Source organism: Zonotrichia leucophrys, chromosome 1A (assembly GCF_028769735.1).
Source record: "Zonotrichia leucophrys gambelii isolate GWCS_2022_RI chromosome 1A, RI_Zleu_2.0, whole genome shotgun sequence".
Classification (NCBI taxonomy): domain Eukaryota; kingdom Metazoa; phylum Chordata; class Aves; order Passeriformes; family Passerellidae; genus Zonotrichia; species Zonotrichia leucophrys.
This window is the reverse complement of record NC_088170.1, coordinates 64,546,664-64,668,559: the sequence shown is the minus strand read 5'-3', so window position 1 is coordinate 64,668,559 and position 121,896 is coordinate 64,546,664. Positions and strand designations below refer to the sequence as shown.

Sequence of the window (121,896 nt, the reverse complement as noted above, 5' to 3'; positions counted from 1 at the left end):
TTCCTCAGGATCTGTAGAGTTGGAGCTCATCAGGAAGAATTCTTTAAGGTCTGTGTACTGTGAGACTGATGCTGTAACAACGCCTAAAAGCCACAGCAGAGTTTTGTGATGTGTGTTTGCTATCCCATCCTTTTCCTCTTGCAGAACCAGCCCAGCCTGGTCCTGGCCTTCTCTTCTTGCAGGAAGAAAGCTCAGTTTTGCCTGTGTTGGTGTGGCTGAGAAGCTTTGAGGTGGCTCTGGATAAACAGAGCCTTCTGCCCTTTGTCTTGCAGACTGCAGGCATCGGTGAGCAGGCAATGGCACCATGGACTTCAGACTGTATGTGGTGATGAGTTAAGGGTTTCCTTTGGTCTCCCTTACTCTAACTGTACTAATTGGGTGAAAGATTGCAGTGGAAATGTCCTTCGAGCTGAAATGTCTGGGTGTGGTCAGGGTATTTTGGACATATTTTTTCTGATTTCCAGAATTTGTTCCATTCTGGGGGGACATAAAATATTTTAAATAGCTTTTAATTTTTCAATTTGAAAAGACAATTCATTTTTAAATTGATTTGGCTATGAGTGAAACCATCTGTGTTCAATTAATTAAGGAAAAACAATCGCTGGAAGAAAAAATAAAATATTTTGGTTTACCACAGTAGACTTTGGTCTTGCTTTCAAAATTGAAGCATTGAACTGACAATTTAAAAACCAAACAACACTTCTAGAAAAACCAAAACAAACCACCAAAAACCACACCCAAACCCATGAACAAAGACAAAACCCCACAAACCTTGTTTATTTCAGATTGGCCTGCAATAAACTTTTTGAGTCTTATTTTTCTATTCTGCTAATAAATAAAAAGTGATCAGTTTTTCACAAACCTTTCTGCAATTGTGATTTTTATCAGAGAGCTGAGGTACTTGGAACTTATGACTTCTGAGTAAAAAATGGAAGTTTTCTTCAACCTCCAGTTAGGCATTGTAGATGCTGGGTTAAGCCTTGCTCTCATTTACAGCATTTCCTCTGATTTCAGCATTTTACTCCCTAGTGTGCAGGGCTCAGAGCAGTGTGATTGCTCTCAAGGCTCACAGTCAGGGTGCTTGGGAGGAACTGTGATAGGACCCCTTCTGCTTTGAGGTGAATTGCTCAAATCTATAAAAATGATGGGAAAATAAAGATACTGGAAAAGGTTTGTACTCTAAATTCAAGTTTTACATAAAGGAGTAAAAAACTATAAACAATTATAAATAGAGAACCTAAAATAGTGATGTGAGACAACAGCAAAGGAAAAAAAAATTAAAATTCCCTTTCTTAAAAGGTTTTCATGCCCATATGGTGTGGAAACCCTCTGCTTTGTCGTTTTCCTTTTCTGTCCTGCAGTGTTTTGAAACTGGATTACTTCATCAGGCAATACCAAATAATCTGCATCCGTGGACATCCAATGGAAAGTAGTGAAAGGCTTTCAAGACAAAGCCAAATAAAATACAGGAATGTCAGGAACATTCAGTGGGGATGGAAGTCCAGAGCTCTGCATGTTTTGGTTGTTGGGTTTTTTTGAATGAAAACCCCACATGCAACTGGCTTTCAAGCCAACTAAGTATTCATAGCAGGTGCGCAGACACAGACACTGGGTCATTTCCTCAGTAGTGCTATCAAAATGGATGAAAACTCCAGCACAGTGAGATTCTCACCTGCTATAAATTAACTTCAGTAATGCCAATTTCGATTCTGGGGCTGGAATTCATCTGACACAATGCCTTAATTTTCAGTGCAAACTCTGTGATCTGTGCAAGCTGTGCTCGCCTTTATTTGGAGAGTTTCATCCCTGCCTGAAGTGTCTACCTGAGAGAAGCCAGGGGAATTATCTCTACTTCCTTCCACTGAGTACAAAGGGAGAGGGGCTGACAATCTCAGATGTAGCTATTTACTTAGTCCTTGTAAACAGTGAGTGTTAGATGAGGTGCATATGCCCCTGGTTGTGGCTTACCATAAAAATTGAGAAGAAACTCTCATTGGCCTGGGCATTTTTAAGAGCTCCATAAAGACGAGACATCAGAATTATGGTCAGATATTCTGACTTTTTGTCACATGTGACCAGACTCATATTGTGGACTCATAGTCCACAACAGAGGACACCAAAGTCAAATGAATGTAGCTGCTCGACCTGAGGTGCTTTAAGAGGTCTGGATTGGAAAGGAAGACTCCCAGCCTGTCACAACTTGACCTGGGCCCTGCACCAAGGTGAGAAACAAGCCTGAAAATCAGGCATGCCAGAGGTTGTGGAGAGGAATTAGCTGAATGCAGAGTTCTGCAGGTAGGGTGGGCTGATCTATGCCCATTCTGGGGAAAGTCACAAGGGATTCCTGCTCTGGACAGCTCCATAATGCAGAGGCTTAAATGGCTGCCTCTGCCATGGAAGTGTTGACATCAAGTGTTCTTTGCTGGTGGACATGTGGATTTTTAGAAAATACAAGCATCCATCTATAAGTAGGAGTTTTAAGAACCTGCATCTTTAATTTTTGTATTCCAAGTAACAGCTACCTCCTTTGTCAGTTCAGCCCTAAAGGACTTGCAGTTTTCCAGAAATGTGTGGAAACACCTGCAAGGGCAGGAGAATTGGGCTCCAGAGAACATGTACATCCCAGACCATGCATCCATGGTCTCTGACTTTCAAGCCTCGCTGGTGCTGCCTTTGAAGTCAATGAGAATTTTGCTATTGACCTCAGCTGGAATGAGATCAACGGGAACAAGCCCTTAGGTAAATATGCTCAGACACATTAATCAAAAGTGTGTTTGTTTCCTTAATGACTTTTTAGACCTGGCAGAAGGGAGGATTTCAAATTGTTTCAATAGAGTGAGGGCAGCTTTAAGAGTGCAGTTTCAAAAGCCAGACTTTTAAGATATTTTGCAATTGTCTAAGTAGGTGGCATGTATGTCTTGAAGCATTTGGTTTCAACGTAAAGGTCACCCCAGAGTCATGTGTAAATGTCTCCTGCATTTCTCTTTTTTGACTTTCTGGTCTCTGTGGTGCTCCAATTACCTTTCACAGCACTGTTGATGCAGACAAGCTGAACCAGCTTTGTTTTGGCTGGAGATATTAAACAGTCCTATCTAATTTTCTGACAGATTTTCTTCCAACCTAATCTAAATTCTCTTTGTTTTTATATGCTACCAATCTATTCTGTGCATGACAGCATTTAGTTGTGCCAAATGAGTGAACCAGGAGTCAAAAACTTTTTGCTAGCATCTCATTAAGATGAAATTAGACATTTTTACATTTGAAAATTACCCTCTATTTTAATAACAGAAACAGAAATTGAGGAGCTTAAATAATGTGGGAGTTTTTAAGAAGAGGGAATTTCTATGTGACTTTGAAAGAGCATTAATCATAAGCACATATATTGTGATATGGATTTCATAACACAGGCACCCACCAACACACAAATACCTGATTTTTTTAATCCAGAATTTTTTCATCCTTTTTACCTAACTCCTCTCTAGAAAAATGTAATGACCTTGAGAGAGTAAGAAACAAAAATGAAACCATGCTGAAAAACTTTTATCTTTTTATTATTGGTGCCTTTACATTAATACTGCTGTTTTGTGCTGAGAAAACCAACCTGTTACACGTAAGGTAACTGTAATATACAACATAGAAATGCAGTCTAAGTTAATTACAACAAGGAGCTACAAAAAAAATTCGTAGGAAAGAAGTCACCTAACATTGCAACTGTGCTTGCAACAATCACTCCCTTACTGCAGGACTATGCACATTGTGAACCATGGTTATTTACATGTCCCTTACAACCGTTAACAACAGAAGGGCTAAAATCAGTCTAAAAAGTTCCAGAACGTCACTATATACTGTACAATCCTCAAAAATAATTTATTATACTGTTTCTAAAAAAAGGTACTAATTTTGCTTGGATGTCTTTTGTTTTCTGGTGTTCTCTGGAGTGCACAACATGTGCAAAATTTTTGCCTAACAGTCTAAAAACTCAAGAACTGAACCACGAGCCACAATCACAGAGACGAAGTGGTGGAGTCCAGAACTTCCCTCCCGTTGCACACGGTTGGCACGTACATACTGGCAGATGCTGGAAGAGAAAGAGAGGGGAAAATCAGCTGATTTCATCACAGCAAAAAGGGGCAACATGCAGGATTAGAATTTGTGCTGGTCTGGAGCACCTCACCCCATTTAACCAAGGTGCCCAATGAAAATGTGTCAGCAGCAGAGCTGGTGGAGGTGCTGCTTGCATCTCTACATGGCAACTCAGACCTCAGGCTGAAGCATCCTCTGAAGAAATCTGATTTCACTTTGCTGCCCACTGGGAGCACAGAGGGTGATTACACTTCTCCAAGAAGTGTTGGAATAAAATAAATGATTTTTTATTTTTTTCCTCAATGATTCTGTGCCACTGGGTCTCACTTTGTAGCACTTTGCATGGTAGTGTGAATTAATACAGCTATAATGGTATCAAAATACCTCAGTAGAAAAAAATGAAGCTTTGGATTTTTTTGTGTTTTATTGGCAAGAAATGCTAAGGTCTGACCCTTTGAGCTTTTGCATAATTGGAGCGGACATTCATGAAGAAAATAAATGTAGTTTTAAACCCAGGAGATAATCTACCATATTAGAATTCTGTGTCAATCACCTTTTAATTAATAAAAATAAGAATTCTAAGAACATACTGGGTGAAGTGAAGAAATTTTTTAATAACTGAATTTAAAAGCAAGATTATTTGTCACCTAATCCCAGAATAATTTCTGCCTATAATATGCTTCACTTCTAGGAGTTCTGGATCAGGATTCAGCGTGCATCCAGAGGTGAGGACCAGATTCTGATCAACTTGTTTACATTTTATACATCAGTTTTTCATTGCTTTAGTGTTATTAGGAGACAATTAATCTGAGTATAACAGTCTGTTTCCAAATGTATTTGTATTTTGAGCAGAGAATATATTACCCTATTCTGCTTAAGACTGTGGCTTCTAATTTAAAAGTAAATTGTTTTGCCCATCTTTGTTAAAATTATCCATTGGGCATCAGGAATGTGTTTTCAGATACTCTGTGACATCTCTGCTCAGGGCACTATAGAGCTGCTTTTTGAAAGATACATTAGGTTAATGGTAACAGTGACCCAGAGAAATGTGATGCCTTCATCAAAGAAAACACACGGCAAGCAATGACTTAGTAAACTCAATCACCCAGTGTAAAAAGCAATTTATGCAGCTGACAAGGGCATGCTCAATCTTCCACATCTGCTGCTGGCTGCACTCTCAGTTGCACACTGGTTCTGTAAAGATGCCCCAGTATAAATTTTAGAAAAATGTATTCTTTCTTCAAATCAGCTGGTATTTTTCATTCTTTCATTGACTTAATTAATATTTCATGGAAAACAGAATTGCTGTAACAAAAGAAATTTAGAGGCATCTACTAATAACTAATTTAGGGGACTAACCTACTACTCAGAGGGCAGGACATCTTCCTGAAGCAGGAGACCCAAGAACGAGCCCCTTTTCTGGATTAGGTCAATGGAATTTGGTCTCTGACAACAAGGATGTGTGTTGTGAGTCACAGGTGTGAAGGAGCTGTTGTGTGTAAAAGACCACAGGGCATCATGCCTGTGATTTCTAAAAATTAATTTGTATTTTGTATTCTGGTTTTGTATTCTGTTTTTAACTGGGTATAATGTGGCAGCACAATGAGCTAAACTATTTTTAATTGTTATTTTTATTTTCTACTTTTTGTTACAAAACAGAAAAAATCAGTTCTGCTCAGGAAACCTGATTCAAATCCCTGTTCTACTGCAGTTTGGCTACAGGCAAAAGCATTTTGTTTCCATGAACATCAGTCGCTTAACCAGAATTCTTTTAGCTTCAGGCTTGCTTTTTTTGAAGTCCAACACACTGACAAGCATGAATAGCTCAAATACTATGGTAACTGGGTCAGGAGGATATCAAAATTGGACAGAAATATATGGTGGTAGGCGAGAAATGAGTGCCCTTGCCTTTTAAGTTTCCAGGCTTCCTGCACAGCATGGAGCTCTCTTGCAGTGCTGGGATGCAGTTATTAACTCTGCTGGGTGGAGTAAAGTGCTCACACTGAGCATCCAGCTCTCCTGAGACAGAACAAAAGACTTTGCTTTTCATTACAGACCTCAGCAGTGTTAATCACTGTCCCTGCAGGGTTCTGAGCTGCACTCTGCGTCTGATACAGCCACCAAGGGCTTTCCTGGAATACTGCTGCATATGCAAGAGACACTTCACCTTCATTCTGTATCTAGACCAAGGACAAAAGTGTGACATCAGCAGAAGCTGGTTTGGCTCAAGTTCATGCTTTTGATCTCTCTTTTCCTGGCTGTCGCTCATTTTGCTTAGATTATCCAAGGGAAAGAACCAGAGGCACAATGCAGGAGCCCAGCACTGCTGTGGTGACCTTGCAGTTTTGCCTGCACAGCCAAGAGCAGCAGTTCTGGATTTGCTGCCTGTGTGTCACTTGGAGCCATAGAGCCAGAGAATCTCCTGTCTTGGAAGGGACCCACAAAGGGTCATTGAGTCCAATTCCCCTCTGTGCACGGGGCAACCCCAGGAACCACGCCATGTGCCTGAGAGCATTGTCTCCCCTACTCATGCTCACAGCTGGACAACTGTGAGTTAATCTCTGTTATGTCAGGGCTAGTTTGGAGCCAGGCACAGGAAAATAAATTCAGAGGGGATAAAATTGCCAGTCTGGCTATAAACAGAAGGTTCAATTCTCTTTGTGACCCCTGTGCAGGCCACCTGGAGTAGCTCAGCTCTGTGTGCAGCTCTCCATGTGGGTGTAGCTTGGATAAATGACATCTGGGTGTAAAAGCTTAGTCTGAATCATGAAGGTGCTGATCAATTCAAGAAAGTGAGGTCTTCATGAAGCTTTATGGGTGCTGAAGCCCATAAAAGAGGAAAATGGGGGAACATCCCAATGGGGGAGGCACTGCTAGGACAGCAGAATTTATGCAGCATGCTGCCAAATGGGAATTTTCAGAACCAAAACAGTGTGCACAAATATATACATTTCAAAACATGTCATATACCCAAGCACACTCTTACCCTGCCTCTGTTTGGCTTAAATCTATATTCTTTTTTTTAGTCCAGATTTCAGCTATCAAAATGATCAAAGCTTAACACTAACATTTAGACTACCCAAAAGCATCCTGAGTGCACCTTTTCTCAGAGTGACCAGATTTCATGGTTCAGGACGCTGTGCTAAAAACTGTGTGTCACCTGCTGCTCAAGAGCCACTGTGCTTGTGGCATTCATGGTCAATGGAGTGAAGAGGTGGTGGCAGCCCTGAGATGCAATGGAGGTGGCAATCTGTGGAGACAGAAAAAGCACTGACCTCTAGAGCTCTGATAATGTTTAAGAGATGGCTTTTCAAAGTTACCAGAATGCCCTAGAGCTAATTCTGATGAGTTTGATATTAAGAAGTTTCTGAATGATTAAAAATGCCATCAAGACCAAAATAAAAACAAGCTGACCGCCCCAAGGAGTGATGAGAGGGATATTTTAGAAAAAGGTTAGATCCAATTTGGATAGAAACCTTTTTGGAGTTTTATAAAGCGCTAAATAGTTAAGAAAAATGATGGAAATTTATTTTAAATAATTTAAAATTAATGGAAAGGAGTAAGGGAAGATCTTCATCTTGAAAATATTGTCACTGTGAGAGACAGTGTTATTTTCCCAAATAATTGCCCCAGATGGAAACTATGGGGCTGTTTCCTTTGTGTGTGATGGACCTTTTAGCCCTACTTCCATGTCTTCCCATGGTCTAAAAAGCCCAACAAGGTGAGCAGCCCTGATTCAATTAGATGGAAGCCGTAAAAGTAAATAACTGCAGCAACCTTTCCAAACAATGAAGTTGTAAGAGATTGCAAGTCTGGATTTTTATGTTTTTCTTAATGTTCTCAAGCTGTTCACAAGCCTGATAATGCAGGTTTTAATGTGAAGATGTGCACTGAGGATGTCTCTCAGCTGCCTGCATGCTTACACACGTTATTCAGCCATAAAAATAAAAGTATTAAATTAAAAAATGCAATCCTGAATCCAGTAGAAAGTATTTATGAATCAAAATTTTTTCTGACTAAGCTCATTCCATAGCATGAGAGTGTTAAAAAACTTGGAAAGACCACTTACACAAAACTGATAAGGATTGAAAAGAATCTCATGGGGCTTACCATTTCACCAAGGGACCACACTTATAAGAGTTTTTGGGAAATGATTGGTCTTTTGGGACTGTTCAGCACTTCAGGCACATGGTGCCATCTCATTAAATTCTCCAAAACAGCAAGGAGTGTTTGCTCTCTGGTGCCAGGACCGGATGCAGCCCTGGCTGATGACACCGGGGACCTATAGAGCCAGATGGCTGATTTCTTGTTAGGGGACCCTGGGAATTCCTGCAGAGTGTTTTGGGGTGGGAGAGCCAGGAATGGCTGGGATCCCTTCACTTCCTAATCCCGCTAATGTGATACACAGGAGGGTGCCAAATTGCTGCCATGCTCTGTCTGAAATCTGAAGTGCTTGAGACAATTTTGAAATTGCTGCCATGCTCTGTCTGAAATCTGAAGTGCTTGAGACAATTTTGAAATTTAAGTGACACTCAAAAACCTCAGGCTATTGTTATTGTGAATATGCTGGAAAAGCCTTGCTCTGTGACCCCCCTTTCCTCTGTTTATTATTCCCTTCCTCTTTATAGTTGTAGTGTGAGTTTCAATTAGATTTCCAGGGTGGACATGCTGTCCAGAGAGCTCTGTAGATGGGGTGCTGTGTGCTCCCATCTTTGATGAGTTAAGTTAGTTAAGCTAGACAAAGAAAAAATCCCAAACAAATATACAGGTGACCTTTTTTTTTTTTTTGTAATCCATAAAACTCTCTGAGAAACTCACCCAGAAAAGCAGTGACAGCCTCAAAACAAAATCACAGCTTGTGATGAAGAGAGTGAAGATGAAGGGAAGAAGGGAATCAGAGCAAATGAGTTGTCCTTGCAACAGAACACTGATTGCTTCTCCAGGCTGTGGCACTGACAAAGGCCATTGATCACGCTCTGCATACAGATGCAGCTTATGGCATCTCTTGGATGCATTTTCTGCAGACTTGGAGCCTTTCCTTATAATGCAGGTGATGAGCCATTGAGAGCACGCTGTGCTGTGGCCCAGATCCCGTCAGTGTGCTGCTCTGACAGGAATCCTCCGAGGCAATCTGCTCCTGTCACACTGCCAGAGCCACAGTGGGACACGGGGGCTGCTTGGTGTGTGCACTAGGCTGGAGCCAGGGCCTGCAAAAACTTTCTGCTGACTTCAGTGAGCCCCAGAGCAGGCTCTGAGCTGACCCCATGCCAGGAGGATGAGTTTTCCTCTCCAGACACAAAGGAAGTGATGCTTTCACAGGATTACATTGTCGCCACATTTCTCTTCACAGAGAAAAGCAAGGCACAATTCTTCCCAAGAATATCTCTGGGTTTCACAATCTCTGAACCTCAGAGAAAGCAAAAATAATTCTTATCATTTGCTGTGCCTGTGTTTGTGCAAAAGTAGAATGCAATATTGAGATTGTTTGCCCAGAGTGATGGTGTTTTTTTTCCTTGGCCTGTCAGGGCCAAGAGTGTCTGTGTGTGTGTCAGGACTGTTGGGTGACACTCATGAGATGAGGGCAGTGAAGTGCTTGGCAGATTCAGTTTAGATGTAAAGTAATACAGAAATATAATATAGAATAATATAGTATCATACAGTAATTAAAATACAGTATAATAAATAAATTAATTAGCTTTCTGATAAGATGGAGTCCTCCTCATCATTCCCTCCCCTTTGTCAGGGCTTTCCCTGCAAATACTACAATATTACATAGTTGAGCCCGCCTTGTCATTACCCAAACCCAGCACACCCCCACAGAAAGGTGGCAGATTTGTTACTTACACTGGGAGTAAGTGGTCCCGGTGCCACTGACACTGAACCTGTTGAGGTGGAGTCTGTGAGTGACCACGTTCTTTTGGGGCTGGAAGAGGATGATGTGCACTTTGGGTGCAAACAGGCAGCCCAGCACGACAAAGCCACTGAGACTCACAGAGATGCACATGGTGGTGGTTTGCACCTAGGAGAGAGTGGACACAAAGCACTGGGTTTCAGTATGGAGAGCTCTGAAATGCCAAATATTAGAAACATTATTACATAGCAGCATGAACCACTGTCTTGGGAGTTTGTAATTGTGCAGGTTGGTGTGAGCCTCTGTTGCATCCTTATCATCCACAATCCCACTATCATGGGAATGAGATGCTGATGCTGGTAGTGCCCTGTGTCTGCATCTCAATGTCATTAATTGTGTTCTCCTTTGTTTTCGTACAGAAAGGATAGATCTGCTCTCTTTCTCTCCTACCCCTGATCTCTAACTTGATGAGAGAACCCTCTGCAGTGCTTGTCATGCAATATCTGAGCCATGTTGGCAACAGTGGGAACCAGCTCACACAGGGTGTACATTGTGGGGGTTAACATCAGTTGTCTCATGCAAAGCACCCATCTGAAAACCGGTTTGGTCTCTAGCTCCAGTCCTAATCAGAGAATTGAGTAAGCCCTTGCAGAAATATATGTGTGATTTGGAGTAAAGAACATATCTGGTGACTGTTTTCAGACTGGGTCTGAAAGGTGTCCTGATTTTGAGACATCTCTTTTTGGGCTCAGAAATGAATTGTTTGTAAGGCTTCAGGATTTTAGAATAGTTGCCTTGGGGCATTTGTTAGTGTAGCTTTGCTGGCATCTTCTATCTTTTATTCTTTTTATTCAATAGTATAACTAGCTGCCAGTTTACTGCCTCATTTTCAGTTTATATTCTTTTCTTTCAAGCAGATTCCTTAATTAAGATGTTGAATTAAAGTGTTTTAAACTCTGTTGCTTAATTTGAACGATTATACATCTATGGCTCATTTTTCCTTAGTTATACTCCAGCAGTTCTTTGAGATTAGCCTTCTTCCATGGGAATGCTTCTCATATCTCCTTGTCAGAAATAATTGGCGCAAATTGGAAAACAGAGTAGGGAATGGACATTGTTGCTTTATTTATATACTGAGCACAACTGGTGTTTTGTCATCAATGAGGATAATTAATGTGGTCATTTAATAATTACTCTTTGCAGATTGTGGGTGTTGCAAGCACCATGGAATGTGCTCAGCTTTCACAGGGTGAGTGAACATGGAAGATCCAACAGAGCCTGCATGATAAAGGAATGCCTTAGCTTCACATTCTCCTTCACCTCTCTGCCTTTTGTCCACAGAACTGTGCTGTCAGGTCAGGTGGATGTTGAACTGGTGCTGTATGGGTAAGACAAGAAAGGAATTTTCTTATAAAACAAGAGTAAATGAAGCTACCTTTATTTTCCTTTGTTTCAAGTTATGTTTCTTTCACTATCAAAGCCTTCTTCCCCCACGCTGCTTTTCCTAGTGTTTATGCTGCCTGGAGCAGCTCAGCTGTGCTGGCATAATTATACACTCAATCAATTAAATGATCTGGGTTAAAAATAGCTCCATCCCAGAGGGTTCCTTTTAATCCAGGTCACTCTGGTGGTTCAGTGTGTAACCCGGCCTCACAGACTGGGCTGGTGTGCTGGCAGGGTGGAGGGAATCCCACTAGACCATGACTTATGCTAAGGCACATGGAGAACAGGGAGGAACAGTTTTGGGACTGCCATTATGGCTTCACCAAGGGCTACAGATGGCATTTATCTGGGATTCTGTAAAGCCTTTGATAGGTGCCCCCCAGCACCATTCTCTCTAAATTGGACAGGTATGGATTTGATGTTAGGTGAATAAGATATTGGTTGGATGGTCACACCCAGAGGACAATGGCTTGGAGTCCTGATGGGCATCAGTGACAAGTGGTGTCCTTCAGGTGTCCATATTTAGACCAGTGTTATGCAATATCACCATAAATTACATAGATATAGGGACCAAGTGTATCCTTACCAAATTTGCAGATAACTCCTGGCTGAGTGGGGCTGTTTCTAAGGCTGTTTATTGTCATGCTAACAGACTAGGGCTACGTTAGGATGGCACAAATTTTTTCAGAGTCAACATGTGACACCACATGGAAATTAAATTTGGGCTTTTCAAAGGTACCCCAGAAGTGTAGACTTGTCATGAAAGTACCAAAAAGAAGTTAAAAGCATTTTCTGCTCTTTTTGTAGTACTTGAGTTGGTTTGTTTGGAACCTTGTATATAAATTCAGTTCCTACAAGTGGTTTTGAAAACTCCACTCAGGAGATAAAGCTGAAAAATTCTGCTTGAACAATCAAGTCATGCTCCTCTTGGCCATTAATGTCTGTACTGCCCACTCATGTGACTGTCTGGACTGATGTTTCCCTCCTCCTGTGTCTGTCGTTCTGATTGCTTTGGGTGTCCAGAGCTGTTCCCTAGTGCCTTCCTTAAACTTTTCCTTCATTAACTTCAATCCATTACTTGCTATTCTAACTTCTCCTGAGACTGAATAATCCCTTCCTCTCGTTTTGTTGCCTTGAAATTATTTATGGTCTGTGATCACGTCTCCCTGGGTTTACTCTTGTCTAGACTAAATATATTTAGCTCTTTTACTGTCACTCTGCATGTCTCTCTGCGTCATTTGTTACTTATCCTTGTTTTCTAGAGGTTTTCAGTACATTTCAGTACATTTCCAGATGAGTAAAATAGTACTAAATATATTATTCCAGGGTGGCCACATCAAAAATATGTTAAGTGACATTATTAACTCCACAGTTTCATATGCTGTTTCATGTACACACTATTGGCAATAACATCCCCCTAAGGTAATCTACCTTTCTTCTGGGCAGAAAGTTGAACTAATTCTCTGCAAACTGCTGCAAGGGCCAACTCCCACAGTCACTTCTCACATCGTAATAACTGTGAGATTTCCAGTGGAGCAGATCTGAATCTTTTTTCTGAGACAATTTCCTTCTCTTCAAAAATACGATTTTATTGAACTTAAAGCTTTGCAACACTATCTGACAATTTAAACAGTTTAGTGTTTCTAAAGTTTGCTAGTGAAGGCTGACCAATATTTGCTGCTCAGTGAGGTACGTGTTTTATAAAGAGCAGAAAGAATAAAAAGTTCTGTACTTAAATAGAATGTCTGTTGAACTTTTTTTAAACAACCCTGTTTCATAGAAAATTTTGAAATTTGATCTTAATATTTTTATTTGAAGGAAATACCACATTTTAATAGCAGATTGTTTTGCAGAGGAGACTAGTTAATATAGATTTTATTTTAAGCTCAATTTCTGTCAAATAACTCATTATGACTGATTTTAGGTCATTTAGGGCTGTGACTTCAGATAGTGATGAACCCAAATGAATACTTAATCCATATGTTACACCTCTATTGCAATCAGATTAATAGTATTAATCCCTTCCAACTCTGACTTCTATTTTTGAAATTATAGTATGGTGAGCCAAAATCTGGTAACACTGAAAGAGAACTTGTTTGCAAGGGACCCAGGGCCAAAAGAAGTGAGAAAAAGCCTTTAGTGAATGCGGACATGGTCCTTTAAAGTGTTGCATATGATTTATGGAAACAGATGTCCAAAGACTTACTCTGTAGTCACTGGATGTCACATAAAATATGGGGAGAAAGGCCAGCCAAATGATGCACGTTGTGTACATTGTGAAACCGATGAACTTGGCTTCGTTGAAGTTCTCTGGACATTTCCTGGTTTTGAAGGCGTACACAGTGCATAAAACCACGAGGATGACATCGTATGTCAAGGACATCAGCATACTGGAATCTTTGACGTTGCATTTCAGGATGACAGTCTCCCTCTTCTCGGGAAGCGTGTAGCGCCGGGTGCCCGGCGCCTCCAGGATCAGCCACACGGACACCACCACCACCTGCACCAAGATGAGGCTCAGGCAGATGAACACCTGAGAGCTGGGGCTGATGAACTTGGGCCTCTGAGCACCGTTCTTCACGCCATCGAATATCCTGGCGATGCAGTTCGTTTTGGTCAGGAGGGCGGAGTAGCAGACGGCAAAGGAACTTCCCAGCCCCAAACGGCGGAGGGTGCAGATGGCTGGAGAGGGCTTGGCTATGAAGAAGAAGGTCATGCTGTAAGACAGGAAGACCCCAAAGAGCAAAATGTAGCACAGTTCACGGCCAGAGGCTTTGACCAGGGGCGTGTTGTTGTGCTTGATAAACACCCCAATGACCATGAAAGTGCAAATAAAGCCCAGGCATGCGATGGTGACAGGACCTATTGCCCAAGCATCTTCCCACTTGATGTAGTCTTCTGGTAGGTCATAGCAGCCAGTCAGGTCAGCTGTGGGCCATTTTCCAGGTCCGCAGTCTGCACAAGTGAATTCATCAGCCAGGTACTCATAGGTTTCACAGGGAATACAAATCCAGCAGCAGACATCTCCTGGTTGCATGTTCTTCATCTCATTAGGAGCGCAGGGGTCGCTGCACTGGGAGACAGGGACAGAGCTCCTGGACCAGTGGATAGAGTCTACCTCCAGTGACAAAGTTTCTGCCCACTGACCAACCTTCACGTAGGAGTATCTGTCTCCAGTGAACTGGAAATTGAACACGTTGTATCGTCCTATCCCGTCTCCATAGGCATCAAATTTGACCATGCTGTCTGCGTCATTGGGAGGGTTGAATGGAGCTGAGGAAAAACAAAAAAAGAAAGAAATAGAGAAATGTTATTACCAAAGCTACACATGATATTTTTTCCAGCCCTTTGGCAAGCACAGGCACCTGTTTATAGAACACAATTCAGTTTTCAACAGTAAGTCAAGAGGTTTGTGTCTGTCTCAGTTTTGAACTTGGAAGAAGAGCTCAGGTAATGGAACTCCACTTTACATTTAGAAATCTAAGATAACCAATGTCCTTACTTTATTTTGTCTTGGATATGAAGCAGTTTCCTAATTATTTCTCCCAGTATGCATCTCTGCTGCCTCTCACATTTTCTCTCGAAAGAAAGAGGTCTGCTCCTGAGTCTCAGCATTTTTTGGTGAAACTTGGCTGCCATGATATAAAAAAAGTTAAACAGTTGGGTCATTAAATGACAGTTTTGATGCCAACAGTCTGGAATGCAGTTGAATAGAGGAATAATTTTAGGATGATGGAGAAATAACTGTGAAATCCTCACAAATTTCTTTCTATGTCTTTTTCTCTTCTCCCTGTGTGGTAAGAAGTTTTGAATACCTTCTATTTTGCTTCAGTTTTACCAGTTTCTGATATTTCTTGTATGGTCTGAGGTCCCTAGCACATGCTGCTTTGGTCCTGTATCTTGTTTGGAGAGCAGATGATCAAACCTCAAACTGAATCTGGGACTTTCTGTGAATTCAATATTGCAACACTTCTAACTGGTAAGCTCTGCAGAGTTTTGTTTTTCCTCCAGCTGAGACTTACCCAGGGAATGAAGAAATATTAAAAATCTGGGAAGAAATTGCATTTACCCTGTGATTTATTGGTCATTTATTGTAGCATCAAAGGTAAAAAGCTTTACAGGCAGGAAGCAAAAGGATTTTTTTTACCATTGATGAACAATAAAGGTGATTTTATTTCCCAGTGTCTTTGGCCACAGAAGTGGTTCCACTGTCATTGCTGGAATAAATCTCTTTCCCTGCCTCTGTGCCCATACTGTGCTTGAGCTTGAGCAATATCGTATAAGGGTGTAATACCTTCCTCCACTTCAATCTCCAGATACTTTGGATTTCTTCTGGTGGATTTATTTTAGCTTCTTTAAAACACTGAGGCCAACTTCTTTCACCTTTATTCCTGTAGAGCATTACCTTATTTTGCAGGAATCTAGCTAAGGTCAGTAAAAGGGACACTGAGTATTGGCATAGAAGTCCCAGCTGGAGGGTTGAAATTGTGATCTGAGCATCCTCAGGTGTTGCACTTGGAGGGCATTTCCTCCCAGATTTCTTCTTATTGTAGGGCAAAGTTGGAATATAATTTACAGCCACCTGCAAATTTAGTCTTCTGAGTCTTCTGAGTCAAGACTCTTCTTGTTCTCATCCCTGCCCTCTCCTGCTCCTCCCCTCCTCAGCTGTGTCAGCCACAGTGGTGGAAAACTTGGTTTGCAGGATTTCAGAATCATGGAATTGCAGAATAATTCAGGTAGGAAGGGACCAGCCTCTGATCCAATCCCCTGCTCAAGTGGGCCATCCCAGAGCACATGGCACAGGATTCATCCAGACAGCTCTGGAATATCTCCAGTGAGGGAGGCTCCACACCCTCTCAGGCAACCTGTGCCAGTGCTCAGTCACTGCACACAAAATAAGTTCCTTCTCATGTTCATGTGTTGCAGTTCCTGTCTTTGCCTCTGTCTTATTGCCATTGAGAAGAGCCTGGCTCCCTTCAGATACCCCCACACACTGATGAGGTCCCCTCTCAGCTGTGTCTTCTGAAGGCTGAACACGCCCAACTCCCTCAGCCTTTCCCCATAAAACAAATGTTGCAGCACATTTGTCATCTTTATACCCCTCTGCTGGACTTGCCCCAGGAGCTCCATGTCTTCCTTGTACTGCACAAATTAGGACTGGGTAGCCCAGGAATCTGTAAGAAGTTTATTTTATCCTTTTTTTGGTCACTTTTGGCATCTAGGTGTAACACTTTGTAGTCCAACAAGACCTCTGAGAGCACAAAAATTAAGAGCAGCACAATCCTCCCCCAAATGGGCAGTTCTGCTGGAATTGACATGCTCTAAATTAAACAGGTAGATAAATTCAAAATATAGGTCAACAAGAAGAACATGAAGCAGCTTTCCTCCTCTCCCTCCTCCTCCTCATGCCCAGGCATGCAAGCTCCCTCATCCAGGAGCAGCATTAAAACGAAATCATAATGCAGCACTTAACAGCTCCTCAATAATGTGCTGTCATTGCCAGTGTCTTATTTCCTTATTCATAACACTTATATAGATTGTAGGAGCTCTTAACACAGCAGCCCAGCTTTAAGAGCCAGTTTATTCACTTCAGTGTTTTCCAGGCCAGCTCCTGAGGTGGCTGAGAGCCTCTGACTGCTGCTGGCACCAGTGGGGCTGCAGGTCAGGAAGACAAAGTGAAAACTCCTTCTTTGACATCTCCTGTCAAGGGCATAGCTTGAAGGCCACAAGCATCCCAGTGCAAGTTACCTGAGGGTCTGAAACACCAGAGCTTTTCAGGAAAGAATTCCCTCTCCATAACATGTTTAACAACTTCTTATAGAAGTTCTGAGAGAATATTTGGCATTTAAATAGAGAAAAGTATTTTCCTTAGATTTTGCAGGTAGGTTCACAAGGCAAAGCAGGTAATCTCACACAGAGTTAGCTTGAAGCTCAAGTATAATTGCCTTCCATAATGCTGTTCCCACGCTACAAGAAACAAAAGATTTTTGTAGGACAACATGTTCTAAGTTAACCAAAGCTTGCAGCTTGAAACGTTCATTTTTAGTGGCTGCTGATAGAGGAAAATAAATCACCCACTTTCAGATGGAAAGGATGAAATCATTTAACCAAACAATGATGTATTAAATTATAGTATGGTGAGCCAAAGCCTACAAATGAGCCCACTGGGTGGCAGCAATTAATATACCCACTGATTGCAAATAAAATCACTAAGGCATTTTAACGTATCATTTATCAACATGTTCTGGATCCTGTAGAAACACTTCCAAAAAGTAATGTTTTCACAAAATATGATGCAATAATAATCATAAAATTAAGATGTTTATAGGCAAGAAAGATGCTTATCACAAGAAGGCAGGATCTTATGTTTTAGAGTAAAAATAAGAGTTTTTGCAAATTGGTTTTCCCAGAGATGTTGTCAGGCTATCATAAGTCACTCTGCAAATTCTTTCATATATCTCAGTTTTTAGACCTGAGAAACCTACAATTTTTATAGCAGGTATTTCTGGCAGGTCTATTTCAGAGTTGTAGCTCAGCTCTTTTACATCCATCCCTTGGGAGAGGACAGACGAGAGTCCCTGGATCTCATCACCTGCTAGCTAAGAGGCTGAGTGACAAAATGAACTTTGCCTCCTTTGAGCCTTTGAATCTTCTCCTTCCCTTGCACTTCATGAAATGAGTTAGTCCTGTGTAAAGCACTTATACAAGAGGAATTTTGTAGAAGAAGTTATCAAGGAAAAGAAAGGATAATTAGAAAAGACCTAAAGCAGAGATGCTTTGTGCTCCAGCTTGCAGAATTTCAGCAATGAAGGTGCAGCAGCAGTGGCATTTATAAGAGCAGGAGGGCAGAAGGCAGAAATATTTGGAACCCCCAAGATGCAGGCAGCTGAAGTCTGTCAGCTCCTTGGAAAAATCCTACTGGACGAGAGGATTCCACTGCGCAAGGGGAGGACAAACTCCCTCAGCTTCAGATAAGAGAGGAATAACTGCAGATTTATGACTGTTTTAGTAGCAGATACAGATAAGAACATAAAATAACATCATAGCTTTTATGTAGCGAATAATGTAATTTTTTTCCATCTTCCTAAGTGGGATCAATTTTTCCAACATTCATATAACTTGCAAAAATGTGCTTATCTGCTATTGGAAGCAGGTGAGTTTCTTTTATTTAGAAATCTTTAATATTTTTGGTGTCAGTGATGTACAGCTCTTGGTGACATGAAAAATTTCAGAAAGGAAGTTCTGGAGGGGAAATTTATTTTATTTTTGGGCAAAACCTTTATTTGAAGAAGCAATATGAGAAATATATTTAAATACTTCTAATTCTGCACAATGCTTCAGTTCCAGCATTTTTTAACGAGGAATGAATAGATGAGAAAAACAAATCAGTTTTCATCCTAATTAGGCACTGGAAATATTTTAAGAGGCTGAGCAGCCTAGGGAAAGATGTCTGTCATCTTAACTGGCTTGGAATCAGATGGGTTTTGTTTGTCAGCAGCATCTTTGGGCCAGGAAAGATATTTTGCATGGAGTCTCTCATGTGTCTGGCACAGATTTGAGTGTGTAGATGCTGTCTTGTAGAAAACATCTTCAGTAACATTTCCTTGTAGGAATGATGACAGATATCCCTAAATCCAAGAACATTCTTCATGTCCACTGAAACATGCCTCTGTTCTTTGTTTGCAGAGTGCATTATTTCTGAACAAGGCACAGATCACAGAGGCGCAGCTCACTAGCTGGGAGGCAATTGATTAATAGCAAGGCTTGATGAAAGCACTGCAGCTTTTCAGCTTGGCAGTTGGGAGATTTCATGTGGTTCAGAAAGGGATGTAAAAAGGGCTATTGGGTGCACTGAAGGTACCTTCTTCCAGAGCTTGTTGGCCCCAAAGACTGTGAGGAGATCATGATTAAATAGAAATGGAAAAGTAAAGAGGGAGCAGGCTGGAGTTTCTGGAAAGTTGAGTAAAACCTCCTTAGTCTCACTAGGTGGTGCTGCAAAAGCTCCAAACTCCTGATTAAAGGTTGAAAAATAAGAAATTTTTTTATGTAACAGAAAAATATAGTTATTTTTTAATCCCCCCTACTCTTCCTGTTACGTATTGAGGGCATTGCCTTTTAAAAACACTTTCATGGAGAGCCTAGATAATAATATAACAGGACATGTTGTGTTTGTCCAACAGGCTCATCTGTGTGTAGGATGCCTTATCTTGAAAAGTATCAGAAAAGACCCTGAGAATGAACATTTCTTTTAATTCTCTTTTATTTTTAGCTTGATATGCCTTGTTGAGGTCAAAGCGACTTATTTCTGCTTGGCTGAACATTTAGACCAAGCAACAGAGACCTGATGCACCCACTCCTGTTTCAGCTTCAGCACAGCACAGCTGGTTTCATACATGATTGACAGAAGGCACATTGAAATTTGGCAATTTAGAAGTTAGTATGGGGAAAGATCAGAGTGTAGGGTTCACTAGATTGTACCTCTCCACAATTAACAAAATACCAGTTTCCACAGAGACCAGCCCTTTTAACCTCTGCACTACTGTCTCTGGATGGGTTTGGGTCATAGGCAGCATTGCTTCTTCTCATTTAAGAAATGAATGAGACAAATGAGGCTGATTAGTCCACTAAAAATTAATTTTCCTATCTATGTCTACAGATTTTCCATTCAGGTCTACGGTTTAGGCTAGATACTTGCTGTAGAGAGTTTTAAAACTAGTTGTAGACCCCCCACAACTTTTGCACTAGTCAGATACAGAAATGTTTTTTTTGCAAAGATGTGCCAAGGGATAAATGCGGATGAGTTAGTTATCCCCAAACTTGTGTCCTACAAAAGAGAATGAGTATTGAGTATTTCTAGGGCTCACTTTAGAGTGATATCTAGAATAGCCCAGCCAAACTGTCCTTTTTCTGTTGACCACCAGGAGTGTGACTATGTGAAATACACCCACTATTTAAGTATCTGGAGTCAAGTGAGATGAATAGCACCAAAGTCAGGGACAGAAAGGCTCACAGCTGGAGCACCAAGGGGTGCAGCCTGTCCAAGCTCTCTGCAGTACCTCAGAGCAGGTATGAGGAACATTTGCAAAATAAAATAAGAAGGATCTGAAAAATGAGAATAATTCCTTCAGTTTGTCATTATCCTCATTATCCTCAGCCTGTCTGAGCACAGAACTCCCAGGCTACCTTTCCTGTGAATTTTGCCTCGAGCTCAATGTTTTACATTTCCAGGTATGTGTTGTCCTCTTGCTTGTGCAGCTCTTGGGCATAAGTGGTCTTTAGGATGTGGGGAGAATGAAATAGATGCTAAGTTACAAACCTTCTTTAAGAAAACTAGGAAATTGCCCTTATTTCTTTTAAGGAAATTAAATAATTAAAAAAAGGATTTAAACTTAAAGTGTTTGGGTTTCTAGACATGGAAGTTAAAATCATGTAAAAATTCTGCACTCGTATTTCTCCTTAAAAATGCCAACAATCTCCCCTGAAATTAAGAATGTTTCTTGCAGTTTTTCAGTTTAACTTTTAAATAAAACAAATACATATGGAAAATCATCCAAGGTGTTTTTCTTTTTTTTTTTTAAATAAGTCTGCTAAGTTGATAATTAATATGAGTAATTCCTGAGATTCCAACATAGAAATGCCTTTCAGTTGATACCATTCTTTTAATTTAAGTTTATCCACTTAAGGAAATGGTTGTCACAAGAGGCAAAATGCATGCAATGTAATTGAAACCAGCAATCAACTTGCAATTACAAAGGAAATTAAACCATGACTTCAAACTGCCTAACTCCCCCCTCAGGCCAGCTCCCTATTTTGTACACAGAAGCAAGGGGAACCCATTCCCATTATGAAGAATTATGGCCACTGTTTCGGGTGGCAGCACAGCTCAGGAGCTGGAACTGTGAGCTCCGGGCTGGCCTTTGGTAGCTCCTGAAATGCTTTGATCCAGGGAAAATTCGAGTTGGCTGGTGGGTTCTCTGTCAGATGCTGAACATTAATGTTTCTCTCAGAGAACATGATTGATTTTTTGATCGTGATTTTCTCCCAGTTCAGGGGTTATGGGTGCCCTGTGTCTAATTTGAACATTTGGCTGAGGGACATTCCCATGTAACCTCAGAGCTGGGCACTGGTGCTGTGTCTTTTACCCCTCTCTTTCCAGTGCATACAAGGTGCAGCTGGAAGTTATTGAAGATGTGTTTTAATTTTACTAAAATTTACTTTCGGACTAAATCTAGGACATGGTTATATCACAGGGGCATGAATGTTTCTCTTTTTGGAGGCACTGTTTCATGATGTGCTAATTCCACCCCCAGACTGAATACTGTACTGTAGCTGTCTAAGGAAGTGTTAAATACCTAATAATATTTTTGCCCTTCTTTGTCAGCCTGAAGGAAATATGAATAGATTTAGTTATTAAGATATTAAAGGAAGTTGGTTAAAACATTCTCTCCTCTGTGGGGACTAAAGGATTAGAGATGTGTTTCCAGACACAGCTCTGAATAATTTAGTTAGATAGTTTGCCCTTAGAGATCAGAAGCAAACGAACCATGAAATAGACCCTCTGGCTGTTATTTCCTAATTGACTTGATATGAAGACACTCCCAAATCAGGTGGACTGACATAGATTTAATTACTTATACTGCAATGCTATTATTTAGTAGTAGTAATATTGTAGCTGTGACAGTCCAAAATACAAGAAATTTCAAGTGTCTGAGAAAGGCAGTATTTCCTATTTGTCTCACAGATGGAAGAAGTGCACAAGCTTTCAGGCCCAAGGTCACTACATTAGGTCACCAGCACCATTGCTCAATAAATTTGACCTCCATTTATTTAGAAGGAACAACTCTTCTCTGAGTTTAGTATATCAGGTTTTTATTTCCTGCTGGAAACACAATTTCCCTTTGCAAACCGCCTCATTACTATCCATTTGCAGAGTAATTGCTGAAAGCTTTTTGTTCACTTCTTTAGAAGTATATAGTTCAGAAACAGAAGGTCTGATCGAGATGCAAGACAAGATATGACAAAGAGATGTTATGCCAAAAGCTTCTTTTTTTTTTTTTTTTGCAGATATGTGGGAAGTCTAATAAAGGTATTGCCTCTTCTTGCAAATCTTATGACTCTATGCTATTATTTTTGTTAAGAAGCTACTGACAACTCTAGGCAATCACCCTACAAATTGCTAATAATGAGGTAATTTGCAAAATGAAATTGTATTTGCAGTAGGAAAATAAAACCCTAAGTAGTGAATTCTAAGGAGTGCATGTATTTGAAATAATTGAAGCTCAAATTTATTGAACATTTTGTGGAAAAAAGGAAGCTGTAGAATGCCGGAGAGCTGGAATGAAGACACAATACCACAGTGAAGCACAGGAACCTTTAGGCTCAGACATATTATCCAGCTCAGTTATAGCATTGGGCACATCTGACACGTGCAGATGGAGGACAAAGAATTGGAGTACAGCTGGAAAGGTGAATGTCTCACACATCACATGGTGTAAGATTCTGGAGTGGACCAGTTTTCTCTAGGAATATAATATGTGAATGAAAAAGAAGTGACCTATATTTCATGAACAGAAGTTTAATTAGACTGTCTATTTTGGGAGTGCAGTTTTCTTACAGACCTCCTATGGAGAGTGGAGAGAAATTGGCAGCTCCAAAGGTGGGCTCTGGCCAATGTGAGATGCCACCAGGGAGGTGGGTAACTTCCTCCATCAATAGTTCTCTGGTTATACTACAAAAGTGTGTCAAGGAATACTTTATTTCTCCACTGATTGTGAAATAAAACTAATGTTTTCAGTAAGACCCACCACATACATTGAATATGCTCATCTTCTCTTATAAAGGTATGAGCCTGGATTTTATTTTTACTCTTTTCCATATCATAAGGCAGTGGCTGGAAATGCACATTTACTGAAATTGCAAGTTAATTCAGTATTCAGCAGAGTCCATCTCAGCTGACCAAATGCTGAGTCAGCCAGAGAGGGGAAAGTGGGCTTCTCACAACAATGAATTTCAGTTAAAAGAGAGTCAGAAAAAGGATAACTCTTGGCTTTTGAGGTTATTCCTGAATATCACACTCAAGCTGCCAAGGTAACACGTCATCTCTCCCAGCATCTTCAGTGTTCATTTGCATGTGTTATGCTACAATGCACAACCTGCCTGTCCTATTAATACTTGCAAATTCTTCTGTTCTCAGGGATAAAAGATAAAGCTGAGAGCACAGAATCATTTTTGCTAATGCTTTTCTCCACTGAATCAGTTCAGCAACAGCAATCATTGGACCTCAGGGGAAAATGTAAAATGAAAATGTTGATTTATTTGCCTGTTTTATGGTGGAAGCAGAGACACATTGATAGGATTAGGCTGATAAAATGTTTTAGAGATCTAGAAAAGACATTAACAGTACTGCCTCAAACCTTCCTCTGACTGGAGATAATTTCTTCTCCAAAGAGCCTTTAAAGATGGGCTTTTTATTCTTTCAGTTACTGGAGCATTAACTAGCCATTAGCTATTTATTCAAATGGATGTGCAAATGTAATAGAGGAAGTTTAACAAACTTTTCCAGCACATTTTCATCAGTTCCCAATACCAGTTTAATAGTTTTTTTTTAGCCACAGTCTGGTAGACATGTATCCTGGTACAGCAGGGCAATCTTTGACACAGCTGATCACTCAGAGCAGTGATCAGCTGCTGCCTTCATCAGGGCAATAGAGAAATGTCATGGAAAAATTTTACTTTTACAGAAACCACTATTATTTGGGGCATATGGTGTATAGTTATTTATGTCAAGGGAAGGAACCACAAAAGCACAACCTTTTGCTGTTATAGGCAATGACATAATTGCTGCTTGGGCTAGAAGAATCAAGCAACCCCACCCCATAAATTTTTGCATATGATCAGGCATGTCCTGGTGTTTTGAAGCACTTCTTGTAAAAGTTAGAGCCACAGAGAAAGTGTTCCCACAGGAAGAGAGCAGGACAATTCTGTAGTAGAGGTACAGGGAGATTCTTGAGGCTCCAGAGCTGCACATGAATGGTTAGCTACTGATCACTACACAAATTAAACCTTGGGAAGAAGGGAAGATGATTTTTAGGGCATAATTATAGAAAGAAGAGCATGTTTGCAACTTGTGCAAAACATCCTGTGAATGGTGAATAAACAAATGCAAAAACAAGAAGGTACAAGCCAGTAACAGTCTCTCCAAGAAAAAGAACTGGGGCTGTCCCCTGATTGTAGGTGCTGGAACTCACCAGTGCTGCTACTAGAACATCAGGAGGTTCCTCTTCCCTTTGGTGTGTAAAAATCACTCATTTTGGATTTGCTGCTCACTCTTTATAAATGCAATCTCAACTATCATACATCAAGTATTATTTCTTATTACAGAATTGGGTTAAGCAAAAGTGAAAAGTGGGTGAGTGCTCCTGTGAATGTGTGTGTTCATGTCTCTCTGTGTGTTTTCCAACCCATACAACAAATGTGGTTAATACTGGATCACAGAATTATAGTGATATCAGATGTAGCCCTTAGGAATCACATTCCACCCTGAAAATTCATATTCTCTCAGTACAGAGTTACCTGGGATTTCTGTAGCAGGTAAATTCTGTGTGAGAACTCTGTTCAGGCCTGGGCTTCCCTCAGCTTTCTCACACCAGCAGTTTCCCTGTTTCCTCTGAGCACAGTGCTTTCCCCTCCCTGAATAAAACTATGCTGTTTTCTTCACTGAGTCTCATATTTCAGCCACAGAAGTGGTAAATATTTCTTATGTACAAAGGAATAGTTGCCTTAGCTTATTCCATCAAATTGTCTGGCATCTGTGTATAGCAGCAAGTAGAAAAATGTACTGCATGAAACCTCCATTGAATTGAGGAGCAATTGCAGATACACATTTAAAAAGGGAATATCTCCCAGCCTTCAGAAATGGTCATGAATTTCTCTTGCAAGAAATGTGCTAGATGTATATCTGTCATTATTCTAGAAGTGGTGGGATGATTAATATATTGACAAGTAGAAAGATGGGCTTGTGCAAGAAAAGCAAAACTCTAGGAGATGAAATTCAGATACCAGACTGAGGGCAGGTGCCTTCAGATTGTGAGGTACAATAATCTCTGCTTTCCATCTACTGGATGTTTGCAGCCACCATTCCCTTTCCCAAAGATTCTGGCTCTGAGCTGTTCTTCACATGCATTCGGGAAAGAGTGAGTTTTTGTGTGGAGACCCTACTTTCTAAATTACTGATCTTGGTAATTTGTTTAAAAAATACATGCATTATGTTTAAGGATTTCTATTTGGAGACATGGTCCTTTCTGACTCAGTGCTGAGCCCGTTTTCATCCCAAAAGAGAGCAGGTGAGCTGCCCATGGATGGAGCAAAAAGCAAAAGAGCAAATCAAAGATTGCTCCTACATCCATGCTACAGCTGGGATTTCATGGACATTTCTGTTAGAAGTTTCTCTGCCTCTGATATCCCTGTGCATGAATTGTTCCTCTTGCCTTGAAGAATTTTAATATTCTTTGTCTTCACTTGTTATGTGCTCAGACAAATACACTTTCCAGGCGGGAAGAAGGAAACAAAAGGAAATGACTCACCCAGATAACAGCAATGAAATGTATTTTTTACATTATATTCTATATCTGCTAACTAAATAACCATAAATATTGCAGTGATGCCAACGCAGATATTCTCTGAGATGCTTTTAGAGATGTTTAGAAACTTGGCTCTGACAAATGAGGAAATGAAAAGTCATGCACATTTGTCTGTCAGGTCCATCCAGTTTGCAGATGATAGGAGCTGTGTAGAAGGTCAGTTTGTGAAAAGCATGCATATGTAAAAGCTCCATGAAGATGTAGAGGTGGTTGCTTTTTGAAAAAAATGGGAAGAATTTTGGGAAAGATATGTTAGCGGAAAATGTAAACAATGGGTGTTTTGAGTTTGGGTTGAGTTTCTTTGTCCCTTCTCTTTGTCCTTGTATCACTGAATGGTGGAGGTTTATTGCACTGAGAATCAGAAATGGAAAAGACAAATTTGAAGGGACTAGTTCAGACTTTGCAGAAAGCTGAAACAGATTCACATTCTCATCTGGGCTGCAGTTTACAAGTACAAATACAGCAGTTTGCTTGGGACAAGTTTGTCTGCAAACTTGCTATGTGGAATCAGTGTAGGATTCAGGCCATGATCCATGTCTAGACAGCAGCACCAGGCTGGGTTGAGTGCCAGTGTCCCACTAATGCAGCTCTACTGGTAATGTCTCTGTTTCTGTTTAATCACTGTTAGCCTGGAAATATCTTTGTATTGTGCTCCACTGGGTGAAGAAGTTATCTTCCAGTGATGTTGTGAAATTAAGGCTATTTAAAGGAGAAAAGATGCTTTTTAATAGATTATGCTTTCAGTACTGCCCTTGTAGTATAATTATTAGCTGCCAACAAGGATATGGGTTTTGTAAAAACAACAAAATTTAGTTATCTTTGGGATTAGACATCTGGATTTATGACTTTCTGTAGTTTTCTTCATCACCTTTGCAAAAGATGAGTTTTCTTGGAAACTCACTAGAAGTTCAAGGCACACCTGAATTACTCAAAAGAGTGAAATGGAATCACCTTCTCATGTGCTGTCCTCATCCTCAACACTTCTGTGCTCATGTTCTGAACCCAGCCTTTGCCTCTGTCAGCCCCTATTGGAGTATCTCTGCATGCAAGTGAGACTAACTGATATCTGGTGTGGAAGTGACAAAGTGCTCTTCTGTAGCAGGTGGTAGAGAAGAATCTGGTCTTTCCATGGGCTTTTCAGAGCCAAATTAGAAGCTAAAATGTAAGAGATAGGAATCCTGAACCAAAGTCTTCTTTCTCACCTGACATCTTCTCCTTCAAGATCACAGGAAAAAGCAGACCTGACATCTCTTTACTTATGTGTAAACATTTCTCCCAGGTAAATCTGCATGAAAAATAAGTATATAATTCCATGGTATGTCAGGGTTGCCCTCCTGCTGTAAATCCCAGTAGGATTTGGAAAGGGAATAGCTGGGGGATGAAAAGGTTGGATGAGATTTCCTGCTCTGAGGACTTGTACTGACCTTTGGTGTTAGGGATTCACATGTCATTTACCAGCAAAACAAAAGAGAAAATAATAATTATTATAAAACAAGCAGCAGGCAAACACAGGAGCCTGTGATTTAGAGAAATTAGGTTACCAAGCCTTCTGTCTCTCAAATATGTGCTCTGAAAGAAAATCATTGCTGTTTGCCAGTCATGTGTTTCTCCACAAACACAGGGTGTCTAATCTCATCCTCATTTACACACTCCCATGGATGCTGTGAAATCTAGAGATTTATGGCTGCCTAAAGGCTACATTATTAATAGGAGATAAGCAGCTGACTATAAATTACATACAAGGCATAGACTATATAATTTTATGTTCAGTATTTCATAGCTCAGCTGAAGTTGTTTAAATATTCAAGTGGAGGAAACTGAGATGGAGATCCAGTTGCAATTTTAGGGATGCCAACGTACTTTCACCTAAATATGCCACTATAACAAGTTTGGGGCTGTTGCTGGCCTGTGGTTTCTGCAGGCTTTCCAGGAATGACACCCAGCTGGGTAAAGGCCAAAGGCAACATCCTTCCAGAGACTTCCTGAGGACTGTGAAGAGAAGCTGCTGGTGCTCTGCATCCTGCTAATGCTGCATTTCCCACCCTTCTGTCCATAGGAGCTCAGTGCCCACATCAGGCAGAGAGCAGTGGCAGCCAGCAGTGGTGGCAGCACGCAGTGGTGACAGTGGTGGCACCAGGCAAAAGGACCTTGCCCCCACATGGATGGGGAGCAATGGCCCAGCACAGCTTGGCCTCAGCTGCTGGAGCTTATCTCAAGGGATGAAAACACAATTCAACCTCTGCTCCTGCTCACTCAGGCTAATCCCTGTGACAGTGACAAAGGAAAACATGAAACTGGAGCTTTTTATGATGGCCTCTGGCTTGATAGCAGACACCATTAGCAGGTAGGTCACTGACCTGCCATCATGGTGAGAGAAGTTTTAATGGAAATTTTGTTTGGAACATGTGCCCTAGAGATGATGGCACCTTTGTCCTTCTGCCAGCCCAGGTATCCAGTTCACAGGGTGCAGTGAGGGACACACAACACTCCCAGAGTGCAGACCAGTTGCTTGCCATCATGATATGTCAAAGCTAAACTAGATGTTGAAAAGATTCTAGAGTATTTTAGTTTCAACTAGTTTACATCCATAAAGACCTGAGCAAATTAGTCTGATTTTCAGCTACCTTATCTTTCAGCAGGAAGTTAGCCTAGAGACCACCCAACCTGCTTTATTCTTTAATTTTATGATTTAATATATTATGAATCTCTAGCATGCACAATAAAAATCTGTAGAAATGCACATATATATTTACTTATATATATATGTATATATATATATTTATATATATAAATATATACACATGCTAAAATCTTCAGGAGGACTAAGTAGAGATTGGCTTATTTACTCTTGGAGGGCAAATTTATATTATATATATTATAAATTTATTTATATTATAAATATATATATAAATTTATGAAATATAAATAAATATATATACACTAATATATAAAAATGTATTAGAATATACACATACTAAAATCTTCAGGAGGACTAAGTAGAGATATTGGCTTATTTACTCTTGGAGGGTAAATTTACCCAGAGTAAAAGAACAGCAGATCCCATGAGGCCTCTAAAGAGAAGAGGAAGAGAAAGTAGATGAGGCCATTAGGATTACCAGACCATCAAAATTTCACTGCAGCTCTCTGTGTATTTACACCAATGCAACTCCAATACAGAGAGAATATGGGAAAATACTGTTCAGGTTCAACTGTTCCTCTGCTCTGGAACAGCAAGTCTCAAGTGTGCTTTCAGAGACTGTCCCTTAGCTTCTTGCAAGGTTTTAAACACTGTGACACATTTCTTGTCCCGGGAAAAGGCAGTGATTTTTTCCTATAAACCCTAGACATCTTTTTCATGTATATCTTTAATTAGTATCTTGGGGAATTCACTCATTTTCCTTGCTTTTATTAGCTACAAATCCATCATATATTACACTTCTACAACTTTTATGATTAACAAGTGGATGCCTTCTGCCCATGTGAGCTTTGCCTTCATCTGAAAGAGTGTTCTGGTTTATTCTACAAACAAGCATCACCAGGAAGGCCACGAGGACCTCACTATGACTGAGTGCTGAAGGCAAGGGGGATCTGGCCTGATGAGAAGGAGCTCCTGGATGAGGTGATGGAGCAGCAGGACCATCTACTGCAGAGCCTGGGCTTTGAGCTTTAGCCCTCACAGGTACTCCCTGCTGTGAATTCATAGCCAGCCTCTGAAGTTTCTGCAGCTGTAATCTGCTCGTGATGGCAAATGCAGCATTCCCTTGGTCTGCTTTCCATGCAGCCTGCCTGGGCACTGAGTTTTGAAGTGCACTTCTGACAGGAAATATTTATGGCTAAATCCCAGAGCAGGGACCATGCAATGCTGCTGTGCTCAGAAGTAAGGTGATATCTGCTTGTTGCAGACCACGACTGCAGCTCTTTCTTACTTGGATGGAACAGATACGATGGAAATGGTCTGTGAAATTGTGTTCCCACAACAGAAGTCACTGGTGCTCCAGAATAAATGAGAAGGTGAATTTGTGCTTCTGCTTCATGCTATTTCAGTGTTGACTGGGGCAGAGTGAGGAGGAAGAGAAGGAAAAAAATAAAACACATAGAAATGTAAGACCAGGTAAGAATAGAATTTTTTTCATAGAGTCCAGTGGAGGAAAGGGGACAAATTAGACCTGACTTAGAACCCTTTTCTCATTTGGAGTAGTCATTCTGGTAGCCAGGGGAGAGGACTTGCCCAGGATAAGCTATTTTTGATGATGCAGGCTTTGCTGTAGAGGAGATGGACTTCTGAACACAAGACAGAAAGGTCCATGACAGTGACTCTGGTAACTCAGGAGGGAGAAAATTATAGAAAAAGACACTGAGTACTTTAAGTGTGCATTGGCTAAACATTTTAATGATCTTTTTATCTCTTTCCCAAGTCTTCTACTTTAGCCAAATTACTCCAACCATTAGCTGTTCAGTTTCAGAAAACTGCATGAGACATTTGGATGTACACACATCCCAAAGTCCAACCCCCCTCTGCCCCTATGTTCCCCCACTAGACTGAGGGCAGGGTTAGCCCTGTTACAGCATCAGCCCTGCTAACTGGAGTGGGAAAAGCTGGAGCCCAGCCCTACACTCCTGGGTTATTCTGCACAACAGATAGGCAACCCTGGAGCTAATGCTGGTCTTTCATTATCATGGCTGCCCTTCCTCACCCTCCCCTTCCAGTCCAATGTCCTGGAGGAGTAGCTACACCAGGCAGCAACATGTAGGGCACAGCTGTGCAGGACCTTGCCACTTTTTTATCCCAAATGATGGACACCCCTCTCACACTGTCCTGGCACTTGTCAAACGTGAGGCTTGCAGTAGTGCTGTGGGCAATGACAACACTGCTTTTCTGTGTCCTGCTGGTGGCTTAAACTAGCTAAATCAGTCAGCAAAGCTGTTTGCTGCACTGTCTCCTCCACTTCTGTGAGGGAGCAAGGCTTCTGGATGTGTGGGTTCATCCCTGGATTCACAGCTCTCCCAGGAGCCCCTCTGTGTGCTGACCTTCACCAGATCATGGCTGGGTATGGTGAGAAGTTGAGTTTACTCTGTGCTCTCTGCCAGGGAGACTTTTACTTTTGCTCAGCACTTCTTTGTTGTTCTGGTAATAGAAGTTAACAGCCTCTTGAACTGGCATCTCTTTATCAGCAGAAAACCATCATGATTTAGAACATCAAGTGCTGCACTTGTGCCCTCAGGAGGGAATGTAGAGGATGGGAAGATCAAGAAGATGAACCAGCCTATATCTCTTTGAAAGGCCAAACAAACACTGAAACTGAGTGCATTTATCTAGGAGCTGGACTTTGCATTCTCACATCCTGCTGCTAGAAGCTGGAATTAGGCACAGGTATCTCTTTATCCTTTACTAAAAAGATTCAGAATATCACGACATTTGTCATATATATCTTACTGACTTGCAAGAAAATTATGTGCCTGGTGTATCTCACAGACAATAAGGAGTGAAATCTCACCCTGTCTTCATCCCACACTGCAGTTCTGTGGAGTTATTTCGATTTAATGAAAAAGGAGAAATAAGTAGGAACCCAGAGATATTAGTGAAATTACCTGTCACACAGCATGTCAGCAGCAGTGGCAGCACAAGGATGCACAAATCCTGCCAGTCCCCTACAACCACCCTGCTGTTAGCTGGTCCCTGAGTATTTCCTTGTAAATCACATTATTGCTGTTCCTGGGAGTGTCACTTCAGGCTTTCAGCTAAATAGCAAAGTGAAAATAAACCTTAATCACTCCATACTCCATCTGTAGTCAGTAGCAAGGGATATAGGGGCAAATCACACCTCACATGGGCTGGAGCACACTCTGTAAGTGCTGATCCCCTCCATTAACTGTAATCAAAGGCTAACCAAAACTAATTTGAGTGTGAAGGGTAAATGTCTAAAATTGCTCTGTCCCACATTAGTCATAGGAATGCACCCGATCGTTTACTCAGACTGGTGTGTGTGAAATTCATGTTCCAGCAAACTGGGACAAGACATTCAGGGCCATTTGCTTGGCTTCTTCCACCACTTCTTTGCTTGATTTTTGCGCTTGCAGGGCTTAGCTCTGTGGACCCCTGCCTTTTAGCAGAGGAGGCATTGCTTAAATAGCTGCTTGTGTGTTTGCAAATATGGTTATCACTGTTCTGTTTCTTGCCTGCTTTCTTCTGGTGGGTCTGAATGGCTACCCAGGCTAAAGAGAGAACATCCACAGCCTGACTTGGTTGCAGTGCAGCTGCTGGACTGGTAACTTCCGTGCCACCCTCTCTCTGTGCTGGGAAAACACTCAGGTGTGGCATTCACATTCTCTATAAAAATACCTTTGCCCAGGATTTTTCTCCTGGGAAGCTGAGAAGCCTCAGAGAAAAGGGAAACAATTATTATCTCATTTGCTTCTCCTGTGTTTTGCTTGTCTGGGAATGTGTTTGGAGATTGTTTACCCACAGGTGATTGTTTCATTGGATTCTGCTGTGAGTTGTTTTCACTCATTGGCCAATCAGGACCAAGCTGTGTTGGGATGCTGGAGAGAGTCAGGAGTTTTCATTATTATCTTTTTAGCCTTCTGTAAGTATCTTTTCTGTATTCTTTAGTATAGTTTAGTATAGCATTCTTTAATATAATATAGTATCATAAAATAATAAATTATCCTTCTAAGATCATGGAGTCGCATTCATCATTCCTTCCTTCATCGGGGCACCCCGCAAATACAATACTCAGGTTTGGAGGTGGAAATATAAGAGCATCATTGATCAAATGTACCATGAAACAAGGTCCTCACATTGCATTAACAACACACACAAAGATCTTCTTCAGCCAGGAAAGAGCAAAGAATAATTCTTAGTCCCCCCAAAAAAATGACAAGACTTATATGTATTAAAATCTCACATATGTATTAATTCTTCACACCCTTCTGAAAGGAGGAAGGGGTGGAAGACTTGCTTAATAACTCACTACATAAAAATCACTCACTTGCTTTAGAAATAACTTATATTAAGACAGGGATTCATATTACAATGGAAGAACTAATAATAAAGAAGATGAGCAAATAATGTTGTAAGCTGTTAAAAAATGTATATGGAACAAAGCCATTGGAAAAGAACTTGACAGGTTTCTTAATGTTTTAAATTGGAAATGAAAAATAATGGGAAATAAAGCTCTTCAGAGTTTCAAAGATTTCCATGTTGATTTTTAATACAATTAATTTGGTTCAAAAAAGAGCTTTCTGTTTTCAAAACTGAAAATTTAAAGGCTTCAATTTTTTTCCAGCTTGAACAGCTTCAACTCCCAATTCATAAAAAAATAAAAGTTATTTCAGTCAAAATTAAAGCTATTTTTCCTGGCTCTAGAGAAATAAAAAAATTTCCTGAGATTTTGGTGAAAGGAAATCGGGGTTATTTTGACTTTATATCTAGGTGTTGAGTGGGAAAATGCTTGGGAGCTTAAAAATATCTGCATGTTAGAAAAATTATTAAGAATCCTATATTTAAACAAAGGGTGCTTAGTCTTAAGGCTGGAATCAATAGTATTTTCATTTAAGCTCATAAAAATACCTGTATTGTCAGAAAAATCTTCAAAATAATTGAAGTTTAAAATATTGAAGCGCCTACTCATTTAGGTGGTAATTACAGTTGTGAAGCATTTCCCTAGCAGGGACAGAAGCACACCACTGCCTTCCCTCCTGATCCGCATACCAGGAATGAGCTCCCATGAAGTGCTGTCCTCCTAAAACCAATTGATTTCAACAATTTAAAGACATTTAAGTATCTCTGAGGATAAGTGCAGGCAAGCGAGGAAAGAGCTTCTGTGTTGTAAGTGCTGTGAGGAGGGGAAAGAGAAAGGATTATTCTTAATTTCTAGAGGTCTAAACCCAAGAAGTTTGTTCCATTCTCACTTGAGTACTTGGCTACAGCAGCTGCATCCCACTGGGAGCTGGAGAAGCACCAGGGATGTGGTTGATAATATCTAGAAGTGATCTGGGTCAAAGGCTGAGAACATCTCAAAAGGAGAGGAAAGTACAAGCTCCAATTCGACAGTTTTATATAGTTGTCAGTGTTATTAGCATTGTACAAATACTGAAGGTCTCTTGGGATTGAGCATGCTGCACCCTACACATGTTTATCCTTCAATTCCTCTTGGAGCTAGGTCTCACTCAAAGCACTGCATGATGGTTCCTGACTATCAACTCAGGCAGTTGAGAGTATCAGTTTCACAGTACATAGAAATTCAAGTTCAACCTAGATACTTCAGAAGAAACTCAGACATGAAGAAACAAAAAGACAGTATGTTCTATGCTTTACTTTTTTCCTCTCTAGCTCTACTTAGCTTTGCTGAGGTGTAATGTTGTTATGGCATGGTATTAAAAAAGCTAAACTCAGTCTTATGTGGTGGCAAAATCACAGAGATGCCATGTGCTGTGCAGTCAGTCCCCATGAAGTTTGCTTATATCATTCCAGATTGATCACCCTCCTCCACATCTCCTGCACATGTTTAATGTAGCTTTTTTATAGTTTGCCATTAAGCCTGTAGTTCTGTAACACAGGTAATGGCACTACCCCATATATTTAAATAGTTTATATACATCTGGTTCTATGACAGGAATTATTACTTTACTACTGCAAGGACATTGGCCATGGTCCAGCAATTATGTAAATTTGCAGCAAAGCGAGGGAGAGAAGGCCAAGTCTTGGCGTGGGATTAGCAGGCTGCTGCCTGGTGTAGCAGGTGGTGAAGGGACCATTGGCTTTCAGACATGCCCAAACTGGCTGTGAATTAAATGGGTGTTGGTGTGTGGAATTTTAGAGGATGGAGTGCAATATTGCCAAGACCAGCTGTTACCACCTTCACCTCTTCCTTCTGCTGGAAGCAGGAGGAGCATCAGCCTGGTTTTTTTAGGATTCTCATCAAGCTCCTCTTCCTTCTCTTTTCTGCCTTCTTGTGACAGAAGTGACCTTGCCTGTACCACCCTGGTCTGAACTGTGTAAATAGTTGCTACCAGGAATTTGGCTGGTTGTTACCATAACTGATGAACATTTCCTTAATTACACTGCTTAATTACATTCTCTAGGTACCAAAAGAGGAGGTATTACCTGTAAAGTTAACTTTCAGGAGATAATCTTTGTACAGCTTCCTGCCGTCCAGATGCTTCATGGCATCACAGAGTTTGGTGGTGTTTGGGCAGAGAGTCCTCTGCATTTTATGCAAGGCATGAGCCATTGCATACACAGCATTCACAACAAACATGATCTTGGACTCTTGCTCGTAGTTGGAGCTGTTGATGGTGAAGTGCTTTTCACAAGCCTTTCTGTGCGGTTTCCGGTTCTGCAGGTTACACTGGAATTTTTGCTCCCAGAAGTCCTTGAACCAGGGGTTGCGCCTGTTGTTGTAAGGGCTGAGACTCTGGAAGTACCTGTCAAACTCTTTAACCGGGTGGGAAGCGAGCTCCAAGGTGATGGCCCCGGAGGCGATGTGCTCGTTGCCCTTGACGATGCTCTCCTGCGCGCCCCAGCCGTCGCTGGCGATCCAGGTGAAGGACACGTTGAAGCGGTTGGCGGCCGCGATGAGCTCCCGGGAGTCATCACCTCTCATGAACAGCACCACCACCCTGGCGTTGGGCTTCTGGAGCAGCTCCCTGATCACGCCATCGTAGGACTTCCTGATGTTGGAGCGCCCCACCTTCTCCGAGGTGGCGATGCAGATGTTGCGCAGGCGAGCTTCCTGCTCGAAGGCCTCGATGCCCGTCTCGCCGTAGTCTCCCTCGGAAGCCACCGTGGACACGTAGGTCCAGTTGAAGAACCGCAAGATTTCAGCCATGGCTTTGGCTTGGTAGAAGTCCGGGGGCACGGTCCGGGCGAAGTAATCGTAGCGGGATTTGTCGCTCAGCTTGGCGCTGGTGGAGGCGTAGCTGATCTGGGGGATCTGGAAGAGTCTGAGCAAATTTGCCACCTAGAGACAAAGCAGGGTGCACGGGTTATTAAAGAGGGGTATTTATAAAACGGAGCAGAAATATTTAGGGAAAGGCACTGACAGTGTTTTTTAATGAGAGATGTTCTGGTGATCACAGATTGAGGGTGTTGATAGAGGATGTTAATAACAAGCTCTAGGGAAAGCATTGCACTGAGCATATGCACAAAACCTGTTCTGATGCCCAGTTAATTCCCTGGGTCCTGCTGGGACTGTAATGGACCTTTGTTTTCATGAAACTCAGCCTGTTTAAACAACAGATGATTAGACACAAATGGACAATATATTTCAGTTTCAGACTGTGTTCCTTACTAAGGTCTGGGGATTTGCATGCCTTTGCTGTTCATAGTGGGATTCATCTTCTCCAAGATTCATTCTATTTGATGACCAAATACACTAATAAGACATAAGTTTCTCTTTTGTGCAAATATCACAAATATACAGGCCTTTTGTAAAACTTTCTAATTTCAGTTATTCAAGCTAAGTCCCCACCTCTCCTATTTTTTACTCATTTAACCTTTTTTTCTGAGACATTCTGGCTGCAGACCAGCTAAGATGGCACATTTTTTGCATGTTAGTACTCTTCAAGTGTTTCACACTGTCACAGAACCACAGAATCACAGACTCACAGAATCATAGAATGGTCTTAATTGGAAGACACTCTCAAGGATCATTGAATCCGACTTTAAAGTGAATGGGCCATGTGGGAACCAAACCCATCGCCTTGGAATTATAAGCACCATGCCCTGCCCAACTGAACTAATGTCATGTTGACCTACAGTTTTTAATGAAAAATAAAAATTTTTAATAATCTCTATTTGTCCTTCCAGTTTGATTTATGTGGTCCAAAGTCCTACTTTTTCTTTTTCTTTTTTTCATATTTGACTGTGTCGAATACTTAAATATTTCCAAATCTACTCTGCTGCTCTCACAGAAGTGCCACTCTTGATCATATCTGGAAAGAAATGAAGAAAGGTTATGGCATTTTTTTCCTATTTTAGTTTCTTAAATGACAAAGAGAAGATTGGTGACTGGAAGTTCTGTCCAGTAAATAAAATGTGAAGCTAATCTTAGAGTACAGCCTGATGAAATAATTTGAAAAGCAACAAAGTGCTTGAGATTTCTGCACTAGTGTACTTGAGATTCCCAAGGGAAACTTATTAAAAATTGCCCAATCCTTTAATTTTTTAATCTTCCCCAGATGTTTCTTTGACCACAGATTGTCTGTAAGAATTCAAAGGCAAAGGACTGTTTTGAAAAAAATGTTGTAGAAGAGGCAAGTTTGGAAGTTTCAGACATCAGTAGCAAATTAGAGTCTGGTGAAAAAAATCCAAAAAACAAAAAACAAGCAGAAGAATTTTGTTGCTTTTCAGCAACATGTATGACTTAGGATTTTATAGATTTAGATTCTGTCTTTTCTGTGCTGCAGACACTGAACTAGTGCCCTTGTAAACTGGTGTAATCTCATCTGGGCCAGGCTCTGCTGTGAGCCATATATGTACAGGGACTTCCACAACCTCTGGGCCACATGGAACTGAGGACATCAGGAGGTTCTTATCCTCCTGCTCTTCTGCAACACCAGGAAAGACCAAGTGTCCTGTCCAAGCTATGGAGTTGAAGTTTGCCTTCACAAAAACACCATTGGTAGTGTTTTATTTTAGTTTAAGCCAAAACAAAACCTTTCCTACAGGGCTTGGAAGGTGTATCCTGGATTGTAGCTGACAGTGCCAGCGGGTACAGGCACAAGGCTGGGAATGCTGCAGCTGAACGAGTTACTGTCCCTCAGAAAGCAGCTTTTGTGTTCTCAACCTCCCTGCTGGATGGTAACAGTCATTAAACTGCCTTATACTGGAAGTGTGGGATTTAATTTGCATCTGGCGATGGAAATGAACAGCTTTAAAGCAACAGGATGGGCAGAGAGGCTTGTTCTGCCACCAAGGTACAATGGATGCTTTGAGCATTGTTAAGTCCCGGTGGCTTTGTAAGTTTGATTACATGCCCACATATCCACATGGTTTGGTTCGCATGTCCTCTCTCAAGAGCACTCCGATTTGGAAATGAGAATGTACTCCATGTAGCTATTCTGGAACATTTCCTGCAGAACTGTGTGGGCTGGAATTGCTATTCTTGTCTCAGTTTATTCTAGCAGGAGTTATTTCGTTTGTGCTAAACCATAATGAAGATATGCACACATACCATTCTGCATTTCCCCCCTCAAATTTGCTAAAGAAAATGTCCATTTTCAGCAGCTCAGGTAATGCTGGTCAGTGAGTTGACAAGCCTTCAACTCATGATCTCTCAGAAAGGTTCTCCTAACAAATACGGCAGCTTTATAGATAGTTTGGTTTCATTTTCATTTTCTATTTTTTCTGTTTGTTTGTACCTTTTAAAAATTTTTTTTCTTTTAGTCTGAGAAGCAAAAGCATCCATAGAACTTCTCTCCCAGTTTACATGGGGGCCCTCAGCCTTGGAGGCCACTATATTTCCAGGGTCCCTGCAAACACCTGAAATTCTCATTCCTGTGCTCTGGGAGAAGAAAGTTTTCATGTGTTTACAGCTGTTTGCTGTAAAGCTCTTCATTACAAAGCTGTCCAGATGGTAGATTTTTCATGGATTAAAAAAATACATGGAAGTCTGATTAATCATAAAGGATAGTGACCCAATCATCCCTGAGAACTATTACTGCTCATGGAGTTCAGTGAAGTTGTATCTGTTATTAATTCAGATCAGGACACTCATCTTGAAATTCTCAAGTGGGGATTTTCTGGAATATTGTACATTATGATATTAGGGATGTATTTTTCAAAAAAGCTCAAGTTTCAGGCACTTAGCTGATGCAATTGATTTCAGAACAGTCCCCTTTTCCAGCCATTTTCATGCTGATCTGGGCATTTGATAATGAAAATATTATCCTGGTTAAGAGGCTAACAGTATCTAGCAGATTCTGCAGAGGGGCTGATATCTAAGACTGTGTCTGCTCAGGGTAGCAGAGGACAGTGGGATGTAAACCAGAGCTAGTGCACTGAGATTGAACCACCTGAGGCACACCTCCAGTGTAGCTCCATGCTGCCTTGGCATGCGTGGAACAGCTTCAAAATTGCAGTGCAGATCCAGCTTTTGCTAAGTGAAATAATTTATTCTGGCAAAGCTCCAGGGAGCAATTTAATCAAGCCTTGGTGCATGCAATTAGTGCCTGAAATCCATATGTTGGCACTTAAGCAGCAGTAGTAGCCAGGTTTTTTCACTGTCAAAACTGGTGGGTTTTGCAGACACCTTTGAAGATAAATCTGGATGTTCTGCATCTGCAAACTAAACCAGTCACTTAGCAGAGCTTGCTGTGAGTAAAGGATGTGGATGGAGTCTGCATTCAGAGGGATGGGAAACCTTTATTGCTCGTGTGCTGCTGGGTTTATTAGTGCAGCCACCATCCTGTGGGCAGGGGCCACTCCCCAGACAAACCTGGCTCTCACTCAGCTGCTGGGATGGTGATTTGGTGCGTGATTTGTTGAGCATGGCAATAAGTCCAGTGCCAGCCACAGGGACACACTGGCACCAGCAAATCCTGCAAATGGAGTGGCTGTGGCAGTGCCAGGGGAAACCAGCGTCCCTCTCCCTCTCTGCATCTGTCACTTCTGCTTCTCTGAGCTGCAGGGACGGGATAAATGCTTGTGAGATATTGCCAATCTTGTTTAAAACACTGAAAATGGCTTCATAACAACCGTCTGCAAGGAGTCATGAATTAGATTCAGCTATCAAACACATGAGCCTGTGTTTGGTCGTATTTGTGGCCATTCAAGAATCCTAAGCAACACCTCTATGTGTCAGTAACCTTGATCTATCTTATGATTTATTGAATCTCACAGAACATTTTCTTTATCCTTTATAAGATTTTTATTTTTGGTGGCAGTAGAATTTATTCTGATGTTTTTGTTAAAAATTTCCCTTTTTAATGGCCCTGAGATTATTACATGGATTTTTTTGAATGTGTATGGGACTGGAAAATACAGGAAATATTTTGGAGAAAAGAAGGAAAGATAAATCTCAAATGTGTTAGATAGAACAAGTAGAGTGTTTTTACCACAATTCACAAGTGTGTATTGCACATTTGTTGGACAGAGGAGGCCCCTTGTTGGATGACAGTGCTCTCTGCCCTTCTGAAATTTAACCATGAGAGAGTCTCATGGCACTTAATGTGGCTTAATGAATCTAATTTCACACAGCTCCTTTGAGACAGGGAAGAGCTACTCTGAACAGGCAATAAATTAGGCTGTGGAGCAGAATAACATTAAGGTAAAGGAGTTTTTTCTCTACTGAGAAACTGGGCAAATTTCTGTCTCTCTGAGCTGCAATCTGTCCTAATGAGGATTCTTTTGTTGCCTTTGATCTCCTGAGAAATTCTTTCTGTTTCTGGGAATAAGTTGCAAGTCCAGATTCCCACAGCAAGCCCATGGCAAAGCCATGTCCCAGGGTTTTTCCTAATTTCATTGCTATAACACAGGGCTTGAGCTCTTGTCTTGAAAAAACATGGACTGCAGCTAGTGTGTGTTTTATCCAGTTCCTAAATGATGGTAATCTACCTTGTTGCCTTTTTGTTATTATTTGGGCAGCTGGAAGTCAAACTGCCTCTAAAACATTCGGAGCAATATATAATACAGGGTTTTTTTTCCTGATTTAATTTTTTTTGTTTCTTAATTATAAAAATATATCAAAAGTTTGGCAGAAAGAGCTATTATAGAAGGGCAGGAAAGAAACACTGGTTCTGAATGGGCTGGGATGTGGGTGTGTGGTAGGTGGCAGGTATAAACCTAAGGTAGAGACTAAATGAGGTACCTCTAGCCAACAGCCACCACTGGCCTGTGCAGTCTCCCCATGGTCCCAACTCCTGGAATGCACATTTTTGTCAGGTTAAAATCTCTCCTTTTTCAGTTTATAAGTATTTTCTTCTATCCTCTGGTCCTGCATCATGTTGATAAAGACATTTACTTTGTGTTCCTGTACACACTGAAAAGCTGATATTAGTTTCCCACCAAACCTTCACCAGGCTAAACACATGCAGTTCCCTCAATTTCTTTCTGTAGAGTTTGTGCTCCTGATTCTCCTCTCCATTATTATGTTTGTATTTTTTGAGTCATCCTTTTACCAAGGGACCCAAAGTTAGAGGTAATATTCTAGAAATGGTCCAATGAGAATAGAATAAACAGAAATATTTATTTCCATCTATGTACTTACTGGCCATGTTCTGCAGATACAGCCCAGCAGGCTGTGAGCTGCCAGACTGCATCTCTGGCAATAAACATGAGCAATACTGAAAAGCTGGGCTCCACCACAATTTTCCATCTTCTCTTGGGATTTAGTAGGCTCCTACCTGGGGACAGTGTGACCCAGAGTGACTCATTTGGACACTTCTGGCATACTCACATAACTTGGGAGTTTTTGGGAGGAGGAGAGTTCAGTGATGCAGATGCAGCTGCTCACCTTGGACCCAAGAAAAGATTTACTCCAAGCTAATTTGTTTTCAAAGGGAAATGAGGACCCTAAGGGCCTCACTGCTTTCAGAACTGGAAAACCTTTGTCAGCCTGGAGGATCACCTCTCCTTAGCCCATTTTTAAATTAAGGGTGCCATCTCTGGGATATCATAATAAGCACTAATGAAGGCAGTGGCTGCACAGGGGCTGTGTCATGACCTGCAGCAAAAAGCACCAATTTGGCTTCAGCAGAACTGCAAGCACTGACCCCAGAAAGTCACTGAGAATGCCAACATCCCAGTTCTTTAAATCACCAAAGGTCACTTGTAAGGAACTCAACCAGATGCTGTGAGGTTATTTAGGAATCCCAGCCCGGCTTTTTCTCCTGTGGAATCTTATGGTGCATTGCAGGACTGAAGTGATTTTCCATCAGTTTTACCAACACTCTTTGGTATTAAGAGACCTGCTTCCTGCTTTGTAGGTATTGTTCCTTAACAAAATTGCTTCCAAAAGATAACTGAGGAAAAGATAATTCACTATCAAACAAATAAAAAATGTCTGGCATTTTTTGTTAGTGGGAAGAGGGGTGAAGGAAACACTATTTTTAGTCTTGCTCTTCTCCTGAAAATGAGAAGCAATGAAGCTGGGAAAAATATAGCTAAATGTTTGCAGTGGACTCAGTAGCTGCCACACAGAGAGAAGCAGTGTTTGAACTGTGAAATAACTTCATCTGTAAAATGAACATCAGAAATAAGGAATACTGTCAGAATAACAGCTAGGATTTCTGCACAGGACTTGAGAATTTCTTTTCATGTTTGTGTCTGTCCTGTGCAATAAAAAGCAAACCATGGAGGCCATGCAGAGAAATGTTGTGCTTTGAAGGAATTGTTTGGAAATCTTTTTTTCTGCAGGGGAAGGCACAGTGAGCTGTCACATATGCACTCTGCCTCCACACAGCATTACTGTTGCAGTGAGGTAAACTGAGCACCAAACCTGCACCCTGAAAAGAGACTTGTGCAGAAGATCTTGCTTTGCCTGAGAGTGCAACTCTTCTCTGAGACCTCATAAACCTGCCTGTGACTCGTGTCCCATTTACACAGGATCAGAAAAGGTACTAAAACTGGGGCTGTTGGTTCTAAAGGAACATGAAATTGCTTCTGGAGTTAAAAGAGCTATCAGTGATAAATATACTAATTTGAGACTCGTTAACTGATGAATAAATCCTAGTTAGAATGGGTAGAATGAGTGTAGAGTAAGGCCTAGTCAGAAGGGGTAGAATAAGTATAGGTGATATCTAGGTGACCCTAGCTAATTCTTATTTTTGGTCACTTTCTCTTGTAGTGACATCCTTTCCCACTTGGAACAGTTTATTGCTCTCTATAACTCCCTGAAAGGAGATTGCAGCAGGTGAGGATTGGTCTCCTCCCCCCTAACAAGTGATAGGACAAAGGGAAAGGGTGTCAAGTTGAGCAAGGGGAGGTTTAGATTGGATTCTAAGAAAAATTTCTTCACTGACTTGGTGGTCAGGCATTGGAACAGGCTGCCCAGAGATGTGATGGATTCACCAGCTCTGGAAGTATTCACAAAACGTAGATGTGGCACTTGGGAATGTGGTTTAATTGTGGGCTTGGCAGCGCTGGGTTAAAGGTCCCAGTCAATGATCTTAGAGGTCTTTTCCAACCTCAACAATTCCATGATTCTCTCATTGTATGGTAGAGCTCCTTCCTTCTTACCTGTGATCTCAGTGGTTACTTATCTACCCCTGTAAAGTCTTACAATTTCCCCTTAGCAAAAGGACAAAATGCACACATTTAGGAAACAAAAAGTATAGCCCAAAACCAAATCAAAATGACTACAAAGTAATCAGTTACAGTGGCATTTTCACAGAAGCCAGAGGGAGGTACACACATTCCTTTGAAATCTCTAGGAATGAAATTCTCAGTGTTCTTTGGCATTTGAAAATCTCAGCCCAGTGGCTGATCAGGTTCTGAATGTGGAATAGAAACAAAGAGAGGAACAAACAGCAAGGGTCTGGCTGAGAGGTGGTGGAAAGAGGGGAAGAACAGAGATAAAAGAGGAGAGAGTTTAAAGGAGACACATGGAAGCTGGCATGACTTGAATTCTGGTGGTAGGTAGTCCAGTTCACAGAATGGATTTTTTAATAAGGATCTGGTTTGCTTTCACAAGCACAAAATCACCAGAGGCTGTCAGTGCACAGCACAAATGGGTTGTGTGGCTTTGCAAACCTCTGACACCCCCTGCCCATCTCTCCTGCCCACATCCCTGTGGGGTCCGTGCACAGCCGGACAGAGCCCTATGTGCTATGTATTGTTTATTTTTTGGTTCATTTAAGGATTTTACCCTATTTTCAGTGGTGATGGAAGTCAGCAGCTATTGTTAAGACTGGTTGAAAGATGGTTTATTCTTGGAGGAAGGAAATGGAGGTGATTAGCTTTCAGGCTCCATGAGCCCTTGGCAGACTTTTGTGGCTAAGGAGAAATGACAGCCAGGAAAAGATTGCCAGTAAATGAGTACATATTTTGAATTTCATGCCAGATGGTCACTCAGGAGTGGCTTTAGCTTTTGTGATAGCAGTAATGCACCGTTAAACCTGCTGCAGTGGTTTTGTTACAGTTTACTTGAGACACAGCAAGGAACTGAAGAGAAGACAGCAGGGCACTGGTTTCTGTTCTGCCATTTTTTCTGGATGAGGCTCTAAATTGGAAATAACTTTTGTGGTTGTGATCTGGAGGTATTGTGTGTTGACAGCCAGGTGACAGCCAATCAACAATCTTTACATCCATGTCAATATAATATACATAGACATTAAAAATCCAGCCCACCTAAAGGAATGATTTAATTTTTTTAAGAGCTGACTGCAGGGAATGGACCCTAGTCCTCATTTTCAGAAGAAAAATCCAGTTTTCAGAAACAGGGAAGAACAAACCCAGCACTTGAATAAAGGTGTTCCTGCTCCCACATGCATATTCCTGAAAAGAGCAGACCTAAGTATCTCAAATATGGAATTGGGATTGGCTATGCAGGTACTCCTCTGCAAATGAATACTGCCTCTGTTTCTTATTATCTTTACTGTGTCAATCTCTCCAAGGAAAATATGTTCGAAATTTCTGTTGTAAACTAAGAAAGAGTGGATAACCTGGCTCAGATGAAAAACCACAAGCCCAAAAAAAACTCTCCAGATTTGGAATTCTTCACTTCCTGATGCTAGATTCAACTCAAGTCAGTACTTTATTTCATGAAAACAGCTTTTTAAATTTTTTTTAAACATGAGCTTTTCCATTGACTAAGAATCCTGGCTTGAGTTTTGAAGAATCAAATGCTGTGCAGCTTAGGCTCACTGCTAATTTAAACACAACATCTAAAAACTAATTATCCAGATCATCATTAACGATAATAGCCTAGTCTGACCAGAAAATAATTAAGCATTCTGCATTCTCTTGTTGTTTTTAGTCTCTGCAAAAAGTGTCTATCACACATACTGACTCAGTGGGGAAGGTGTTCATTGCTGATTTACCAGCAAAATCTTTTATTCCTTAGTGGAAGGGTAATGAAAGAAGTACAAATCTGACAGCAGGAGCATCATGAAGTGATTTGGCAGACAGCTGTCCAGGAAAAAGCAGGAGAGGGAGGGCGAAGGGAGGGGAAGAAAAGATATTGAAATATAAGGACAAATTCACAGGAGGGGGAGAAAAAAGCCAGAAATAATTTTTGTCTGAAGAACTCAGCATGTTTTATTTTAAGGCTAAGAAACTGCACTGTGGACTTTATGGTGTTTACAGCTCTCAGCAAAAGAAAAATGCTTGCCAGGGCTACATCTGGAAGCATCCAGCATCCTAGATGCTGCTTGAAAACTCAGGGAAAGGGGGTGCTGAGCCTTGCACACACACCCCTGGTGAAATATTTTGGCTTTCAGCAGTGGTGTGATTCCAGTTGTTACTGGAGCTACTCGGTCCAGGTGACTGGCTCTGAAATTGGTATGGCACCAAAATTCTTGCCTTTAATGCTTGAAAGTCCTTACAATTTCAGGCTTGAGTCTGCAATGTCTATTATTCTTGACAGGGATTTTCTTTTGAAAGAGAACTTGTGACTGACTATCTTAGCAGGATGGGCAACAGGAGTCAATGGCTTAATTATGTATTTTCTAGGCTTAATTACATCTTTTTTAGGTGGTGTGAAATCTAGAGGAAGGCTAGAAAAGAGAGACTGAAGGAAGGCCAACACAATCCATGTAAAGAGAAAATAAACAATTGAATATTTTTTTCTAGAAGAAAAAAAATGAAGATGCTTGATGACAAGATGAATGATTCATGAAACTATTTGTTTTTCTGAAGAACTATGTTAAGAAAGATCTCACATTTGAAAAACTATTGGCAAGTCTAGGGAAGATCATAAAGTAATATTAACTGTAAGTATTGTTCCATCATACTCCTTAGGTTTTGAAAATTGGATGACCTACAGATTTCATAGACCTATATTACCATTTTTTACATGTAATGATTGAGAAAATCTCTAATCGAGACTTCCAATTTCCATTGGACAGCTGCTCCAAAAATAAGATTTTGGAATATGAAGCATCTATATATACACACATTTATATACATATATAAATAATGTATATTTGATGTGTGCTGCATCCAATCTACTGCCTCAGATATGGATTTAGTCTTAGATCAGTGATCACCAGAAACGGGCTTCAAAGGGACTGGCTGACAGATGTTGTGCAAGAGGCCACAGAGTATTTTAGAAATGTGATCTGACTCCCTCTGGGTTTCTGGGAGGGAATGGAATACCGGCACCACCTCCTCTGCTGTAACTACTTTTATAGATATGTCTTTTAGGCTACCTTATATCTTCATGTCCTTTGGACACACTTGAACTTGGGGTGGACTGAGGAACACACTGACCACAAACCAAAGGTACAGCAAAAAATCTCCACCAGTGGGATAGGGCAGTCATATGATGCTTCAAAATATTTTGCCAGCCTTCAGAAAGTTGTAGCTCTGGGAACTGTTGAACCATAGGAAGTATCTAATAGAATTTCTTCTTTTTGTTTCTTGTCACTTCTGGAACTCATTCAGCTTTTAGCATCCACAACAACCTACCATTTGCTGGTTTCATTTGATGTACACTTTGTGTGACTGGAAGAGACAATGAAAGATTATTTCCTTAACAGTTTGTGCTGCCCGAGGTTCTGTAGCTAACATTTCCCCCCTTCAGATGTCTCTTTTTCAGCCTGAAACTTACTTGTTCTTTGTGCTCCAAGTGATCAGACCCACATAACTGGTGAAGGATACATTCCTGCTCTGCTAGCTGGTCCACAGAGGACAAAACCACTTCTACTACAAGAGATGGCTGAAGTTCTGCCCTGCAGAAACTGTTCTCCTGCAGTATGGGTAAGGATTTGCCCTTATATTCTCTACTATGAATACAAAGATGGGTTACACACTGGAATACAAAAAGAAATAAAACACAATTTCTTTAAATTCTTCTGTGCTCACGCATATCCTATGGGATCTGACCATGCTCCCAACTGATGGGATTTTATGCCTTCACAAGAGCAGCAACCAGCTCCCCAGAGTAATTCTGATTGAAATGAACATTGGATGAACTCTTGCCCTATTTATGAAGCAGGCAAATGAGGTTCTGTGGGCTTTCTGTCACTGCTGGGATAGTCTGCAGTACACAAGAACTCTTATTGCTGTTGACACTGGTGCAGCCATTAAGGCTTGTGCTCAGTCTGGAAAAATGTCCCACACTGAGTCTGAAAAAACATCCTACACTGTCAAGTCTTGATCCCTTTGGAAACCTGCAGCTCACCATGAAGAAATACCAGATGCAGGGTCTTAGTCTGCATCAGTCTGGGCTTCAGACAGCACCCACTTGTGATTATGAGTCGTGTGAACTGGCTTGTTTTATTTGACCCAAAATAACGTGGCCAAAATATCACAGAATCCAAGATCACAGAATCTCCAAGATCACAGAGTCCAACCTTTGACTGATTACTACCATGTCAGTCAGACCTTGGCACTGAGTGCCACATTCAGTAATTTCCTTAAAATGTCCAGGGATGGTGATTCCACCACCTCCCTCCCTGGGAATCTATTCCAATGCTTAACAACCCTTTCTGTGAAGAAATTCTTCTAGATGTCCAACCTAAACCTCACTTAGCACAGCTTGAAGCCATTTTCTCTCAACCTGTCATGGGTTGCTGGGGAGAAGAGGGCACCCCTCATCTGGCTAACTTCCTTTCATGTGTTTGTAGCTATAAGGTCCCCTCTGAGCCTCCTCTTGTCCAGGCTAAACACTCCCAGCTCCTTCAGGAGGCGACTCTTCACCATCTTTCTCTGTAGACCCTTCACCATCTCTGTTGCCTTTCTCTGGACGTGCTCCAGCACCTCAGTGTCGGAATGAGTGGCCCAGAGCCGGGCACAGGATGAGAGGTGTGGCCTCACCAGCCCCCAGAACAGAGGTCCCTGTCCTGGTCCTGCTGGACACACCATTGTTGATACAAGGCAGGATTACAGAGGTTTCTTGGCCACCTGGGCACACCTGGCTCATGTTCAGCCGCTGTCAGCCAGCAACCCCAGGTCCTTTCCTGCTGGGACAGTCCCCAGCCACTCTTCCCCCAGCCTGTTGTCCTGCAGGGGGCTGTTGTGACCCAAGTGCAGGACCTGTACTTGGCCTTGTTGAACCTCATACCACTGACCTCAGTCCATTGATTCAGTCTGCAGAGTGTTCCTACTCTCCAGATCAGCACTCCTGCTCAGCTGAGTGTCACCTGCAAACTGACTGAGGGGACACTTGATCTCCTCACCCAGGTCATTGATAAAGATATTAAACAGGTCTGGTCCCAGTACTGAGCTTTGGGAAACCCCAGTAGTGACAAGAAGTAGAACAAGGATTTATTTTTAAATTTTAAATATCTGTTGTTACAATGACAAATGTTATGAACATGCAGCATGGCAGGAACACATGTATTCCGACACGTAGGTGGTATCATTTATGATTGATGTGAACATATATCTGCATTTTAAGCTGTAAAATGTGTCATGAAATGCAAAGTTCAAAATAAATACTAAGACTTTTGGAAACTTCAGATGCCTTCAGGATACACCATAAGAAGTGCAGGATACACTTCAGAAGAAGTGGACAGCTTCTGGAGGTTTGAAGTACAGTAAGTATTTCAAAGAGTGAATCGAACTAACATAAATTCAGTAAAAATTATAAGCTAGCTTGACCCCTAGGGTAAAGTGAACAAGCTATGACTTGCTTTATTGGCAAACTTATATAAGCAGTGGTTCTCTCACTGGAATTGCAGATAAACACCTGGTGGGGCTGCTGTGACTCACCTGTATGGAGACACTGCTGTAGGAACCACCGATGACTCCTGCAATGAGCAGTGGCAAATTCTCCTGGATGGCATAGGAGCCGTCAGGGCACATGTACTCAGTTTCATCCACTTTAGTCAAAGATGCCCTGACAAACTCCAAAGACTGTTCTAAGGCATATGTATCCCTGGAACACGTGTCCAAGATGTGAACTCCAAGTTTAATTCCTGGCAGCAAGTAATTATCTTTGTTGATTTCATCAATTGCAAACAGCATGGCCTCCAAGCGCTGGATGCCTCGGTCTTCATTGATTCTCCCACATTCTTCTATCCCAGTGCCTTTTTCTTTGATTGGGAATAAGCCTCCCAAGACCAGGTCTCCTTCTATCTTAATTTCCTTTCTGACAAAGCTGTGGTCACTTAGGGAAAGGAAAACTCCTTTGGAAAATAAAGCTAGCGCAAGCACTTGGAGTCTGGTGAACATCTTCATTGGTCCTGTTTTAGCAGCTCTAAGAAACATTGGTGGGAGCAAAAACACTCTTCAGTCCTTCTGATCCATTGCCAGATACGAAGTGCTGTCCCACAAGCCAGTGAAGAACAAGCCAACAGGTCTTTCCACTGGACCTCTAAAGAAGAGATGGAAAGAATTAGAAAAGGCAAAAGGAGACACAGGGATGTGAGATGCCTTAATCACACAACCATCCCTCCCTGAGGCAAACAAAACTCTTCCAAGCAAATTAAGGTAAATACATAAATAAGTAAGAGAGACATGAAAGAGGAGAATGAGAGACATGACAAGAAGGTGCCTCATGTTTGATGCTTGCTCAGGGCAGGAAAACGCTTGAGGCTGGACTTTCTCTCTTTAATGTTAATCACAGCTCAGGGCTCAGATCAAAGGGAGAACACAGCAGTGATGTGTGTGCTTAGGATATGATTTTATTCTCACTAAGGTCAGGACAGTTTGCCAATGACCTGAAAAGGACAAAAATCAAACCTGAGAGTGAAGATCGCAATGTAACAATTTTGTAAATAAATGTGCACATGCAAAATCTGTTTATGCAGCACAGATGCCTGACCTGTCCATGGATTCCTTGTCAATACCTCTTCAAATTTATCAAAGCAGCTGCCTTGAACTCCCAATCCTGAGATGAATTGTGTGGCAAGAGTTAAGCAGAACACTTTAATAATTTATTTCTGTACTTACCTTTTTCTTAACAGAGTATATACTATTAGAGTTGCAGGGTTATCTATAATTTAGAAACACTTAGCACAAAGAAATTGAAATCAGCAACAATTAAGATTTAACACTGAATAATGAATGAGCATGCTTATTGCAAGGCAGTTGTTTATCCTAGGACAATTTCAACATTGTTGTACCAAATTGAGTGAAAGGATAGTTTTTTGTTCATATTTGTTCCAACATTGTTCTCTCATAAATCAGTAATGGGTCAGATGCACTGTTAAAGGTCTCCCTCTGCTATCTGAACAGTCTGAGCTGCAGACTGTCTCAGCAGAATTTTCCATTCAGAAATGGCAATGGAAAAAAGGCTTCCTCATCCCTAAATGATCTTTAAGTAAGTTAGTTTGTTTATCACAAGTGGATTATTAAACAGGTCCAGAAAATATATTTTCTGGTAATTTTTAACAGAAGAAATGATGTTGACTGTGTTCAGCAGTACTTTCTGTATCAGACTTAGTACTCTAATTTACCAAACATTATTGAATAGTATAGAGGGCATATAAAATGGTGATACTACCCCATTGGAAATCATTATCAGACAAAAATGTGACATTTGTCACATAAATGGTTGTGTGGTTAATAATTCAGTTCCATTGTTTTCACAGCTAATCCACTGTTTAGATAAAAACAGGATTTGGGATTTTTTTTAATGCAATATCAATTTTATTTACCTCTGTGGCTTCTGTTGCCACTGTATTTCAGCAAACATTCATACATACAGCTTTATAACAGTGGAAAAATATTTGTTTTCTCTGTTTCCCACTTGGGAGAAAGAGACACAGAGAGATGAATTGAGATTCTCGGAAGATTCTAAATGCAGATTTTGATTTGCTTGGCACTCACAGTCACTATCAAAATTTGGAAAGGTCAACTGTGCCCTGAACCCTCAGGTTCCCACTGAGTCACTGAGTCTGAAAAACTTCCTAACCAAGTTCTTCCAAGGCTTTTCTTGAGTGATTTACCTAAAGTCATCAGCACAGCCAAGAATCAAACTTTGATCTTTCTCAGTGCTCCTCTGATACCTTAGCAATAAACCTCCCTTGTCTCCTATTGCTCCCTCTGGCCTTTGTGTGAGTCTTTTATAAGGTTATATTAAACCAATCTGCTTTCAACAGCTCTTCAACACAACCAGGAACAACTGAATTTCCCCAAGAAAAGGCTTTAAAATGGGGCCCTCTAGAAGGTTTTCTGAAACTACCCTGGGACAGACCTAGACCTACAGCAGGGAGGATGCTTTCATTCCCTTGAGTCCTTCAAAAGTGCTGATTTCTATAAATGTAATCACCTTTCATCTTGCATCTCCTCCATGTCTCAGGAATGTGTGAGTCTCTGATATATCAGCAAGAAAGGATAGAAAGGTACTGAAAATTATTTCAACATTGCACTTGGACAACTGATTTCCTCAGCAAAGAATGCAAAGAATTTTTGTGTTCTGTCATTTATGCTTGTTACAATGGTACTGCTGAGGGAAACTGGGATCAGTGATGGGATCAGTCCCTGCAGAACCCAAGGGCTATCTGACTAGGTGAGGATTGGGAATGACCATTTCTCTGATTCTTCCTTGCCACTTCATGTTGGCAAGGTCTGAAGGTGTCCAGGGACGTGAAAGGAGGAGGTGGGAGCCCAATTTAGGTTGGAGAACACAGGTGACTGATGACCAGAGTCCTGCTCTATCTGGGGATACACAGCTTGGTAAGGGGTGTCCATGGGTGGGGGCCACCCACCTGCACTGATTGTCTTACCCTCCCCAGGGCCTGTGGAGTTCTGAGCTTGTCATGGGGCTTCGAGACTACAGGGTGACCCCATGGATGCAGAGACCTGTTTTCCAGGAAAAACATTGTATTTTATGTGTTCAAATCCTCTCTTTATAAATGGGAGACATTAAACAAAAACACAGCTTGTGGTATAAAATGTGCTTCTCTCCTTCATCAGACTTGGCAGCACTGCTGTCCATGTAGCGGCATTGAGTGTCCTGCTGGGCACCAAGGATGCTGAGTAGAGGTTCAGACTGAAAGTGGTCATGCAAAGGCTGATTTGTCAGGGGAGGTTTCCCCTTTGGGTTGAGAGGGATGGGTGCCTGCAGGGCTTCTCATGGGTGGGATTCCTGGAGGAAGCTGTGAGGCAGATTTGGGTGGTCACTGTGGAGACTCTGAACAGACATCTTGGTGGGATGGAGACTATTTTAAAGCAGATCACAGAGATGGGCTTGCAGCTCAGTTCCTTTCCTGTTCTCTCTGCTGTGCACCTCCCACATGCTTTCTCTGCAGCTTGTGTAACTCAGGACTGCATATACAAACATTTCATACCTATTCCAGGCTGATACAGCCCATATTCCTCCTCTTAAACATGGTGAAGATACCACTGATCATATCCTTTTGAAGTGATTTCACTATACTGACCACTCCTATTGGCTTTGGCAGAGCTGTCTTCTACTAAAAGCATATTTCAAAAAGAAATGCTTGCTGATCAAGTGGAAATTAATTTTTTTTTGTTTATATTTAAAGTCTTAATGTCAGCTGCAGGCAGGGTTGTGTTGTTCTAGGTATTCTGTTAGTACTGCATTCCTGCCCTATAGCCTTTGGATCTCTGGTGGAAATAGAAGTAGAGTCTGGGTGTAGAAGCAACGTAAACATCAACATGGAAAATAAACAGGCTGAAGGAGAAAAGTTTCCATATCTGCATCAGAGGATTTCTGCAGCATTGCTCTATCAGAACTCTAGCCAGAAGCACTCAGCTAGTGAAACATCCTCATTTGGCACTCCAGAGCCCCTTCTCTTTGCACCACAAGAAGCCACAGGGGGAAGCTGCATCTGCCCTTGGGGGACACTCAGCACGTCCCTTACTGAAAGCAACTCACTTGTGTACAATAGCAGCTGTGCTGCTCTCACTGGAAATCCACTTGCCCCTAGGTCTGAATCATCAGCTTTGGTGGATTATTTCTCTGTGTGTGAAAATTTGATTGCAAAAATTTACTATTTCTTGGTGTAAATTTGCTTATTTACTAAGAATGGGCACGTTCTTCTTTCTGTGAAAGCAACTAAAATGAGAAAGAAGTTTGGGGTCTGGGATTTCTGTGTTCAGTATCCTATTGATATCATTTTCAAAACTAAATCTGCCTTCCAGGGCTATATTCACATGTCAGCTCTGGTCCTCTGCAGGCCTTCTGTGTGCAGCTCACAGAGCGGGTCCACTGCTGTTGGTTCAGAGATGAATTCTTATCAGACTAAGCATTTTCAGCCTATTTGTCTTGTAGGTGTCAAACTTCAAAGAGAATTGCAGTTGAATTTTTCATTTAGCCAGATGACTTATAAATCAAACATTATTGCTCATACATCAGTGGCAATTTTGTCCCTGCCTTCCATCATACCAGCAGCAATGCCTGGTACTGGCAATCCAGCACCCAGCAGCCATGCATTTTCCAATCTGCCATTTATAAAGATGGAATGGGAAGCTTACAGAGCTGAGGCACTTCAGATTGCCTAGCTATTTTTCGACACCATTAACTAATGAATAGGGCAATTGTCACAGACATCTTTTATGAAAAATCCTTTCCTTAGGATTTTTCCTCCTGAGAAGCTGGGAGGCCTCAGGAACAAAATGTAAACATTGATTATCTGCTGCTGTGGAATGCAACAGGTGGATATTTGATTGGCCTGTGTTGGTTGTTTCTAATTAATGGCCAATCACAGCCCAGCTGGCTCAGACAGAGAGTCCGAGCCACAAACCTTTGTTATCATTCCTTCTTTTTCTATTCTTAGCTAGCTTTCTGAGGAAATACTTTCTTCTATTCTTTTAGTATAGTTTTAGAGTAATATATATCATAAAATAATAAATCAAGCCTTCTGAAACATGGAGTCAGATCCTCATCTCTTCCCTCAACCTGAGACCCCTGTGAACACGGTCACAGGCAATATACATGACAGGGCTAAAACTCTGGAGAGGTTTCCTTTGCTCCCTACCATGTGCTCTATCCTAAATTTCCCCACGTTTGCTCCCCCTCACAGTGTTTTGCAGGGCTCATCTGTTTATGCAGCTTCCTGACAAAGGATGCAACAGGAGCTGACGTGGGTGCTGGAGAAGATTATGTTTAGCTTTTTTGTGGGTGGCTCCCCCTTGGCAGTTGAGGATTTATACTGCATTATTCAGAGCTATAATGTGTTATTGTGGGGCCTGGAGCCATATGCCACCTCGGTATCACCTGCTGTCCTTTGTAAACTTTCTTTGGAGGAGAACCATGCCCAGTGTAAGGTCACAGAGGAGGTTCCCACCACACCTGTGCTCTCATGGCATTTTACAAATATTGAAGCTAATAGTTTCATCAATAGATCTTTCTCCAAGGTCACCCATCAGAGAAGTATATTTCCCTGAGCCTTTGCTGCGCCCTACAAATTTTATCTTAGGGAGGCAAGTTTTTAAAACACTTCAAATTCAGCTCAAAATTCCAGTGTGTCTTTCAAGAGTGACACAAGAAGCTGAATGCCAAGATTTCTTTCAGAGATCATGGATAACTTACACAGTAGCACAGATCATCCAACACATTTATCACATTTATATGTGCCCTGGCAGAGCTTGACCTAAATACCTGATGAGAACTGCCCTGAAACATAATGTCTTATTTAATCAGAAAAAAAGTGACAGACAAGCTTGGGTCTCCTTGCCAATTATAATTAGAGATGTTGTCACCTCTGGAAGAGAAATGTTTGTAAAGTGACCCAAAGCTTACAGTGACAGACCTGTGCCAAGCACACAAATTGCTCACACCCTGATTCTGGCTGGCTGAAATCTGGTAGCTTCAATCAGGACATAAAAGAAAACAAAGAAACAAACAAACCGCGGAAAAGTTGCAGAACACGTGGTGAGGTGGAGAAAACAAGTAAATTTCTTCTATGGAAATTGAGAATCTCCTTCATGAAATCTTAATCAGGTACTGACATATAAATTTGCTGAAAATTAATAAAAGTGCTTTAAATTTCAATTGTTGGCTGTTACATCTCAGATTTTTTTTTCTTGCCTTGTGAAATATGACAAAAATGGCTTTCCAGTTAGGTACTTTTGTGAATTTCATTTAATCTTGAAAACCTGTACATGAAAAACGTCAATTATTGCAATTAGCACCAGCAGCAGCATGAGGCTACAAACCATACAAGTTCATGCCATGTCTAGTATATTGTAAAAGAGTTTGAAAAGCCCTAAAAATTTAGGGAAAATTTCAGTATAAAGACATATAAAGCAAGAGAAAATACATCAGAGTAGGAGTAAATCACCAGTCTTAAAATAAAAATTTATATTCTGTTGCTTTAGAACAAGTAGAAAAATTCAGAACACTGTGTTACTATTTGCACTGTGTTAGCATCAACATCTGATGCTTTATGTTTTCTACAATGTCAACATAGAGCAGATGCCCAGCCCTCTCCTCAGAGATCTATGATATCCTGTTTCAGAAAAAAGGATTTAAAATATTAATCACTCGGGAAAACAGATGTCTTTGACGTGTTACTCTTTAAGTTTCCAGATATTAAATAACTTTATAGATTAGAACTAGAGGTATTAATTCAGCCTGGTGAGGAACAAGGGGCCCCTGAAGATAGCCAGATATTAATATGGTGTGGAAAAATGAATCTTTGTTATTTGTTAAAATACCTGAGAGCATTTGGCACTGTCTGAGCTCTTCCAAAGTGAGTTTGGTCTCAGGAGAGGGAGTTACAATGAGCAGGCCACCAGAGGCAGAGCTCTGGGTCAGGCCATGCAGGCTCCTAAATCACTGGAGTTTCTCCCTGCTCTGACAATGAGTACATTCAAGTGCACTGAGGAGTCCAGCCGTGAGCCTGAGGCTCTGTGCCATCTGGACAATTTGTGGTGTAATGATCTTGATGTAATGCAGGGTTAGACCTTTGAAAGTCCCACCATCTTCCCTTCTGTCTCCTTTGGAATCAGCTGAATCCTACTGCTTTTTGTCCATCTGCTCATTTCTCCCAGGCTCTGGTGACAGCTGAGAGCCCACCAGCAGTGACTGCAAAGAGCAGGCAAGGCTGTGTGCTTATTGATTGTGTGTTAGCTGGCTTTAGTCTCAGCCTTCACCTGTGATCCCAGAAAGGCATGGAAATGGAAAAAATGAGAGTATAAAGCCTTTGGGGACAAAGGAGCAGCTGGCTTCTGTGACCTGTGGATGTCACTGCAATTACTCCTCCTAGGTGGTGTGGGGGAGCACCAGCACCAGGCTAAGGTCAGCAATGTCAAATGTTGGGCGAGAGAGGTGATGGCACAAGTGAGGAACAATCTTGTCCAGAGTAAACCATGATGTTTCCAGTGTCATGTCCTGGGGATGAAATACTTAGCTAAGAGAAGCTTTAACACTTGTGCTTAATGCAAGTGAAGCTTAACTAAGTGAAGTTAACACCATCCAAAGTACAGTCCCTCAAGGAGTATCTGTGCATTTACTCTTTAGACACGTATTTAACCTTTCCCTCTTAATTGATTCTTTACCATCTATTTCTTTTCTGCCCACACAGATCGTTGCTGCTTTGTGCCCCTAATCACTTCTCAGCTCTCTGCAATGCCTGCAGGGTTTTCCTTGAGGCTGCATCTCCCCTGAACCTGCATTCCAGCTGAGGAGCTCTGCCTGGGTATTCTTGGCTCACGCCATAGTGAGCTGCCAGATTTCACTCATGCTATTGTGCCAAGATGTTTTCCTCATATTTTGGCAGTACAGAAAATATGGCTGAGCCTCTGCATATGTGGAGGGCAGAGAGTCCTTTGCTAATACTGTTTTTGTTGAGGCTTTGGCTGGCAGCACAGGCAGCCTCAGAGTCACACCAGCCTCACAGGACAGCAGTGTGCTCCCTTTTTCCTCTCTGGTTGTACGTGTGGTGACTTCTGCTGCCACCCAGCCTGCTCTGATGGGACTCAGTCCTTGCTTGGACCCCCAGGCAGCAGCACTCAAGCCTGGCTTGGAGCTCTCCACATCACTGGTCAGGATGGGAGAAACTGGAATAGTGGAGGTGATGGCCAACAGTGGGCAAAGTCCCCTCTGTGGCTCCTTCTCCCTTGCTCCAATTTAGTGATGAGTCAATAAAAACCTTCCCAGTCTGGTGCTCCCATCACTGTCTGGTCTGAGCTGTATCTCCAGTTTGCCACAGCCATACCAAACACTCAGCTGGAAATTTTCCATGTTAAGATGGTTCTTCTCATTTGACAGAGGCAATATTTCTCCCTCTGCCATATTCACTGTAAGCCCTTAGAGCAGGAGATGCTGCCTTGCCCCTGCCTGTGCAGGGCTCAGCTCTTGTCTCATCACCCCTGACAAGCCATTCAGTGACGAGATTCCATCTGCTCAACTTGCTCACTATCACATGGCAACCTTTCTGACCTTCTCCAGGAGAATCTCCTGCCTATTCTGGTTAAGCAAGTCCCCAGGTGTCTCTGGGACCCCCAAAGGCATGAAAACATTTCTAATAAGAATACAGGCTTTTCTTTGGGTTTTTCCATCATCTGCAATATAAGGTCAAGGTAGGTGCCTGATTGCCCTGACAGGGTTTCACCTAATGGCCACTTGTTTTGTCATGCTCCTGGTAACAACACAAAGCAATAGAAAGGGATCAAAACATGGAAAGAGCATTCAGGTTTTTAAGTCCTATTTAGCAGTGGGTTGTAGCTTTTTTATGTTTAGTTGTTTTCTTTCCTTTTTTAAATATAAAAGGAATTAAAAATGTAATAACAGTAGCCTCTGTTGAAATGATCCTTTCCTACACCCTCCCCCCCAGAGCCCAGGCTGGTAACTCTTCCATCAGATGAATGTTACCTCCAGGCAACAGCATTCAGCAGAGTGTGAAATCACAATTAACGGAGCAAGTGTTTTGTAAGTGAGCAGAGACGGCCACAAATTACATCCTGCTATTAGCTGACTTCAGATCAACATTGTTGAACAGCTCCATGATTATTGGGCTGTGGCGTGTATTAAAAAAACATTAATAAAACATAATTGATCGTGAATTGTGCTTACTGCCTTCATAGTTCTAATCACAAAAGTCTCAGAAGTTTGCTGGAAACAAAAGCTGCCCTCAGCTATTTGTGGGAACGGGATTGTACTAAAAATTTTACAGGATTTGTTTTGCAGCTGCTGTAAATCAGTAAACTACTGAAGCCTGTGGGGTTGCTGGCTGATAGATCCTCTTTGCCTTTTTCTTTTCCAGTCAGCAAAGAGAGGCACAGACTGCCTCACCTCCACCAGAAAATACCACTGGAAGTGGAAACAATAGCTCAGTCTGCCATGCCCTAGGTGTGTCCTTATGTCACTGACAGGGAGCAGGAGTTGGTGACTGCTATTTACTGAGAAACAGGCAAATACAGATCTATACTTCAAAAATACTCACATTTATGGCTCTCTTTTGGGCCCTAGATTATATTCAAAGTTAAAATCAGGTATTCTTATAGGAACCTGGAATGTTAATTCTGATTCATGACCCTGTCTGGGCTCATGGAGGGACAAGATATGTCACAGAAGTTTATGGCTACATTATCAAACTTGGATGCCCTGCTATGAATTTATGGACTTTAAAAATGCTGTTCACAATCAGTCAAATATGAGACTTAAAATGTGGGACTCGAGGCCCAGCCAGTGACACAAATGGACTGTCCTTCTTCATCAGTGCTTCAGGTACCTAAACATCACTCAGGATGAGAATTCCTGAAACACTTCAGACCCTGCCTGCACTTGCTGATCAAGGCGATGCTTAACTCCACTTGTAAGCCAAATTTAGTTGGAGAAAGATGGAACTCTGCCAAAGTCCTCAGGGAAGAGGCTCAGGGATATGAGGGGATCTTGCCCTAGCTGTAACTATTAAAGACATTTCCTCACCCAACAGTGAAGTGGCATAAAGTGAGGAATAAATCTCACAAGTTCTGAATCTCTCTTGCTGTGACCACTAAAAATGCTAGTGCTAGGAGAGTTGAAAAATCTTAGAAGTATGTTGAAAAATCTTCGAAGTGGATCTAAAATTAGGTAATATAATGCCTGCATTATTTATTGACTTTTTTTCAGCCTGTGCCCTGGTAAATAAACTTGTATCAACAGTGGGAGTAGATTGCTTAAAAGCATTTCCTGTTAAAGAGCCAGCAGCAAGAGTTATTTTTAATGAAAATAAACCAGAGAAAGCAAATTTTTCCTGTTCCTGCAAAGATTTATCTCATGAAGGCAGCAATGAACATGCCTTGTCCTGAGCAAGAGAATGACTTCTACTGCTAAGAAATGAAATGTCAGTCAGTTATCACTCATATTCATTTCAGTTTAGTACTCAGCTCTTTGCAGGTGCATCCTGGAACAAACAGCTCCAACCTGCACAAAGCTTCTCCTCTTTCCATCCCATCTGATACAAATGCTTGCTTGGCTTCTCTCATGCAGCTCCACAGCAGTGTATGTGCATGCAGACATATATTTTTTATGAGAGGAGCCAGAACCTCACACCCCCAACACATACACTGCATGCTCTCACTCTAAATGGCCATTGCTATGGCAACAACAGCTTAACTCAGAATTTAGAGAAGCATTTAGCACAAATTATGAAAGAAGAGATGAGACACTGGGTAGAGCCATGCATGGTTTGGTGGCTCACTGTGTGTCCATTCACTGATTGCTTCAGGACACCCTGGGGACCTTCCTACTTGTATTCTGTCACCTTCTGCCCAGCACTGTGCAGGAAACAGCTTTCTCTAGCACTGCCTTTGTCTTTATTCTTTTCTGTGCTGACAGCAAATGGACTTTCAGCCATCTGGTTGGCCACAGAACTGAATTTGCAGTCCACCCAGCTTGGTCCTCAATCCCTCTGCCAGAATAATTCATGGCCTGGGAGTGTGATGGGGATTTCCTTGCTAATGAAGGGAAGGAAAGACACAGGCCCTATTTAGAGTATCTGGAACAGTGCTGGTGCTCTGATGAAGGCCCAGCTGAGCTGTTGGATGGAGCACAGTGCATGTCTGTGACACTTCTCCTTGCAAGGAGTTGCTCTGTGGTGCCAAATCTCTGACATAACGACAAAGCAGAGGAAAGACAAACATGAATAAACTCAACAATTCCTGGTGAATTCATGTTTTTCTAAAGCCTGTGCAAACTTTGTCCTACGTTCTTATATAAGGTCACATTGTATATAAGCCAAAATGAAAGGTCTGCAAGGAGAAGGACTTTATGGGAGGGCATGAGTGGGAGTAGATGAAACATTAGATATAGAAATTATTTCCTGTGAGAGTGAGGAGGCACTTGGACAGGTTGCCCACATAAGCTGTGAACTCCCCATTGCTAGAAGTGTTCAATTGGCTGGGACTTGCTAGGAGAGTTGAAATTAAAAGGTTTTTAAGATCCCTTCCAGCCCAAATCATTCTATGGTTACTCTGTGGTGATGATCCTTTGCTTTGGATGAAATACGAAATTGGCAAAAAATATTCAGAGAAATGTTCATATCTAATTTTAGTCATCGAAAGTGAGGGTCCTCCTTTGGAACCTAAAGCTAAGCAGGATGAGCCCAGGTGTTAACTGTGCTCCCTTCATCCCTCACTAGAGGCAGACCAAGAGTTTTGGTCAAGGAAGAGTTAAAACTGCTTTGCATGGATGTTTGTATAGAGGCTTATAATTTCTTGGAAGGCACAGTCCACAGTAAGGATGTACTCTGCCTCACTCCAGGAGGAGTTAGATCTGATTTATTTTGGGAGGATCAGGACTGGATATTCTTTCTGTGTGGCCTCTGTGCCTTGTAATAACAAGCTCTCTTGTTATTACAATTCTCATTGCAATCTAAGATTAATACTTGTATCCCAAATTTCACCGAGGCCAGCATGAATGAATAATAATCCCATTAAAGAATTCAAGAACTGGCCAAGAGTCACTAGTTGTATTTGTTAACAAAACTGAACCAGAGGTGAGGATTTCATTGCTTTGCTTGCACTTTCTGGCTTTGACTGGGGAGAAACTTCATGATTGCCGACATTTCTACTGACCACAGGAAGGCAGAGCCATCCTCATGGCAGCAGGCACACAATAAAAGCCATTCTGTGATAATTGCCTCAAATTCTCCTGTCAGGCAGCAATTGAAAAAGGAGAGCTGAGAAACCACAAGACCAGGTGCATGAGAAAAAAAAGTAGGTTAGGAATTGTACATGCCAGATTGTGAATCAGGCTGCACTCCCCTCAAGGGCATATTCTTCCAGTTCCACAGCTTGTTTCATGGAGAGGAAGATGATGGAGAAGAACCATCTCTGGAGACTGTTTTTCCCAGGGCTGTGGTGCTATCCACATGCCAGTGTCGTGCCTCTGGGAGGCAAAAGGCCCTACATCACATATGATGAACTGCAGAGGGGTCTTTGAGCAAGGAGAAAAATCAGGAAGCAAAAGAGTGGGGACAAGATCTGGGGGGGGTCTCACGAAAAGTGACTGGGAAGAAGGGAATTACAGAAGGATAAAAAGCATGGAAAAAGTGAAGGAACTTGAGGGGAAATTTTGAAATTCATTTTCCAGGGCAGATATCTTTGACAAAATTCTAGATCTTTAAGCTACATGACAGCTTGCAGGGAGAAAGAAATGCAGTTCCCTAAGTTTCAAATTGAATGACCTTGTGTGCTTTTCAGGGCTATCACACTCAGTTTGTCAGCAGTGAGATACCCTCCCTTCATGGCTCAGGCTCAGCTACCTTTTCTCAGGAAAGCAAAATCATCATTGCCAGCATCTGCCTCTCCCTATTCCACCCAGGAATACACATGGAAAACAGGGGAGGCCTGTGAAAGCAGGTGACAAGATTTAAAATGGGAACTCCTGTGGCATCTCTCCAATGTAAAATGAAGACAACACTTGAGTAACAGCCTACTCTTATCACAGGCTGCACGTTTTTGGTACATCCTGGTAGGTTGTAGAAGTGACATCCACATTTGTGAAAAGAAGGTGTCAAAGATGGCCAATACTCCTGACCAGAGGAATTCTCACTGGTTTGGATAAGCTGCTGACTGCTTTGACTGTGCCCTACCTGTAACTTTCCTGTCTACAACAAGTCTGCAAGGTGTGAAATCAGGGTTTGCTGAATTCAGAGCCAAGCTTTCCCTGATGTCACTCAAACACAGGCTATCCCCAGGTGACACTTGTGCTCCACTTTGAGTGTATTCTTTCTGACACAGAATAAGACCAGGGCGTTTTATTTTTTCCAAGACAGATACATCATCTGGCAGTTTCCAGCTGATGTAAGATAGGTTACAATAGTGATACAGCCTATCTGTGGAAAGCCTCTTTTCCTGTGGTTTCCTGCAGGGGTTTTTGGTGTTTGCTGTGTGGCTGAGCTCACTCCTCAGACTTTCTTGATCAAGGGCTTTTAATCACATTTTTCATTCCTTTATTCAGCCACCTTCCTTTCCCCAAAAAGGAAACCTGTAACAAATTAATATCTTCAAAGTCTGTATTTTGTATGATTTTGTTGACACTGGCTAGCATTCAAACTTTATTGGAATTGACAGTTAATGTAATTGCATAAGCCTTATTTCCTTAGGAAAACAGCCTTCAAAAGACCAGGGCATGCTGCAAGAACTCCTCCATCCTTGCAGGATCCCAGGCTTTAACTTTTTAACCTCCCCTATTGTTATGTAAGCACAGCTTTATTCTTGGAATTTGTTAATTATAGAATGTGATTCATCAAATATATTGTAGACACTGTAATAGGATGAAATAAATTGCACACTGCTCTACCTATTTCTCTCCATGTCCAATGAACAGGGTCTGTAGAACTGGACAAAGGAATTTCCTCGGTGGAGTGGACTTTTCAGGTTCTCCTTTAGTCAGTGAGGCCAACATGCCCGAAGTTGTTGGCCTGCAATTAATTTCACAGAATCACAGAATCACAGAATCAGTCAGGCTAGAAGGGACCAGTGGGTCTCCTGCTCCAAACTCCCTGCTCAAGCAGGGTCATTCCAGAGCACAGGAGGTGTCCAGATGGTTCTTGACTATCTCCAGTGAGGGAGACTCCACAGCCTCCCTGGGAAATCTGTTCCAGTGCTCGGTCACTACCCAGGACAGAAATTCTTCCTCATGTTCAGGTGGAACTTCCTGGGCATCAGTTTCTGCCCCTTGCCTCTTGTCCAGCTGAAAGGCTGAACAGGCTCAACTCTCTCAGCCTGTCCTTGTAAGAGAGATCTTCAGTCCCTTAAACATCTTTGTGGCCTCTGCTGGACCCTCTCACTTGTACTGAGCATCCCAAAACTGGGCTCAATACCCAGATGTAGCCTCACTAGGGGTGAGCAGAGGGGCAGGATCACCTCCCTTGACCTGCTGGCAATGCTTTTCTGGTGCATCCCAGGATATCATTGTCCTTCTTGGCTTCTGGGGCACATTGTAGCTCATGGACAGCTTGCTGAGCCCCAGAAGCCCCAGGTCCTTTCTATTTTAGGCTGATTCAAACCCTGCTGTCTATTGATTGTATTGATGAAATCCACATATACTCACTCAGGTCACATGAGACATCAAAAACAAAGCTATCTCCATAAGAGGGACTCCTCATCATTCTCAGATTTCCAGTGTAGCAGAGGTTTGGTCCCTCTGTCACATTATTTGGATGTTATCAGGCCTTGCTAGTATCAGACCTTGTGCCTTAGCACTAAAAGCTCTCCCCTGTGAGAAGGAGCAATACCATGTGAAATAGGGAGAACGCACATTTTGCAAATCCATTTTTTCTGTGGGCAGTGTTTCAGTTTCATTCTGGGATCATTGATTTGCTGGCTTTGAGCTGTTTTCTTCATCAAGCCCAGAGGATAAGCTTTTTTTGCACTGCATCTTTCTCCCTTCTATGGCTAATGCTGGTTTATTCTCCTTCAAATCTTATGTAAAGCTTTTACAGGAGAATGCATCTGTGATATGCTCTTCAGTTGTTTTTTTGGAAAAAATATGAATAAACCAGAATAAACTGGAAGATTGTCAGTGTATTTTGCAGATTATCTGTGTTCCAACTCTACTCACAGGAAAAATGCAAAGTCGATTAAAACCCACCAAGTGTAATAAATATGTTTTTTGATTCTGTCAGCATGGCTAAAGATAAAAGCTAATGGCAAATCCATAATACAGTCATACAGATCAAATGATCTATCAATCCATAAGCTTGCATTCATGACAGATAAATGCTCTTATTATCTTCACAGCATGCCCCAGTTAGTCCAGCATGAACTTGGTGAGTTAACTTGGCACTCTGCTGTCGGGGTGTTGGCATGCAGGAAGTTTGTTTGCTACAATAGCATTTTAAATGCTGAAAGCTCCATTTCTTCAGTCTGTGAGCTGTTGCTTTCATTGATTACTGCTCAGCTCAGCCCCTCAGCGGCTCCCAGGTGTATCCCACTCCTTTTTTTCCAGTTGTGACCTCTTTGTGTTCCTCTTCCAAGCCTTCCCCCTCCTTCATGCCAGCAGCTTCTTTCTCCCAAGTTATTGATGAACTGAGCCTCAAGCAGAAAACACTCTACATTTCCACTCACCTAGGGCTGGAGACAACCACATGATGGGAAATCCTTGAGGCACCACAGTCAGGGAAAACTTGTACATTTTTCAAGATAAATTCAAGAAGTTGTGTCAGTTATCAACATGAGACTTTGGTCCACTGGTGCATTGAGTCAAGGGTATTATAGACTTGAACTACAAGTTCTCTCATATGAACAGACTGTTTTGAGCTAGGACTGTAATCACAAGGAATAAAACACTGTCTAAAGCAATGGCCAAATCAAGTACCAGTGAAAGAAGCTCCATTTGTGTCAATCACAGTTATCTTGTTGATGGATCTGTCCCATTGTTAATGTTAAAACCCTTTTTGTTCTCTCGTTCCAGATATTCATAATTGTTCATTCATCCTGAATGGATATTTTGTGCTTAAACTGAATCTTAGAAGCTTATTTAGAACCACTTAAGATCTTAAATTAAATATGAGTGTAATGTGAGGAGGCATAGAAATGAAAGATCCATAATTTTTCAAGTGTAAAATTAAATTCCTCCCTCCTTGCCTCTCTGATTTTATGCATCTAGTACAAAGTATATGGAATTTGAGTAGGTGTACTAAGAAATTCAGAGTGTTTTGATAGATATCTCCATGTGAGAGATACATAACTATTGTAGGTCCACAGAAATATATCAATTGATTAGTTTCTTTTCTGATAGAAGCTGCAGAATTTCTCCATTTACATGTAAAGGAGTACTGTAACAACAGAACTGACGTATGAATTTTTTCCTATTTTATCTATTGCATCTGAGGACCCACAGGGAAGAAATTAAAAACTCATCATCTGGCCAGCATGGAGGCTCAGAGCTTTGATGGTTTCAGCTGTTAAGCCTGCTGTTCCACAGAACCCATTTTTGACTCCTAGCTCTGCTGCCCAAACCAATGTGCTGAGGTTTGGCTGGAAGTGATACAATTCCAGGCAGGGTTAGCAATTTACAAAATTTCCATCAGGCTAAGCATAGCAGTGAGCATATATGTGCATGCATGCATGTGGGCTTTGTTGCTGTTTTCAGCATTCAGGAAACAATTACAGGAGAGCATTAGCTGTGCTTCAGTGCAGACTGTGAGTCAAAGTAATGGCATGATCTTCACTCAGGGACTGAGAGTGTCCCAGATGGATCAGCAAGGCAGCAGGGAGCTAAACCTACAACACAACTAATTTTCTCCAGTTTTGAACACCTAACCCTTACACTCAGAAATTTTTTTTCCCCCGTGGAATTATGAACAGCTCTCCTTTTCAGCAGCTGAACCAATAAACAGGATTTTGTATTTTTCCACAATTACAACTCCCTTTATTGCAGGGTATAATGCCATCCCTGTATTTTAGCAATGGGAAGCTGTGGAGAAAACAAAGTATGGCCTGAATCAGTGGCAGAAGAAGCAAAGATCACTTCTTTCCTAGTGTCAGCATAAAACTCTCAGAGATCATGAATGCCTAAGAACAATGAGGAGAACAAGAAGCTGCAGGCAATGGAGTATTACCTTCATTGCAGCCCAGTCCATACACAAGAAGAAATGGTTCCTGTTAAAAGGCTGATATAGCTGCTAAAAGTAAACACCATATAGGTTACCAAAACACTTTTTCAGGTTTTCATCATCCAAAGCTATTTTTTTTCCCCTCAAAAACATTCATTTAATACCTGTTTCTCTTTACCTTTGCTGCCTCACTTAAACTAGACAGCTATGGCCACAGTGCTAGCCCTTTACAAAGCTATTTGTTCATAAAGATAATTAATTTCTGTGGGGAAATGCATAGCCAGCAGCAGAACCAAGAGAAAAGAGCTCTGTGATAATAGGTCAGAACAATTTAAAGTGCCCTGAATACTCATTGTGTTGTTGATGAGAAGGAGCAAACCCTGGAATTTTCTATGAAGATGTCCTTCAGCACTTTTCGAGTGTATGATAATGATCTAACTTAATTACTGACTTCCCTAAATCTCAGAAAAACTCATGTACATCACATATTTCCTACACTCATTAAATCACACAAGATTGTTTTTTTCTGGTGGTTTTGGGTTCACAATATAATACACAAAATCCCCTTCCAACTGCTGTAAAGGCTTCAGTGTAGCAGGCAAACCACTAACCTCTGTCTTTGGCTCACCTCTCTGTACCTATAGAAAATAGAAGATAACATTACTTTGTGACCTTGCAGTTGTGTCCTAAGGATTAATGCTTGGAACGCTCCACACGCCCCTGCAGTTCACAGCAGCCAGGTCAGTGAGCACACTCTGTTCCTCTTTGTATGGAGGTAAATTAGGTGTGCCTCTGATGGCAGCAGAAACTTGGGCCCATTGGATGAATCCCATGGTCTCCAGGCTTTAGACAGGTTCATTCAGCTGGCACCATGCCCCAGATCTAACTTCAGTGCTGTGACATACCTTGCAAGGAAAGGCAGCTTCTGGGTTGTGGGAGAGGATGCTGATAGGTAAAGCAGGAACTAAAGGAATGCTGGTAAAACTGGAGCTATTCCCTGGAGAATTTTATCACCTGCTCCCTTCTGAAAGGGCTGGTGGAATAACAATTCAATAGGGCATCTGCTGCAAGCACATAGAGAGAAAATCAGAAGCTAGCAGTTTTTCCAGGTCTCCCTCTACTTCCTGGGCACATGGATGTTCCTTAGGAAAATCCCATGGGATTTTCAGAGAATGTGGGTTTGGCTGCTGCTCCAAAGTGCTTTCTGGAGAGCTTTTCTAATGGCTGTGGGGAAGAGCAGGGAAGCCAGCTGAAATACGCGGGTGTCAATAGCACCTATTGATTGAGTCTGAGTTCCCTTGGGCTGGAGCTGCTGCTTAGACAGACACCATAGGCAGAGTGCTTGGCAGGCTGACTCTGCCTTCTGAGGCCAGTCTTCATCCTACAGCCATGAGCAGGATGCTGCTGGGAGCTCCTCACTGCACTGAAAATAGCCAGCCCTGAGCTTGTGTTGCAGCCCACAGTGTGCTGGGGATCTGGGCTACAAGGGAGCCTTCTCCCCAAGCTACCCTTAGTCCATCATGCCTTGCCAAGCACCAGCTAAAACCTCAGCATGCACCAGCTGGGCAAGCACCAGTTATTATTTGTATTAATTATTCATGTATTTCCATTTTATTTAATAACTGAGTTACAACTATTCATATTACTGTCTCCTTACTCCAGCACTTGCACAGACTCAAAGGGCAGATGATGAATACATTTAATACTCCCTCAAATGCAAATGTTTTTGTTTGTTTTTCAATGTTTACTTGCTTGACTGGAGCATTTCACTTGGGCCTCATACCCCAGTTAGTTACAGCAGACTGCAAAGTGGGATTCATGCCTGGGTAAAGGTAATTTGCTTGCTTTACAACACCAAGATAAATACTGGTCTGAAGCACCGTCATGAGGTCAATCAGGTCTGAGATTTCAAATGCCAAAAGATTTACAATTCCATCCTGACAGCCCCTCAGCTCCTCCTCATGTTTTCCACAGCAATAAGACTCATTTAAAGCTTTAAATATGGGAAGCAGAACAGGAGTCATTAATTTTACTTGCACAACAGCATTCACAACTTGTAAGGCTTTGACAGCCTCCTGAAACCCAAAGGAATTCAGATAGCTAGGGCAAGGAATGCTTACCAATACCTGCATTGGAAGGACACAGGGGTCCTTTCCCAACCTTTTCAGGGCTGAACACACATTTTTGTCCTGCAGGAAGCTGACAGTGATGAGAGTATGTAGGATGCTTTACCACTACATTCACATGATGCTACTTAATTTCCCATTTCATCTTGTTCAGCATAATCCCTTTGTGTTTCTTAAATCAATAGAACTGCAGTGAACCAACAGATTTCTTCAATATTTTGTAGGATGCTCTGCCCTTACCACCATACTTAATACCTATTGTTTTCAGCAAGACAAATAAACTCCTTAAATGTTATATTTGCCACTTAGAAGGAAGTTGACTGTGTGTTTTGGGGGATAAGAAATTCAATTGCAGAAAGATAAACACATATGCGTGGAGCTGAATGCTTTTGGAAACAAATTCTGTGGGCTTTCATATTTGTATCACTGTCATGATTTTGGATGGAAAATGGAAAACTTGTGATGAATGCATAATAGGCCATTGCATTTCCATCTGAGTCAGAAGGAACGTGTTCACTTCTTCAGAAGGGAAGACAGATGAAGGCAGGCAAGCCGCAGAATAAAACAAGAATTAAGTGATAGCCTCTTAATGATCATTGTTCTGCTATCTGTCCATTATCTGTCTGGATGTAGGTAGCAAACACCAGATGAATTTAAATAAAACCCATTACTCACGCTCACTTACAGACGTGGTGATGGGAGTTGCTTGACAGGTCTTACACAGGAAACTCGGATGTAATTGAGCCCGGTGCTCTGTTGATTCTCCTCCAGCAAATTCTCTACCTGCGCAGGAATATGTTAAGACCTCACTAACTTTGACAGAGTGTTAGGCATTTTTTTTTTTGCTTATTTGTGTTTTGTATCATTATTGGGTCTCTACAATAACAGATGGTGAAATCTCCCGAGTAAGCCAAATGCCAGCGATTTTCCTTACAGGATGCCATGCAAAAACACTAACAGCTCGGTTCCTATTAGTACTAGAAACTGATGGGCCAGCTCCAGCACCTTTTAAAGTTCCTGGGTGTCTTTGGATCAGCTCCATAACACAGCTGAATGAGGCAGGCAATCTGCTTTAAGCACTCCTTTATTATTCCCAGAGTTTCTGTTGAATATCCTATCAAACAGGCTAAAAATCTCTCTTCAAGAGCACTTTCTTTTTAGAATATACAGGTTATTTTAGAGTCGAGTAAAATCAGGACAGTTTGCAGGTAAATTTAAAACACTAATTTGTTTTTCCTTCCTGAACCAGGGACTTCTCACTTCTGAGATGGCCACTGCTGGTGGTTTGTGTTTGCTGGCAGCAAACAGTTCTACAATTGCACTTGGCATGGGTGACAGCCAGCTTGGCCAGGTTTGTCTTTCCTTGGTCTTTTTCCTGTGCCTCTTGCTGTGCCATATTGAAGGAATATTGCTTAATGGCTATAATGGGATATTTACATCTATTTCATGCTCCTAGAGCTGTCCTAATTGACTCTTTTCTCTCATCATGATTAACTTATCATCTGCTGATCATGAAATCTCAATGGAATTCATAGATCTCTGTGAAGTGTGAGTGCAGGGACATTTCTTTGTCCCTGTAAGTCCCATACTGCCCACTGGTTATGTGAAAAATATTGGAGTCCTTTCACCAAATTCATGGGCTTTGAGAGTGAGTTTGGATGTATTTATAAAATCCACAAATTTAGATTGTCTTCTATTTATATCTAACTGCATTTCATGTTGAAATCCTTATTTTCAAGTGCACATATCTATTTATGATCACTTTCAAAATTACATTTCCTTTTAAATGAACTGTTGGTGGTCCCCTAACAAAGAGGGGTTTGCCTTGTTGGATCTCTGATCTGAACAGGTCCTGAACTGGGGACTGGGTCTGAGTCTTTTCATTGTACTTAAAGAGAAAATGGAGAAGTGCTTCTCTTCTCCTTCCTGGTTCATCTCCTGGAGGAGATAACCGAATGTCTGACAAACACTGTATTTTAAGCAGTATAGTTTAAGTGCAAGCAGGGGTGCTAAAGAGGTGACATGCTCCTTGCAATAGGCTTCAAACACTCTCCAAGAGGGAGTCCTTCCCTCTTTATCTCTGGGACTGTCTCCTGGAGAACAGTCAATAGCCAGAAATGGACACTGAGAGACACAGCAGCAATAGGGACAAGATGTCTGTCAACTTCATACAACCCAGTTATGTACAGATATTTGTGGATTTTAGCTTTCTTTCCTCTAGGTCCCTTGTTTTTCTGAGAGGTGAGTCCTGAACTTATCCACTTTGGCATTTTCCGTGAGAGAGGAGAGAGGTAGCAGAGACAGAGGAAAGGAGGCATTTCTTATGAAATGGCTTTGAGGAGAGTTAATTTTTTTTGACTGAAGTCTGTGAAGTTTTCATATTTATTCAGAAGGAAATCATGCTCAGCAATTGTCATTACCTCCCAGAGAAGTGCTGCTTTCTTTGAAGGTATATTTGACACATATTGTGTCAAAGCTCATGGTCTCTCAGACATGACATGTGACAGCTGAAATTATTTGACATGCTCCAGTTAAAGAAATTGAGAACCAAATTCCCAGGGGCTGTGGACAGTTTCTGTACATAAAGCTCTCTTTGAGTATAAAGGAGATTTTTCAAAAGCATTCAAAATCGGTTTTTCCTACTCTCATAGAGTTAATTCTGGATTCTTTTGATCACCAAGGTAGTTCTTCAGTATATCTGAGCCAGTTTGGCTGAAATTATCTTAGCAAATAGGATGGGTCATGGACCACTCTGATCTGGATACCATCTGACACAGCTGTGCTGTGCCATTTCGGAGAAAATCTCTGGAGCTCCAGAACTGGCAGGTCCTATCCCACAGATCTTATGTGAATGCTGCTGGGGCTAAGGTGGTCTCCAGCCTCTTCCCAGGAGCTGTGTTGGGAGAGTTAAATTGGACAAACCTCTGTGGCTGGAGACTGTTATAGCCATTAAATGACACAACCATATTCTGGCGTCTGTCACTGTTTAGGAGCTGTAGCTTCAATCTTTGAGCTCCTCTGCCATCAGTACAGAAAATCAGAACTGTGCACAGTCCTTGCCTTGAGGAGCTGCACCCTCATGTGTATGGCTGTGTCTGGTCTCATAAATCAAACCTCTGTGGGACCACCCTGAGGCAATGAGATCATTGGGCCACAGTAGTGGGCACTCATCCAGCTGCCTCTGCCAGCCTCTGGAAAAGGGGGCCCATGCTGTAAATATACCTGGTGAGCGTTCCCCACTATGTGCTAAGTCCCCCCACACATCAATGAATTATTCAGAACAATGCCACATCCCAAAAGAACCCCAGGGATCATTCAAGCAATTTCTCACTATGGGCAATCAGGATTATATTGTCAATGTCTTTTCACTGGCACTGTTTAGCTCATTAGTAATACAAAAAGTCCTCACCACTTCTGCTGGAGAAATCTTCCCTGATGCATCCTAGCACTCAATTTGCTTTGCTAATGGCTGCATCAAGATTGTCCCTGGGCACCATGCCCCTGTTGAGAAAACTCATGTGCCTCTTCCTACCAGGTCTCAAGTATAAACTTCCAGGTGCTAACTGAAATTCCTCACACTTTCCTAAAGTTGGAAGCTCCCAGTCAGTGAATACAACTTCTAGAGTACAGACAGAAAGGGTATTTTCTGCAGGTGCAAGGTGGTGTTACTACCATTGCACAGGATATAATTTGAAACTTGTATACTATCCATGTATTATGAAAATAATAATTGAAGTAGGTGTGGGCACAGAGAAGGACTACTGCAAAACACAGGGGACTGATGGGGCTGTTTTAGGAGAGAACAAATGTGGACAGAACCTGTTTAGCTTAGTAAAAGGAAAACTGAAGTTTTTGACAGCTATCCATGGACACCTCAGGGGTCTGATTACTCGGAAGGGAGGAGAGTAAAAGACATTTCTGGAATTAGAACAAATGACTGTAACCTGGTCCTGAATAAACAGACAATGGAAATTATAAAGAAGTTTCTAAACAGCAGAGGAATGAAGTTTTGGAAAAGGTTTCTGACTGCAGGAATAACAGTCAAAAAAGCAAAATTTAAGAGGGAGTGGCAGAATTCCAAAGAAGGGATAATATGACCTGATGGTTCATGACAGCAAGAACTGAACTCAGTGACCAAACTCATCCCTTCAGGTCCTATCTGTGACAATCTGAAAAGTATTTAAGAAGACCATATCCCATTGATCTGCAATGACAGAGAAGGTGGAGATTGAGTCTCAATCTCTCCAGATCTAAATGCAGCAAGATACCCTTGAGCAACAGTCCTGCCATTCCATTTTAATAGCAAAAGAGCCCAGGAGTACCTTCTGTGGCGACAGCAACTTGATTTACCACAGTTGTGAAAGAATGGGCTGAAAGAGTTATTTTTCCTGAGCAGTAGTATCTTTTTCCTGGATATGCTATAAACATGAGAAATAAATTGGCAGATATCTAGATACAAATTTTAAATCAATGAGATCTGAAATGCAAGAGCTTTTGTATCCAAATGGCTGTTTCATGCCCTAAATTCTCTGAGTTGTGCTTAATTCTTGCAGCACATAAGGCATGTAAAAACCACCCACTCACTACTTCAGAGCCATTTTTCTTCATCTAAATGAAATTTCTTTAGTTCCATTCATCTTTACAGCTCATTCAACAGGTCCCTGTGCAGCAGTGAAGGGAAGCATGTTTCAATGTGCTAATCCAGCTCGGAGATGGATTAATTGACTCACATGCCCCTCTGATCACTAGCCAGATGTCTCTCCCCAGCTGGCAAGCCTTACTAATTTTCTTGTTGTTGCTGGTGTTGTTAATTCTGGGTTTCCAGCCAGCGGGGACTCAATCAAGGGCAGCATGCCCTCTGCCGACATTTTGTATTCTTTGGTCTGCTTTCCCTTGGGCAAAGACATTCAGCTGTGACCCTCCTTCCCTGGCTCCTTCTCATCTGGCCTGTGGCCCCTTTAGAGAGCTCTGCTGGTGAAGTTGCACTCGTGTATCCGACACGTTGGGCCACCACAGGGCTGTGCTGGGAATATTCAAGGTGGGTGAAGGAGGTATACGGGGCTCAGAGGGCCAGTTCCAACAAGTGACCCAAAATTACTGGTCTGTGCATTGAATATTTTGGGAGAAAGAAAGAAAAGATTCATAATAAGAGTTGGAAATATTTCCTTTGTCAGGCTACGAAAGGAAATTTCTGTGAAATTATATGAGATAAAAGTCGAGAATGATTAAGAGGGCATGACTAGAGCAGTTGGGACACTAAACTGGGGATCAGTGTAACATAAAGAGTGGTTTGAAGGTGGGATGTATGTGTGCTCCAGGCTCTACTCCAGAGAATACTCTACTCTACTCTTCTGTCATTGCCCTGATGTCTTGGGCAAGACACTTCCCTCCTCTGGTACTTTCTAATGCCTATGAGAGTTTGGGCTACTTTTAAGGTACTTGCTAATGAGCAAGGCAGTGTGAAAATGAAATATTTGCATCACTGAACATACAGCCATGTATTTTCAGTGTGAAGGCTTCTGCCATGGCTTGCACTGATTTGGCTAAAACCATGATGTTACCACATGGAAAGGTATCAATTTTGGCAAACTGTAGAACATTGTTTCCTCTTATCCCATTGCTTGTCTTGGGTCATCACCATGATCACACTGAGTAGAAACTTAATGTACAAGAATTGGACTGGATGGTAAAGGTTTAATTCACCTCAACAGTGAGGGAGTCACTCATTAACTCACACACAGGTTGTCAGCAGTGGTCACTGAGGGAGGGCAGCTGAGAGCAGAGGCAGCGGCAGGAATATCTGAAGATTTGTACTATTTAACACCAAGACCCTGAAATTCAGCTCTGCACACAGCTAGAGCATTCTGTGAATTATAGGTTTTTATATTAGTTAAATTATAAAATATTAGTTATTTAATCTCTCACTAATGGGGGTTATTTATCCCAAACCGTAAAAAAAACGAATTCCCGGATTATAGGAATTATACTTGTCTTTGCTTTCCATATTCTTTTTCTTTTCTTCCATTTTCCCTTCCCAAAATTAGTTCAACAAGATAGAAAAGAAAAGCAAACACTTCTCCTTCCTTTTTTCATTAGAAAAGAAGTAGCAAAATATTGTTTCATGACAAGGTCAGAGGAGCACAAGCTTGAGAGGAGAGAAAAGAAGTTCAACTAAGGTGTGAACATTAAGAATTCAGCTGCATTTCTATGGGCCCAGCACTTACCACTCCTACTAAAATTGTGGATGAGCTCATTTCTCCAGCATCTGAGCAGTTGCTTACAATTCATAGGTGTGTAAATAAGAAGAAAATCTCACTCCTGTAATTTAGTATCTTTGGTTTTTTTTTAGTTTAAGTACATGCCCTGTATAAATCTCTTTCCAAAACCACAAATTTCTTCCCACATCAGGCATAGCCCCAGGGAAGTTGTTTTACAGGGAAATAAGGCTTCGACCTTTGATCACTGTAACCTGGCTTCTCACAATCCTGAAAAAAACAAGTTTCTAAAAAATTGAAATGTGAACAACACACACCATCAATATCAATTACTGCATTGTTGGGTGGTAAATTTTCCCCACAGGGGGTGAGCAATTCACTTGATGTACTTGGCAAAGGGTTTGATTCTCCTCCCCACTGGCAGCGAGGTGGTGCTGACAATCTCTCCGTTCTTTGATGGGGCACAGAGCAGAGTAAGGGAGAGCAGAGTCAGACTCAAAGCTCTGAGAGTGCAGAGAAAAGCCGGCTCTGTCAAGAGAGGATTTGTGCAGTCTGAACAGCGAGCTGCAATCTTTGAAGAAAAGACTTCAAAGAGAAAAGGAGAAAAGAAACAATGTCTAATCTTCATACAAATGTGCTCAGGGGTCTCTGAAATTTCAGAAACTTCTAAAATCTAAGAATTAATTATCACTTGCCAGAGGGAAGCTTTATTCACAGGTAACAGTTACAGCAACCCGAGTCCTCTAGGTGTAAAACTCGTGCAGTTATATTCAACTAAAGCTCAGTAAATCACCCTTCTTCCTTTTGGTGTACTTGCACACTTTCCAAGTGTTTGATGTTATGCTTCACATTGTTTATGTGTGACACATGACAGCAGCTCCTAAAATTTTGTCTTTGAAAGGAGATGTACTTGGAAATATTTTGGTACAGGAACTGTGACTCACAGGTTCACATAAAAACGTGCAACAAAGCAATGCAGCTCCTCAGCTCCTGTAGAGCAGTACAGCCCTGTTGGCTTCTGTTTACTGCTGGAAAACACAGGACTTTAAGTCATTTTTCAGCTCCACAGCTGCATAAATAACGAGGAGTACTGGGGGTGACTAAAAGCAAAGCACTGCTGCTCTGATTCCTCTTAGCAGAATGCGGTGTTTAAAATGACCTTTAGGCCAGGTATCCAGAATATCTCAGCACCTCATAGATTCTCATTTTTGTTCTTATATTACCCTTTTGTGTAATCATTCCTCATATTCATTTTACACTTGAAGTCTGAAAGCTAAGGTCGTGCTATTGCCCATGGCTGCAGGGCAAGTTAGTGGTGAAAGAAAGAATTAAGCATTTAAATATCTGGAGAACTCAGTTACATTATGGTGTTACTGTGCTCAAGAAATTGAATGATTTATTGTGGATGTCTAACCAGAATCATGGTAGGTGTAGTTTAAGGGTCATGGTAATGTGTAGCTTAAATCTTGCATTTTCTGAAGCTGAGGGTGTGAACCCAGCTGACTGGCGTGGCTCAGCTGCTGCACAGAAACACATTAAACTGCAATAACTTGATTGTGAATCCCAGTCCTCTCTTTTTAAAAGATCTGTCTCTTTCATCTTTAAGACTTCGATGAAAACAGCTGTTGCAGAAGCTCACGAGAGAGCTGTACCACAGCAGGGAAACAGTTCCCTGACATGAGCGAGAGGGTCTTCAGACCCAGAGGAGCTATATCTGGTACAAAAATAAAAACTCGCCTCTCTTAAAATATCAGTAAGCCAAGGCACCTGTACTGTCAGGAAAGGAAATGGAAGACAGAGACCATGTCCAATGCAGCTACTTTGAAATAACGAAACCCTCTGGCAGGATTGGAATTGCTTCATTTTATGTTTACATCCATATGGCTTTTGAGGTTAAATAGAACCTGATATTTGTCCTGATATTTGCCCACCAGCAGCCAGGAGGTGTCTGTGACTTGTCTCCCTGTGCCATGAATACTTTGCATCCTAATAATAAGTAGACCCAACCATTGTGTACCATCCGCATTACCAGGGATTGCCAAAACCTGAGTAGTTTGCAATATGGTTTAGTGAGTATGTTGGCATTTGGTCAAAGGTTGGACTTGATGCTCATGCAGACCTTTTCCAGCCTTAGTGATCCTATGATTCTATGGTCTGCTGCCTCTTGGGAGTCACTGGCCACCCCAGAATATCTAAGTAACACAGGGGCATTGCATTATCCCCAGTTAGCATCCAGAAGGATGCAAAAGGACAGAGTTTGACCCTGGTGTTGCATTACAGGCAGGGCTGTGGGTGTTTGTTTTCACAGGGAATTTTCTTCTGCGAACAATCAGAAAAATCTCAGGCAGTCTCCTCTCGCTGGCTGTGGCAGCTCCCAAGACAGCAAAAACCAAAGGTAATCTGTGCTGCCTCTCCCTCCAAATGGGAAATGTTGATAGATATCTCAAGTATTTGTTTAACTGTGGATAGTTGACACAGCTTGTGAGAAATTAATCCGGGAGGAAAGGAAACCTCCCAAACTCCTCCACTTCCTTTGTCCCCGGCTCCTCTGGGCTCCTGCTGGGGGCTCTGCATCATCTCTCCAGGAATGTCCCTGCCAGACAGAGTCCTGCAGCCCTTCCTGGAGCTGGAGTTCTCCTGGAGCTGGGATGCAGGACATGCAGGGGATGCAGTGTTGGGATGTTTAACTTGTCAGAGTGATTCTGAGAAAAGTTAGAAAGTCTCTTTTCTCAGCTTGGCACTTGAAGATTGAGTCAGAGCTCTTAATTTCTTGGTCTCAAGTTTGTTTATTTTATCTTATCTATAAAAAACTTTTCTCTTGCTTTGCTGAGGTCTGTCTAGCAGGACAGTTCTAGGCACTCTGGTTGCCCCCAGGGCAGCAGAGTTATGTCTTTGTACTAAAAACTACATGTACAATGTTTGCAATTACTTTCTAATACCTATCACCTATGTTAGACAGTGAGCTTCTACTCTAAACCAATCTAAAAGTGCCAACATCACCCAGAAGATGGAGGCCAAGAAGAAGAAGGAGAAAGGCTGGACATGCCCAGTTCCCTCCATCTTGCCTCCTGAACCTCCATACCAGAAACCCCAAAATCTACTTTTTCCATCTCGTGATAACTTCAGTATTATTCTAGCTAAATTGTCATGGCTTGCTGATCTTCATATAGGGTTGGTAATTTGCTCCACAGGTCATAATCAAAATCACAGATGTTTTGGGCTCTGGGTCAGGGCTTCTGATCCCCCTGGCAGGGGCCTTGGCCATCCTGGACAGCCAGAGGGATGCTCTGGGTTCCCACAATGCAGGGATGCTCAGGGAACACTCCGCTCTACTGGATCAGTGGGACCGAGTTGGGACCAGCCCAGCTGGGGGAACTCAGGCACACTCCGGCCCCGAGTGAGTTCCAACCAAACCTGGCAATCTGGTACTCAGCTATTTTTGCCCAGTGGGGGATATCTGCTGTGTTTGTTGGAAGATTTTTTTGGTGTCACTTTTCACACGCTCGTTGTAATGCATTGCCTGAGGCATAATTAAATTCAAAGGGCATGCCTGTGTTGAAAGGGAGGGTTGCAATTTGTTGCTGTTAGGATTTTTCATTAAAAACCAAGCAGTTTTTCTGACTGGCAGGGACAATGGTTGCAGAACAAAAATGCCATTAAATAAGGAGAAGGCAAAAGCTTTTCTTTATTCTTTCTTTCCTTTTATTTTTTTTTAATAACTACCTGCCTGACATCTCCACACTGACTTTGAATAAAGTACAGCATTTAAAAATAGTGGGACTGTAAAAGGAAGACAAGGCTGAGAAAAGAGGAGCCTTGACATTAAGAGAGGTCTGGCAGGTGATAATTATATTATATATACCAGATTACATGTGTATATCTATCAAAACACAGAAATATCTGTAGCTATCTGTGTGTGTGTGTATGCATTTTATGTCCAGAGGAGAAATTTGCCTTTGCTGCTGAAATTTTCCTGAAAGCTCAGTTAATTAGTTCTCATAATACCCATAGAGGCAGACTTTAGTATCATCCTTATCCACAGATGAGGAGATAGGAAAGAGCACAGAGAGAAGGATGCACAGAGAGATTAAGGGATTTCTGCTACAGTGGATTCAGTGCAGAGCTGGGAATTCAGTCCAGCAGGCAAAATCCTAACCCTATTAAAAGCAATGGGAGATAACTTATGAGAAGCCTGGATTTGGCAATTTTTGCTTGCTTTGTTCAAACCTCTCTGATCTATTCACAGCTACATGTGTCCTGATGATGCTTTCAGAACAAAACTACACCTGTGACTGTGTACAGCTCCTGGCCAAATCTCAGCTGAGTTCCTCACTCTCAGAGCTTCAAAACAGGGGCTGACTGTTTCTTTGAGGGACTCTGTACCATACATTTACATATATCTTAAAAATAGTCTGGAGTGATAAGTGAAGTAATTTAAGATCTTCCTAAATAGAATACTATATTCTCCCGGACCACCAGGGTCACAGAACTGAAATTTTACATCCCTAGTTGTTATATTCTTCCTCACAGTGCTCTCAAAAAATGACTGGAGGGTTTCAGCTAAACAGATGAGCTACTTCTAAATTAGATTGGGTAAAGAAAGCTCATTAAAGAAAAAAAATAATAATGTCCTCATTTTATAATGGCTTTGTTGCCTTCTTGCTTATATACTTGTTCCAGGGCAGTATTTTCAAGTTATTAGGGTGTTTTCAGCTCTTATTTTTAAGCTCACTTCATTAATGTTGGTAGAACACTTTGAAGTAGAAAATGTGCTAAGTGGTATCATTGACACACTTTCAAGGCAACGCTTTTGCCTTCCCAGAGGTCACCTGAAGCAAATTTGTCACACCTGCACAAATGTGCACGAATTGGTGCTGGCAGTAGAGGCACAGATTTGCCTGAAAAGTGCTGCAGAAGCTGTAAGCTGGCTGCAATGCCTGGAGGAGGATTCCAGCAGGAAGCTGGGGTCTGCCAGCCTTGCTGTGAGGAGTCTGGCAGTGAGGCAGCTGTGGAGCTGAGCTACTCTGTCTGATGCTCATGTGCTGGATAAAAATTCCCTGAACTCATCTGGAAGTCTCCCAATGGCTCCTCCAGTGCTGGGCACCGAATGTGCAATTTTTTTTTTCCTCAAAAGCACTGTAATGGAATGAGGAGTGTGGGAAGGAACACAGGGTTTGTGTGGGAAGGCCTGCTGTGGTGGGCAGGAGATGGACATGCTGCAGCACCTTTGAACATGAGGGCAGTTCATAGAATCACAGAAAGACTTTGGTTGAAATGAACTTTAAAGCTCATTTCATTAAAGGTTCCCATGCCCTGTACCTTTCACTAGACCAGACTGCTCAGAGCCTCATCCAAACTTGTCTTGGACACTTCCAGGGATGCGGTGTCCACAGATTCTCTGGGCAACCCTCAAGTAAGGTATTCCTCCCTAACATCTAACATCTATGTCTTGGGGCTTGTCCACTGACCAGAGGTTTGCCAGTGGTGCAGTTCTGTTGCACACCAGGATTTACTGCTCTCATACCTCCTGCCTGGAGCATCCCAGGGCACAGGACAGGTTTCTAACCTGAGGCAAGGGCTTACCTGTGAAGAGCGGTATCTAAAGAGTCTTATGGCACATTTGACAAGTCTGTGGCATCAAGGTTAGTCTTGAAAATCACTGAAACCATGGTCTGGCTACCTGTATCCCTTCCCCACCACCCCTTGGAGTATGGGATCACAGGAAGGATCCTGTTGGCCTTGGGGTATGGTTTGGACATGGACAGTGCTGCTGGCAGTGTGAAATGAGAAGCTCTCCTGGCACTGCATGGCAGCCTTCCCTCTAACTGCAATAGCACAGCTGCCCTGCTTGCTTGTGGCTCTGATTTATTACCTTGTCATATTTCAAAAGCTAAAGCAGGTTGAGCTTGGTCAATGTTTAGATGGAAAGGTCTCCAAGGAAAACACGAGAGCTAGAGGAAATGTTCCCTGAGTCAGAGTCAGGGCAATAATCCAGTGTGGTGTTAAGGATGTTGCTTTTGGCCTGATTGCAAAATCAATGTATGGGCCACTAGTGGTCTGTGGGGAGGGACTGTAATACCCAACATGACTGGGCAATAACTGGCTGGTCTTTCTTTTCCTACAGGGGTCAGCTCTACAGTGGGTGTAAATTGGATGAAATGAAAATGATGAATCTGGCTGATTGCTTTCTCTGTTTTGTCTCATTACTTGGATTTAGAGCTTTGGTTGCTTTCCTTTGTCACCTTCCTTTATATGTTTCATAATTCCCTAAATGGCATGAAATGACACAAAATACAAACATTTAGCAATTTCTTTTTCCTAATAAATTTCCCAGCTTCTGGAAATCCCCAACTTAAGGGTCCTCTTAAAGGTTTGGGGTTTTTTTTCTACCTAAAACTATTGTCATGTGGATTTGAACTTTCCCTCATCACTCCCAAAGAATTGTCTGAAATCCCAGGCTGCTCACAGTGGTCTGCAAGGTTGGATCCATTATGTACCAGTTTCTTGAACTGAGCATCACCTTTGTGTCTGGGCCTCAAAGAAAACCAGCCACATCTCTTACTATTAACCCTGAGATGTTGTGTTTCAGATACTGGACTCTGTCTGTCAGTGTCCTGGGACAGTGCCTTTTCCACATTGATCACACAGCTTTTTGAAATGACATCCATCAAGGAACATGGACATTTTTCTCCTTGAAGCAAGGTACATGTAATAGAAGTCACAATCCCTTTTGTAATAGTAAAAACTATATTAAAAGAGCACTGATCTGAATTTAGGAGATAATGAAAATGAACAATTTCATCCATGCACCAGTTTGGCCTTTCATGTTTTTAAACAAATAACTTTTTTCCATCTATCCTCCACTTCTAGCACAAGAAGAAATAATTTTCCATGACATGATAGAATTCAGATTCAGACGCCGTGTTTTCATCTCCTAATTATTTTTTTTTCCAGTTTAACAAACTGAAAATTTGAAGTAGGAAAGGTGCTAAATTATCTCAATACTAAAAACTGCAAAGCAAACAGATCATCTCTACCCATACTGTTATTTTAGGTGGTCATTTCAAGAATGAACCTACCAGACAGTTTTGAGGGTGGCAAGGTGTTTCAAGAACCATTTATGCAAAGACTCTGTGACTGTAGTAATGAGCTGTGCCCTTCCACTGGGAAAACAGAGCCTTGATAAGCACACTACAAAACCCCTGTCAGGAGTACAAGTGCTTTGAAGAGAGTATTGAAAGGGATTTTGCTTCAGAATATAAGAAAGTATGTAATGTGAGATTTCTCAAAGGAGAAGATTATGCTTTATTTGGGCTTTTCTATACAGATTGAGGAACAGAATGTGAGAAAACTTCACAACTTCTTTAGGAACACAGATATTTTCAGGCTGGACTGCACCCAAATCCAATCTAGCCCAGCATCTTGTGTCAGAGAGAGGCCAGCACCAGATGCTGCAGAAGAAGGTACAAGAGCATCTGAACAGGTCATGCTTCCGCAAGTGGGGAAAACATCTCCCTAATTTCCAGTTATTGCTGCTGCTGTTATGTATAGATTTATTTTCTTCCTACAGCACAAAAATTAAACAGAGGTGTCTGTTTCAGACTTTGGACATCATTACCCAAAACATTAATTGCTTTCTCCCAGTCATACACTGAATGACTATAATGAAGCCAAAAAACCTGACTCCCACCCCTTCATTCAGTAATTCCAGTGGATATTTCCAGTAGAGATCCCCACAATCTGGGATGTGGCATGGAAATGCCCATTCTCCTTTGGCCACACAGCAGCCAAGGCAAATGGGAATCTACCCTGTGGTTTTGAGTGAAGAGAAGAACTTTTTCAGCAGGTCAACACCAACCTCCCCCAGCCCTCACAGAGGAGATGTGGGCCAGGCTGGGATTCTTGGTGGGGTTCTTATTGGTACTGGCTGCCTCACAGATACTGTACTGACTGATTCTGGGCAAGCTGCTTCTCATCTCTGTGTTGTCTCTGCAGAGCAGAGATACTGACATTTCCCTTCTTCAAAAAGCAGTGTGATTGACAGCTGTGGCTAAAAAATAACTGTAGAATGTACCAGAAGAGATTGTTTCTTAGAACTATCAGCTCCACCACTGAAACTTCTTAAAACCACCCACAAAACTCTTCTGTAGACAGAGAAAAACACATTCACCTCCATGCAAAGCTGTTCCTTCTGTTCCTCTTTCAGAATTATCTGAGCCTTTGACTTCTAATTCTGAGCTTTGGGCTTCTTTGTTGTGAATTTTACTATTATTGAAAATACACAACGTAAGCTCAGCTGTGGTCAGATCCTTCATTGAGCTGCAGTGGAGGAAGGGCACTGGAAATTAATATGGTTGGCATGTCTGCCTTGTTGTGAGAATAGTGTTTTCATGTTCTTTTCCTTTCTTCCTCAGCTTTCTTCTCTTTTGTATGTGCCTGCCTCTTTCCCATTCCTTTCACAGCCGCTATTTTTGCTCCAAGCAAAGAACTCAGTCATGCTCTCACTCTCTCATGGGCTCTGTGTACACTTGAGGTCAGGCTAGCAAACCCTACTGGTGCCAAACTTTGCACCCTTCCCTTGCCCTTTTCATACCCTCTGCCTCCTCACAGTTTTCTGCCCCCTGAGTTTTGCCCGTGCTCAGGGGCAGCACTGCTGGCACACCTGGCTGGGCTTTGCCTGGCTGCTCCCAGTGGCTCCAGTGCAGAGCTCCTGCTGGACACTGGGCCACTCTCTCTCCTCTCCTTTGATGTATTTTATCTGTTCCAACCACAGGATTCTCAGGGAAAGGGACAGTCTGTTACTCTTTGTCATCACCCACTGTAGCACAACGGAGCTCCCCTGAGGTTCAAGGCACCATATGCTTCTTTAAAAGGCACAATCTCTTTGATGTGCCCTCACATTCCTCTGAACTCACTTCACCCTCATGTCCCTTCTTCTTCTCTCTACTGTTCTTTTAACAATGTCTTCCTTTCTCGGCCCTGTGGTCCTTCCTTTTCCCCCATTCCCTTTGCCCTCCTCCAGGGCTGTGCTGCCAAGCCTGGGGCAGCTGTCCTGGGTTGGAGATGGGGCTGGGACCAGGGGACACCCAGGATCTGCAGGAAGAGTTGAGCCACTCTGTCTCCTCTCCCTTTTGAGGGAACAGGGATTCCTGTGCCTGACCCTCAGTGGGCAGGGACCTAAAGAGAAGGAAGAGGCTGAACTGCATAATGAGCTCATCATAGGTGGCATGGCTTGTAGAAAAAGCTGTGCGTGCAACAGGGCGCAAACCTGGCTGGGAGGAGTGTTTAATGTCTGATTTGCAGAGCCTCATTCCTTGGAGGCCTGCAGTAATTTTGTTCACTTTCACTGCCTTCCATTTTCTCATATCTGCCCTAATCTGTGTGTTTCCCTGTCGCCACATTTCTCTTCACAGAGAAAAGCACGGCACAATTGTTCCCAAGGATTTCTGAGATTCACATTCTTTGAACCTCAGAAAAAGGGAAAACACAATTCTTATCACTTGCTGTGCCTGTGTTGTGCCAAAGTAGAATGCAATATGGAGATTGTTTACCCAGAGTGAGGATGTTTTGTTTCCTTGGCCTATCAGGGCCAAATGTGTGTGTGTGTTGGGACTGTTGGCTGACAATCATGAGATTCTGTGCAGTGTGAGTGGTTGTGTGCAGAGTTGAGCACTTGGCAGATTCAGTTTAGATGAAATGCACATACTATAGTATAATAAAGTAATTAATTAGCCTTCTGAGATCAGTGGAGTCAGATGCATCATTCTCTCCCCTTTGTTGGAGTCGCCTTTCTTTTACAATATTTCCCTTTATAGTTTTGTCCAGCTGTATTCAACCTTCTTCCTACCATTCCCATCAGTGTGGCCTATGGGCTGCTTCATTCCAAGCAATTTTCCTAAAGTTCCTTGGGAGGGGTGCTCCAGTCAGGCAACAATTAATTCCTGTATCTGTAATTTGTTTATCTTTTTCTGTAGAGTCTTACAACAAGCCTCAGGAGAGGGATATAAATGATGAATGCAGGTTAATAACGCGGGAGTCTGCGGAAAATTGCATTAAAATGGCACAGCAATAACGGATATAAAAACAACTGAAGCATGTGGTAAAGTCCCTACGATATAAAAATATTTCCACTGGTAATATACATTATAGTTTGTGCTAAAAAAAAAATCTGAAATTTTAAAGTGATAAAAAATTAATACCTCCAAACTTCTATTGAGAAGAAAAAAGGTTAGGTAAATTCAGCAATTTCAGTATATTGTTACCATAGGTGAAAAAAATAAGCAAAATGGGTGAACTTAATCCTATTTAATCTTAATAATTCAAAGGCCTGGAACCTAGCCATGTGTATCAACAGAGCTCCCTCTGTCACCAGGGCAGAGAGGCAGAGACCTCAAGGGAGACAGGTTCATCCCAACCCAGAAAAAATGCTTAAAAACCAGGGGCACTGTCACTCCCTGAGCTGGAGGAGATTAATTCATCTGGTCTTATGTAGGAAGGATGTCCAATCCTTCCAACAACTACACTAGGGAGCCTCCTCCTTCCCAAAGCCCCTTTGAAAAATGACCTCAGGTCACTACAGCCAGCCCAAGATTAGCAGAACTATTTGTAGCTTATGGTATTCCAAAAAGGAGATGAGAACAATTCTATTGGCTTAATAACACAGAGGCAGCTCATGGATTTCACTGGTTGCACTGGAAACTCTCTGCCAGATGTGAGATGTTGGAGCTACACACTCATCAGGATGCTCAGCATCATCTTTGTGAACATTTTGTGTGCCTGCATGAGCTGAGGGAAGCTGCCTGTGTGAGCTGATATCACAGAGGGGTTTCAGAAGACCTGCCACAAACCTTCAATCAGGCAAACAAACTGGTGGAGTTTTACCCTCTCATGCCAGTTCATCATTCTGCTTTAGCAGATTGAAAAAAGCTGTCAAGAAGTGGTGTGGGAAGCCATCACACTAACAAGGCAAGGGAAATCTTCTTCATTTTTTTCCAGTAATAAACAGAATGAGGACTGAACACAGTCTTGGGGGCACAAACCGGACAAATGTAGGACATCCCACCCAGCAATCCCAAACCAGGCCATGTTCTGTGTCAGGACAGACATTGTGGAGATGTGGCTGCCAGGATGATGGGAAAAGGGTGGGAGCTACCTGCTGAGCTAAGGACACAGGAAGGGTATGTAATCATAGTGAGATATGGTTCTACTGTTTCTACTGATACACTTCATCATAAATAGTACTGGTGGTGGTTTTTGAAATGATAAAGAGGCATTGGGTAAATCCTTTGGCTGGAGGCGCATTCCTAGGGAGCCAAGAGTGCAAAATCCCACTTCAATAGGATAATGTAGAAGAAAGTGCTGCAGAAAAGCATTTAGGTGGAGAAAAACTTAATCCATATAGTTGTCTGTTCTTCCAAAGCATTAGCCAGAAATCCCTCTGAAATGCTGTTTTTCAGTGTGTGTTCTGATAGCTCTGCTATCAGTCTGCTTGTAAGGTTTTGGGTTTGGTTTTGGTTTTTTTTTGTAGTAAAATTTCAGTTTTCAGCCTGTGGGTCTGTGATTCTTCATGGGTCTGTGATTAACTTCCTGATATCTATGCTTTTCTACTTGTTTGAGAAACACAATCCTAATGATAATATATTTTATTAATAAATTATTTTATTAATATATTTTCAGCAGATTCTGATTCCAGAGGGAGGAATAGGAAATTTTTAGCAATAAGGAGTGAAAACTACTGGTACAAAAGGTTTGTTTCTGAACTGAACATAGGAAAATTGATAAAGATTCCTCTGGGCATTTTTATTTAATGACAATTCCTTGATTAATGGAATATCACCTACCCTTGTACAAGGAAAGATTGAAATGCAGAGAAGGTAGATGGTGATAATCATTGATAATGTCAACAATGACACTGTCATTGTCCACAGAGTAGTGAGGAAAGTGCTGAACTGGAGTCAGACTGCCATTTTTATTGCAGAAAATATAAATGTTGCATTGAACTGTGCAAGCTCCCAGCAGTCTTGTTCTTAGATAATCATGGCATCTATTTTAGTAAAATGCAGATTTTGAGGGTTCTTTATTATACAGCAGGATGGCTAATCTATAGAAGAAATGTTGCTGGATTTGCCACAGCAATCTGCAAGACACAGCATCACCAGCCAAATGGTAAAAATACAAGGACATTAAAGATATTGAGGATTCCAAGTGATCCAAGATGAGCCTGCAAAGTGTATTTTCATTTGCCTATCTTGAGTTTGCTCAGTGGAATAAAAGGCTGTGAGGTAAAAATAGTTCACAAAAAGAGAAAATGCTTTCTCCTTGGTGTTGTCTCTGTTCCTCACTTCCTACAGGTTGAGATGAAGTTTGTGCTGAATATCCAATAGAGAATTAGCAGGTGGAATAGGGTGCAAAGTCCTGCCCTGTTTAATACCTGCGGAACTTCTCAGCTCTCAGAACCAAACCAAACTACAGAAAAAATCATCCAGGAAATAGAGTGTCAAATGACCAGATAAAACCCACAATCAACAGGAACAATGAGGCAAAATCTTAGTTTTTGAGTAAATCATGTGGAGGATCATTGAAATCACAGAGCTCAGACAAAACTTTATGAAATTACCGTCTTTGCTGTCATCTCAATAATCTTTAGCTGCTTGTTAATCTGTATTTGTGGAAAACATGGCCTTAACTCTTTCAATTAGTTATGCTAGTCTCTTTTTAAAAAGATAGTAGCATCTTTAATATTCTCCTAGAGCTGTTTTGCTTGACTATGACATATTTATTTGTCACAGACAGATGTCCAGAATTATGAAACGTCTACCTTAATTCACAATTTTTTTAACACAACGTGACATTAGGAGCTGAATAATTTTTAGACATGAGTTCTGTACCTCTAGTCATCCACTGACAGTTGGGATTTATTTTAAAAATATGTTAACTCTGGGCTGGAGCAGTTTAAGAACAGTTTGGACCTAGTAATATATGAGTCATAAGGAGAGTTGTTTCCTGGTTCTGTGAGTACTTTTTGACTGATTTAAGCAGTAAATATGAAGCCTGGTGAGACATAAACAAAGGTTTAGCTATAAAAACAGCCCCCTTAGCCTACTTAACTACAGCTATGATCACAAGAGGGCTGGTACTAGTGGATTTGTGAATTCAAATGGTACAAAAGAGTAACTTGGTCTGCTTCCCTGATATTTATGGCGCTGTAACTCAAAAGTTATTTAGTGAAAATCAGTGGAGATCCTTCAATTTCATGAGAGAGATATATTTTCAGCTGTAAAAATAAGAAAAAAATTACATTCCTGGGGCACAACTGGAATATGTTAATATTAAATTATTAACATATTCAATTCTAGATTAGGAAAAAACCAAAACATGAAAAACACTAATGAAACAGCAATATCCTGGTGGGTCAGTCCTGGGGACAAAATGTAGCAGGGTCAGGGCTATGAGCAGTCCCTGTGTAGGTGCAGTGGCTGCCTGTATTGTAATCAGTCCTCTGCCACATTAACAGATATTGGGGCAAAGGTGTGTGATCATAGGCCCTTGGTACAAGGAGAGAACAAAAAGGTGAGAAATTTTCCCAAATCCTTGAAGTTAAATACGCCCAGGCTGTAAGACTGGAGCAATGCAGATGGTGTGTTCTTTTGAGGTTCATTAGGGGAATGTCCTTATTATTATTGCTATTACCTGGGTCAGCCACACAAAGCCAGAGGAACACCTTGTACTAATCAGTAGGATGATTTTAGTACGTAAAGGAATTAACTATTTTAACCAAAATCACATCCACTGAACAGAAGATGGATGTTATAAAGGCCTTGTCCTGGTCCTGTCAGTACTCCTGTCTTTTGGGGCTAAAAGTTAGCTGACTTGGTGAACAAGTAGAAAATCCAGCAAGTGGGGAAATCTCTGCAAGATGATGGTACACGGGAATCTCCAGGAGGCTTTGAAAACACCAGGAATGAGTTCTCCTAGCTCTAACTGAGCCAGCTTCAGAATGAGAGACATTGAAAGAGTGAGAGAGGAGGAAGAATAAAAGATAGCTTTGAGAAGGAAAAAGGAGTACATGAGGGAAATCATGAGAATCCACTCCTGGGGGCTATAGGACTCAGATTCCTGCTGTTTTATGCATAAAAGGCAAAGTTGAGACTTTAATCTGGGACCTTCAAATGCATGGCAGATTTAACAGAAGGCAGCAAAGGCTAAAGAAAGAAAAGAAAGAAAAGAAAGAACTCAACCCACCAGGCACCAAATTTAAACTAAACTAAACTCTGGTGAACTCTGTCAGGGAATCTGTGCTCAAAAAGGAAATTAGGGAACCCGAGGTCTCAGGGGCTCTTGACGTGAGGAGGAAGAACAGGTATTTATGATACTGCAAACGCCTCTACATGAAAACTGCAGTCTAGCAGAAGTGACTTTCTGACAGCACCACTTGGAAGGAAATGTATTTGCTTTAATTTGTGCAGTGCAACCTCCTCCACACTCAAACCACAGAAGCTCTGAGCCCACATCAACTTTATGAACAGGAAACAGTGTTTTAATTTAAGAATGTTAAAGTTTTTGGCTTAGGAAATTGTTGCTTCAGTCTTTATCATAACCAAGATGAAAGTTATCACATATGCATAGTATGTAAACTGAGAAGAGTTTGCATATATGAGTAACTTAATATTGGACCAATGTGTTGACACTATGACATGATTGAAAGAACTTAATGTTTTCTGAAAGGTCTGAAATGCAAATCTTTCAAATCAATAAGATCAAAATGAACAGTGAGCTTAGACTTGAATGCTTGCTAGGTTTTCTAATATATTTCTTTGTCACTTTAACAGAGTTTTAATTTGGCATCCCTGAAGATTATGGATGGCTAATTCACATATCTACTAACTAAAGGCACAGGGGCCATAACTGACTTTCCAGCTTGGCTTCTTGTATAATGCAAGCAAAAAGATCTCCTTGTGTTAATTCCCACATCAAGACTAACAGTTTAGCACTAAGAACTTAGGGAGCTTTGCACTGGGTTAAAACAAAGGCTCCTGTAGCCCATGTCTGTCATTGGGCTGACAGAGGCCATCTACCTACACTTAAGGAAGTGTAATAGTGCAAGAGATCCTCCTCAACAAAAGTGAGTTGCTGCTTTCATGTGTGGTTAAAAAGTCAAACCTCAATAGAAAGGCAAATTCTGAATTCTGAGACAGAAAATTCATTTTTCAAGGCAAATTTATCTCCAAATAATAAAGATGGCATTGTGGGATCTCAAACACATTTTGCATTCTTCCTATGCATTGCAGAGAGAAAAGTGTCTCTTTTTGGAACAGAAACAGAGCAGACTCTTGTGGAAATAAATGAGGGAGGACAACTTGGCAAGAACCAGAGAAAAAACCAGCAGCACCATGTTTTCCTCTCTCGCTGACATTGCACCTTGTTTGAGTTCAGTTACAGAGCAGGATGTGAATAAAGATATGACTAAAATTCCAGTCCTGTGAGAAATATGGATAAAAGAGCCTGAACTGCTGGAGTCCCACCCTAGACATTTAGGTGAGATTCTTTTAATGAAACAGTCAGATTATATGGTCATGCATGTGATCTGCTTATTTAAAGGCCCTTTTATAGTCACTTTATTTAAATTAAAAAAAAAACCCAACAATTTTTGAACATTATTTCTCTCTTCCTAGATGTTTTAGATGCCTAAAAGAGGTCGGTTGAATCCCTCCTTAAAAGTGTAATTCTCCTTTTTATAATGAAATATGAATTTCCAAAGATGTAGACCTCCACACTGTGGCTGCAAGTTATGTCTGCTGAGATAAATCCCACCCTCAAATGTTTTTTTTTTCCCTTGTTTTGTGTGGAAAAATGAGGCTGTGGAATGAAATGACCAAAAGAACCCCCAATTCCTTGGTAGCCACAGAAATGGTGAAAAGTACAAGAAGTCACTACAAATACTTCTCTCTGCCCCTGTCCCCTAAAGTTCATAAGCTTTTTCTGAAAAAGCAAGATTATCTAATAGAAGGGGCAATGGTGAAAGACTGCTTGTTCTTCCAGACATCTGAGTGGGAGTCAAGACAATTTTGGTCTTTTAGAGGACATGAGGTAAATTAAATATTACTTTCACTGTTGGTATTAATCAGAAGCAAAGGGCTCCAACAGGAATCTATTCATTTGCCTTGAAGTGGAAAGAATGACTTGCCTGCTTAGCAAAGGTTTTTATGTGGTGTAAGTGTCTGAGATGAACTGCAAGTATTTGGTTAACTGTGAGGAGCTCTCAGGAAAACTAAATGATACTAGAGACCCAGAGGCAAAATAATTAACATAGTTGTGTAACCAGCTAAGCCTTTGCAGTTGCTCTCCACACACTTGGTTGGGCTGGAGAAGCACACGACCCCAAGGGCTTGGGGCACAGAGTTCTCAGCCTGCAGACAGCAGGAGGTTTGTGGGCAAGAGTGAGGAGATCACTGCCTACGTGCCAGGCACCACTCCAGATCCTCCCTACAGGCCCAAAGGTCCTCTGAGACACTGCAATTTTCCTCCAGAAGAATGTGCCTGAGCTGAGAAAATAACAGTGTTTTGTAATTTCAGGTATTCTTGCCTGCTGCCACTCTGAAAAAGCCAGCAAGTGTCTTACAAGTTCAAGAGGACTAACCCCTAAAGATGCAGGAGGCAAAAAGGAGTTTGCTAGAGAATCTGTCCATACTCTGAAGGCTCTTGGAAAATTTCAGGGAGGAAAGTGGCTTAGAGACATCAGAAGGATGTTATTAAACTGTGTTCCTGGGTTCTGCAGTGGAATGGGAGGATTAAACAAACAGAGGAAGAGCTCCAGGCCCTAAAGCATGGCTGATAGACAGCAATGAGGACAAGAGCCTTGGAAAAGTGATCTCTGACCACCAGACAATGCCAAGCTCCTTCTTTCCATCTCAGGATAAGTTAATTGACCCTGGTACAAGTGAAGTTGAGCAGGGGCCAGGAAAATGCCACAGTGAATCTTCTCATTGTGGGAATGCCACCCAGCCTGATGTTTAGCCAAGGCTGCTGTCTCCAGCTGCTTTGCCAGAGAAGACCAAGCCCTAGTGAAGAACAATGAACAGGGAGGATAAAGTGTTATCAGTAACTGTTTACTCAGGAAAGGCTTTGAACCAATTTGTTTCTGTTGCAGTAATCAGCTTAGGAAGCACTGTGACCCTTGAAGGAGTTTTTATTGATCATAGCAGAATAGGCCATTAATAGAGAAGAAATTATCAGAGAAAAAGACATTTCTGCCATTCCCAATGATGTTTTCATCAAAGCCCTTTTCACCAGCCATAGCTCTTTCTTTTACTTATGCTCTATTTCATTTTCAAACCAATGCTATTTTGTTCACCTAACACTAAGTCCTTTACTTTGATAGAAACTAAACATTTCCTTTAATAAGCATAAGAGATAATGATGTTAAGCATTAGTTGGAACCATAATGCAACAAAAACTCCATGCCATTTAAAACCACTTAATGTGCAGGCTGACGTTTGTCATCTCACTAAAGAGCACAAGATTAGAGGTGCTACAACTTAGAAAGAAAGCATTATCCCCCTGATGAGACAGTACTTTCCTTTTTACTAATCACACAGCCTAAAACATGTCTTTGTATCTATTTGTTATGTTAAAAACCCTAACAGAATGTTCCTGTAATAAGTGACAAAGAAAAAACCCAATCCTAAGGCTCTGTTTTTTTTTTAGGAGCATTACTTCGGCCCTTTCCAGAGGCAATAAATGTTTCATGGCTTGATGGCCAGTTCAGCAGACTGGAAGATCTCTCAGACTGAGAAGTGTGCCAGTTTCAGACCTCTAGAGAAGGCATAGATACCCCAGCCTGAGACTCACAGTTTTCCAAATCCAATCAGCAGTCTCAGGTTCATCACAGCTGTGGCCTGACCAGATTGTAAGCAAAGCTGCATCAAGCTCAGGGTGTGAGAAATTAATTGGGATGAAAGAACTTTGGTGCCAGTCATTAGCTAAAGCAGAAATGAACTTAAAGTGTAAAAATAAATATTTAGGCTAGACACTAGGGGAAAATGTTCTCATCATAAAGGTGCTGAGGAACAGGGACATGCTGTCTGGGAGAGTTGTGGAGTCTTTACCATCACAAGATTTCAAGAAAAAGTAACCTTTTTTCCAGAAGTGACAAAATAATACTGACTCTGCTTTGGGGCAGGAGATTGAATTGTCTCTTCTGGCTTTATTTATGTTCCACAACCCCTATATTTCCTGTATTTACAAGCTATCTCTGTCCTTGGAGCTTGTAACAGTGCAGTTACACTGATTTACACTAGTTGGGGGACTGGGACACGTTCATGACTCATGTTCTCATGCCATCATCTCCTCAGCAGCTTCCTACTGGTGATGGCCAAGCTCAGAGTGCAGCAGCCACTCTCAATGAGAGGGGCAAGTGAGATGTTTTATGTTTTATCACAGTGAAAATATTTTGCTGCAAAGTCCTCTCTACTGCTTGAGCAAGAGTAAAGGAAGGAAGGAGCTGACTTTGAAGACCCAAAACTGCAGATATTATTATCTGTTCAAGTCATTAAATGATGGAAGTGCAGCACTGCTGACTGAAATTGAACAGCACTGCCAGTTGCTGTAATATAGACCAGCTCCACTGTTTCTTGCTAATTTATCACAATCTAATATTTGACCCACTGAATTCTGAATTAAATTTTTATTACATTTGTGAACTATTTATACAGTATGAAAAATCAATATGTTTTTGTTGTTCACCTGATTTAGGACAGATAAAAGGAATATTTCAGTATTCTCTAGGGTCAATGCAGAGAGGCCTTGAATAATGAAAGATGCAGTATCTTTTGAATGGAAGGAAAACTTCAGGATAGAAGAGTGTAATATACATGACATATCTTTTCAATTCATGACATGAATATTTTTTCACAAACTCATGATGGAACATAATGTCCTTTTAGAAGACAACATCTAATTTTTTATCTCTCTTTAAGAAAGAATTATTAATTTGGAAAAATTTTTCTTTCTGAATTTCTTTGCATTTTGTATGAGCCATAAAACCTCAAAGGAGGTATTTGAATTTCAATACCATCTCATACTTTTATTAAAATATACTATAACCCTGCTTCAGTAATTAACATGAAGATAGGACTCTTAGTCTAAAAAATGAAATCTCTCTGTTATTTCAGATTTTCCCTAAGTATGCTTTTGATTAAATAATTACAGAACAGCAGTGTTAACAATTTATCTATGATAGAGGGCATGTCACAAATTTCCTACTCATGTTCCTGCAGTTTCTGCTTTTGCTGATGTGCTTTATGAGTATTTATAAAAGATGAAGCCTTGAGTTAATAACATAAACTACCTACTAGTTTCATAATCATCACTGCAGTGCAGAAAGCCTCGGAGTTACGGTAGTTCTGCATTGACGACGTCAACAGATTTACTGCATTCATTTCCTTATGCAAATATTCCAAAAACATACATAAGTTTATAACCTTCTATAGCGTGCTGCCTACACATGAGGGTATCAAAGCCTGTGAACACGCAGAGTAGACTTTAAAGTTGACAGCACAAGTCATGCTGCTCCTTCCTTTCTTGTTTCTCTGTTGTCCTAATATTAGATCTTGTTTAATGCTTGGTTTTGCAGACACACAGGGGCTTCTGCACAGCCCCTAGAGTAAGAGGGGAGACTGCTCATGGTCTTTTCATGATGTGTCTGTCTTTACTGAAGTCACTCATAAGGACTCTGGGTGTGAACGGAGCAGAGACTTGTGATCCCTTCTTGCCCTGCACATACACCTGATTTGCCCCTGCATGGCAGAGCTTGCCTCTCTCTTGCAGGACAACCTTGTTTGCTCCTGCAATTTGTCCATTTTCCCCTCTCTTCCCCAAGAGGAGTGTGATGCTCTCTGCTCTGATTGCCTCTGCTGCACCTCACCATGAGAGCTTTGCAAAATACAGACCCTGGGATAGGAGCCCTGAATTATGTTCAGGTCACTGAGACAAGAAAAGGGTTAGAAGAGACCCTGAAAGTCCTGACCTTGATCTTCCTCTGCTATTACCCAAGTCAAGATCAATTTTATTCATGTCCAATCTAACTCATGTCTTGGGTAACTTTTTTTTGGTGACAGGAACTTTCTCGATTTCCCAGCAGTTTTTTCTTTCTTTCCCAGCAGTCTTTCCCATTCCTTACAATTAAAAGCTTTCCCTGAGGTCTAGTCTTCTGTGTTGACAGTTTAAGCCTTTTACTTACCTATTTGTCCCACACAATTCTCCATGTTAATATTCTGTGCACTCCAAGAGATTTATAGTCTTTCTTAAAACATAATTCCCAAAAGTGGGCACCACACTCCAAAAGTGGCCCTACTAGTGTTGAGTAGAGATTAATGTTTACATTCTGTATCTTGAAGACAATATTCCTGTTAATTAATCCTAGCAGAAAATGTCCTTTTTCCACAACAATATGATACCATGGTGTTGAGTCATGTTCTGATTCTGAGCTTCCATAGCCTTAAACCTATTCCTGTTGCACTGCTACCCGGCCTGTGGCTCATTTCCTGTATTTATGGTAATATCTTTGTGAATAATTTTATGATGTCTGTTTTCCTCCAAGGATTATTTTGGAAGCCAGAATCTGACAATATTAATGTGTAACTGAGCTGAAAAAAAAATTACTTTTTAAAACTTGGAAGACATGATGATCAAGTTAGCTATCAATAACTCTCTGTCTACTTATCTGGCAAACAGATAATCAATCCACATCAAAATAATGTAAAAACTAATACATAATAATAGTCAGCAATCAGCAATAAATTTTAGATCAATTCTTTTGGTCAGGTACAGTCTGGACCACTTTCATTGAACACTGCATAGATCTATGCATAATTTTGCATAAAAATATGTCTTAATTAAACATGGGGAGTATCTGGAATCAATACGGAGGGAGAATGCACTCACATTAATCTTATTGAAAGAATTTACATTTTATTTTAGGAGAAGAGCAGTACATAGAGTTCCAGTCACATCTTGAACTCCTTCTGCTACGGCTGTCATGGAAGTTTGGCTTGAGAAAGGACTATAGGATGCAAGAGCTGCATTTCAAGTGAGGTTTTATTATTAACAAATAAGCATAGGTGAATTAATACATGCAAAATAATTTTGACATGGATAATAATGGAAATAGCTAGAAAAAATATTGAATGGATTAGCACACTTAATTGGTCTTAGGTTGCCTAATGAACAATTAGCCTTGTGTTAAATCCCTCTCAATCCATTAGTCTTTGCTGCTCTTAGTCTCTAAAGATAAGCATGGATCATTCCAAATATGCTTTTATTTTTGAAAACTACTTATATTAGTATTTAATTATAATCATTGGCATGGAAACCATCTCATAAATGAGAATGGACAAAAATGGGACATGCCAGAGGACCTATTACCTGGCACTTTAAAAAAAGTGTTGCAAAAAATTGCAGCACTCTAAAATACTAGTGAGATAAATCCTGTTGACTAAATAGAGATGAATCTACCTGGAAACTGGTTTTTTAAGGCCTTGGGAACACATTGTTGGCCATTAATAACTGCCACTACAATGCCAGGTCCTGTCGACCATGATCAGACAGTGTATGTTAGGTACTGGATTTATTTTATTTTATTTTATTTTATTTATTTATTTTATTTCATTTATTTTATTTTATTTTAGGTATGGTCTAGGTTCAAGAACCAACATATCAGATGACTATTTGGGGTTGCCCATACTACAAGTGGAGAGAAAAAAACCATCAAGGCGCATCCATGGGTTGCCTGAATATGTCTCTCTGAGTCTCCCTACCCCAGACTGTAAAACATTTCTGTCTCACATGGACACCAATCTTCCCTTTCACCCAGTGCACCCCAGGAGTGATTATTTAGCTGTCCAATATGACCAAGTTAGAAGAGAAAAGGGACTTCTCTCATACATAATGGTGGCTTCTGCTATGGTAGACTCAGGCCAGTTAAATCTTCAAAGCAGCTGCTTAGCTGTTCAGGGGGAATTCAAGGCTTGGGAGTTAATGGTCAGGAAAAAGTGAGTTAGACTGGATGTGTTTTAATTCACTGAGGTATATTAAAACAGCATGTTGATTAATTTGAAGGCTAGAGGAAACATTTTTTTTGGAATAGTAAGGTGGTCCATTAATTATTACAGATACACGAGCTTTTTATTTTTTCTTTCCTGAGTCTTTTTCTTTTTCTTTTTCTTTTTCTTTTTCTTTTTCTTTTTCTTTTTCTTTTTCTTTTTCTTTTTCTTTTTCTTTTTCTTTTTCTTTTTCTTTTTCTTTTTCTTTTTCTTCCTTTTTTGTATTTTTTGGTTTTGTTTTTTAGTGGTAACTAATACTCTCTTCTGCATGAACCTAACAGATGTAAAGGGTTCTCTAAGGAGCCTTTTGGGGCAGGTACCTGTGGCAGCTTCATTAGGACCTCGCTGACATAATCCATGTCCTGGACATTTTGGGAAATATTCTAGACTGGCCAGGGAAAAGTTTGAGTTTTAATAAGAGAAGAGAAATTAAACAAGAGAGGCACAACGTGTGTCTAGGAGTCATGAAGTTCTGGATTCTTGCCTAATGCCACATTCATCAGGCTTAATGTAGATGAACTCTGTGTGGGTTTGCCAGCAGCAAGGTTGAACATCTCATTTGAGACCTCCTGGCTCTGTGACCACGAGCCTGAAACCTGAGCAGCTTCTGCCTTTCCATGGGCCTACAGCTGAATTACTCAAAGGAGTACCCACCACACATCTGTATCATCGCTCTGCAATGTTCATCAGCATATTTTATGCTTGGAGTTGGTCTGGAGGCCTCTCCTCCTGCACATGAGACATGGTAGACAATAAAGCAGCCAAGCATCTCCTCTCTTTAGCCAAGAGAAGCCATGGCCCACACAGACCCTTCTGGCAAAGACAAAGCAACAGGTTGTTCAAACTGCCTTAAAATTTTTCTTCTGAAATATTAATGTGGATGTGTGGGCTGACAGTTGGTTGGAGGTGGATGTGGTTGCAAACTAAGAATGACCACAAAAGGTCAAGAAAAAAATATACCAAATTGAAATGCGACAGGACAAGTGCATCACTGTGGCTCTGTGCAGCTCCTGGGCATTCTGTGGGTAAAATGCTGGCTGGAGGGAGGCTTGGAGAGCAGAAGGAAGAAATGGTACAGAAGATTTCTTTGAGAAATTCTGTATTCAAGACAAGGGAAGTCAAGCCCTTCATTGTCTATACTCATCTTTTGGGTGTGGGTCCAGAGGAGCTACTGGGGAAGGCAAAGAGGAAAACAGCAAGAAAAACAAGCTACTTAAAAAAGCAAATGTCAAAAGAAAACCAGTTATTTCACTGAGTCAGGAGGAGATGACTGAGGGGAACATTACCTAAATGAGCATTTAACAGCCAAAATCTAATCCCTTTGCAATATAAAAGGCTGGAATGGAAAAGAAAATACTGAATTGCTTCAAATTTCCATAGCAGAGAGGATAAGAGCGATAGGCTTGGTTGCAAAACGTGGGATTCAGTTAAACTTTTGGAGACCTTCTGTCCATAAGAGCAGTGAAGCACTTAAGACATATGCTTCTGCAAGAGGCTGTGAAATGTCTGTCATTGCAGATTTTAAGGAAATCATTCAACAAGTATCAGTTAATAAAGGCTTAAGGACAGTTTATGCAATCTTTGGAGGGGGAGATGGATCAGACGAGGTCCTTACTGGTGTCATTATCTGTGGAACTCTAAATGCTGCGTCCAGGCAAAGGGAACACTGTGTTCAATCTTTGAAAATGAAGAATCTTACATAAAAAGGGCTTCTTTCCATCCATTTCTACCCTAATGGACACTGCACAAGTTCTAATTGGAACCTTGTGCCCTCGCCAGGAAATCACAGGACTAAGAAACCCTATTACTCTGCAGCTGCTCCCTGGACATTGATTTAAGGTAGTTAGGTCTGAGTGGAACTATTTGTCTGCTTCCTTCCTTAAGAAAATGTGAAACAGGCAGGCAGATAGGTAGAAGTAATGTAAGACTTGACTTCATCTTACCTACTGGCCAAAATACCTACATTTTAGGGAGTGAAGCATCTCTCAGAGATAAGCATCCAACAGGGCACAGCTGGGTCTCACCCCTCCTTGCCACTGCAAGCTTCAATTTACATCCACCCTTTGGCCAGAAACCTGAAATACTAATTAAATCTCAGCTCCCAGGACCTGGTGTTACTTCCAGACTAAACTCATCCTTTCTCCATGCTGAATAATGCCACTAGGAATATGTTTATCTGAGCTTGATACTCAAGGTATTAGCATTAATCACTAAGCTTTGTCCTGGATATCTGCTTTTGGGGAAAAAAATATCTTGTTTAGATGACTGATATTATTGAGAATTTTATAATCCTTAGAAATCTCAAAAATGTCAATGACACAATAAAACTAAAGCATGAAACCTTATCCCTCAGAACCCTCTAATGCTGTTGAAGTGTCTGATATTTCTTTCAGTCTCTGAAACTGTTAAAATAGAAACACCTTTCCCACATTTTCCTTCTCTGCCTTTAACAAATGATGGTTCTTTTAACCTCCTTCTCCCCTCTTTGTTTGCTCAGAGGATCAAAGCCTTTTTATTTATTTCTTTTTCCTCCCAAGCAGTTTCTGGAGTGTTGAAAAAGCACCACCAGTATACTGAGTTTACATTACAAACAAGTTAAAATTCCCAGTCTGTCAGAGCTTTTCTCCTAGGATACCAAGGAAAGCAAAGTTCAGCTAAACTGCACAATTATTCGGAGATCACTTCTGAGAGAAGGAGCAAAGATTGCTTTAAGCAGAGCTATTCTCTTCTTAGAGATTTAAAGTCCACTTCAGAAAGGAAAGTTATTATCCTCTGAAAATTATCTGATTTTATTTGTGTTCCTGGAGCGACTCCATTAAGTCATGCTCCCTTTTCACCCATAGAATCATCTTAATCAATCAGCTGTGGGATTTGCCATATGTAAATGCACCTTATGACAGCTACAGAGACAAGCGAGTGGATGAAAAAGACATGGGCTGCATGTTGCTTTTGTTGGAACAGCAGTGGGGTTTGTTTTACTTCTAAGACCTGAGGTAGACAGTTTATTTCTTTTCTTGGTTATGAAGCAAATGCCCTGGTTTTTTGGGGTTTTTTTAGGTAAATGCATTTTGTAATAATAGTGTGACAATAAAAGCTTGAGCTGTATGGTTTGGGAGTATTTGGCTAAAACAGACTTGAGTGTTTGTCCACCATTCCCACACTCCTCTTCCTCAACTTCTGAGAGCAAAGACTTTCCTGATAACTCAACCTCATCATCAGTCAGTGCAGGATGAGCCTGCACCTGTTTAATAAAACACATTGTCTGCTGATCTCTGGTATTGTCAAGGCTCTTCTAAAGCCATGGTGGCTGCGAGGAACAAAATGAGCAGCACAATTAAGAGATCCCAAGGGAGCACAATGAAACGCTTGCAAGATTGATTTAACAAGTATACTTTAGTGTGTTCTTACAGGGCTTGGGAAATATCTAAGATTCTTATAAACTTTGCAGATTTTCTAGTAAAATATTATTTTATGGGCAAGTATTTCATAATAAAGAAAACAAGAAACTTAATAGTCTCTATGCAAATAATGCACTGTAATATCTACTAGGTGTTGCAAGGTATCCTTTTCACATGATTTTGCCAAAGTTTAATCCAATATTGCTACATTGATTCCCCATGTGGGTGGTTTTCTCTCCTGATTTATGCAAGGCAGAGTTAAATACTGGCAGAATACTTCCATAACAAGGTAAAATCAAGATATTTCTTTTGTGGTATTATAGAAACATCTGGAAGTTTTACAAAGGAACCAAATGCTGTTTCAGTTGATACACAGTGAAGATGTCTTTCTGACTGACTAAAGGTTTGCAAAAATGCCATTAAAAATCTGTGATGAAAAGCAAAGATGTCCATAGTCATATTCTTGACTAGTGACACTGAACAATCAAATACACACATAACCTCACCAAAAATTTTAAGAGAGTTTTTGAAAACTTTTTGATTTTTTATGACAAGACCAATTATATTTTTTGCATAAAAATAGCAATTTTTAAATGGTCTTACCGGGAAATTTAATTTTTGGCATTTCTTGGCCACGTGAGCTGATCCATACATACTTTTTTAATACCTCACACTGAACCCTACATATCTTACTGCACAATATTTTTTATCTTTTTCTTTTCCTCCATCTTTTTGTCTATTTATCTGCTTTCTCTTGCCATGAAAATACCGATAAATAAAATGGAAAAATTAATCATTCTATGAGTTCTGGAAACCTCCCCAAAATTTGCTTCTTGACTTTTATCACATTTCTTGCTAAGTGAGTCTAACAGTAGGGCAGCCAACTTCTGCTAAGCATTACAAATGTAATATTTTTAAACACTTAGCAGAACATGTCTTCTTCTCATGCTTTCCTGGCAATTTCTTCACTAGATGATGCAATCAATGTGAATTTAATTAGTAATAACAATATAATGCATAATGATTATAAAGCAATACAGAATTTGCAAGGCAGTAAGTACTGGATCCAAAAATACCTCAGCCAAAAATCCCTTACAGAACACACATGTAGAAATGTTCCCTCAAGCCCAGCTGCAGGTGACCCATCGTGGAGGCCTGGCACACACAAGCTGGGGACAATTTGGGATCTAGGGAGACTTAATCACAGATATGTTATGGAAAATAACCATCCTGGTGTACAGATGAGCTGTACTTTTAATGGCTCAAGGTCAAAAAGGTCAAAAAGGTTTAGAAGGTTTTCAGAGAACCCCAGACTAGCTTCCCACAGGGCTTCTTTGCTCACCAGGGAGGAGGAGTGTGTTTAACCTGCATTCCTATAACAGAGACAATTTCTGAAGCCTTGCCATTCCATGTCTGTGGAGCAGGGAGTCACACCACTGATTAAACAATATTTAGGAACTTTTATGGCTGAAAAAATTTAGGAATATATTTGGGGATAAATTTTAGGAATTTAGGTATGAAACAATATTTTGTAAGATTTTTAAACCCTTTTCCTCTTGCGTCCCATCCTACACCTCAGCATTGGTTTGACTCCACAGTGTTCAAAGCCTGCTGCAAGCCATTAATGTCCCTTCAGTGTTAGATTTGGCATCTGACACATTAATTTTGCTGGAAGCAGTTTAGAATCTCTCAATATAACCAGGCAGCCCCTTGTTGCCCACTTATCTCATCCAGCTTCTCTGCAAGGCTCATCCCAGAGAAGAATCCCAGTGCTGCAGCGATTCAGGTGAGCTGCCTGCAGCATCCTCCTTCCCAGAGCACAGGGCAGGATCCCTGTGGAGATTTGGAGGACCAGCACCACAACCCACAGGGGCTGAGGCTCTGCAGAGCCCCATCTTGCGCAGTTTTGTGTCCCTTCTCCAGGTGCAGCATTCAGGTAACACCAGAATTGTCCCTGGTTTGTGTGTGGGCTCGGCAGTGGAGATTTTCGTGGGAGTGGAAGCTAATGTGTAAGTTTTACCCTCAGCTGAGGGTGCTGTCAGTCTCTACATTCTGCATATTTTCTCTTCTCTCTGTCTTCCACCAGCATGTCGTGTTCTAGACAAAGGTTTTTCTAGAAAGGTTTTTCTCAGTTTTCAGGTTCCCTTCAGCTCTTTCCTCCTGGCAAGCCCAGGCCCCAGCTCCTCCTCTGAACCAGTGGGAGATGACTTTTCTATACCTCCCACACCCTATGATACTCTTTTCTTTTCTCTCCTTTTTTTTTTCTCAATCCCTTCTTCCAGCCTTTGTCAATGCTTTTCCTCTGATGTCCCGCCAGTCCCCAGTCCTTTCATTTGGCTTCCCTATTTTATTCATCCCTTTGTTCTCTCCTCAAGCATTTCTCATTTTCTCAAGAGCATTTTTGTTTCTTCTCACTGGCATACTCTACCTCACCTATTGAGCAATGCTTCTTTCAGGTACCCAGTTCCTTAAAGGGTGCTCTAAACTAACATGTTCATCCTTCTTCACATGAAAAACCAATTATCCCATGATTTCTCCTACTACAGATCTCTCCTATGAATTTGCTGGCTTTGTGGTCTCCCACTTAGCTTTTGACTCAATTCTCTCTTGTGCAGACTTGCTTGATTTTCCTCTGGATTCTGACAATGTCTTCATTGACTTCACCACCTTCATCTGCCTTAAAATCTCTTCTTCCCACAACTGGCTTATCATTTAATTTACTTCTCTTTCAACTTGAATAGTCATTGGAGTATCTCTACTGATAATTTTTTTCTTTTCTATCAAGCAATTTGCTTCTCTTTATTTTTCCCATTTTTTCTTGTACAGAGATATTTTCCTCAATTTTATTTTTTTATGTTTTCACAACATTTTTCCCTCCTCTATTCACTTTTCTAACGGAGAATTTCAAGATCTGACATCATCCACCAAAAGCCCAAGTTCCCATTTCATCCATGAAAAGTTTATCAGTGATTCCCTCTCTCCACACCTTGCTTGATGCACATTTGATCTAGTTTTCATACTTGGTGATCATGCTGTATTCCTTTGGGTGCACTGGGAAAGTGACTTTGAAGGTCAGGGTCATCAGTATTATCAAGTTAAAGACTTTAAAGTGTTCTGAAGGAAGGCTACCTCAGTAACTGGGGTTAAGGCCATGCTTTTCATGTGGGTCTTAGACAGTTTGGAACAGCTGCTAACCTGACTCCTACATTTTTGGGAAAGCCTGTTGATTTACATGAGGAGCTCATATCTTCCTACACAAGCAGTATCATTGCTGACTATGCAAATACTCCCATAATCTCAGCATAGTTATGAAAATGAGCATATTAATTGCTCCAACTGTATCATTTTATATTTTAGAGGACCAATATCAGATAAAAGCAATATAGTTCTACAACCATACTTTTTTTGTATAATTTGCTGTAGCTCTTGTAACTTCTTTTTGGCTTTGATAGGTTCATAGTGATTTACTCCCCATGAAAATTTACTGCATTACTCTCAAAAGCCAGCTGGAAACAAGATAGCATATTTATTGCGCTATTTTTGAAAATCTGCACATCCCTGAAATGAATGTCTGAAAACCTCTTAAGACAATAGATAAACCAGCAAATCCGTTGAGATCACATACAGCATCCTGGGCTTACCTGAAGAAAGAGACCTGAAGAAATTGCACGAATCTGCAATGGTTGAAGCACTCTAACAATGAACTGTGGTTTTGTCCCAGTGGAAACACCTGACAATTGCATTGAGGCTATTCCCAGGCAGCATTGTGCCTTGGAGGAATTTTTTTTTTTTTGGTCATTTTACTCTTACTGCTAAATTAAACTCAGGATTTTCAGTCAATCTTTATTTTCATAAAATAAAATGTGTTCCAGTGTTTTTTTTTTCTGCCAGTTTAGGGCTGGATTATTAGCTAGAACTCATAGCAAGAAGCGCTTATAGGCAGAGACTTAGGAGGATGGTACCACTGAAGGATACTGCCCCCCCTTCCTGCCACCTTTGGACCCCAGGTCCACCAGGGTGTTGCTCTGCAGGGGCAGGGTGGCTGATTCTCCCTCTGGTCACCCCGTTTTGTTGGCTGTGGATACTCCTGCATTGCAAATGCAACCCACTTGGGAATTAAAGAATAGAGTTATTCTCCATACTAGGAGAAAGCAAGAGGACAATTTTCTCTTTAACTCTCTGACCTGGACTAAGTTCTTGATTAAGCTTTAAACCAGCTCTCACTTTTGTACCAATAAGCAGTAAAATGCCCCAAGAGTGAATATTACACCACCTTCACAACAGCTGATGTAGCTTGCCATAGTTATGCACTGTCCCCATAGACAGTGATGCTGTCTGAACCTGGACAGTGTCAAACACTTTGGTGGTGTTCTGTGACATCCTCAGAGTGACTTTACCAAAGACAAACATTCATATGAACTGATCAATGGCTATAGTACAACAAGCTGGAGCAAACAAGGTGCAACAATCCTGATAAAACTTTATAGGACTTTGGACATGTCTTTCAAAAACTGATCAGAGAATGAAGCCCCTTCAGTAGGATGTTGTTGGCAAATTTAACAGCCTCAAAGACAGGTTCTCACACCCTGTGAAATCTGAGGCTGGCTTCTCAAATTGCACTGCTAAACCAGAGTTTTGGTGGGTGCACAACTCATGTACCCACCTGAATTCTTGTAGGAAGAGAATTTAGCCCATGGCTTTAAAGGAAAAATTGCAATTTGACCCTATAATGTTGCAGAAGCAACATTAGAACCAGGTCTTTCATGTCTTGTAGTATTCCATACAGGACTCTGTGAGCCACAGGACAACTTATGTTCTGTAGGACACTGCCATGGGCAAGTTGTGTTCACAAAGAACATTCAAATTGTTCTTTCTTTAATGTCACTACATGCCCCTACGCTGCCTTCGTTTCCAAATTCAGCTCCACTTATGTAACACAGACCACTGAACTGAATGATAGCATTGTTTGTAATGTATTTCTTTTATTTTGGCTTTCCAGGCTGATTTAGTGCTTTGCTTTGTCACATTTATTTAACTGTAAAAACATTATGTGAATCCAGAAAGATACTTTATCCCTGCATCTTGCTTTAGATCCAGTCTTTCAATGATAAAATTAGAATCTTACTCCTAGACAAGGTGTCAACATTTGCCTAAAAAAACTTTATTCCTTTATTTGTAGAAGCTTATAAGTAGGTCATCAACACAAGTAACCCAGGCAAGCATCAACAGTGATTAGAAAAGCATCTTGGCTCCAGGATGAAAGTCTAGTTTAAATGTACTTGATACCAATGCCATTTTACTTGTCTTCAAGTTATAGAGCAGTAAAGCAACCAATATTTTTTCTATTTTGGGGTGTGTTATATATTTTATATATAATGGAGGGCTCTAGAGATATTGAGAGTAGTGGAGAGCAGTATTCTTAAAACAAACCCATAACAAACAAATAAACAAGAAAAAACTCACTGAAATTAAAGTATTCCTCTAGTAAAGGAAGATTAGCTTGCATTGCTCTTCAAATAATCAGTTCATTAAGAAGGATTTGCATGAATTGTTACTGATTTCACTCAAAGGATGAACATTACAGAAGTATAATTTTTCTATTACCTTAACTATGAATAAAATTAGCTTATTGTGCAATATTTCCCAATACAACTGGAGTAGTTACCTTTTCTTATAATACATTTATTACCATAAATAATAGCAGAAGAATTAATCATGATTTAGGTGCATTTCAACAAAATGAAAAACATAATTTTTCTAAAATATGTATTTGATCAGGTGGGTTGTGTGATTTTCAAATTGTTTTCATGAATATTTAATCAACATGAGACATATACTTATGCAAGCTGAAATAGGTACCAGTCTGTGTCCCAGGCTGTTCTGTTTCACAGTCTTCCAATTTAATGTTTTTAAAGCTGATTTACCTAATTAAAAAACCACCACCAACAACAAAAAGAACTAAAATAATCTTTAGCAGGTGGCATAAACTGAGAAGCCAAAGAACTCACAAACTACCAGGAAATCCTTAGTTCAGTTCAATGCAGTATTAGTGAGATGCCTGCCTAGATTTTTATCAATAGTTTGAGTTTTATCAAGATTGCTGAAATACACAGATGTGTACATAAAATGAACCATTGAATCTCTGTGATAAGATGGGGTGATAAAGCCCCCAAAATCCAACTCTCCCTCCACAATCATACCTATATCCTGGCACAGAGATTCACTTTCTCACACCCACATGCTTGGCTGGCACACACACAGATGGAAGGTACGTACCCACACGCCTCAAGGTCTACAGAGGGTTAGATAAACCCTGTCTGGGGATAAAAAACACATTCCAATGAATTTGGATGTGTAAAACATCCACATGAATCCAAGCAAACACACAGGCACAGATACACACACCTGCACACCCAGAAACACAGCGACATGGCACATCCACAGGCACAGACAGCTCCAGAGGCACACACACCCCTGCGCAGCTCCTGTGCACTCACATGGACACACAGATTGTATATCTGAGGAAGAGTTACAATGGCTATATCATCCCTGCTAATCTCTCCTTCCTTTTTGAAATAATCCAATTTTAGGATCCTGGAGCGAGCCAGGTCCCTGCAGAGGAGATACTCCCAGAGGAGCAAAGCACTTGCAATTTCTTTAAGGTACCCCACCTCTCTCCCAGCAGCAGATCCAGGGAGATGAGCTGGGCACTCAGCACAGCTTTCCCAGCTGCTGGCTTGGCACTTTTCACCCCAGGATAAGGAAGGGCATAGGATGGCAAGCTTAGATCTCATCCCTTCACCCCCAAAGCCTGTGGGAGCAGGAACCTCTGGGCAACATCTGCGCACAGCTCCTTTCTGCACACTGCCACAACCCCTCCAGCTGTCAACCACAGGGGTGCCCCTGAACCCTACCCTTGCTCTGCAAGTGTAAAAGCCCTTGTTCTCCTCCTGCTCCCCCTTCCCCGTTTCTCCTGCCCCCCGAATCCCGTCAGGAAACCTCCCTGCATTTCGCCGCTCCAAACTTTTTCCCGGCTGCACAACCCGCAGCCCCCGGGGCAGCGGCTGCGTCTGGTCCAGAGGGCAGAATGGGGCGGGGGTGGGCTGCAGGGACCCGGGATGCAGGGATCCAGGCTGCAGGGTGTGGGATGCAGGGAGTGGGATGCGAGCATTGAGATGCGGGATACGGGGATGTGAGGACCGGGATGCGCGAATCCGAGACGCAGGATGCAGAGGGAGGATGTGGGATGCAGGGACCAGGACGCGGGATAGCAGCGCCCAGCTTCTTACCGTGCAATGAGGACAGGTCCTGGTGAGGGTCTCCGCCTGCCCCCGGGCATCGCGGGCTTCCCGATGTGCTCGTTAAACATCCACCGGGGAGTGTCACCCCCCAAACTTGTGCGAGCCGCTTCCTCTGGGAACAATCACCCTTTCTCCCCCCCGCCTTGGATCGGATCCCGATGGAAACTCATCAAGGCCTCCTAAGTGGCCAGAGGTAAGCTGTGAGGGAAGGAGAAGAGGGGGATAACGGGACGGAGAGGTCGCGATCACCAAGCGATGATCCCCTTCCTTTCCCCGCTCCTCTGGAGCACCCGCTCCCCGCTCCTCCGACCAACTTTGGCTCCGCTCAGCCCGGCAGCGCCTGGGACCGGCGCTGTCAATTGGGGTCCCTTTTCGCAGCCTGGCATCTTTCTAGATTTCCTCTCCTTTCCGGGCAAAGGGGATTGGTGCAAAGCTTTAAATTAGGAGGCGACCTAGAGTTGCAAAGACAGGGAGTGGGAGCTGGCTGGCGTTCGCAGCCCGCCTCCCCCGGCGCTCGGCGCTGCGCGGAGGGGCTGGCTGAGCCCTATCCCTACCATTTATTCATTCACTGCCTTCCTAATTCCCACTCCGGAGCTGGCTACGGCTCCTGGCACGGCCGGGAGCGGGGCTGAGGCGAGAGCCCGGGGAAGGAGCGAGCCCCATGCTGCGGGGCTCCCCGCGGCTGTTTAACTGCGCCGGCAGCGCGGGCAGAGCGCAGCCCGGCCCCGGGGGGAGGACGGGGCTGGGGGGGACGGGACACGGGGACGCTGCTGTCGCCTGGCAACCCTGCATCCCTGCCCCGAGTATCCCTCCCCCAGCGCCCTGATTGGACGGGGCCGGGGCGGGGGGAGCACCGGCGCTCCTCCGAGGATGCTGCGCCCCGGCACTGCGACTTGTCGCATCCTCAAAAAGCCGGGAGCGGGCAGGGCGAGCGCAGAGCAGCCGGGAGAGCCCTGGAGGTTCAGGGCGTTGTAGCACCGTCCTCCTGCCTTCTCGCTTCCAGCTGGCTTGATCAATTTGCTTCTGCTCTGCATCTCCTAGAAAAAGAATGTACTTGGTGTATGCATGCATGTATGTATGTATGTTTGTGGATGGATACATAGATAGATGAGTAGATAGATAGATAGCAAAAGAATATACCAATATATGCACACAAATATATGTATATATGCATATGCATTTATATATACAGATACGTGTATATGTATTATCCATAGCCTTTATATCATCTCTCTATATTCTAACTGGGAAGAGAGCAGAAAAATAGTTACTGAGAAAAGATCATTTCAGAGTGCAGCAAAGCTGGATGCAAAGGGAAAAAGAAAGGTACTTTTTGGCTTGTATATATTTGAAAACTGTACGTTTACATCAGCTGGAGTTTTAACAGAAGGCTGTGGTCCTAAAGAAAGAATGAAACCCTCTGAGGGGAGTGAGCTGTAAGAGTCAGAGAGGATGGATGCATTGACTTCAGAGAGGGTGAGTTTGAGCCATGCTGCATGGGGCATTGCTGGTGTTATGTGTGGCTTCATTGCTTATTCTCTGCTAAGGGGACAGTGAGCAGCTGCTTCCTGCTGGTTGGGTGTAGTACGGAGGGGATGTCTGTAAAATCCCAATACCTCCCTTTCCATACAGCTCCTGTTGGGACACTGAGAATTTCTCATTCTTAGTCCATTGTCCACTTCTCCCTGAATGTTTCCCTCCACCTTTGGACTTAACCCCAGGCAGCTCCCCACCAGTGCTCAGTTAAAGCAAGGAAAGAGACACTGCAGTCAGGAGCTGCAATCCAGCAGCTCACATGGGGCCACTATTGTTTCAGCAGCCACAGTTCCAGTAAGGAGTTAAACCAAAGTAAAGGGAAATAAAATAAAATTATCTGCTTCTGTTTCGTAATATTTTATGTTTAGTTATTTAACATCTGTTTACTTTTGTGATCTACCATTAAATTTGAGCTGCTTGGCTAATCCTATGAGTTTTTTCTTTCTTGGAAGCCAAGGACATTTGCAGAGATGTGCTTGTTAAAACTGTTTCATTAAGGACTAAAGTTAAGTAGGGAGCAGAATGAAAGACAGCAGTTTCTCTCAGGTTTACCCTACTTTAGATTAGATAGAAATGCACATGAGACATTGCTGTAACATAAGGGTAAACTGGAATGAATAGGAAATCAGTCTCATGTCTTTTGAATCATACCACAATTTGACAAATAGGTTCAGAATACAATTTTTTCACCAGTCCTGCAGGCTGATTGTCAGGAAAGACAAGGGAAAAGAATGATCTGATTCTCCATTGCTTTGTACATAGCAATCATGCCTCAAAGTGAGTATGAAAGTAACTTTTTTATTGGGTAGGATGTAAAACCCACTGCGTATGAAATTGGCCACCACAGGCACCAAGTGGAATTTGGCTGACATGTGTTGTCTGACTTGCAGCAGGTCATTTACAGCAGAGGGGGTGACCCAGTCATTTGTTCTGTGCCTCAAAAAACATCAGTGGTACCCATGGTTTACTCCCTTTCCATGCCTTGCTGCTGTGCAGTGTCTGATATCAGTCCCTAACATTGCTACTACTTGCATTTACACATGATTCATGGCTACTGAGAAACAGGAAAACAAACCTGAACAGGCAAACAAGATGTAGGCAAAAGGGTTTAATTCCCACTTTCTTCCAGGGTTCTTCCTCAGCCAGTTTTCCTGGCACAACAGGGTCTCATTTTAGCCATAGGAAAACCTACCCCTGTCTTTCTAAAGCAGAATTTCAGACCTCCCAAGAAACTCACTTCCTTTTCAAACCAGGACAATGACCCTGGAAAACCACGTATATTTTTGTAGGGAACACAACTGTGCCTCAATTCTCTTTTGGGATAGCTGGTGGTGCATCCATGTAGGGTGCCCTGAAGATGCAGCCATGCACTGAGTGGGTGTTTTCAGCCTGTCAGAGGTTCAGGCTCACAGGTACACACAGTGGGACAGTGCAAGGCAATACAAAGATCTCAGGGAAGCTCTGGGATGAGCTGTGTTTGGGTGCTACTGGCAAATCATTCATTTCAGGCTAAACTCAGCACCTCGTGCTACACTTAATTGTAGATACACCCACGGTTAGACACAGAAATGAGGCTGTGTAACTTCTGCTTGGACAAAACAACCAACAGCCCTCAATGTCTATGGCCTGGATCCAAAGAAGGGGTTTTAATATGAAATGTGTTTATTTCCTTCCTGCCTGTGAAACAAAGGTGGTAAAGAAGCATTACATTTTCTGAAATAGGAATATTTTGCCTTTGTGAATTATCTATTAGTGAAATAGTAGTTATATCTAGCTAAAAGATCTATTTATTTCAAATTCAGATCTTGCATAGCACCAAATTGAGTTCATAGAAAGCTTTGATGAGCTGAAGAATTTGTTTTTATAAAATTTGTGAATGTGATTAACAGGCTTATCGCCACAAATAAACACATGCATGTCTTTTCCTGCACAGAATTTTAGCATGAGCTTCAAGACTGTACACAAGGGAACTTTCCAATTTTACATTTGATAGGAAGATTCTGTTCCAGCAAAACCCTTTGTAGGGTTCCCTAACTTGCTATAAGCATCTGTTTTGGGACACACTCAAGCTATTTGCTGATTAAAGACTAAAGCAAAGCTTTAGGAAAATTGCAAATGTGCTTGTGCAGCCAATGAGTGACCTATGGATTGGGCCTGGCCTACCTGAATAATTCATGAGGCTTTTGGTCTTTCCTCCTTTTCTGGGGACCTCACAGAAATGGGCAGGAATGGGGCCATAGATCAATGAGGCTTTTTCTAGCAAATTGCTCCCTGCCACCTGATTTCCAACAGCTCTGCATGTCCTTCCTGTGTGGAAGTGATGTGTGAGTGGGAGGATCCTGTTCTGTGGCTCTGCCTGAGCTGACAGCTCTGGTCATCAGCCCAGGGCCAATCCTTACCTCTGTGGTTTGGGGCACACATCAGGGGCACCCAGAGATGATACCACGTTCTCCTGGGAGTCTGCCAGTCTCAGGATACAAAACTCTGTTTAGATGGTAGAAGTCGTAGGAGTCTAGACGTGTCTCCACAACCCTACAGCCATGTCAGTCTCTGCCTCCTGAGACAGAAAGGCAAAATGTTCATGATGGTTGATGCAGGGATCTCCAAAACCCCACACTCTCTGACTCATCCCTACCTGCCAGTTGTGAGGGACATGGACACACTGCAAAGGAACAATCCAATGGCACCTGGCTTTCAGAGGAGTATGGGATCCCCAGGGAAGATCCACAGCAATGCAGAATGTAAGGGGTGTTGCTTTGTCATGCTCCAGGACCTCATGGACTGCTGTGGAAAATTATGCACTGCTGTGGCTGCTGGCTGGACACCAGCACCCAACAAAGCCCCTCTACTTCCTCAGCTGGGCAGGGTGTAGAAAATACAACAAAAATAGACTCTTCCTTTTCTCTTAACAAACAACACTGATGGTCTTCATCATGAAGCTCATCATCAAAATGGAATGTCTTCCTTTCTCATTGTTAAGTGGCTTTGAAGAGATTTTAGGTCATTACACATGGTGCAGAAAGTCCTCATGTGCTGTTCCTCTCATGGCTGGTTCATGTGGCATCCCTTGGGCCTCCAGTGACATTGTTATTCCCTGTCAGATGTCCTGTGATGTCTTTCTTAGCTGGCTGAAGGGATACTGGCGTAGTACCAACAGGAAGAATATGCCACTCCATTCTCAGGCTTTTTTGAGCCTTGCTCATGCCAAAGGACAGTGGCAACTCTGGTTATAAGGCTCAACACAATAAAAAAACCTGTGCTTCATGTGGTATGGTCTGGCACATGGAAGAAAGACTGCATTCCACACTGTCTGTGCACATGTAGCAGCATCCTCCCTTCTGCCTCCATCTCCCATGACCATCAATGTCTTTACCTGTCTCTTCTCCTCACCTCTCCTCCAGTGAATTTTCCCATTCCCTTCAGTCTCCCTCTGCCTTTTTCACCTTCTTATCTTTTACTCTTCAGACAACTGGCTGCCTGCTCCAGTTAATCCCAAGGCCTCCTTCCCCTTCTCCACAAAGAAACCTCTTTCCATGGAAAAACCCCAGCAGCTGTTGTTCATCTTCAGCTACAAGAGGCGAAAAGGTCTGGCTTCACTGTGGGAACCAGCTGCCCTCCTTCCACCTCTGCTTCCTTCTCAGAAATCAGGTTTCCCAACATTCTGCTGGAGACACACGTGACATCCAGATGTTGTCCAAATGGGGCTCCTTCATAAAAATACATGAGCAGAAAGGGTCCCTCCAGGTCCCTGCAAGATGTACAAGTGTACACACTCCACTTGCACCCTCCAGCCCTTCCCTAGCCAAAATCCTGCTGCAGTTTGTGCAGGTGCAGGGATAAACATAACACAGGATCTGCCTGACACGTGTAGGACACTTAAAATCCCTGCCAGCTCATGGCTATGGGTCCAAGGTCCACCACCCTTCTGCATCTCCTCACTCCATCCTTCCATGTCTCTGATATAGGAGGTGTTATCTGTCTTCTGAAAGGGTGCTCTAGACTTTCCAAGGAGGTGCAGGGAACAGGGTATGGCACATTCTCTGCCATATTTAAAGTAACATGAACAGATGACCCCATTCTACAAAATACTGTTATCTCTTTTACCATGTGAATAACTGGGTACCAGATACCAGAATTTCCTACATATTTTGCTTTTAAGTCACCTCTATGATTCTGTGTATTATTATTCTCTTTATTAGTGTCTGAGCTGCTAGCAGTCTGGCTTCTTCAAACTACATTTCCTCCCGCCTGAAAATCCCCTAACATTTCTTCTCTGTGAAATGCTTTCCCTTCACCCATAGCTCTTCTCTGTAGGAATTACTGCATTTCCATATTTTGTTTAAGGTGCTTAGGAATTATTGACAGGTTTGCCTTGCCCCTGGGGGGTGATGTGACACCGTGGAGCTGTGAACCACTTAAAGCATTGAGTGGCTCATAGGAGGGATTACTTGTGACTCTGAATTAGGGCACGGGCCAGGAAATGTAGCACAGTGCTGTCAGGGGCTGTGGCACACAGATCCATTTCCTCTGTAATCCCATCATATCTATGACCTACCACACACAGAGCAACGTAAGAGATCTACATTTTCCCATTAGCACAAGATCCAGGCTTCCTGTGAAATAAATTTACTCACAGTCCCTACACTACTGCTTTGCAAGCCTGGAAACCCTGTTTTTATTATGTCAGTGAGTTTATTTCTGAATTCTTTCACACTGAGAATCCATCTGGATATACTACTTTCAAAGTTTCCTGCTGAGATTCTGCTTTGCCACTAGTTAAAAATGAATGGATAAATTTATAAACAGGAAGTTTATTGTATTTTTCAGCTGAAAGATATTTTGGAGTTTATCTTGGCTTAGATTTTTGTTAGTGGCATTTTGGTTTTTATTGTGTTGCTTTTTTATTCTTTTTCCCAACCATTTAATTTTGCTAGCACCCCTGGAAGGAACAGTGAGTCCAGAATTAGAAAGCTGAAATAAAAGGAATGAAGTTCCTGGAAATGAGACTGGAACAAAAAAACCAAGAAATCCAAATCAGTCACAAGCTAAGATCTTGACTTTCTCTTAACAAAGACAAACCATTTTCCAACAGGAAAGACATACCTGGCCTTGGAAATCTGCTAGTAGCATAAAATATAATTGAGCAGATGGTAACAAAAATAACACTTGAGCTGTTTAAAAGCCTTTTATTGAATGCCTCGTCTTTTTTTTTTTTCCTTTCCCCTTCAGAATGCTGTTGTCCTCTCTAATTTAAGAAAAGACAAGAAATACAGGCAGATTGTGAGATCTGTATGTTTCTCTTCAGCTTGTTTTATTTAAATTGCACACTATTAAACATGTTTAAGAAAATAACTTAAAGTTGCAAAGCAATGAGAACAAACATTGATAGTGGAATCTTAATTCAGCTCCCTCGTGCATGTGGATACACTCTTCAACTGGTTTAACACTGTCTTTTTTCTCTTTCAGAAACTCCTGACACATTCAGCACCCTAAAGAAATAGGGTTTTGTCAATAATTTGATTTCCCTGCACTGCTCAGTGACTCTGCCTTGCCCTTTGTATACTGTGCACTCATCTTCCTCTGCATTACAGGGAGAGTGCTCCATTTCTTTTCAGAAAAACATTCAAGTGTTTTGAAACTTTTTTTGTTTCATTTAGTTTTTACTCCACTCCTGAGGTAGGGCTGATACTTCTGTTTGCCATGTAAGACATATGCATTAAAACCCAAAAGTGTTAGTGACTTCTTAGAACCTGATTTTTCACACTTAGGAGCTCTACACTTTCAGAATAGCTTACATGATACCTTGAAGCAATGGCTGGTGCTCATCTTTTATTAAGTATGTACTCCCAGCTGTTGGTTTTTATCTGGTCCTAGAGTTTGACTAGGAGAACATTACGGTTTTCTTAGATTCATTCCCACAAGTGACCAAGTCTTTTTGTGTGAAATTATGCAGAGAGGCAGAGAATCAACATGGGAAAGTCCATCTCAAGAACAAAATTTTAGTAAGGGTGTAAGCTGTTGTAAGCTGAGTGGAAAAGGAAAGGAAAGGAAAGGAAAGGAAAGGAAAAGGAAAAGGAAAAGGAAAAGAGGAAAAGGAAAAGGAAAAGGAAAAGGAAAAGGAAAAGGAAAAGGAAAAGGAAAAGGAAAAGGAAAGGAAAGGAAAAGAAAAGAAAAGAAAAGAAAAGAAAAGAAAAGAAAAGATCCCCAAAGGAGAGATTCTAGATGGATTTTGGCCTGGTAGCTCTGTTATGGTGTATGGTGTAGAAGGAGCACCTCATGTGGTGACAGATATCAGATCCTGGTCATGGAACAAAAGTAGCTTTTGTTAAGAAGAGTGTTTTGTGATCACACCAAATGTCCATCAAGGAGAGTATTTTCTGTCTAATCCTGGTCAGTAGCATGTACTTAGAAAAACTTGGGGACTGGACAAAACAGAACATTTTTCTCTTGATATACCACTTATGGCTTCCAGCAACCTGTGCTTTAGGGATTTTGATCTTCTTTTTATCCCATTATTCTGTTTGCCTTTACAAAACCCTGCTGTGGGGATTTCCCTCACCAAAATAGTCAGTGTGTGAAAAGCACTTCCATTTTTTTTTTTTAAATTTTAATCCTGCCTCAGCGAGAACCCTGATCTACTGTGTTCTGGGAAACCACAAATACATTTTCCTTCTTCATTCTCTTCAATCCATTCATGGCTTTATACATTTTTCATACCCTTCCCCTGTATAAAAGATGAAAAATCTCAAGCTATTCAGTTTTCCCTTCTCATGATTTGCTTCTGTCCACATTTCTGCCCTTCTCTATTCTTTTTAAACTTTACATTCCCTTTTTGTGAGATCAGCACACCACCATTTGGAGACCTCCAGGTGTGGGAGAAATACCTATTATTACAGTCTCACAATGATGATATTGGTTTTCTATTTTTTTTTTTCTCTTCCTTCCTAAAAAGTTCTAACATTTTCTTTGTCATTTTGACACAGGAAAGCTGAGCTGGCATTTTCAGAGAAACTGTCATAAGGAGTAGCAGTTAATTTAGAGGCCATTGTATCACATGCAGAGCTAGAGAGTTTTTTTGTCTAATCTGCAGTTTTTCACATTCACTGATTGTCCAGTCAGTCAATATTGTGAAATCTTTTTGTGCCTTGTGGCTTCTAGTTTGGGTTTTTACTATTCTGAATATCTCTCTATATAAGTAAGTCTCGTGTCTCATTAGTCAACCATTTTCCAGATCTTTCCAGACTAAGTTAATCAATATTAGTCCCAGAATAGACAACTGGGGAACTCACTGGGGAGGGAGGTTTTCCTTTATAATGGAAATAGAATATGAATCCCTTCCCTTTTCTTCCTCATTTTCAGGCACCTTCTACCTGCTCTTGTCTTTGCTAAGTTTCCTTTAGACACTTTAATGAGGATATTTCTCAGAAATGTTGCAAAGATCCAAATAAAAATCACCTGTTCTTATAGGGTCAAAGAGCTCCTGCAGCCACATGCAGCACAGCTTTTCCCATATGGAGAACCTATTCCCAACAGATTTTTCCTCACATTACTAAAGACCATTCCTCACCAGTTTTCTTAGCAATTTTCTGGTATGATAGACAGGCTTATTCATCTCTTTTTCTCCAGATCACCCCCAAAATACTATTAAACAACAGCTGACTTATTCTACTCTGGTAACAGGGCTGAATTAAGAAAGAGGCTACAGATCACAGATCAGCAGTTTCATATCTGAATCACTCTATCGCTTGGGACTCAAAGTTTTTTATTGTTCATTTTATCACTTTTTTTTTTATATATTCTTGCTCTTGACAGCTAGATTTGAGACAGATCACCTCTAAAGAAAGGCTGTGGTGAACAGTGATGCAAAAAAAAAAAAATTTGTGTTTTCTGTTATAGCCTTAACATCCTTCAGTGCTTCTTCTATACCTGGGCTATTTATTGCTCCTCCAACTCTGCCAGCTTTCTTCTGAGGTAGTAAAGTAAAAAAAATTGCCATTGATAGTTGTGCTTTTTCCCCCCACATTTCACTTCAAAACTCCTTGTTTAATGTTTGACACTGAAGCTTTTATAGATCATAAAGCAATTGCCTCAATCCTATCTCTAAGACCAATAGGCAGTTGACTGCAGAAGAGGGAATGATGTAAATGAGCTGTACTGAAGATGAACTTCCCAGCTGTTTGTGGAGACAGGGATATTTGTGGCCATTTGGATGGCATCTGAAGTGACTTGAATAAGTGTAAGGGTAGGTACCAGAACTCACAGCTTCAGTTTAGTGGAATATCAAACTACCCTTGCAGCTCCCCCTTCCATCAGTCCACAGGTTTTACTTCATCAATTCTTACATGGCTGTCAGGGCTTGCTGTGGAAAGTCTTGTGGAGAAGTAAATGGGAAATACTTTGCTGACACTGCTCAAAAGAACTCTCATTTCTTGCACTGGCAATTTCATTTCTGACTTCCTCACCTCTCTGGTCATACTTCTAAACATTAAAAGAGTCAGAGATATTACCCTAGCAGTAAAACCCCCCTTTTTTGATTCTCTCTCTGTTTCATATTTTCTGAATTGCTATTATGGAAGCAAAACAGGAGAATATGAAGTGAAATGTCTAACCTATTATACCTGACTGATCAATATATGACTTTTTTTGTACTACAGTAGAAAGAAAAAGTTGGCTTAGGTGGTTTCTCAGCTTACAACTAACTTTCTTTACTTCAGTCTAGGCAGACCTAAAGGAAACTTGTGCATACTAAAGAGTAAAAAGGCTTGAGGACATATGCAAAAAAAAGGCACTTCCCTCTGATTTCAGCTCAATGGGACTTGCTGACATAGTTCAACAAGAGAAAGAAGAAAACTGGCACCAGGTGCTTGCAAAAGGCCTGACAGATTTATTACAAACACCAACTACCTGTACCCAGCATGTAACACATATTGCTGAGTACTTGAGACAACCTCACACTCAGAGGGTGGCTGTCAGAATAACTTCAACTTTCTGAATTTGCTAGTCTAGATAAACACCTGCTACTGATGAAGCAGATGAGACAGGCAAAGGAAAGGTTTGACTTGCTGTAGATTATGATCAAAGCAACTGAGACAGAACCAAAAAGGTCTGAAAATCTTTTGACACATCAGCTGTGAGTTGTGGCACAGAAAATACGACCTCAAGAGTGTAAAATATCTGTGGCATAAGTAGGTAAAGTGGATTGGCCATTTGCAGATCATTGGTTATACTCAATGGAGAGAAGCAATAATTTTTTTTTAATCTTTATTTTAATTTAGGATGTATAATTGCTCTTACCTATTTTTGACAACTCTTTTTACATGTAGGGTGTTGGATGACTCACACCCTTAAACTGCCTGTCTCCCTCTGCTAATTGTGAAACGAGTCTTGGTTGCACCCCAGACATTTGGCCAGATGAGCACCTCTGCAGATATTGCAATTGATGATGTCTGTGTGAGCCCTAAATGAGACTGAGCCCCAAATGCACCTGGTGGAGGGGTCAGAGGGGTCTGCAGAGGGGTCCCTGAGGCAATGCCCATCCTCCCTTATGGTTCCCAGCCTGCAGCTCCCACAGCACAGCCACGGATCCTTCCTTTCCTTCCTGCCAGCACTGTCAGTCACTGAAACTGAGAGGATTAGGAAAGAATAAAGAAAATCCCCACTGCTTTCTGCCTCGAGGCAGCAGAGGACTGCAGGAATGGACACGCCAGGATCACCTTGATTTATAGAGTGGCATCCCAGTTGTTCTCATGTATTTAATCTTTTTGTGCCAGCTGGAAGTTGAAAAGTCTGCACTGTAAAGTTGGATTGTATAATTATAAGTCTAATTAAAAAAAAAAAAAGGAGATGCAAAAAAAAGGTCTGGTTAGAAATTGTAAAATTTCAAATCTATTTCCATGTGACAGTAGATATTCCTATAGGAAGTGTGAGAAATAACAGTGAAATGGAAAATAAAAGCAACAGATAGAATTTTTTGAGTTTTTTTTGTTAATTAGTGTTAGAGAAATAGCAGAAAACATTTTTGTATACTGTTTTTCTCTGACTGACACATACATGTTCAAATTTTAATGTTGCTAACAGCCATTCTCTCAGCAAAAACATATTTTTATGAATAAATTCTCTTTATGTTATTTCTTACAGTGCTAAAACTCTGTCAAATAGTTATGTTAAATGCATATCTGTGATAAAAGATTGAGTGGGATAGGGTGCAGGTGACTGCATGGAAAATGAGCTTTGCAGCCTTTCACTTGCACTGTTTCCTAATAAGTTTCTCTCAGACACCAGTACTGTAAACCTCTGAGATGCTCCTTATACAGCAAACACAGCAAAATAAAACTGAACTCATCTCAAAAATAAGTGACTCTTTATTTAATAAGCATCCTGCACTTATTTCTCTGCCCCCAGAATTACACTTTTCTCAAACATAAAAAAGTGAGATCAGCATGACTCCATTTACCTTATTTATGTTTATTTACACATGCTCCCCTACACAAATCCTTCCAGTTTCATACTTATTGTTTGCTTTTAATGTGGAAGCTGCTACCATGGGAAACATGGTAAAATGGTATGATGTTGTGATAAAATTTACCATTCCGTAGAATCATTCAGGTTGGAAAAGCCCTCTAAGATCACAGAGTCCAACCATTAACCCAGCAATGCCAAGTCCTCCACTAAGCCATGTCCCCAAATGCCACATCTGCACATCTTTTAAATACCTCCAGGGTTGGTGACTGCATCACTGCCTGTTATTTTAGTATAGGAGACTTCTAACTATTTAAGTTTTAAAGGCCTTGACTTATTCAAATTAAATTAATTCTGTGTGTTTGGGGGATTTGGGGATGAGATTTGCAAGCAGATACTAAGGCTTTGAAGATATACAAATGTTATCTAATGCAAATTCCTCTGGTATTCATAAAATCTCATCTCACTGCACCTCATTTTGGATGTGTCTGCAACCTGCTGCTGCACAGCGTGGAATAAGCCAGCCTCCACCTCCTGGGGAAGCACCAGTGAAATAATTATCTGCTTGCTAAACATTTCCTGCCTTAGCTGTGAAGACTCATCCAAACCTGCTTTGCCTGTGACCTTTCACAAATCCATTTCTCCAGGGCTTTTTACACCCGATGGATGCTACAGGGAGCTTGTGGCATGTTCACTCTGCACCTGCAAACCCTGCAGACAGGGGGATGGCAGCTCCCACACCACTGAGAGGTGCAGAATCTGATTTTCCTTGGGTCCCTGGGTCTGAGCTTCTGCTTGAGGACACTGTGAGAATAGGCAGGAGTCATCTGATTAAAGACAGGGATTTATAATGGAGGCATATTTGTGAGCTACTCACTTGAATCTTCCTTTCTATATGTAAGGATGAGGTGAAGAGACTTCTGAGGGTGGCTTTTCCTCTCCATGGCTTCCAAAGGCAGCCTCAGGCAGCCAGCTCAGGTGAAAATGTGTGTCCTGTAGGATTAGGAGAGGTGGATCCATCTCTTCTCCTGTGTATGGGTCACTCTGTGGGGCTGCTCACACTTTCAGGGTTACTCATGTGCATCAGTGCTTCCTGCAAAGGCAGATCAGATCTGCTCCTCTCTCCAGAAATGGGCTCGTTTCTGCTGGGTTCAGGATTGCCAAGGGAAGCTGTGGAATCCCCAAGCCTGGAACTGTTCAAGGCCAGTCTGGATGAGGCTCTGAGGAACCTGGGTCTGTGGAACCTGTCTCTGCCCACAGCCAGGGGTTGGAACCAGAGGATTTTTAAGGCTCCTTCCAGCCCAAATTATTCTAGGATTCCCTCTAGTACTTCCAATTTCTTCAGAATTGCCTTCCTTACTCCGAGAACTGCACAGAAATCTTAGCCACTCAGCAGCTGCTGAATTTTCAGATGCCACTATATTTCAGTGCCTGACTTGATGTCTTGGACCTTGGTGTCCTCTTTCCTCCATTGTCTGTCCCAAGATGATCCAATTTGACCTAGAATTTTGAGGCTTGCCTTTAAGGTCTGGCACTTTAAACTTAAGCATTGAATGCTTGTTGCTCAAATCCCCTTGGATTGGCTGAAAACAGTTTTTCAGGCTTCCCTGTAAAGAGTACAAGAGGTGGAAGAACTACAAAAGAATGGCTCTTTTATATAAACCAGTGGATCACATACAGCAATGGACACATCAAAGCATTTGCATGCCTGATTTCTATTTCTCTCAGAGGGAATGCAAGCAGGTAAACATTTTCCTAGATCTGGCCCAGAGGCTAAACAGACTTTCAAAGGATATATAATATTTAGGTGTTTTGTAAGTAAACAGTCTTTATGTGCTGCTGCACTGAAGCAGCCTGTGTTTAGTTTTCACATGCAAGAAAATTTCAACTCATCCTTTTAGTCACAAATGTGTGTGGTGGTAAGTCAGACAAGATGGCAGCCCAAGGAGACTAAATGACCCAAAAATTAGTTGGGCAAGATGACATTCCAAGGAGACTCAATTACCCAAATATTTTTAGTATGAAAGGCAAGTGGAAATATATCCATGAAACATCCTGCAGACAATAAGCTCCAAAGTGACCTCAGAAGTTTTTTGGTTCCTATTTCTGCCTGCAGACAGGAACTATTGTGTTTAAATCAAATCAGGCAACTTAATAATGATATCTAATCAACAAAGAAGATAAGGAGGAGGCTACTGTACTCCTTCACCTTATCTTAAGACCTTTTTCTGATCCTACTGCTGGAATGGAGAGGCCACACCAATTTGACTTAGTCTGGGATTACAAACTCTATTAGTTCAAATTGCAACATATTTCTACTTTTTCCTTTCCCCTGCTTAATTTATGGCTAATGGCAGCTGCTCCTCATGGCCTCAACAGAAAAACTACTGTGTTCAAAAACCAGCACACAACTTTAATTGTAAAATTGCTTCTTGACACTTTTGACTTTAAAGCTTTGTGTATGAATAATCCCCTATTCTGTACTTTCATAGGAAGTGTCTGAAAAAGCCAGCACCTAAACTCTTATTTCCTGAGTTTTATTCCAAAGGCTGAAGTGTCATTTTTCTAAGCACTCACCAGAGTGAACCTGCATCAGATCCTTCACTCCTGAGATGAACTGTGCTACCAGAGGCTGTTTTTGCTATACTTGCAGTCAGCAGCATCCCAGGCTGGAAGAGTGGGAGCTTTCAGTGCTTTCAGCATGGATGGCTACAGCTGATTGTGCAGCCTGTTTATAGGGAGGA

At 41.5% G+C, this 121,896-nt stretch overlaps 1 protein-coding gene across 3 annotated transcripts; it reads right to left on the bottom strand.

Annotated features, from left to right (window-relative positions):
- Positions 1-3,530: 3,530 nt before the first annotated feature.
- Positions 3,531-107,867, bottom strand: GRM3 (glutamate metabotropic receptor 3). 3 transcript variants are annotated; one of them, XM_064702976.1, is made up of 7 exons: positions 107,147-107,867; positions 68,833-68,930; positions 48,833-49,436; positions 35,123-35,978; positions 13,584-14,650; positions 9,928-10,102; positions 3,531-4,078 (listed from the first exon to the last, which is right to left on the bottom strand). In XM_064702976.1, the coding sequence occupies exons 3-7, from the start codon at positions 49,328-49,330 to the stop codon at positions 4,005-4,007; spliced, it is 2,670 nt and encodes an 889-aa protein (XP_064559046.1). In that variant the 5' UTR covers positions 49,331-49,436; positions 68,833-68,930; positions 107,147-107,867; the 3' UTR covers positions 3,531-4,004. The 3 variants fall into 3 exon arrangements, with proteins under 3 accessions (XP_064559046.1, XP_064559044.1, XP_064559047.1); XM_064702974.1 differs by having other exon boundaries at positions 68,823-68,930; positions 107,147-107,844; XM_064702977.1 differs by lacking the exon at positions 68,833-68,930 and having other exon boundaries at positions 107,147-107,845.
- Positions 107,868-121,896: the final 14,029 nt, after the last annotated feature.

Coding starts and splice junctions, on each gene's coding strand:
- GRM3 (XM_064702976.1), bottom strand. CDS start 49,330: ATGTTTCTTAGAGCTGCTAAAACAGGACCAATGAAGATGTTCACCAGA. Junction 14,651..35,122: donor CCTGAAAGTTAACTTTACAG/GTAATACCTCCT, acceptor GTTTTTCCTCAG/CTCCATTCAACCCTCCCAAT. Junction 10,103..13,583: donor TGACATCCAGTGACTACAGA/GTAAGTCTTTGG, acceptor ACTCTCTCCTAG/GTGCAAACCACCACCATGTG.